This window comes from Camelus bactrianus, chromosome 13 (genome assembly GCF_048773025.1).
Source record: "Camelus bactrianus isolate YW-2024 breed Bactrian camel chromosome 13, ASM4877302v1, whole genome shotgun sequence".
Taxonomy (NCBI): domain Eukaryota; kingdom Metazoa; phylum Chordata; class Mammalia; order Artiodactyla; family Camelidae; genus Camelus; species Camelus bactrianus.
The window spans coordinates 41,057,337-41,192,166 of NC_133551.1; the positions used below are offsets into that span (position 1 = coordinate 41,057,337).

A 134,830-nucleotide genomic window follows, 5' to 3' on the forward strand; every position below is an offset into this window, starting at 1 on the left:
GGGAGAGGAAGGTGGATCTACACTGGGCCTAGCCACCTGCAAGTCTGTCTCTTTTAGTGGCCAGTGCCCTCAAAACTCAATGTCCAAAGAAGGCTGTGCTGGTTAGGCCTTGCTTACCAGCAGGCGACTAAAATCTAGTCCCAGACCCTAGGTCTACTCTTTGCACCCTGCACCCTGGCACGGTTGGGATGGGGCTGAGACCTTCTGGAGGAGGGGGACTTCTCATTCATACCAGCGGTGGCGGACAGGAGCCCTGAGTGTGTGTTGTCTACTAATAGGGATGATGCATCCCTTCTGCAGGGCCCCACAGTCTCCACCCTTCTCCATCACAGCAAGGACTACCCTGTTGTCCCTGCAGGTCCCTCAGAGGATTGTTTGTCCCTCTGCGTGGCCCCATGGAGTTCAGAATGAGGATGAATGAGTCAAGTCTGTGCACCAGGCCCAGGCCACCTGCCTCACATCCTTCGTCGTGGTCACATGAGAGTACATGTATAGATAAACGTGGGCACATTAACCAGCTACACGGATGTGCAATACCTAGGTTGGAGCCCTGGAGAGGCCCAGAGGTCCATTCCCGCTCCCACAGCTTCTCTCTGATATGCAGTACCCCAGTTCCTATGCACTACCACCCCTGCGCCATATGCACATGCACAGGTCTGTGTACCGAGGAACATCTCCCTTCCCGTCCGGGTTCACTCTTAGGCACCCCTCGGCCTCCTATCTGCCAGTCACCTCCTCCAGGCAGCCTGTGCTGCTTCCCTTGGGCCATCTGCTACCTCTAGGGGTAGAGGCCTCCCCCGGTTCATCCCAGCGTCTGCAGAGCCCAGCGCGCGGCGGATCCTGAACAGGGTCACCCAGCGCAGGCTGAGGGAGGAGTGGACCACGGCCATGAGGGAGGAGGGACAGGAGGCGTCAGAGGGAGGAGCGTGGGGCGGAGGCGGCAGCGGGAGGGGGTGCGCGCTTCGGCGGTGGCTGCCCAGGGCCGGGGCCGCGCGCCCAGCCTGAGCCCGCCCCGCCGCCGAGCGTCACGGAACCTGCTTGAAATGCAGCCGAGGAGCCGGGGCGGGCGGCAGCGGCGGCGGCGGCGGCGGCGGGGGCAGCGGCAGCCCCGGCGCCGCGGCAAGGACTCGGCGGGCTGAGGCGCGGCGGCGGCACGGGGTGCACGGGGCGCGGCGGCCGGAGCCCGGGGCCCGCCATGGGCTGCCCCGAGCGGGGCGCGCTCCGGCCGCTGGCGCTGCTGCTTCTGCTTCTGCTGCGGCTCCAGCATCTCGCGGCGGCGGCGGATCCACTGCGCGACGGCCAAGGTGCGTGCGGCTGGTTCCGGCCCGGCTAGGCGCCGCCGGAGCCGCCAACAAAGCGTGGCACGGCGGCTGGCGGTGGGTTGTGCCGGAGCCCCCGAACCTGGGCCTGGCAGAGGGGCGCCCGGGTGGGATATGCTTCTTCGGACCCAGCTATCTCTTAGTTTACCCTGGACCCCGGGCCCCGTGGCTCCTTCCGTGGTGGGCTCTGCCCTCCGGCACCTGCTCCTGGGGGATGGGCGCAGTGGGGACCCGGGAGGGGGCGGGAACTTTGCTGGGGGTGGTCACTGATGGTTTCGAGTGGGCCGTGTTTTTCTCGCCGTTGGAATTTATTTGACACGCGCGCTCCACGGCGGCTATGAGCGGAGCCTGGCGACTTCCCCGCCTGACAATGCGTTTCCGGCGACCCCTGCGCTTTGCAGAGAAAGAGGGGGCTGCGTGCGAGGGGGATGTGCCTGCAGCGCCAGTGCGCGTGTCGCGGCGTGTTTGAGGACTCCCAATGGGCTGTGTCTGCGTGGATCTCTGACTATGGGCCGTGTGTGCGGTTGAGTGTTCTGAATGGGGTGTATGCCTAAGTCGTGTGACACAGACTGTGTGCCTGGCCTCGCCGTACCACGGGCATGCCATCCCAGAAACCCTTACCATCCTGCCCTCCCTCCGGATCGAGGGTGCCCGAGGCCCCGGGGTCGATGGCTCCAGCATTGCTCCCTTTCCCTCATTCCAGTAGACCGGTCCCCGCGGCCAGGACCTCATTTTCCGGGGATTCTGCTCACGCCCCTTCTCCCCTATGCAGGACCGGTCAAGGAGTGCGAAGAGGACCAATTTCGGTGCCGGAACGAGCGCTGCATCCCCTCCGTGTGGAGATGCGACGAGGATAACGACTGCTCGGACAACAGCGACGAGGACGACTGCCGTGAGTGGTCGGCTGGGGCGGGAAGGAACAGTGGGGAGCCCCTTGCTCAACGCTTATGTGGGTGCAGCCTCCACCAGGCCACCTGCGTGGACCTTTACCTCTTAAGAACCAGCCCGGGATCCCCCAGCCTCCGGGCTGGGTGGCTCTTAGGGACCTGGCAGGGGATCTGGGCAGTCTCCGAGTCCTAATGGGGCCCGGGGCGGGGCCCGGCGCGGCTTGGCCCGGGAGGAAAACCCGCCACGCCCGGGTTGCTGGTTCGGAACTGTGGGCGGCGATGCGACCGTCCCTGCACGCGTCTAGCTTTCTGAGATCGAGCCCTTCGGGACTCCGGCTTTGGCCCCACGGAACGCGCGCGTGTTTCAAAGTTCCACACGACTCCGGGCCTAGCCTCGCTCCTCTTCCTGCTGGGTTTTGTGAATGACTGGGCTCCCGGGGGCCCCTGATTGGCTGGGCGAGGACCACCCCATAGGTCCCTGTGGCTGGAGCGGCCAATCATGCAGCGGGAAGGGGTGCAGTTTTCTGGCGCCTTGGGCACAGGGGCCCAGCCCTGGCCCCGCCTCAGTCACACCCGTGCGCGCATCCGGTGGGTAGTAGGTGCAGGGAGGGCGCTGGCGCTCGCTGCTTTTCTGCTTAGTCACAGTGAAGACTTTTTTTGTGGGCCACCTTGGTTAGCCAACCGTGTTCTCCTGCCAGCCTGGCTTGGGGATGAGTCATGGCACAGAGCAGGAAGGGCATCTTTCTTTGAAGCGTTTGTTTCCTGGAAGATGTGTGAGGATCCCGAGGCCAAGCGTGAACCCCTGGCAGTGCGCAGGTGGCCAGCTGCCTTTGCTGAGTGTGGTGTTTGTACACCCGGGTGCGACTGCCTTGGGAGTTCTTTCTTGAGGTGCGTGCGGTTTCAGATGTCTGTAGGACCTGCAGAGGTTAGCAGGCAGTTGCCATCGTGGAAGGAGTATAGTTTCCAGGAACAGAAAAACAAGACTCTAGAAAATATAGTCTCAGGTGGTCATTCATTCCTCCTTACTGAGTGCCTGCTGTATGCTAGGCACTGGGCACTTTGGGGGACAGACCCACCCAGGGCCAGGCAGCACAGGGTCTGTGGGATGAGGGCAACAGGTGGACAGGCCTACAGCTCCACACAGTGGCAAGAGAGGAAGAGGGACACCTGGACAGCCGTTGTCTTTTGAGTTCTGTTTTTTTCCTCCCTTTGGGTTTGCCAGTCAGACTTCAGGTTCATTCTCAGATGCAACCCAGATTTGGCTCTGTGATTGGGTGCATTTTTACCACCTATCTCAGTTTCCTCTCCTGATCACTTGGGATAATGAATCCTGTTGGGTTTTGAGGACTAGTTCTAGTAATGTAATTGAAAGTAATGAAACTAATAACTGCTGATTGTTAGCTGTGTGCCAAGCACTGTGGTAAGTGCTTATCTTACATAAAGTCCTTAAACCTTCAGAACAGTCCTATTTTACAGACTAAAAAAACTGAGGCACTGAGAATTTGTTACTGGCCCCACAACTGTTGAGCTGCTAAGTAGGGGCTTGAGTTTAAGCCTCTGACTGCAGAGTTCTTAGCCTAATTATTACCCTGACCATTTCCCAGTGCTATTGAAATTATGAAAATGTCTGGGCCAAGGTAAAATATAATGAGTCTCTTCCCTGGGAATTGTTCTTCTGTGGTTCCCATACAGTGGGGAGTGCTGACAATGAGGTAAGGAAGTGGAAACGGTGCATTTCTGGGCTGGTTTTACGTTATCTCCCTGGCTTTGTATAACAACAGTTTTGAGGGTGGCCATGAAGAGCAGAAGTTGTTTCTTGTCATCCTTGTTTGTAGATAAGGACACTGGCTCAGAGAAGTTGAGTAATTTGCCCAAGGTCACACAGCTGAGAGTGTCAGAATTCGGTCAGGATGTCTGCCTGCCTTCTACCTCAGTGGCACTGTCTGCTGTGATGGGGAGCGTGGCGTAGAAGGACCCAAAGAGAGTGACTCGGAAGCTTTTTTATCTCCATGCCAGGCTCTGGGCAAGATGGGGGAGTGAAGTAGCAGATGGCTGGGTGACCCCGGATGGGACCAGAACCATTCTGATGGCCACTCTGAGCTTCTGCTTTCATTCTGAGATAGATGAGGTAGAGTCACAGGCAAAGAGTTAGTGAATAAAAGCAACAGACACTGAGGGCTTGGAGTGGAAAGGCTGGTGGCCTTGCCCTTAATATTAAGTGTCAGGACTTTTCTGAGCTTGTTTCCTCATCTGCCGAATGGGGGGTAACTGTTCTTCTACCATAGATTATATATGTAAAAAGTCTTCACGTGGGGCTGGTGAAGAGAAGGGAATTCATACCACCAAGATCTTTAGAAAGGGACCCCTTGGAGCCCCAGAGGGAAATCTTGAAGAAAGGGGTGGGAGCTTTGGGTGGCTATGTGGGGCTAGAAGTTGGAAAATGGTCTTTTGTCACTCCTTCCTTCCCTGTCTGGGGAGTTCCCTCCATTCTGGGCCACCAGCCCAAGCTGCATTTCTTTGAACCATCCTCCTTGAGCAGCCTCCATGCCTTATATTTGACCACTCCAACCATTCCACCCTGTGAGAGGGCCTGAGCCACCCCATCTCTGTACCTCTTGGTCTGCAAAGTGGGGATGACAATATGTAAGTAAGTCTTTGTGAGGCAAAATGAGTTCAAGCTTCCAAAGGGGCCAGAATGCAGACCATGAATTCTGACAGCTGATGGAGGTTGGGGGCGGGGAAGCTTGTATATGGAAGAAGCCAAGGAAGGCTTCCTGGAGGAAGTGACAGCTAAGCCAGGCCTAGAAAGATGGTAACTAATACCATTTCCTCAGGGCTTACCATTTAAAAGCAGGTGATGTGGTCCCCATATTATAGAGGAAGAGCTGGGGTTCAGAGAAGTGAAATGACTCCCCCAAAGTCATACAGCTCCTTGGGGTTGGAGCTGGAACTCAAACTAAGGCCTTGTAAGTCCTGATCCTTAGCCACAGCAGATGGGATGTGGCCCTTTGGAGACACGGAAAGACTGGCGAGATGGGGAAGGGAAAGACTCATGGGGCTTCAGTTCCCAGCTCAAAGGGCCTTCAAAGTGGAGGAAGGGGCTGGAAGCGGGAGGGCCAGGCCCAAGGAAGCCCAGGGACAGCCCAGCCAGGGGAAAGGGTGGGGTTCCTGGCCCTACCTGGGTCACGTAGGCAAGCTGGCGCCTTGGCCCCAGTTTCCTGTTGCTCCTTAGTGTCTGGGGGCAGAGAAAGGGGTTCTGGTCTCCAGCCAGCCCTTTGCTCCTAGCGTAGTAACAGCAACAACAGTGAACACTTACTTAGCACTTGCCGTGGAGCAGGAGTTGTGCTGAGATTTGACACACATCACCTCATATTCTTCTATAAAATTGGGCAACTCTATGAAGTGCCTGCATTATCCCCATTTTACAAAGGCACCGAGGGGTTAAGTTACCGGCCCGAAGGTGTATGATTTTTAAGTGAAACTGCTGGGGTGTGAAAGTAGGCACCCAGCTATGGAATGTGCGTTGTGTCAAGAGCTAGCCAGTGACCTCCAGCAAGTCCTCCTAGGCCTCTGTTTCCCCATCTTGAGGTGGCATTCCCCCTATACCCCTGCTCTGCTTCCAGCTCTGGGAAGACCTCTGTGTTTCTCTTTGTGGTTGGGCAGCTTAGACAGGTGGCCCAGTTTGTGCTTGGGTTCCTCTATCTTGTTCAAGTTTCTTTAAGCGGCCCTGTTCTCCCAGCCCCCCCCCCCCCCCATTCCAGGTTTAATAAAGAGTGGCCGCAGCGAGGTCTCCCATGGCTGAGAGTTCATTAGCTGGGCGAGGCCAGGCTGCAGGAGTGCTGAGGCCTGCTGGGAAGAATCCTTGTACATAATTAAATCTTAGCCACAGCTCCCAGCTGAGGCTGCAGCCCGCTTCAGGTCTTCAGTATGCCACAGCCCGGTTCTCACACCCCTGACACCAGGCCCAGCCTCATTTTCTTTTTTGGTTGGAGTCAACTGACAGACAGGGCTGCTTTCCCTGAACCTCGGTTTCCTCATCTGACCAGGCAACTCCACCTTTCAGAGTCTTCCCAAAGCTCCCACGTACCCATGGCACAGAGTCAGCTTAGACTCCCCTGCATATGGCCCTTGATGACCAGCTTCTGCTGCCCACTGCCCTCCAGCCCCTTCCTGCTCTTCCTATGAGCCTGCAACACCAAACTCCTGTCACACTCTGACCTTCCTACTGCTTCTCACCACCAGATCTTTGCACGTGCCTTTCTGTCTGTCTGGAATGCTCTTTCTGCTCCCTCACCTGGCTACCTTCTTTTATCATCTCAGAATCTTCAATGCAAGTATTACCTCCTCCAGGAAGCCCTCTTTGCTATCCTCTGTCCCCAGGGCTGAGATACAGAAGTCAAGAGAGGGGACTTAGAGACCTGTGTTGAAATAACTCAGTGTGGCCTTGAATCAGACACTCCTGGTTTTCTGTCCCAGCTGTGATTTCATGCTAAATGGCCTTGGAGGTAGTAATAGTCTCTCCCTCCCAGAGATGCTGTGAGGGTTAAATGAGATAATGTGCCTGGTAAGCAGTAGGTGTTCAGTGAATGGCAATTGAGTTTCACTGGGTTCTCTAGGTACCTGGCTGCTGAGGACCTCTTCCCACTCCTGCCCAGATTTGCTTATCCAGAGGTCTGAAGGCTCCCACAGCTGGGACCTGCCTCAGCCAGAGGGTTGCCTGGGCACAGTGGAGGTGGCCCCAAGGCCATTTGACCCTGAGGTGGACTTGGGAGTGGAGATGGGTACCTAGGGGGGGCCTGAGGGAAGAAATGAAATAAAAAAGGCCTGGTTGGTCTCAGTGAATGAGTGGCCTAGGGCCCTGGGAGGGGCAGAGGAAGGCTCCTCTCCGGCCGTGTGCTTGTTCCAAGGCTGGTTTCCACCTGTCTGGCCTTGTACTTCTTTCTTCCTGGCTGTGCTTGGGATTGAGCCCCTGTGGGTCTGCCCAGAAGGCCCCAGGCTTCTCTTTCCTAGGCCCCAGTCAGTGCCTCTATGACTGGCCTCGGCAGGCCTTGGGAGTGTTTTGCTGAAGACTCTCGCATGGGCCTCCCCATGGGTTCTCCTGAGACCAAGTTCCCCTCCGGAAAGTCCTTGGGCTTTCTCAGGCCTGCTAGGGGTTCCAGGACAGTGGGCCTCAGGGCTGGTTGGTTTCCTCTCCTCAGTTGTCTGCAGGCAGCTGACTTGACAGTTTTCCTTCCTTGGGGAAATAGCAGCAGCGGGTGAAGCCAGAGAGATGCCCCCAGGGACAGGGTGAGGAGACGGAGAACCCAGCGGGCTGAGGAGCAGGCTAGCGTGTACTTTTCTGTGCTGCCCTCCAGGGATCTAACCAAGTGGAGGTCTCCTGGCCCGGGGTCAGCAGTCATCCCCTCCGACCAGCACCACCCGCAGGAAGCCAGTCCTGGGCCTGGGGAGGTGTGGGGCCGAGTTGTGGGGGCTGTGCCACCAGGCCCTAGGGCCCTGGATCTAAGCAGCACCAGTGACACCTGCACCGCGGATGCCCACACACCCAGATCACCCAGTCCTTGAAGGCCTGGTGGAGATGCTGCCTCCCCCAGGTGGCCTTCCCTGACCTCTTGTCCTCTTGCGCCCCCAGTCCCTGAGCTCCCACAACATGTCCCTGTTCTTCCCTCGGTCTCGGGTCCTTCTCTGTATTATCTGCTCTGCCAACCTTGTGCTGAGCACGAGGGATTCCAAAATAAATAGCTCCCTCTAAGGAATTGCTACTAACAGATATTGGCTACTTACCCTCATGCCTGGCACCATGTTGGACAATCTGCATTCATTAGCTTTGCTGCTCACAACCCTGTGAAGGCTGTTTTCTTACTATTTCCATTTTCAAGATGATGAAACTGAGGCTCAAAGAGAAGTGACTTGGCCAATATCATGATGCTTAAGTGCTGGAGCCAGGATTTGCTTCAAGTCTGTCAGCTCTGGATCCTGGACTCTTCCTCAAGTCTTCCTCTCCAAACTCTTTCTACCCTGTTGTGGTCAGAGGGCCTGGGGCTCAGAGGGCGTGGAGGAAGAGGGTGAGTGGCTGCAATATCCAGTAATGCCACCCTGGGCTACAAGTTTCTGTTGGAGGGGAACCCTCTTCTCTGGAGACCACACATAAGGCCCCACCTTGTCCAGCCTCCCTTGAGTGTAACTGTCCACAATTTCCAAGGGCCTCCTTTGGCCATTGCCTGTGGGGTGCTGATTTCTGTCCCCACTGTACAGATAGGGAAACTGAGGACCCAGTGATAATCTCTGATGCAGGTGACCTCAAGGAGTGTCATTCCCAATTTACCAACCTTCCTCCAGAAAGGTCTAAGAGCCCGAGTCATCCAAAGTCTGGGCTTCCTTTCTCAGACCACCATGCAATTTCCTGGCCCTAGGTCTTCACACATACCTTCCCTCTGCTTGGATTGTCCTTCTCTGTTCCCACCCATCCTTCAAAACCCAGGGCATTGCCACTTCCTTGAAGCCCACCCTGTCTTCCTGGTGTGACTTAACCTCTCCTGTGTCTGGATGCCCGTGGCTTTGTGCACCCTTGTCATAGCCCATTGTGGGAGCTCCTGGTTGCTGGGGAGTGTCTGAGCACTTTGAGGTGGGGGACCACATGACCACAGGACTGGGCACAGAGGAGGCATTTGGGGATGGCATGTGAATGAATGAATGGACCCTGCTTTTGAGGGAGAGAATCTGATATTGATCAGATGTGGGGGATCCAGGGGCTTCTGAGAAGGCCCTTGAGGGGTTCATTAGTCTGGAGAAGGGAACTGGGTATCCCTTAGGGACCTTAGGCCACCTCTCATGAGCTGGGTCACCTGAAACCCAGAGGGCACTGGTGACATCCACAGTCACACAGGGCCTGGGCTGTCCCCACGCACGCAGGCTTCTCAGTGCTCTCCTTGCAAACTTGGGAGCTTTTCTGGCCCCGGGCTTCAGAAGGTGAAACGGAGGCCCTAATGGCTGGACATTAGCTCCAGGTGTCAGCAGGGACCCTTTCTCAGAATTAGGGTATCCTTGGTTCCTGGGGAGATCATAACAGTATGCCTCCCACCTGCTGCCTCACCAATCCGCCATGCCCACTCACACTTCCCTGCGGGACCAGGGAACAAGGTGTTCTCAGGCTGAGGGCAGGCACAGGCTTTTTGCACAGAAAGGGCTCGGGGCTCCCACATGGGGACCCCTGCCTGGGCCCTGCTGCCCACCCCCGGATTGCTGGGCACTCATCTAAAATAATATTGTTAACTGTAGTAAGAGTTCATGAGCGTGCTCGCTGCTGCGGGCTTTCTCACGCGAGACCTCCCTCAGCCCGTGCCTGGAAGTGTCATCACTGTACACCACCAAGAGCTGAGGCTCTGAGGGGTGAAGTCACTTGCCCCAGGCAGCCCTGTGATCAGCGGCAGGACGGGGCCACGCCTGTCTGGTTGCAGTCTGACATGGCTGAAAGGAAGAGATACACATTCACACATCCCAGTCACAACTAGAGAGTGGGTGACACAAGGGCTGTGCTACGGCCTCCCTTCCTTTCCAGGTGTCCCTCTTTGCCAGCCCCTGTCAGTGGGTGTACTGGCTCCCTCCTGAGTATCTCTGGCCCCTGGGTGCCCCCAAGCATGCCCCCCCCGGGTGGCAGTTTTAATCACCAGCCGTGCTCACCCTGGGTCCTCTCACAAGCTGCTGTATGTCACAGGCCCCAGGAATAGCTCCTCAGCTGGAGTAGTTCTGGGGGGGCCCTGACTGTGAGCTCCATGCCTCCACCCTCGACCTCCATGTGGTCTGACCTCTGTGTCCCTGGCAGGACCCAGGCCAGGTGCCCACAAGCTGGCTGCTTTGGGGGTATGTAACCCAGTTTACTATCAGGCTGCTTAGAACACCCTCTGGTGACTGGGAGAGTCACCCAGACAGGCAGTGCCCTGGGGCTCCTAGGTCCACGCAGTTCCCATGACCTTTCGTGGCCTTCACACATCTGCCTCTTGGAAATGATAGGACAGTCAGCCGAAAGCCTCCCTGGGGTCTGCCAGTCTGGGAGTCCATGGGAGTGCTCATGTGGCCACTGCCCTCCCCTGGTCACTGGCCTTGAGGCGCCACAAAGGACTTTTTCCCCACCCCTCTGGAGACTGTTTCAGTTCCCTGCCCTCTCAGCCTGTTAGAACCACAGTATGGCCTTTTCTTGTTTATGCATCACAGCCATTCGGGGAGGGAGGTGGTGCAAGAGTTCATTATCATCCCCATTTTCCTGATGAGGAAAGTGAGGTTCAGGGAGGGCATGGGGCTGAAACTCACTGCAATTGATTTCATTTATTTTTCCACTTTTTCTGATTATACAAAAGTGATTTCACCCCTGTAATTAAAAACAAAACAAAACAAAACACACAGACAAAACAGAAAAGAGGAAGATAGCAGTCGCTCTTGGTTACCTTGCCATGTGAGCTGCACATCCTCCCGGGAATGTCCTCACATTCTCTGCATGCGAGCTGCTGTACACGAACACGTGCATTTTTCTTTAAAACAAAACTGAACATGATACCAGTTGTTTTCTCCCCACATCATGCATGTTTTTCCATGTCAGTAACAGTAGATTCACATCATTGTTTTAAAGGGCTGGGTAGTATTCTATTGCATGAATCTTCCATAATTTAATGACAGTCTCCTATTAATAGATTGTTGAGTTGGTTCTGTTTTTATCCTGTTCTGCACAGTGCTGGGGTCAACATCCATACTATGCCTTTGTGCATTTGTTTGATTCTTTCCTGAAGGCAAATTCCCAGGAAAAGCATGGCTGAGAGTGTGTGTTTTCTTCCTTGCCTTGCTGCTCTTCCTCAAGGAGACGTGTTCCGGCCTCACAGCTCCCCTATCTCCCCGTGGCCCTTCCCAGCAGGTGGGCAGCTTGCAGGACCTCTCTCTTCCTTGAGCACAGGGCCACCTCATCCCTGGCCCCATGGGGCAGACAAAGTAGCCAGATCCAGGCCGCACAAAGCAAACAATGAGCAAGAACAACTGTGTTCTGGCCCCAAGGACTCCCCACCCCCACTGAAGAAAACAAAGGAGAACAAAACCTATCATCATTCTTCTCAAGATATTTGTAGAATCCATCTCCTCCATAGCATTATAAACATTCTGCCTCTGCCTCTAACTTGCTGTGTGACCCTGGGTGAGTAGCTCTCCCTCTCTGAACTTCATTTCTCTTTTACCCATTGATCCTTGCTCCACCTGCACTACAACCAGCAATCTGAGCAGATATTTTCTTCCTGGTGCTGGGCTCAGGGTCAGTCCTAGCCTGTGGACCCCGAGTTTCTTACTGCCTGGTGAGTGTTGGTGGGAACGTAGTTGGCCTTGTGGGTGGATTCTGGGTAGGCCGATGGAGGGTAGCTGGACTTCTTAAGGTCCACTTCCAGAACTCAGCCCTAAAGCCCAGGTTCCTTGGGCCACTTTCCCTCCTTCCTATGTCGGTGATGAGGTTGGATGCAGTAGAGTGATGGAGAACAATTAAGTCAGGCCACCAGCCCTGTGACCCGCTAGCCGGGGTCCCTCGTGTGGGTCTTGTATTCTGAGCTTTAGATCCTTGGTCTCTGAAATGGGAATAATGAGCCCACCTCTGGGAGATGTGTTGGCTGATGTAAAGTGTCCTGCCCAGAACCTGGCCCTGAAAATGAGCATCTCCATCCCCCTTCCCAAGCCCATAATCCCTGCAGAGGGAACAGCCAAGTAGAAGGGACCGTCAATAGCTTTCTTCCTCCTTCACCAAGGACACAGCAAGAGGGCAGCTGCTGAAATAGCAGGAGGAGAGATGTGGGTCAACTGGCCAGTTGGGAGGACTTGGCTGCCTGGGAGAACAGCAGCTTCTCAGGTTAGGAGGGACCGTAGGAATCATTTCATCCTGCTGCCATCTGCACTGGGGGCCCCGGGGTGGCTGCTTCCTAGGTGGTCTGGGAGAGCTGGTTAAGCAGAGAGAAAGAAGGAGAGCTGGTTAACCAACTGGGCCTGGCATAGTTATCTAGGAGGGGCCTTGGTTCACCCGTTTAACATCAGAGAGTTGGCAGCTGATGAGAGACAGGAAGGGCCCGCCAGGCCCAGGTTAAGCTGCTGGAGTGAATAGCTGGAGGCCAAGGGTGGGCTTTCCTAGTGGCATGAATCCAGGGATATTCAGGGCAGTGTTCCTGCCTCCCTCCCACTCCACTTCCTGGACCCTGAGCTGCCATCTGCTGCCCCCGTCACCCTCAGAGACATCTCTCAGCCACGTGTACCAGCACACGTGTGTGTGCACAGAGTGTGCATGCTCAGAGAGGGGGTGTGTACGAGGAGGGAGGTGACTGTTCTGGATGCACAGAGGCTGCAGGGACAGGGTGACGCTCTTCCTCCCACACCAGCCAAGCCAAAGCCAAAGTCTCCCACTGGGCTGTTTGTGGCGGGGAATTATTTGTAGCTGGAGAAGTGCCAGCAATCTCTGTTCCCAGCCTGCGCCCTGCCATGGCAGCCTCTTCCCCACCCTGAAGCCTCAGCCTACAGCCCACTGCCTGCACCCACTCACCCCCACCTAGAGGTTGATATAAATGCCGCAGCCCAGAGACCAGGCCCACCTCCGCTTTACCCCTGCTCCTTCCTTGCCAAGAGGCCATCAGTAGGTCCCTGCCCGTCTTGGGGGTCTCTGCTTATTGGGAGCCAGGCATCTCCAGGCCCCTCTCAGACCAATTCTCTGGGGTTCTTTTGTTTCCCCCTGAGAACCGGGGCTTTGACAGGAGCTCTGCCAGGGCCAGGCCCCAGGTACGGGGATCCAAGGAGCTGCCCCTGTTCCCTGAGGCCCAGGAGGCTCAGAGCAAGGAACGGGGGCTGTGAAATCCACCTCCTCACACAGGGGACAAGGCCTAAACCATATATGCAGGGCAGGAACCAACTGTTTATTAGCAGAACCTCCATCCACTTGGAGGTTTCCTCCTGTTAATTTTTTTGCTGCATCTGACCAGTCTGATTCTTTAATATCTATAGTCACTGGCTTTATATCTGCTGCGTCTGTGGCACTCTCATGTCTCCCCCCATCTCCTTCCCGAACATGCACAACTACCTGCTTCTCAGGGGTGCAGGGACAAGGGACATGTTTAGCCTCCCAGTGTCAGCCGGACTCGGGTTTCCACTGCAGTCCTTCCACGTCCTAGTTGGGGGCCTAGTGCAAGACCCTTGAACCTGAACCCCAGACTCCTACTCTGTGCATGTGGGTAGTAAGCAATTCCTGTCCTGTGTACAGTATCTGAAGCCTCATTGGGTCCCACGGAGCCAGTTGGTACTTCCTACACCGGGAACTGAGCTACACCAGGGCACAGCAGTCTGCCAGCCATGTGCTCGGAGCCCCTGCTCTCTCTGCCACCCCTTCTCCTAGACCCCTCGTCCTCCCTCTCCCTGGCCTTTGGCCTCTCCCACACTTGCAGATTCTGCACTGAGTTCTGCTCCTGGGAACAGAGGCCTAAGGCCTTGTCGCTCTTGGTTAACTGAACCCTGTTGAGAGCCAGGCCTGCCCCCCACCGCAGGCTCTCAGCCCCATCACACCAGGAACCAGGTAGCCTTACCTTGTCACTGACTTGCTGAGGGACCTGGGCAAGTCTCTGCCCCTCCCTGGGCCTCAATTTTGCCACCTATGAGGACTGGATCAGGAATTTGAGTCATTTTGGATGGCTTTTGAAATTCAGATTCCCTGACCCCTGTCCTTGTCTGACTCCAAACCTCTGCTTGCTGTGTGGCCAGGTAGGAGCCATAGACATGGAGGAACCCCCCACCCCCAGGTTCCCTACCTCTGACTGCTCCTGCGTGTGTCCCCTCATCCATGAGAGAATCTGCTGTGACACAGGCCTCTATCCAGGCTGCCTGGGGTCAAGTCCACACTTCACCGCTTCCTAGCTGTGGGACCCTAGGCAAGTTACTTCACCGCTCTGAGCACTTGCCTCATCTGTAAAATGGAGCTGTCAATACCTAATCCTCTAGGTGGTTGGAAGATGATGTGAGTTAATTTATGAAAAGCACTGAGAACAGTGCCTGGCCATGATCAGCACTCAATTCAAGGTTTGCTGGACTTTTTTTGACCGCTTTCTCTGAACCTCCATCTCCCATCTGTCCTTCAGGAACCCCCTCCCATGTGGGGCTGCTGCACTGCTGGGTGGGATGGGAGGGGCTCAGGGGTCCCCCAGAAGTCTCTTTTGTCCTTGTATCTTCCCTGCGGTCCCAGGCCATAACTTACTGTCCTAATTTAATTAGGAAGAGTCCTTCCAGGGACCTCATTAGGAAATGAGCCCAGAGCCTTGGGGACCTTCAGGAGGGGTGGGTACAGGAGGAGGTTGCATTGTGTCTGACCCTGCCCAGCCCTTGGCCTTGTGCCCCAAATGTGCTCAGGAAGATAAAGGAACTTGGTCCCTTAGAAGTGAGGCTACAGACCTGCGACACAGAGTGTGGGCAGCCAGGGCCTCCATCCTCTCTCCTTGCCCAGCTTTGGCCTCACCCCCCTGGATGGAGGTGGAGAAGTTTGAGAGAGAAAGTTTCTCTTCTTCTGCTTCACCTGCCCTTGGTGCTTGATGTGCCCGGCCTGGCACAGAGCAAGCCTTTGTGACTGTGTATTGAGGGAATGAACGAATGAGTGAGCTGTGGCTCTGGGGGCGGGAGCAGCATCCTCGTTTGGCCAAAGCAAGGTCCTCACCCCCATCCCAATGCAGGAATTCCTCGGCAGCCCCAGAAACTGGAGTTGGTGGGAGGGGAGGGGGAGAGGGTCTGCTTAAATACCTCCAGGGACAGGGAGCTCATTAACCAACCTGATAGCTTATTCTGTCCTTGGACAGCTCTTCCTGTTAGAAAATCTGTCTTCTTTTCAATCTCAAATCTGCCTCCTGTGACTCTCCAGCCCTATCCTGGTCCCAGCTCTGTTTCGGGGGCCTCTGCTCATGGACACTGGCCCCTAGCTTCACCCCAAGCCTGCTCAGCATCCCTTCCTGGCCTGTGATGGCTGATGTGCTGTGTGGCCTTGGGTAAGGCCTATCCCTTCTTGGGGCCTGGTGGGCTGCACTCTCTTGGGCTCTGTAAACACTGGCTGCCTCCAGTATCTGCAGTCTACCTCCTAGGGAAGTAGGGGCTAGAGACAGATGTGCCATGCCCAGAGGTAAAGGTGACACCTTTGCAGGCAGTTTGTCTCCTGGTCAGCAGGGTGGCAGTGTCCAGACCCTGTGATGACCTGCAGTCCAGCACATGGGCACTGGGGGGCTGTCCGTGGACCTCTTCTGCCTGCAAGACTAGTCCAAAGCGTGGACATCTCCTGGGCCTTAGTTAGGAACCTGGGAGTCATCGCAGCCCCCGTCTCCCTTACCACTAATGGCTGCCAAGGCCTGATCCTCCCTTCCCACCTGCTAGTCCAGGCCCCTTCCCCGTCCCACTACAGCCTCCCTGGACCACAGCAGCAGCTCTGACCTCATCTCTGTTTTTTCCCTCCAGTCTGTTCTCCACTCTGCAGCTGAGTGCTTCCAAACACACGGAGCTTGCTCAGTGTCCTGCAGTGATGTCAACCACTCACAGGATAGTCTGCTTGACTGACATTCAGGGCCCTTCAAGACCTAACACTCCTGGCAACTCTCCCGCTCCAGACCTCACCATCCACTTGCCCCCCAAACCCCACGGCTCTGTGCTCCGGCCACACCCCACATGAGGGTGATGTCATGTGGTTCCCTCTGCCTGGAAGCTGCTTGTCCAACCCAACTTTGTCTCAAGAGTCTCCATTTCCAGGGAGTCGTCCCAACCCAGCTGGACCAGGCCTCCTCTGGGCTTCCCCTTCCCTGTGTTTCCCTCCATCTCTGTCCTTGTCACTTTGCACTGGGATGGTCTGATTAAGAGACTGCTGGTCACACTGGACCACAGGCCTCAGGGGTGTGGAGCAGAGGGACCTCGCCAGGGCCTGCAAGGGAGGGGTGTGGGAGGGAGAGCGGATGGGGCTTTCTGGCTGTTCATACAGCCAGCACCCCTCCCACCCCGTACTGTGTTTTTCCTGCACCACGTGCCAGCCAGGCATGGGTGTTTCTGTGAGCCCCAGAGAAGTGCCTGGTGTGGACTGGAGCCTTCAGTCTGAGCTCCAACATTCACTGAAGGCCTGCTCGGTGCCAGTGCCCTGCCGGGACCTGGAGAGGATGTGAAGATGGAAAAGCAGGCCTTGGCCACTTTACTCGAAGTATGACCTTGGGCAGTTGGCTTCTCTGAACCTCAAGCTTCCTTGGCTGTGAAGAGGGTGGAGGACCCAAGTCCCCTTCCCCTTTTCCTCGGGCACATCTGTGCTGCAGTTAGGGTCAGACATGGCCCCACGGGGCCCCTAGACCACAGCCAGACAAGAACATCCTCTCCCTTGGGCCAAGCTTCACCGGTGTCAAGGATGATGGGGTTTTGCTCTCTGTTGTGAAATGGCCCACTCCGAGTTTGCCAGCACTTTGGCGTTACCAAGTGCCTACTCCCACGCAGGGTGACCAGCTCGTCCTGGTTTGCTTGGAACCGCCCTAGTTTTAAAATGCAAGTCCCACATCCAGTGAGACACTTGGCCTGTCAGCCCGCACCCTGCCCACCCCTGCCGCTGCTCCCCCCGCTCTGCAACAGGGCCTCCTCGTTACTTGTGGGTTCTGCTGCCAGCTGGGCAGGGCTTACTCTAAAAAAAGAAAAAGCTGATTTCTTCCACACATTTTGGGAGACTTCAAGGAGACACAGAACCCCTTGGAAGGTCTAGAGGAGCGAGGGCTGAGCGTCCTGGTTGGTTTGCCGGTGTGGACATGGCCAGGAGGCCTGGCCTATGTTCCGATCCTGCCTCTGACAGAGCTGTGTGACAGCTCTCTCTGGGTCTTGGTTTCCCAGCTCTGCCCTGCTCACCTCATGTTCATATGGTGAGCATCCTTCCCTCGACGGCCCTGCCTGTGCATTCCTGCAGCCCTTTGTAATCTCAAGGCACTGTCTGTCTGTTCTTGTCCCATGCTGGCCTCACTGCTCCAAGGAAGAAGGCGGCAGTGGGATCTTCATTCCCACATCAGACAGGAGAAGCTGGGGACACCAGCCATTTGCCTCATACAAAGCTCTACAGTTTACAGAGCCCTTTCCACTTACTGCCACCCGGCTCCTAGTATCCTTTGGGAGGCGAGTTTGGCAGGGTTTGCTGTACCAGTTGTACAGATGGTGACACTGAGCCCACAGTCCCACAGTCTTCCAACTCCTTAGTGTATGGGAAGAAGGTAAGGGATGGAGACTGATGGGTGGCTGTGCTGTGGCCGTGCTGTGTGGTGATGACCAGTAAGTGGGGGTCACAGGCTAGCTGGTCCTCTTCCCCTCCCTACTCCCACTTGGTCAGTGTCTTCATCAGTAGGAAAAGATGGAGACAGACAGAAGGGAAAGGAAGACACAGGGGGCAGTGGGGAGAGAGAGGACGTGGGGTTAGGGGGAGTGCTGGGGAGGCAGGGGGAGGGGTCCAAGCAGCGTCGCTACTTCCTCTTGTGGTTCTCACAGTCTGTCTGCACCGATTCCTGACAGATGGAGGGAAGGGGAGAGCTGGTGCCAAGAGGCTGTCACCGCAGGCGGGCAGAGCTGGGGGGAGGCTGCTTTGTGGCTAGGGTTTGTATGGGGAGGGGGTAGCAGCTGGTGGCCTGGTTGCTGGGCCTCCTTGGAGCCTGCTCCCCGGGAACTGTAGAGGAGGTGGTTGTGGATGCTGGCAGGCAGGAAAGTGGGCAAGGGTTGAGCCCAGTACCTCCCTGGGACTGGCCGTGCCCTTGCCCCTGTCCAGGTGGAGACAGCCACCCCTCTCTCCTCCACTCCCTCCTTCCAGCAGGGCCCTCCCTCCCTCCAAGGACACCTCTTACCTACCCCTCAATGGATGTTGGGGTGGGTGGGGGTGGTGGGTCTGGCACTGAGCTGTGGTCAAGGTGGACCAGGGCCAGGAGGGCACGGGCACTGGGAGGCCCTCGAGATCATGGGGCTAGGGGGGACTCAGAGCAGTGGGGCCCGGCCTCATGCCTGCAGGAGCCATTCATTGAGCTGCCCTGGGTGTTCCCCAAGCCCCCTTCATAGCAAAGGGCCTCTTGCTTTTTCTCTAGGCTCTGACACATTTGCAGGGGTCGGCAGACCTGGCCTGGGGTGGGTTTGGCACCTTCAGTATCTCTTGCTGTTTTAGACTGGGTTTCTCTAGGCGGGGTTGGGTCTTGTGCTCTTTCCCAACCCCTAGAGCCCAACACAGGGTCCAACACAGAGGAGGTGCCCAGTGAATGCTTGCTGAATAAATGGATGGATCTCTTGCTTGCACACTTCCTGGGACGGAGACCTCACTTCTTTATAAAGCAGTTCTTTCTATTTCTGGAAACAGTTCATTCTGATTCTGTTCTGAGAGGCCCTGTGGGTCCCAGGCCTGTTTTAGGGACTGTCCGGATTCCCCTGCTGATCCTCCTGCCATAGAGCAGCCCTGTAGGGACCAGAGAACCCCGAACCCACCCGGCTCCTCAGTGGCCCCTGACAAGGCTGGTCTCCACTAACCTCTGGGCAGTCAGTAACCGCGGCCAGCACTGACTGAGCTGCTACTCAGTGCTAGGTGGTATCTCACTCGAGAGTCACATCAGCCCCATAAGATAGATACTGTTTTTATCCCCATGATGCAGAGAGAAAGTAGGTAGAGGTGATGAGAGGCTTCCCCAAGGTCAGGTGGCCAGTGTCTGAGTCAAGAGTTGTGGGTGGGCTGGCGGGGGGCAGGAAGGCCCCCTGGAACAGGACATTGGGGCAGGACGTGGGGGGAAGTGGGGCTTGGCAGGGCTGAGGAGGGGTCATGCTCTGGTGGTAGGTCTGACCCTGTACCACCCTCTGTCCTCCCTGTCCCCTACACTATTCCCAGACACATTCTTGACACCAAGACTCCAATTGGGTGGTCTCTCAGGTGAGCCCTGGGGCCCTGAGCCCCTCCTGTCCCCCTGCAGGTGCTCCAAGGAGGAGCCTCAGGACCTTAACACGGCCTGTCCTGTTCAGTGATCTAAGATGTGTGCAGGGTGATGGCTGGGGGCCCGAAGTGTCGGGATAGGTGTGTGGGAGTTGGCCTCCTTCCTGCTGCTCCTTAAAGTTGGTTCTGGTCAGAGGTGTCCTCCCATTCATATTACTAATGGCAATCATTAATGATAAATTACCACATCCCCGCCCCGTGCCAGGGCTGGGCTGGGTGCCAGTAGCTGGGGGAATGGAGAAGAGTAGAAGGTGGGACCAAACCTGAGAGCAGGGGGTGCACCTGCCACTGCATTTATCTCTTCCCCAGGGCCTGACACAGGCCGGGCCCTTGTGGGGCAGCTTAATAAAGTCTTAGTGCTTGAAAATCAAGTACCTCTCTAATGGGACACCTACTGCCAAAGGGCACATGTCTCCCCTTCCTCCATCATTCACAGATTGATTCCACCAACGTTACTGCCCACTCAGCATGGCCCCCACTGCCTGGCCTTTCCCCTCACCTTGGCTGTTTAGACCCTTCCAGGGGCTCTCCTGTGAACATAGTGGGTGACTGTGGTCCCTTCACCTCCGCTGACTATCTGTGTGACCTTGGGCAAATCACCTCCCCTTTCAGGACCTCGGTTTCCTCATCTGTACAATGGGGTTAGAGTAGTTTCTTCCTCGAAGGACTATTAGGAGGATTAAATGAGACGATGAGCATGGTGCACAGTAATCACTTAGTGACGTTTGCTCTTATGCTCATGATGAGATGGAGATCTCGGAGCACCTCTGCTCTCCCCGCATGACCTCGGGAACCCTCTGACAGTCCTGTTTGAGGGGGTGGTGGTGGTTTGTCTTGTCCCTCTTCTGATGGGGATGGTGAGGCATAGAGAGGTAGGTGACACACCCAAGGCCCATCAGAGAACCCTGGTCTCTCAGACTCAGGGGCCCATGCCTTTGTCACTGAGCCAGGCAGGGACGAAGGGCTTAGCCTGAAAGCTCCTTTGGAATTGGTGTTGCAGAGGCTCCTGGCTTCCTGTGCTGATCTGCAAACCTCCAGCCCCCAGATCCCAAATCCCTCCTAATCCTGGGAAGGAGGCAGCCCCCAGTCACGTCTGTCAGCAGCTCTGCGCACTCTCCCTGGACCTCCCACCTCCCCCACAAGCTGGGAAGCGGCAGGCAAGGGCCTGGGCGGCGAGGATGAGGGATTTCCCGACTCTAGTTGAGATCTGTCACAACATTAATGTTAATTAAGCCTCGTTAATTCAGCCCTCTGCTTACGTTGAGCTCCTGACAGCAAATTACTCATAAGTGAGGCGGTAAATTTATTGCTGTACTTTCCCAAACACTCAGCAGCAAAGAACGTGCCCCCAGGAAAGGCAAAGCCAAGGCCTGGAGGGCAAGTGCTGTGTGGCTCCTGCCAGCCTGAAGTGCCAGGGACCGTGGCCCAGAGAACGGCCGGGGTTCACCAGGAGACCTGGGTGGGAATGAGCCCTGGTCCAGTCAGAGCAGGTTGCCTGGAGACGTAGTGAGCTCCTCCTCACTGGAGGTGTGTAAGCGGGAAGCAGAGAGCACTGCAGATCCCTCTGGGCCAGCCCATCATCTTCCTTCCTCATTCATCTCATGCAGTGGACTATTCTGGCTCTGCCTGTTGTTTCTTCCCAGTGCCTTGGAGCCACACAGTAGGGCTCATAAAGGGTGAGTTTTGATCTGAACATGGGCCCTGGAACCCACCCTGGTGTCTGTAAACACCTTCCCCTGCAGTGCAGTCTGACAGGAGCCCCCGTGGCCTCTGCAGGGACCAAAATGTGCAGGCAGGGCCAGGCATCCCTGCCAGGGATGCTGTCATTGTGGGGGAGGGGTTGTCTCCCTGTCCTGGGCCGTGGGGTGCTTTTAGAGCCAGGATCAGGACCACATCTGGGCAGTTGACCCTTGAGCCCAGACCCCTCCGTTGCTAGGCTAGGTGTCAAGCCCTCGAGGTGAGAGTGCAGCCTCTCCTGGGGGCAGTGGGAGGCCCTCCCTCTCCCTGGCCCTATAACCCCTCCCCCTAGGATCTGCTCTCCTCCTGGTTTTGGACTGGGCTATGGTGGGGACATTTGGAACAAACCCAGGCTCTGGGCACCTAGAATTTTAAAAAATTAATTAGAGCATTAAATGGTAGCCCTCTGGGAGAAGCCCACCATCTGGCTGTCACAGGAGAAGCAGGAAAATCTATGCATATCTGTCTGTGGTGTGTGAGCGGCGTAAGAAGCCACCTGTGCATGTGTGGCTGTGTGGCCCATGTGCAGTGGTATGTGCACGGTATGACATGTGTGTCTGAGTATGTTCAGTATGTGGTACACATCTGAGTGTGCAAGCAGGCAGTGTGTTTGTGTGTATGTGTGCCCATCTGCATGTGCATGCGCTGTGTGTGCCCGAAGGTCTGCATGTCTGCCTGAGCACATTTCTGTGCCCAGGCCTGGCTTTTTTGGGGCAGTGAGTCAAACTGGGCTGTGTGCAGAGTTGGGGCAGCCTCTCCACCCCTCCTGGCTGAGGTGATGCTCACAGATGAGTGGGCCTTGCACAAGTGGGATGGGGTAAGTTTGGCAAGTGCGCAGCTGGCCTGCAGTGGGTGGGCAGGGCAGGAGTCTTGTCCCCTGTTTGACAGATGGGGAAACCCCCACCTGCCCAAGCACAGAGCCAGTATGTGGAGAGGCTGGGGCTGGAGCCTCTGCTCTGGGGCTCCCTGTGTGCTGCTGCTTCTGCTCCAGTGGCTCTTGCCCTGGCTTTGTGCCTTAGGCATCTTTTATGCTGTTGGATTTTTGTGGCAGAGGCTCTTGAGAGGGTACCATCCCCATTTCTCAGGGTTGCTCAGGGGGCAGGGGCAGGGGCAGGATTGCACTGCACATCCTGCACCCTTCCATTGTGTGGAGGAGGCAGCCGGGCTGCTAGCCTGGCCCAGGGTGATGGTGTCAGGGCAGAACACTGGGCCAATGGAGGGTCCACTGACTTGCTGTGTGGCCTGGGCCCATCCTGTCTCCCTCTGAGTCTCATGGATGTTGCAAGAACTAGATGAGGAGGTTCATGCTAAGGGCTTTGTAAACCTCAAGGTTCAGTGGACAGATGAGGGCCTGGCCCAGGGATGGCCATCACACTATGATCAGGGTTCCCTCAGGAGCAGGCAGGAGATGGCAGGCAGCCTCTTCTGAAAGAGGCTGGTACCCTCTCGAGCCTGGCAGACTGTGAATCTTTCTCCAGAACCGTCTGCCCGGGTGCTGGGCACTGGCATTGTCTTCTAGCTCCAGTCTCCTACATGTGGCTCATGGTGATGAACTAGAGCAACAAGGGAGCTCAGAGAGCAGGGGGACCCACCTCTCATCCAATAGGTGGTGCCACTAAGGCCCAGAGAGGGTGAGTGGCTTGCTTAAGGCCACATAGCAGCTCAGGGGTACACCTGGGACCAGAACCCAGGCGTCCTGGCCCCTGGCTCTGTTCTCCTTGGTATTGCACTGCTATGTCCTTGGAAAAAGAGAAAGGGGACAGAGAAAGGTTCCTGTACCTGGAGGGAAGGAGGTAGGAGTGCCAACCAACTGGAGAGAACTTGGGATCCCCTGAGGCTCCAGGCATTATGTATGAATGAAGGATTTTTAAAGCAGTGTTTTAATTATTGTTTTTACTATGTATGCAGAATGCTAGATGGTAAATATAGTTTGTATCTTGGGCTATAAATTCTTTATAGATAGAAAAGACCCAGGCCTCCAGATTGCATGTGTTCTTTCATTTATTCATTCATCATTCATACATCCAGCACCCATTCCCTAAGCATCCCCTTGGTGCCCGCCATGCAGATCTTATCCTGCCTCCAGTGAGCTGCTAGGCTGATGGGGAAAGATATGATGAGGCTATGGCCAGAACAGGCCTCAGATCCCATGTAGGGTTATGGACAGCTTCCCAGTAGAGTGGGGGAACCCCCAAAGAATGAGGAAGATGTGCCCACCAGGCACCCTGGCCTCCCAGCTTCACATGGACTTGACCTTGGACAGGCTTATCATTCATCCAGAAATGGGCCAGCATCCCTCCCCTCCCCCATGCAGCTGTCCCTGAGCTCAGGCCCACGCTTAAGGGTGGAGCACGGATGGAGGTGGCAGGGAATGCTGGTGGCTGGATCTCCTTGTAACCTCCCCTCTGCCTGTATGTCTAGGTGGTCCAGTCTTGGCTCTGACCTGCTCAGGGTTATAATCATGGGGGGATTAGCTGGGGAGACTGCTTCTGAAATAGCTTGTCCTGTGAGCCTGGCTGGCTGCCTAGAGATAACTCCACCTGGACCTTTTTCTCCAAGGAACAGCCCTTCTACTTTATACACGGAGAAACCAAGTTCAGAAGAACCAGGAGGCCCAGGACAACAGAGGCCAGGCCTCCTGATGCCCTTTAACAATTGTAATAGAAACTTCCTGAGGGCCTACAAGGTACAGAGCCTGGGGGTTGGGGAGCAACAAAGAAAAGTTGGGAGGAACTTGTATCACAATGTCAGGCACTGATATATTAGTTATCTTACAGCCAGCTACCCTGCAAGTCATGATTCAGCATCACAGTTTTAGAGGCTCTGAGAGGTCAAGTAACCTGCCTGAGGTCACACAGCAGCAAGGGGCAAATCCAGGATGTGAGCATTGGTTCCCAGCCTGCTCCTCGTGGGAGGAGGGCCACAGTGGGCAGTGGACTAGCATCTTCCAAATGTCTGTGCTAGGTGAAATGTCTGCTTGAAGAAAAGGTGGAGGAGGGTGGAATTGTCGTGGGGCAGTAGGCGTACTCATGGAGCAGGCTGTTTCAGAGATGGCTTCCCTTTCATTCAAGCTGTGGTGGGACCTGTCTTGTTGGGGGAACTCTGCTGGCTCAGAGCCCTAGAGTGACGGCACCCTGTTTGAGAGGTTCTGAGAAGTGGCAGGAGTCTCGGCCAGAATGCCGGCAGGATGTGAGGCTCTGCTGGGCACCTGCCCTACTCCCTCACTCTGCTCACCTCCCACAGCCACGACTGCTTCTGCCCAGTTCTGGCTCACAGCCCTCATAGCAGTCCCTGGCCCCATGGCCATTAACTCTCCCCACGCTGTCGGCCCCATGGCTGGCTGCAGAGAGGTGGGCGGTCCAGGCCAGAGCTCTGGGCTCCGGGTCAGCAGGACTAGCAGCTGAGAAATGGGCCCCCCTGAAGATCTTACCTAGTGGCAGGGCTTGCCAGCATTTAGTGGGGCTCTTGGCACACAGTAGGCCCTCTACTTGAGTCTTTAGGCTTCCAGCAGCAGAGACCTGAGACTTTGCAGTTGGAATAGGGGTCATCAGAAGCGTGGTCCTCCCAGGTTCCCTCCCCAAACCCAGGACTAAGGGGAGGCCCTATCAGCGCCTGCACAAAGCTCTCCCATAAGTGGGCTGGGGACCCCTCCGCCCTGAGCACTTGCCAAGCAGTCCAGTGGCAACACGTGGGCCTGCCTTTTCTCCCCCACTCTGGGTAGCCATCTCCCAGGAAACAGGGAATTTTCCCTCATTCCCATCATTAGGGTGCCAGGGCAAACAAACAGCCTAATCCAGAGGAGCTCTGGGCCACAATCACATTCTCTTTGGGGGTTTTCTCTCTATTTCCAGCAATTCTGAGAAGCCTGAAGTAATTGGTATTCCACACAGGTTAATGGAACTGCTGCCTCCTCTGTATTATGCCTTAATTTCCTTTATTGCATAGCAAGTTGGAATTAATCGCCCCTCTCCTTCTTTTTTCCCACCGAAACCCATTACCAGCCTGTCTGCCGGTTAAAGTCATTCGGTGGCAGCTCTTGGCTCCTTTCCACTTCCCTAGGAATCTTTCCGACCAGAGCCAAAGAACAAGGAGGGGTGAAAAATCCATTTGTACGAAGTGAGGATCTCCTGTTGAGAACTTATTTCCCTCCCTGTTCAAGAGGAAGGAACGTGTCCAGCCTCCAGCCGTCACAGCTGACTGAGTCCCCTGTCGCTGAGAGCGTTCAAGAGGGCGGAATGGCCATATGTCAGTGGTGGGAACAGAGGATTCCTGCACTGATTGGGGGAAGGGACAGGCCTTGGCCACTCCTGGTGCCTGGATCAGATTCTGTGATTTGAAGTTTCTAGGGTTCTGTTGTCTGTAAGTTTAAGATTTTCTCTGTAATTTCACAGTTGGAAAGAATCTGTGAACCTGTGGTCCTAACATTGAGCCATCTGGGTCTAAATATTTCATATTGTGTGTTTTAAGATTCTAAGATACTCTTCTGGAACTGGAGATTCTGTTCTGTGATTCTAAGGCTATTTTATGAGCCTCTTAAGCTGCAATTCTGCTCCATGACTGGGTCTTAGGAGGGAGTGAAATTGCTTCGCTGAGGCTGCCTAGAGAATGTGGCCTCAAGCCGGCCCAGGCCTTCTCTGGCCTCAGTTTCCTCATTTATGAAATGCCAAGGGTTAGACCAGATGGCCTGCTCCTGACTTCCCAGTGTGTTCTGCCTGCAGCCCCCCTTTGGCTCTTTCTGAGCCTCCTCCACACAGAGCCCCACCTGCATTGGCCACCCCACCCCACCTCAGGGAACCCAGAAGCTTTCCCATCTGAGCCACATCCCTTGTCCATTTGCCCGCAGTCCTCTCTCATTCCACCAGAAAGCAACCCAGCTCTCCTCCAGAGTCCCAGCAGGAAAGCTCCCTAGTTCCCACCTCCGAGCTGCTGCTCCTCTGTGGCCCCTGCTGTCCTCACCCTCTCTCCATGGAGCGCCCATGCTGAGTGCCACACACGTGCTCTACTGTCCTCAGCACAGCTGCACACCTGCCTGCCCTCCTAAAAGTGGGTGCCGACCCTTCAGCTCGCAGCACGCAGCCCTGCCCGCACACCTGGAGTGACCCCCGTCTGTCCCTTCTGCCCTCCACCTGGTGGGGCTCCCAAGGCAGGCCCATGAATGGTACATGTGGAAAACCTGACTTCTTTCTCCTCTGATATCCAGATGAGGACACTGAGGCATGGGGAGGGCAAGGGACTGGCCCAAGGTCACTCCAGAGGCCAGGGGCAACCTGCAGTAGTGCCCAGGGCTCTGAGACCCAGACCAAACCTTCTGGTTCCCCCAAGCCGAGCCTGGAAGGGCCTTTCCACAGCCAAGGGCCCAGCTACAATGGGAAGGGAAGGTTTGCCTCTCCCTGAGTCTGGCTCCGCGGGCCGGCTGAGCCGTTGGAATGACTCGCTGAGCTTGCTCTGGTCTGGTGGAGCCTCCCAGAGCCGCCCCAGGCTGTCAGCAGGGAGATGAATGCTATCCAGCAGGGCTTCAGACCTTCACCTCGGCAGTGACAGCCAGGGTGGGCGCAGCCTAGAAGGGCTTGCTGCAGGCACTGCCCAGGTCTGGCCTGCCAAAAATATGGCAGCAGAATAAGCATCCTGTGGAGAATTGAGTTTGCTAATGTTCTGCCCTCGGTGCTCTGGGCCCTGGCGGGCCTCGGCAGCAGCTCCGCTCCTTTGGGCCTTGTTGGAGGTGGAGGGCGTTGTCTTACACCATCTACAGCTGATGCTTGGGCTGGCCTTGAGGAGTGGGGAGAGTTTTGCCAGATGGAGCTGGGAGAAGCACCTCCTGCATAAGTGAAGACACCAGGTGAGCAAGCCTATGGTTTGTCCATGACTGCTGGGTGGATGTGAGGGGTGGGGGTAGCCAGGGGTGGGTGAGAGCAGTTAGCTGGAAGTGTTCCTGAGCTCCCTGCTGAGACACTTGCACATATTCTAGGGGAGATGGGAATTCAGCAGTACAAGGAAAGATGGCTTCCTGATGATGGAGAGGCCGTCAGCAGGACAGTGGCTGCTGGCTGTGGGTTTCCAGCCCCCACCTGGAGCCAGAGGGGTAGACTGGGAGGGCCTGGGGACCAAGCCATGGATCCCTTCCTCTGCCAGCCTAACTCTGGACCTTGTGATGGTAGCACCAAACCTAAAAAGGAAAGGAACTTAGAGATCATCTCGTCCAATCCAGTCCTGTTGTGGAGGAGGAACCAGGCACAGAGAAGGCAGGGGATTTATATAATGTCACACAGTAGAGCCAGGACCCCAGGCCAGGGGTGGGAGAGAGCCCAATGCTAACCCAATTCATAGTGAAATAGTCTTAGTCTCTCTCCAAATAAAAGCCAGCAGCCTTCCGGGCACAGGCCTCAGCCACTTCACAGAGCAATGCCCTAACCTTCAGGCCTTCTGCTGGGCACACGGAGGCTCCCTGGATGGCCAGCGAGGGGCTGGGGGTGGCAGAGAGCTGGTACCAGCCTCCGGGGCAAGAAGCCCAGGACCAGCACACAGAGAGTGCCCAAGAGGGGCTGCAGACCCACCCAGCCCCAGGTGATGGATTTCCCAATAACAGGGTGTCACTGCCCATTTATCACCAGGATGGCTCCATGGAGCTCCTCTCGGAAATGCTTTCCTACCAGCCTAATTGGTGGAAGCAGCCGGGTCCAGCCACTGCCTCGTAGGCAGAGGGTGCTGCATGAACATTACTGCAGGGGCCAGTGCCCTGACTGCCTGGGGAGGGTGGGGGACTGGCCCTTCCCCAGACAAGTGAGGGTCGTCACTCCATCATTCACGCCCTTGTGCCACCAGGCTGCTGGGTGGGAAAGACTGACCACCTGTCTCCTACTCCTTTAGCAAACCCGATGCAGGCTGCTGACGGAGGCAGCGTCTGCACCTCATGGGTTCTCAGGCCCCTCTGGCCTGGTCTCCTTGTCCCCCGACTGCAGAGTTCTGCCCAGGGAGCCCTGGGTTTCTCACTCAAGTGCGGTGGAAGCAACAGAGCCCAGAGAGTCCTGCCTGGTATCACCCGGCTTGTTGGTGGCAGAGCCCAACTAGAATGAGACCTGGAGCCTTTCCCTCAGCTGCAGAAGTGGAGGCAGAAAAGCTATCCTTCTTCCCATCAGGGCTGGTGATGGGAGAACAGGGCCTGGTGGGCCGCAGTGTGGGGGGGGTCCTGGTATGCTCTGAGGTCTGCCTGTGAGATGCAGAGTTGTGGGCCCCCTGTCCCCCTCTGCTCAGGTGGCCTGACTGGGGTTAGACAGGAATGTCCCCAGGTCAGAGGAGGCTGAGTCCCCACTTGGGCCAACCGACTGCTCTTGCCTGAGTGGAGAGACAGCGTGAGGCAGGGAACCAGGCAGGGCTCTGGCTGGAGGTCATGGAGGGTTTCCCAGCCACGCTTTCTGCCTTCTAGAGGCTTCTACTCTGAGGATACCATGAGTTTCTCTCTAGCTGTTTCCTTGGGACCTAAAATCCGAGCACAAAGTGGGGGTCCCAGGTCCGGGGTGGGCAGTCCTGAGCCTGGAAGATGGGCGGGGGATGGGCTGTGTTCTCTGTGCTGCTGCTTCTCTGAGCAGCACCCCTTGCATTTGCTTGTCCTTTTACAGGCACCAGCCCGGGACCCCTGCTGATCCCGTCCACCTCTCCCCAGCCCCATCCCCCTACTCCTCACAGCTGTCACTTGGTCAATACCCCTGCATCCACAAATCACTGCGACAGGAAGACCCCTTTGTCGCCTGTCCCTCGGAGACACGCATCTTCCCTGTGGCTACAGGGAGTCCCACATACCCCAGTGAGGGCTTGGACCTTCCTTGGTGACAGCAGGGCCGGAGTCGGTCAGTGTCTGAGAGCAGCTGAGATATGCTGGGGCCTGGAAGAGGGATTCAGCTTGGGAAGCCCCAGGTGACCCTCTGGAGCATGAAGCATGGCCCAGTGGGAAGAGGTCACATGCTCTGTCAGAGGTGTGAGGCCACAGGTATTCTTTGAGCACCTGCTTGGTGTCAGACCCTGTGTGAGGCGGTGTGAGGGGACCCTGAGATGAAGCAAATGTTGGCAGGCACGGGGGCAGGTGCACCCCCGGGCTGGAGGACATTGAGGAAAGAGCCATGAACCAGGGGAAAGGGGGCCTGGGTTCAAATTTGAGGGGGCCATGAAATCTCTCTCAAGTCGCTCCCCCTTTCTGGGGCTCCCTCCCTGTCCTCATAGAGCTGTCTCTGAGGGCCCCCAGCTGAGGTCAGCTGAAGATCACGTGGAGACCCCGTCTCTTCATCTGGGACAAGGTGGTATGGGCAGCTCATGGGGCAACATCCATGTCTTCTGCCATGGCCACATGACACCGTGCTGACCCTGACGCTCTCCGTGTCGTCCTGCAGCTGCCACCTGAGCGCCTGCCCCTCCTCTGGGAAGAAGCTTGGTGACTGCCTCCCATCCAGCCCCCCTCACCAGAGTGCTCCTCCCACGCTCCCCCTTCATTCTTTCCTCTTCTCCCTCAAACCCTTCACATCCCCCCTCCCCCCAGCATCTGCTGCTTGTTTCCTCTTTCTCCCCAGGTGGGATGAGAGGGTGGAAGCGAAAGCGGACTCAGATGTCACCTGCTGATGGATGGTGGTGGCCTGAGCCCCGGAGCCCGCTGGGCAGCACAAAGCCGGGAGCTGAGCCCCTCCCACCACGTTCCGGGGGTGTCAGGACACTGTGGGAACGGGTTGCCTTTCTGGCACCGCCCAGAGCCTTGAGTCTGACTATCAGCGTGGGCTCAGAGACATAGTCCCTTGCAGGATGGAATCGGGGTGGGGGGGCGTCCGTAGCTTGTCAACATGCGTGGCTCACGTAGTACCTGTCCTGGAGGTCCGTCATGAGGCCGACAGCGAGCAGAGCAGCATGGTGCAGTCTTGGAACCTTGGGTCCTTAGAGAGTTAGAACCGTAAACCCATGGAAGCTGTTCTAAATGTTCTGTTAGACTCACGGGATCTTTAAACTGAGGGTTCTTAGGAACATCATGTATCTGGGGAGGGGTCAGGGTCGGAGTTTAACCTAGAGCAGCTGGTGATGGGCTGTGAGTTTCACGGCTCCACCAGGGCTGTTAAGGGAATAACAGGGAAAGAGCTGATGGGCCCCCCCCCCTTGCCCTGCTTCCAGTAGTGCAGCTCCATTTTAATCTATTTTATCTGTTGGGGTTTCAGTTAGAAAAAACATTCCTCTGCTTAAAAATAAAGACTACGGTTTTCTGGGCCCTGTGCTGTGCAGCTCTGTGCCAGGACCTGCCGCCCCCGAGAGGGTGGCTCTGGCCACGGGTGAACAGGCAGGCACATGGGGCCTCCTGGGAGGGGGTGCAAGTTGCTCTGGGCCACCGTCTCCTCCCCCTCTCACTCCTGCTGTGTTGTTGCTGCCGCCAGAGAACACTCCGGGTCTGTCGTCCCGTTGACTGGGGTGACAGTTTAATAGTAGCTTCCTGGGCTGTCATTTAAATCTGCCTGCCAGGTTAGTAGGCCAGGGGCGGGCTGGCACGCCCCCTGCCCCCACCCCGGATCTTCCTTCTGCTGGTAGCGGTCGTCTTGGCAACGCCAGGGCCTGGTGAGCTCTGCAGAAGGGTAACTGAGCGGGGAGCAGCCCTTTCATCTCCCCAGCCCGGCTACAAGTGGCCCACCTGCCTTAGGGCTGGGCTGCAGGGCCAGAGCCAGGCCGCTCAGTGCTGGTCCAGGCCTGGGAGAGGGAGTGGGAACGGATGAGTCCCCTCTGTGCGCTGGTTCCAAGGTGGGGGCTTTACATCTTTGCTCTCTCAGATTCTCAACTGCCCTGGGAGGGAAGAGACCTGCCCCAGGTGGTTGAGCTGGAATCATCTTGCCTGTGGGTCTCTGCTCTACCCTCAGAGAGGGTTCCCTGGAGCCCATGACTTGTCTGCAGAAACCTGAGGGCAGACAGAGTCTGCATCTCTCTCATCTCCTTGTCCCACGTGGCCTGGTATCAATCCCCCCTCCCCCCTCCTGAGCTTGCCTCTGGACACGTCCCTGCTCTTAGTACTGGTGTCTCGCCACTGGAGCCCCCTCAGCTTTGTTCTGGGCCAAGTGCTCTGTGAACGCCTTCTCCTGTTTTTCACGGCTTAGTGGAGCTGGCCTAGAGACAAGATTGGGTGCCAGCCTCTGCTGTGTGACCATAGGCCAGTCCTTCCCCTCTCTGGGCCTTATCTTCTGAGCTATAGGATGACAGGCTCACACAACAGCAGTGTTTCATTGAGTGTGGCTCATTGGACACTTGTTTCTTGGGAAATTAATAGACATGGCATCCAAAAAAGGAGTTCCTTGGCTAAATAAGTCTGGAAAGGGCTGGAGGGAACAAAATCAATCTGATACCTTTACTGTAGGCCTTCTCAGGGCCCTTAGTATGCCAGTAGGCCTCATCTCCAAGGAGGAAATAATTATCCCAGACATCGGGGTGGATGGTCCCCCTGCTCTCTGTCCTGCCTTCTGCCTCTCTCTTCCTCTGCTAGGACCTCTTCACCCATGTGCGTGGCCCCACCAAATACTGGAGGAGGCCTGGGCAGCTTGGAGCAGTGGGTTTTGTTGGCTGCCCTGTGCTTAGCAGAGGCTGGGTGAGTCCCAGGGTGAGCTCAGGGAAAGCCAGGCCCCTGCACTGGGCCTCTGAGGGCAGCCTGGTGCCAGGCGGGGCAAGTTGGCCCCTGGCCTTGTGGAGCTCCCAGGTCCGTTGTCCCTTGCCTCCTCCCAGCCCCAAGTGGCCATTCCACTGGCTCCTCTACACCCTGCACCCTGTTACCCCTCACCCTGGAAGGCCCTTCATTGTTCTCCTCACTCCCACGGCTTGGCTGACCTCTCTTCCCTGAACATGGTCCCCTCCTCCAAGAAGCCTTCCCTGACCCCTGGGCTGGTCAGGTGGCCCTCCCCTGGCTTTCTGGCCACGCAGTGGGACCTAGGTTCAGGTGCAGCCCTCCCGCTGACATGTGCTGTGCCTTTGAGCAGCCACTTCTCCCTGAGCCTGACTTCTGGCTTATGGAACAGGAGGGTGGCAGAGGAGACTTCAAGGCCCTGGGCGCTGACATGATGGAGCATTGTGGTTGCCAAGAAGAAGCCACACCGAGCAGCTCCACCTGGCAGCCCTGACTAATCTTTGTTTTGAAGCCTCCTGTCAGCACTGGGGCTGCGGGATGAGCGTGGGTGGGGAACAGCAGCAGGAAGGATGCACATTGTCTCGGGGTAGGACGCCTCTGGGGGTGGAGAAGCTGGGAGGTGCTGAGTGATCATAACAATTTCACAAGAACATAGACTATGGGCACAAAGAGGGGCTGAGGATGCACCACACCTCCACATCCAGATGAGAAGGGAGGCCCAGGTGACTGATGAGCCCAATGTCACACACACAGCAGCTGGAGCTGCTGAGTCCACATGCCTCAGATTTGCACTTTTCTGCTTTTTAGTTCATAAAGCCCTGGCACCACCCTTAGCCCATTTGCTCCTACAACAACCCTGTGTGGTAAAGCAGGGATATTACCCCTGAATGTAGATTTAAAAAGAGATTCAGAGACGTTGTGTAACTTGCAAAAGGTCACACAGCCCACAAGTGGCAGAGCAGAGTTCCATCAACTGTGAACATCTGACGCTATCCTCGGCCAGCGTTCTCGTTAGAAATAGCAGCTCCCACTTCCTTTGTCCTGGTTTTCCCATTCTCTCCCAGTCTGCCACAGGATTGGCCCCTCCCCACTGCCCTTGGGAACCCCACGTCCTTTGTGGCAGCCCATCTGTTGCCATAGCACCAGATTATGATGTCGCAGACCTTGTAGACTACTGCTCCTGGGCTGTGGAGTACAGAGAATCACAGAGGTGGGCATTGTCCAAAGGGCAACTGGCATTGAGGGACATAAATCCCTGGAAACAGAGAGCCACGGCCTCGAGCCCAGCTTGGGGATCACCCTGGGAGCTGGAGCCAAGGCTGCCAAGGCCAGGAGAGTAGGGGTCTGGCATGGTTTGCTCTGACAGCCTCAAAAGACTGCCCAGCCCTCGTCTCTTGGCAGGGTGGAGGTAGCCTCTTGACGAGGGGCTATTGGGCTCTTTGCACTGAACAACCTGATGCCAGGATGCTCGCTCAGATCCTTTTTTGCCTTTTGACCTTGTGGCAGTGCTGCCTCAGAAAGCAACCATCCCTGCTTGCCCAGAGAGGAAGGCACTTGCCCAGGGTCACCTAGGGAAGATGTGGCCATGCCAGGATTCAGGCTCAGCTCTACTTCCAAATCCTTCCACATGGTTACACTTCAGACAGGGCCCACAAAGGTGGTTTAGTCTAGTCCCTAACCTGAAAATGACCACGCTGCCTCAGTTTCCCCTTTCGCAAAGCACAGGTTGTCATAGGCCCAGGTTTATTCTAATATATGCTTCTAGGCATGTTCCAGGGGAGCCCTTCATGCCTGCACCTCTGGGCTGGGGCTGATCTGCCACACTGCTTTGACCTGCAGCCCCTGGGATGTAGTCACACCCATTTGCCTCTCTGAGGTCCTCATTTGTAGCTTGACAATGCTGAGGTGGCTATGGGACTTAGTACGAAGAGCCCAAGCTCTGGCAACTGCTGCAGGGAATTGAAATCCTGTTTCTGCCACCTACCACCTTCACCCCTTTGCGCCTCAATTTCCTCTTCTGTAAAGTGGGATTAACACCAGCTGCCAGGATAGCTGTGAGGAGTCACTGGGATATTGGGGGAAAGGTCCCAGGGCAGAGCCAGGGTGGAAAATGTCCAAACTGGTCATGACAGTGAGCAAATCTGTTCCCCAAAACACCATCAAGGGACATGCGTCCCTGAGGCTGCCATTTCCTGGCCTCAGGGCTGCCCTCCAGGATGGTGATGGGGCTTGTGGTTGCTCTGGCCTCCTTGCCCGGTGCCTGCCAGGACTTGGCACACTTGGGAGGCCAAGCTCGTTCCCAGTATCCCAGAATACTAGGGAGGAAATGGTCCCTGGAGAGGGGCTGGCTGGCTCCAGCCCGGCGACGGAGCCCCTCCGTCACCTTTGTCAAACCTGCCTTTTTCTCCTGGGGTTTGCTGGTTGTGCGCTTGTACTGACTGCCGGGCTGGTTTCTCTTGGGTGTGCTCAGGGCACAGATGCAAGCTTGCTGAGGGCCAAACTGAAGCTTCCATGGACTTTCCCACTTACTCTAGGCCTTTTTCTTCCACATCTGATGCCCCTGGGCATTTTGTTTGGGCATTCCCATGGTGGGGAAGAGGGATGCCTGCCTGTGAGGTCAAATTATGGCCCTGCTCCCACCTAGATGTGACCTTGGGCATGTAACTAATGCCCTGGGGCTGAATTTCCCCATGTGTCAAGTGAGGATGTAATAGGCCCTTTGTCGTGGGATTTCCTGGTAAAGTGCTTAGCACAGAGACTGGCACGCAGAATGCACTTGGAGAATGTTAGAACAGGGAAAAGATAGCATTGAAATATTTGTTTCTTTTTTGGATGCCGAGCTTCTTGTGGAAGGAGAACTCTGGTGTTCGTGTTAGGAAGTGCCCTAGGTGCCGTGGTTCATAACTACTTACTTTCCCATAATCACAGTCCGTGATTTACCAAAAGGTGGTACCGTATTGGTATCTGTTCCCATGTCGAACGATGACCCCTCAGTGCAGGGCTCAGGGAGGGCTGCCTAGTGGTCCTGGGCTGGGAGGCCAGCCAGCTGGTTCTGATCACTGCCTTTCTGAGTGTCCCTGGGCCACCCCTAAACTTTCTCTGGGCCTCAGGCTCCCATCTGTAGGTAGACTCTGATTACTCTGGTCTCTCCTAGCCTACACGGGCAGAGGTGTTCTTCTAAGGAAAGTGTGACGAAAACTCAGCATAGAATGCAGATGTGCTGCAAGGATTCCACTGAAAAGAAAGGCAGAAATGAAATGGATTCTAGAGTCCTAGTGTCTGTCCCCAGATCCCTGTCAGGCTGCTCAGGGTCAGGAGCAGTCAGGTGGCTCCAGAGGGGAACAGAGGGCCTGTGGGAGGATTTACATAGTCCCAGGCTGGCCAGTGGGAAGGACCTTCCGGGAGAAGGTGAGCCTGGTCCTGGAGGTGTGGGAGCAGAGGCTGGGTGGCTGCGTTTCCATTGGATTCAATGCCCCCACTGAACGCTACCCCGAGTTGGGTCCTGTGCTGAATCTGACGCAGTCTCTGCACTGGAGGAGCACCAGGCCAGTGCAGGGACAGGGAGAAAAGCAAACCACGTTGGCTCTGCGTTCTTGTCCCATTCTGCTCCCAGCTGTGAGAGCCTAGCCTGCTACGTACGTCCCCTGTGAGGGCACAGAACACCCCATTTCCTCTGCTTCTAATTAAGACTCAAGGAGGGAGGGTATAGCTCAAGTGGTGGAGCACATGCTTAGAATGCATGAGGTCCTGGGTTCAATCCCCAGTACCTCCTCCAAGAATAAATAAATCTAATTACCTCCCCCAACCAAATAAATAAATAAAATTCATGGGAAAAAAAAGACTCATCAAACTATAAAAACAGCAATACTTACTGCTGTGTGCCTCTGTTGCCTGTTTTTCATATATTGTAACTTCTTGTTACTGTTCCTCCGAGCGCTTTGTTTCCTTCTCCTCATTATATAGATAAGAAAACAGAGGCTCAGAGGTTAAGTAACAAAAGAGGCAGAGCTAGGATTCAAACCCCCTGTGTGGAGGCCTCCCCTCCAGGCTGTAAGCGCCTTGGGGGCAGATTGATTTGGGTGTCTTGCCTGTAGATCCTCTGTCCCTCACTCTAAACAGAACACACCTCATTAATCTTGGCACACAGTGATCATTTGCTTTTATGGTTTATTATCAGCAGCTCCCCGGTGCTTACAGAAGGGGCCTTGAATTCACCCTGGTTGAGGGCTGCAAGAAAGGCAGGTCAAGAGACTGAGAACTGACTGATGAGGCTAAGGCAGCTACTGTAAATGATCAGGGAGGGCTTCCTGGAGGCTGTGACAGCGGAACTGGACTTGAGGGAAGAGAGAGGTGTGACAGGGGAAGGGATCCTGTCACCCTTGTTGGACTTGAACACCTGAACTTGCAAAGCAGGACCAGGTGTCACCTGTCCCCACCTGGTGTGACATAAATAAGCCTTTCTCTCCTGTCCTCGCCTCTTGGTCAGCGAGGCACTCATGGCCTGCTGGGGCTGTGGGAGGTCACGTGGTCCAGCTTGCAGCCTGAGCACATTCTGGTCACCTGGTAGCCACCTGACTGTACATCCTAGAAAAGCCTCCTGTGCCCACCCAGCCCCTCACTCTTCTCCTTGCCCTGCAGCCAAGAAGACCTGTGCGGACAGTGACTTCACCTGTGACAATGGCCACTGCATCCACGAGCAGTGGAAGTGCGACGGCGAGGAGGAGTGTCCCGACGGCTCCGACGAGTCCGAGGCCACTTGCAGTGAGTCCTGCCCCTTGGTCTCGGGTCGGGGAGGCTATGCTCGGGGTCTCAGTTTCCTCATCAGATCTTCCTTGTTGGGAGGTTAGGAGGCTCGGGTGAGTGATCTGTGGAACACAGCCTGAGACTCACTTCTGCTGAGCCCTCGGGAGCTCCTGGCCAACCGTCAGGTGCCTCTAGTTGCTGGTGTCTGGTGACCTGTTTCTGGGCTTTCTTCCCAGCCCTCCTGCAGGTTGGGCCCTGCCCCTGTAGTACCAGGAGCTCCAAACAGCCCCTCTGAGCCCTTCTCCCCAGAAGTTGCCAGAGCGCACCCTCCAGGCCTCCCCTTGGTCTCCCTGACACATTTTTTTTTGAGGACTCTTATCATAATACTAATAGCACTGATGGCAACTGGCACTTATTAAGCATTCACTGTGCACCAGGCACTGTGCTGAGTGCTTTGTATGCATTAATTCATCTTATCCCCACAGCAGCTGTACGAGGCATGTACTGTCACTTTCTGAATTTTGCAAAGGACACTGAGGGTTAGAGAGGTTGAGTGACTTGCCCAAGGCCACCCAGCTGGGACTTTGAGGCTGCAGCTTTTTCCTCTCCCTGGGCGGGCAGAGCCTAGGAACCTGGCCTCCACAGCAGGCCAGATGGCAGCAGAGGCAGCCTGGGGCCAGGCAAAGGCCAGGCCAGCCCCAGGCCCATCTCCCACACTCAGGCTCTGTCTCTCTGAGATTTCTTTTCCAGGCCCTAATCCTCAAAGCAAACTTACATCCGGCAGGTCATTCCGTGGCATTTGTTAAATTAAAAAGGAGATGAGAAGGGGGCGGGGAAGGACCCGGTGGTCCCGGAGGCTGACCTTCAGCTGAATGAGCCTGAGACAAAAGGCTGAAGGGGTCTGGGGGAGGGCGCAGCACGTGGAGGACGGTGGGGCTGGAAGATCCTGTGGGTCACAGTCCCGGGTCCTCCTTAGGGGTCACAGTCACCCCAGAGGCAGAGGCAGGGACAGTGGAGGCCAGTGTCCCACCTAGGGTTGTGGCTGGTGATAACTGGGTTTCCTTGTCTCCTAGCAACAGAGCTACCAGTCTCTGTGTGAGAGAAAGAGAAAGGGAGAGAGAAAGGAGAGCAGGAACCACCCCCACTGGAGGCAGGGGGCCCCTTGGTTTCCTTGCACAGCTGCCCTGCACTCCCAGCCGTGCCACAGACCCTATCCTTTCCTCACCCCATCGAGTAGCCAAACCTGGTGCTGTCCTGGAGGAGTCTGGGCAGGAGGCAGCCCAGCGCTTTGTCCTGATCTTCTGGAGGAACAAAGCCCAGCCACGCCCACTTGCTGCTCTCATCCTCATGGCAACCTTGGGAGGGGGTGGATCCCGTTTTAAGAAAAGGAAACTGAGGCTGGGACAGATTTGGCCACTTGCCCAAGGCTGCCCAGCTAACACGGGGCAGAGCTATGTGCAGCCCCGAGTGCATGTTTGGGGAGGGGGCTGTGGCCACCATGGCAGTCAGCCAGCTCTGCCATCCGGATCCCATGCCAGCAGTTACCCTGGACACTGGGGGCAGGGGGAGGGGGTGCCTCATCATGGCTACTGGGGCCTGTCCTGCTGCCTGAGCTGTGCTCCCCTTCTCCCCACATCTGCGTCTCTTTGCACTGATGCTGCTTTTCATCTTCCTCCTGCCCAGCCCTGCTCTCGGGCTTTCCTGCCTGCCCCTTCCTCCTCCTCCCTCTTGCCATCTCTCTCTTGCCCTGACCGTGTTTCCCTCTATCTTCCTTACTCTCGCTCGTCCCAGCACTGGCTGCCTGCACATCCTCTGGGCTGTGCAGGGGCCTTCCAGCCTCACGCCTCCTGACTCCTAGGCCCACTTCATGCCCAGTTGTAAAGCACAGTTATTTGACAGTTGAGTAACTGGAGGCCTAGAGGAGCAGGGGGCCTTGCTTCCAAGACACACAGGTTGTTCGTGGCTGGTCTGCCTTCCGTGACAAAGGCAGGCTCTCTGAGGCTTGTCAGCGCCCCGTGGGCACCACTGCTGCACCCCAGGAGTCGGGAGGCCCAGCTCTCCTCTGGGCCCTGGTTTCTAATATTCTAGAATTCCAAAGACCATGATTCTAAGATTCCTGGACTCTTAGGATTCTGAGACCCTCTTTCTCCCTTGCCTGTCCCAGCTAGGGCCCAAGGCCCAGGATCTCACTTTGTGTGCTCAGTTACATTGGTCACACATGCGCAAGGCCTGTGGATGGGGAGGGCTGCCTGGAGGAGGTCAGCCAGAATGGGACCTTGAGGATCAGTCAGAATTTGGGGCAGCAGGACCTGGTAGCTAGCTTGCTCAGAGCTTCCCGACCGAATGGGAACCTGGCAGCCAACCCGCTGCCCATTTAATTGGCGTTGTCGTAGCAACCTCCACAGTCTACCAGGTTCCTGGGGACAGTGCCAGCTCCTGGGATAGAGCCCCCTCCCCACCTGCAAAGAAGCATTATAGGCAATGGTAAAGTGCAGTGGGTTTTGGGTCTGATATATTTGGGTTCAGGTCCTTTAACCTGTGAGACCTGAGGCAGATTGCCCAGTCATCTCCCTCAGTTTATTCATCTGTAAAATGGAGTAATGGTACTCAACCTTACAGGGGTGGTGAAGATTAAGTGAAAAAAAATGCACACAGAGTGTCAGTACTGCAGTAAATGACAGTGTTATTTTTACTATGACATTTTGACTCCAGACCCTCTCCCCAACATACACCAGTTTAAAATCTTAGTCTAAGTGAGGGGGGTTTGCATGAAGAAGGAAAGGGATTTGGGAGTGGGTCCCCATTCTTATGTTCTTCCTCTAAGTCATCTGCCCCTAGCTGGCTGGGATTTCTCCCAGCTCTGTTTCCTTCTGGTTCTGGAGTCTGTGTCTATCATATTGGGCCAGGAGTCACAGTGGGAGAGCCCGGACATTTGCCTAATGAAAGTAGCATTTCAGCTCTAATTATAGCTCACTTGATTGGGGATGTTTGTGACCCACCTTCAGGCATTTGTTGAGAGGGGTGTGGGGTGGAGGTGGGGAGGTTGGTTCTAGGTGAATGAGTTACAAATCTGGGTGCTGCTTATTGAAAATGAGGTTCTATTCATGCATCTTGGAGCCTTTCCACCTGGAGGGGGACCTCACTGATTAACCAAGTACCCCTTCCTATTAGAGACCAGAGACAGTTTCTGAGATCACCCCACGAGTTAGGGGCTGACCCAGCTGGATGTGCTGTACCTGAGCCCATGAGAAGGAGCTTGTTGTATCTGCCCCCTTCTGCACGGTGGGATGCGCCCATGCCGTGCTTCCTGGGGCAGCAGCTGGACACCGGTAGTTCCCACTGCCTGAGTCTCTAGTCCGCTCGGAGCTGGTGGCCCCCATTTGGAGGTTGTCTGCCCCTAAAGCCTCATGTGACCAACACTGCAGATACACTCACTCAATAAATAGCTGTCAAGCACTTTCATTCTTTTATTCAACAGACATTTCCCTTTTTATTAATTGGTGAACTTATGAATTAGAGAAAGTACCAGTGGATTTGGATTTCTGGGGCAGGATTCTCTGGGAATTTATAAATGCCTCCAGCCACTCCAGGATGCCGTTGCAGGTGCTTGGTGATTTTGGAGGATTCCTGATGTCTGAAAGACAGTGGGGCTCACTCCTGCGTCTGGGGACTTTGGCATACTTTGGAGAGCAGGCCAGAGGCATCCTTTGGGGCATCTGTTTCCATGAGAGGGAGAGAGGGGGTGAGATGGAAGGAGAGAGAGATGTGTTCAGTCCGGGGGGGGAGCTGCATCGTGGTGGGCAGTGTGGACCCTGATACTGTGTAATGTGTATCCCTAGGGGTGAGTCCAGGGCCCTCCCATCCCTTTGCATCTGCATTTCATGAAAGAAAACAAGAGCAGTGGTTTTCTGAGTTCCGAGTTTATTCCAGGCTCTGAGTGTAGGGACTTTCACGTTTCCCCACTTAAACTACTCTCCAACTCTGGGAGATTATGTAATCCCATTCTCAGATGGGGTGAGCCAGGGTGCAGAGAGGTTAAGTGACTTGCCAAAGTACGGATTCCTTCATGTTAGTAAATGAGTTTTGGATCCAGGCCTGTCCAACTCCAAAACCCATGCTCTGTCTCCTGCCTTGTGCTGCCTGGGGCCTTTGGCTTCAGTTATCCTGAAATTGGACATCAGACAGCCATCTACCATCTTGCAGACTCTGCCTGAGCAAAGGCCCAGTGAGCCTCCTGCCTCCGGTGACCCCTCTCCAGCCAGAGACACCAGGAGACTGACGGGCCTACTTTTCTCATGTGCAGTGATAAATGCAGTAAGTTAAGAAGGACGTTTGGAGTTGAGGAAGCTGGAGTGGAAGTCTTCGAGCAAATGACTTACCCTCTCTGGGCTTTGCTCTCCTCATCCGTAAAATGGAGGTAATAACAGTACCCGCCTCATAAGGAGACACTGCACGTCAACACTCCCCAGACCAACCTCCCGGGGCTGGGCAGTGGGACGCCTGACCCGGGAGCGCAGAGGGCGAGGTCCGTGACCTGCTGTGGGGAGGAGCTGCATCACAATGGAGATGGTGAGGTTCCCAGAGAGACAGCAGTTGGAACACCCAGCACCCAGTAGCCCAGGCAGGTCACCTCCTCTCTCTGGGCCTGTCTCCTGTCACTCCAGTGGCTGCTCTTCAATGTGACCTCCAAGGCCCCTCGTGTCCCGGCACTCCCAGAAGGTGCCGTGGCTCTTTGAGGGTAGGAGGGCTGGTGTCAGGCACTGCTGAATCCTTGAGAGCCTGTAATTAGAGCTGTCTATTTAGGGACGCAGCCAATGTCTTATTAATTATAAAGAAAGGAAGCAGACGGATTGTTTAATCATTGTCCTTGCTGAAAGGTTATGCAATTAACTGTATAAATATTCATTAAAAGTTCAAGCAGCTGCCTGCTGCACTGGGGTATGCAGAACCAGGCCCCCTGGAGATGGTGTGGACAGTTCAAGGGCCATTTCAGTCACCTGGGCTTTTGAGCGGAGAGCTTGGGGCTGGTTCTGGGCCACCTCTCTACCCAGAGGAGCGTGAGGGGCTTGACGGAAAGGGCAGAGTTTACTCAAGGAAACCTGAACTCTGCCTCCTCTCACTGCTGTGCATTTTGGGCCAGTTACTTGATCTCTCTGAACCTCAGTTTCCTCATTTGTAAAATGGAGTGTTTACCTGAAGAATCACTGCCCTGCTCCCTTCCAGAGGTGCCAGTGACATGATAATCTTTGTGAATGGTGCCCTTGGAGTTTGCACTCACAAGGCCTGCTTACCTGGCAGTGAGGGTCAGACTGACATGGGAAGTTATCAGCTCAACAGCACAGCGCAGCCTGACCCAGTGCAGTGCTCTGTAAGTGGCTCCCTGCCAGCTCCCCATGAGGTTCCGTTTCCTGAGGCCTGGCTTAGGGACTTAGGGTTGCCTTGTCCCTCTAGCCCATCACAAACATACAGAATGCCTCTATTACTTTCCTGGGTGTGAATTTAAGAGATGAAATATCCTACATGTTTTGGACTTGCAGAATGATAACTTGGGGGTTCTCAAATTGGGTGTGTGAGAATCACCAGGGGACTGGGGCTGTGGGGAGTTACTAAAGTACAGATTCCTGAGCTCTGCCCTCAGAGTCTGGATTTAGTCTAGTGTGAGCTCGGGCCCAGGAACCTGCACTTGTAACAGCCCTCACATGCCCACCCCTTGGTCAGGACTCTGGGACACACTGGTCGCTGAGCCCCCTCGTGTTCTAGTGGACCCAGAGTGGGAAGTGTTCATTCAGGTCCTGCAGTGTGTTGGTGATGGAGGTGCTCTGGGCCCCCCTCCTGACTCGCAGTCCCCTCACCACCCTGCACTACTGCTCCAAGAAGCCCTTCGTAAAGGGTCTTTGGGTATCAGTGCTTTCCAGGGCTCTACCTGACAGTTATTTGTAAAGGGAAATTTCTGTAAAATGACTGCTATGAATCCCATATTCCCAACAGTTTGCCCTATATTTATGAACTGTATTCCTATGGATAATTCTGGGGTCCACACTTGGGGGTCCCTGGTACTCCTCTTCCATGGCATCATGTTGTCTGGGGGTCTTGACTCAGATACCTACCCCGAACCCTATCTTGTCTGTGTCCTTTTCTCCATCTGTGGCCTCTCATCCCAGCTGTGGAAGTAAGAGGAGGGGAAACTGGTCTGAGATCAGAGAGAAAAACTGAGGGTGAGATACAGTATCCCACTGCCTCTGGGGTGCAGTGGCCTGTGCCCAGTCTCGGGATCAGATACAGCTGACTGCACCCTTCCTCCGCTCTTCACAGCTGTGTGACTAGGACCCAGTGCTCTGTGCCCTGTCTGGTACACAGCAGTGCTCAGTGGTTACTCACTGAGCGAATAAACAAGTCTTCATCTGCTACATGTGGAGAAAAATAGTAGGTACCATTAGTGAGCACTGGCTGGGCATTCTCAGTGCTTTACAGACACTAACATGGTCATCATTACAATCCTGGGAGGTAGGGAATAGTATTATCCCCATTTTATTGGCACAGAGCTAAGGATTGTTGGCCAAGGTAGATAGGCATTGAGTGACCGTGCTTGGATTTGAACCCAGGCAGCCAGGTTCCAGAGTCCACGCCCTCGAGGCCTCGACATAATCCTCACCCTGCTGGGTTATTGTAAAGATAAAATGGGAGCGTCTAGCACTGTGCCTGACACATCCTAGAGACACTGAGTTCAGCCTCATATACACCCTGAAAGGCAGAGGGAGCCAGCCACGGAGATCTGAGATGCGTCTGCTCGGCTGGGTCTGTCACATGGGTCATCTTGGGATGCTCAGGATGGGAGCTATCTCCAGCCATGATCAGGGTTCTCATTCTTTCTCCCAGATTGAGAATCAGCCCTGGGGCTTCGGGCCCCTGATTGAGTCAGCCTCTGATTGCAGCTGCAGTAATTATAGCTGTGTGGTCCCGCTGGGCCCGGTCTCATGGCGACTGCTCTCAGCAGCGGGCTCAGCGCCATTGCCAGGGGAGGGGCCTTGGAGGGAGCTGTCGAGGCCTCGGAGGGATCTGTCGGGGCCTCTGTGAGCCCTTCAAATCTACAGGTTCGGAACATGGAGTCACTGATCTGGAAGGCAAGCTGAAACCCAGATGGGGCACATCGTGCTCAAGGGCACACAGCTGTGAAATGGCAGAGACACACATAGGACCTGGTGACTCCATGCTGCTGGATCTTAAAGGGGAGGCTTGGAAAGGTGGGAGGTAGGGCCAGTGAGGCAGGCAGGGGTTGGCTGGATCAAGGAGGGGCTTGAGAGCTGGGGACCAGGGGGCCATGAATGGGTGTCAGGCAGGGTAGTGGTGGGGTCAGGTCTAGGATTCAGAAAGTCTTAATGGCAAACAGTGGCTTCTTCTCAGATGAAGAAACTGAGACATGGGGCAGGAAAGTCCTGATGAATTCCCAGGGCCTCGGGCCAGGTGGCTGGAGCCGGGCGGTAGGACTGGTTGGCGCCATGCCCTGTGTCCCCCTTGGCTAAGCCATGCATGTTGTCTGTCTCCACAGCTAAGCAGGTGTGTCCCGCAGAGAAGCTGAGCTGTGGGCCCACCAGCCACAAGTGTGTGCCCGCCTCATGGCGCTGCGACGGGGAGAAGGACTGTGAGAGTGGAGCGGACGAGGCCGGCTGTGCCACCCGTGAGTCGGGAGTCAGGGCCCAGGGTCTGCCAAGCACGGTCAGGCTGCCTTCTGGGGAGGGGTGGGCACTCCAGGGGCTTGGTGGGTGGAGAGGAAGGAGAATGGTCAGGACACTAGTCGTGGCCGGCACTTTGGAGAGACACGTTCTTTTTCATCCTCACAACCACCTCACAAGCAGCCATTGTCATCCCCATTTGTGGGTGAGGAAACTGAGGCTCAGACAAGCGAGGAAAAGTGCCCACGGCTGAGTGATGGAACTGAGATTCAAATTCAGGTCTGGACAGCAAAATCCATGAGTTTTTTTTTTTTTACCATGCCTGACATCTGCTCATCCATTCCATAAGTCTGTACTGATCTCCAAGCAAGGGCAGGGAGACCAGGGTGGGGGCCCTGATGAGCAATGGTGGTGACCTGGGCCAGGGCTCTGGCAGTGTCGGGGGGAGGGGGCAGATTCCTGAAGGGGGAAGGACGACCGTTGCTGAACTCTCAGATGCAAGCACAAATGTCGTGGGGCAGGAAGACGTTCCCGGCAGCCTCAGCAGGGACAGATGGAAGTGGTCACTGGGGCAGTTCCACATCACTGAGCTTCAAACACGGGATTATCTCCTTCCCAGGGAACAGGCCAGCAAGGCCTGGGCCAGTGGGGAGCATGGCCCGAACATGCATGTTTCATATCTGATGGGCACCTACTGTGTGCCAGGCCCGGAGCCAGGCTCTGGAAGGGATTATAAGGTGAATCCTACACATTCTTCCTTCTGGGAGCTCATGATTAATTCAGGAGACAGCCTGGCTGTCGTAAGTAGGCTGTGGGGCTGGGCTGAGATCCAGGTGGGCGCTCGGGGGACTTTTGCCAAGCACTTGCCCACCACTGTCTCCCACCCTGCTCCCTGCACCAGCCTCTGTATTTGCACCCTAGCCATCCTTCCTGGCCCAGGGGAAATGCCGTCTCCTCTGGGGGGTTCTGAGTCACAACACTCAGATTCTAAGCCTGGAGTTTGGATGTGTCAAAGCAGGAGCCCTCTGGGGATGGGGGGAGATCCTGGTTGGGGCCAGCATTTTCAAAGCCTGAGTGGTGGTACTGGCTCATTTCTCCAGCTGTGATAATTTTGTGAGGCCTCACTGGCCAGTGAGAATCCTCCTCCCTCTGTAACTCCAGAAAATCCAATGTTTCCTCAGTCATCAAGGCTATCACCACCGTTGCAGGGGGTAGGAATAGCTCTAACTAGGCGTGTTGCGGCAGGAATGTTCCCAGTTAACTATTGGAGTTGGGAGTGTTCAGAGGTCCTGTTGGGCTTCTCTGCTCCAGCTCCCAACCACCAGGGCAAAGGAAAAAGAATTCTCCTTTTTTTTGTCCCTCAGAGCTTCTTCCATCCATGAATGCTGGGAGTGGGGTCTCTTGGCATAGGCCTGAGGATATAGATCTTAAAGTTGCTGTCAGCTTTGAAATCTTGGAGAAGGAAGCGCTTCCTCCCAGAACTCTCATCGTAGTGAGTCCTCCCTCCCTGTCTGGACAGGAGGAGGGGAGCTAATCTAGGTGTCAGCTTAATCTAGAGGGACAGACATCACAAGGTAGGGTGTGCTTTTCCCACTGATGCCCCAGCATCCCAGAAGCCCAGAAGGGGGAAGAAATGCATCTGTCAGAAACTTGATAGAGCTGTCAGCAACACATGACATGAGCTGCCTACATTGTGAAACTGAAGACATCGTCTACTTTATGTTCAATAACAATGAAAAATGACATTTTTCTGCCAGAAAATAAAAACACAGACTTTTGGCGCCCCCAAATGGAGAGATATGGTGCTGCCATCACCAGGTTAACTGGCCACAGCCCCTGCATACACATCCCACCTGGTCCCCCAGACCTGTTCTTGGCCTCTATGTAAGCAATGAAGGAGGGAAAGAGGCGGGGTTGCTGCTCTTATAATAGTTTGTACTCCAGGATGGAAGGAGAAAACCAGAAAGAAAGCCGAGAGGAGTCAGACTGGGAAGTAAGAGCACCAAACCTGAGCTGTGGTTCCCTCATCACCATGGATGGACTATGTGAACCTGGGCAAATCTTCCCTCAGGGCCTCAGTTTCCCCATCTGTAAACTGGCAGTTGGGCTGGTGGTTCCTAAGGCTCTCCCAGCCTCTGAACTCAGAGTAGCCCACCAGAGAGTGGAAACCCAGGGTCCCAGGCAGGGCCATTGACCTATGCCCTGAACTACAGATCCCTAACTCACTCCTCATAGCTGTGCTGGTGCAGCCTCCATGCACACCATATCCACTCACTGCAGGGAGCTCTGTGCTTGGCCTTCAGGACAAAAGTGGGTCAGTCTCAGAGCCCATCCCTGTGCAGTTTGTGGTCATGGGGCAGATAGAGAAGGACATGAGACCCAGACACCTGAGCAGGCTGTGAAGGGCACCCTATAGGAGAGCAGAGGTAGGGGGAACTTCCCAAGCAGAGGAGCACAAAGTGTGTTTTGAAAGAGGTAGAATAGAACTTTGGACTCTCGAAGGATAAGGACTCATCCTTGTGATATACACAGACAGTGGTGGGCAAGAGATGGGTGCCCAGGAGATGGAAGAGCATGGGCAAAGGCCGGGAGGTGGGACCATGTACAAATGGTCTAGTGTGTGATGTGAAGCCAGGATGTGTGTGGAAGTGAGGCGATGGAGCAGAGCAGTAGCTCCATGCTAGTGGCCTTGGATGCCAAGCAAAGGGACTTAGATGGGATAACGCAAGGAAACTGGGGGTGGGGAGGGGCCTGAGCTGTGTTGTAAGGAAACAGGTCCAGACCTTGTTCCCTAGAAGGGTCAGCATTGTGTTACATATCATTTCCCAGAACATCCCAGAGTCCTTTGAGATAGGCTGCACTATGCAGCTTTACAGACCCTCCTCGTCCCACCGTCCTGCTGGCAGCAGGATAGGAAGTCCCACTTTCAGTGACGCTGGGGAGACTCAGGGAGGGCAAATGTGTTGCCCAATCATGACCCTGGCAGGACCCAGATTGGACACTGTTCGGCCTCGGGCAGGGCTCATTCTGGCCCGTAGGTGAGGGTCCGGGCCCCTGTAGCGGGACCAGTGGCCCGGGGCGCGGGGGATGGGATCCAGCGGGCCGACCGGCTCTCTGTCCCGCGCAGTGTGCGCCCCGCACGAGTTCCAGTGCAGCAACCGCTCTTGCCTGGCCGCCGTGTTCGTGTGTGACGGCGACGACGACTGCGGCGACGGCAGCGACGAGCGCGGCTGTGCCGACCCGGCCTGCGGGCCCCGCGAGTTCCGCTGCGGCGGCGGCGGCGGCGGCGGCGCCTGCATCCCCGAGCGCTGGGTCTGTGACCGCCAGTTCGACTGCGAGGACCGCTCGGACGAGGCGGCCGAGCTCTGCGGCCGCGCGGGCCCCGGGGCCACGTCCGCGCCCGCCGCCTGCGCCGCCGCCGGCCAGTTCGCCTGCCGCAGCGGCGAGTGCGTGCGCCTGAGCTGGCGCTGCGACGGCGACCGCGACTGCAAGGACAAGTCGGACGAGGCCGACTGCCGTAAGCCCCCGCCCCTCCGGATCGCGCAGCCCCGCGCTCCCCGCCCAGGGCCGCGGAGGCGCCACCGTCCGCCGGCGGGGCCGCCTCTTCCCGCCCTACTCTGATCAAATTAATGTTTTAACGGTGGCTACGGAGCTTGGAAAAAGTGAAATGAGTTGTGTGAGGTCACGTGGCAGGTCTAATTCCAGAGGCCAGGGTCTTCACCAGTACCTGCGACCTTCAGTGATGCCCTCCCTGTCATACCTCCCACCCTTGCACTTCTATGTCCTAGACAGTCACCCGCTGGTTCCAATGCTGGAGACCCTGGTACACTCAGGAAGCCCTTCACCTCCCCTCTGCTGGGCCTGCTTATCCTTCAAGGCCTCGCCCAGATGGGCCCAGCTGCGTCAGGTCCCTGAGCTGCCCTCTCTTACAGCACATCCCACACTATGGTGCCGTCATTGTTTGCCCCTCAGCCTGGCTCTGCACTCTTGAGCTCCTAGAAGATGAGAAGGCTCTTAGTAGTCTCTGTGTCCCCCGACCCACCACCACCCGCACAGTGGGTGCTCAGGAAAGGTTTGCTGAAAGGATGAAACCATTAAACAATGAACACCAAGACTCAAAAGAGGGCTACCTGTCTGTTCCGGAGGGGTGGCCCTGGGGAGAGACAGTAGATGGGGAAACAGGAGACCTGAGTTTTAGTCCTGGCTTTCCCAGCCAGAGTGCTGTGTGACCCTGGGTGAAGCATTCCCCCTCTCTGAGCTTCAGTCTCCTTGTCTGTACACTGAAAGTGCCTTGGCCAGGTGTCCTCTGCAGACTCCCAAGCTCAGCCACTGGTTGTGTTCTTGCCAGGGGTGGAAATGAGGTGGGGGTGTGGGTGGAGGGGGGAAGAGAGCTGTCCCAGCACCTCTTTGGCCCTGACCCTCTCCCCTTCCCTCTCCTGCCAGCACTGGGCACCTGCCGTGGAGACGAGTTCCAGTGTGGGGATGGGACTTGTGTCCCTGCAATCAAGCGCTGCAACCAGGAACAGGACTGTCCAGACAGAAGTGACGAAGCTGGCTGCCTGCAGGGTGCGTGTGGCCAGAGGCAAAGGGGCAGCATCCTGTGTGAGGAGAAGCCCTGAGGTCTCCCCTGACTTTGGAGAGAGCAGAGTTGGGAGAGGTTGCCGCTTGGTCCCTGAGACACATCATCTCCCGGAGCATCATTTGCCCCCTAAGTCACCCTGCTCCCCTCCTGGGGGTCCTGGCAGCACCAGAACTAGTGTTTTTGTGACAGCTGAAAGAGGCTCAGGGGACTGGGGACATGAAAGATACTGCAGCAAGTCCAGCCCCCACCATTTGTCCACATCTAAGCCTCCAAGCAGCTTCCTTCACTAGTTCCTAGACTGAGCAGAGGCTGAGTCATGCTCCCCAAAGAGCTCCCTTAATTCTCAGATGGCCCCTCTGGTCATCACCTTGTAGAAGCAGGGACACTGACTATCTGGGGAAATGGATATAGAAGGTGGCCTCCCGTATCCAGGGCCCCTGGAGCATAGGTCCCCTGCCCACCTAGATGATCCTTGGGCATCCTGATTATCCCTGGGGTCCTGTCCTTCCGTGGACAGAGCTCCCACCAGTCCTGTATTCAGCTATCTGTCCTGGGGCACCCTCTGGAGACCAGTAGGGGCTGGGGCTGGAGCTCTCCTCACCTCCCACTGGCCCGGCTCGGCCCAGCCTTCCCTGCCCAAGGTCTCACAGGTGCTGTCCACTGTCTTGTCCGGCCCAGCAGAGTCAACATGTGAGGGTCCCCGCAGATTTCAGTGTAAGAGTGGCGAGTGCGTGGACGGCGGGAAAGTGTGTGATGCTCAGAGGGACTGCCGGGACTGGTCGGATGAGCCTCTGAAAGAGTGTGGTACGGTACCTGTCTCCGACCAACTGCTGGACTAACCCTCCCTGCCACGCCCCCTCCCTGGCCCTGCCTGCCCCTCTGCACACGTTCTGCTCTGACCCTCTCTCTGGACTCACGTACAGTCCTGTGGCCTCAGACAGGGCTGTTTGCCTTTGGGGCCTCTTGTTCTGCATCTCTGCAAATCTAAGGGCCTTTCCTTTCCAGTCCAGATGCTCAAAAATTATGCTTCCTCTCACAAACGCGGCCTCTCCTCATTTCTTCCACATTCAGACCTGAGTGTGTGCTCACTCTGGAACTTTCTCTCTTCCTCAGTGTTTCCCTTCTGACCTAACCAGGGCCCTGGCCTCTGAGGCCTTTCAACCCCCCTGCAGGAGTCCCTGCAGAGGGAGAGATAGGGGAACAGCAGGTGGGTGGCCAGATGAGGCACATCCAAAGGCCACTTGGCTCAGGCCAGGCCCAGGTGAGGGTAGGGCAGACCCAACAGCAGAGGATGGCACCATCCTGAACTGTGAGGAGCTTTCTAGGAGATCAGACTCACAGGCTGGACATGAGTGAGGAGCAGAATGAGGCAGCCATCCTGATGGCCAGAGCTGTCAGCGTGGGTTCCAGGCTAAAAAGAACAGGAGAGTCTAGACTGTAGGTGGGTGGGCATCCCAGAGAACACACAGGAAACCCAGGGAAGCTCCAGGAAGGTTCATTTCTGAGGTCAGGGGCTTGTCCTGGGGGCAGAGCCTAGGTCAGACCCTCTGTCACCTACCTTCCTGGCATTCCTGGTTTCTCCCAGTACCTCCCCTCCTGGGGACTCAGAGGAGCTTCATTCCCCAGAGCTCCCTGGAATAGCACATTTCTGTCCTTGTGGAAGATTAAGAAATTGATTTTGAAGATTAGGAAATAGCTCAGCCTCCACCTGAGTTTGCAGGTGACAGACTTCCCCCAGGCCCTGCCAAGAAAAGGCCCAAAAGAAGGGAGCTGTGGAAAGAGGCTAGGGAAGCAGGAGCAGCTGAGCCTAGACCCCTGCCCTACCTGCTCCGCCCCGAGACTACTAACCTGCTAAACTCTCTTCTCTCTTGTCTTTTGCATGACACACCAAAGAGACGTATGTACGCATGTGTTTGTGTCTCTGTGCTGGTGAGAGGCCAGTGTCTGTGTCCATGGCTCCTTCTCTGCGTAAGGCAAGAGAATTGCATCACATGTCTCTGTGGCTCCCATGTCTGTGTGAATGTGTTTGTGGAGCCCGTGGGCCTGGCCTGTCTGTGCTTTTGCACGTCAGCTGGTGTGTGTGTTTGTACGCGGGTGTGTGCATGCAGGTGGGCGCGCATGCTGGGGGAAGTGACACTGCCCCTTCCCTTCATGGCGGACCTCAGATGCTCCGCAGGCTTCTCTGGACCGCCTGCCCCTCTCCTCTCCTGCAGACCCCCTAGCAGAATCACCTCATGGCGAGACAGACTTGGGAAGGCCCAGAGACTCCCCTTCAGCCTCGGCCTCGGTGCTGGCCTTCCAGGGCAGGGTTGACAGGGATGGCAGGTCCGGACCCACTACCCATTCTCTTGCCCTGACTCACCTCTTCTCTGGAGGACTCTGTGCCTTCCTCTTTTATAAAAGCCTAAGTCACGTGGGGCTCTCCCCTTCCCCCTTCAGAGCCATCCTACACGAGCCACTCCATCCAGGGCTTGGTAAATGCAATGGTTGAGTTGCTGCTCCTGCAGAAGAGGGAGGAAGTGAGTGATGCGTGATTGAGGCTTTGAGTGAGTGGGTGGACAAGTGAATGGATGGCGCTGAGGGAACAAAATGGTATAGGAGAGGTCAGGGAGGGCTTCAGTGACAGAAAGATTCAGGGAGGTGGTGCCCCACAGAGACCACCCCAAAGCTACCATGGCTCAGCCCACCTCAAGGAGCTGGGGCTTCCCAGCTGGGCTCGGCTGAGTCACCCCAATCCCCCAGTCATGGGGTTGCTGTGGTTTTGTTGTTTCAGTTCTGCCAACATCCTGGGGAAACAGGAGGCGGCCCAGGGGTAAAGGGGAATATTCCCTAAGCATGGCTCGGGCTGGGGGTGGGGCACCCAGCTGTGCATGGCGGGGTGGGCAGCTCAGACCAGCCGTGTGCATGGCCATGGCTGGTTCGGTGCAGTTCTGCTTGGCTTGGCTGGAGTGGTCGTGCGCGGGCCTGGTGGGCAGAGGGTGGCACAGCACCTTCCCTTGGCTTGTGGAATTAACTCTCTGTGATTCTGAAGCCCAGAAGATGCTGTGAGAACTTGGTGAGCCTTTGTCCTGGCCTCCCTGACCTCCACTAGTACCCTGCCAAAATGTGTTGAGGGAGTGGAGGATAGGGGAACCAGGTGACCTCCTGACATCACTTCATCCTTTGCAGCAGTTGGTAATACTGGGACCAGACCTGTGACTGAGTGTAGGACAGGAACAAGGGCTGAGAGGAGAGGAGATGAAAAAAATCCACTGTAGTTCATGGTGGGAGAGAACTGACTTAGCAACAGCTCCGTGTAGAAAGAGTCCTAGCAGACCAGAAGATCAGGAGCGGGCAGCCTTCGCTGTTCAGACCCCTCTGGGTGGCAGACTAGCCCTGCGCCCTGTCCAGAGAGGGACACAGACAGATGGAGTATATCCAAGAAAAGCACCTGAATGGTGGGGAACCAGAAGTCAACACTTTAAGGAGATTCTGAGGGCGCCCTTGGACTCTGGCCAACCTGATATGGCAGCGCCGGGTGGGGAGCAGGAGCCACAGGGCGGCCCATCCTGTGGGGGAGCCAGCCGCCTCAGGAGGGAAATGGGCTTTCCGAGGCTGTAGGTGTTTCAGCAACGGCATTTCAGAATGGATTCGTCGGGTACCTGAGGGTAGGACATGGCCCCTTTGACCCCGAGGTCATGAGGAAGGAGGAGCCATAAGAAACGTGTTTGTGAAAGGAAAGACCTTATATTGCCTAGCTGCCTCCAGCCTGGTGGTGGATGGAGGTCTGGCCTGGGAGGCAAAGGACCTGAGTTCTGGTTCCACTCTGCCCTGTCTGTGTGTCCAGCTTTGAGCAGGGACCTGCTCTCTGAGCCTCCTCTCGCCCAAGCCACCTGGCCAATGAGGCAGAGGCTTGATGAGGCTCTAGGGGAGGCCCGCTGCCCTGAATCTCTGCTTCAGCTCTAGGCCCCATCCCTGTCCTGCCCCCACCCCCAGTGCTGCCTGCACCCCAGCCTGGGCTCCTGGGCCCTCAGGAGCCCACATCCCTCCCCAGGGCTGAACGAGTGTCTGCACAACAATGGTGGCTGTTCCCATATCTGCACTGACCTCAAGATCGGCTTTGAGTGCGCGTGCCCAGCGGGCTACCAGCTCCTGGACCAGAAGACCTGTGGCGGTGAGACCCTTCCCCTCGCCCCCCCAAGCGAGGCAGCTCCTCCTGCCAATTCTGACCTCTGCTCCTCCCCACAGACATCGACGAGTGCGAGGACCCAGACGCTTGCAGCCAGATCTGTGTCAATTACAAGGGCTACTTTAAGTGCGAGTGCCACCCTGGCTATGAGATGGACACCCTGACCAAGAACTGCAAGGCTGTTGGTATGGGCACCCTGAGGTGGGGGGCAAGGGAGCGGCTCTGAGGGACTGCAGGAAGCAGTGTGCTTCACGGGTATGTGGGCTGGACGTGGACACCCTCACACACACACACACACACACACACACACACACACACACACAGGAAGCAGGTTGCACACAGTGCTCAACGTGTAAATACACAGCACTGCACACAGACACCCACTAGAACACCCATTAGAAATGATCTCTCAGCCTTCCACTCTTCTTCAATCAACAAGGGTTCAGTGACCAAGATCCTGCGTAAAGCCGCCTGGTACAGCCCACAGAGACAGCACAGTGCCAGACACAGGCTTGACTGCACAGCATAGGCAGCCCACACAGAGCAGGCCATGTGCAGACCTAACTAACGTCCATCAGCCAACAGAATGCACTCCTTTTACTCTGTTCTTTACACCTAACATTGTTGTAGGCACTAGGGATTCAGCAGTAAGCAAAACAGACATGAATCTTTGTCCTCATGGGACTTATACACTTGTGGGTAAGACAGATAAGACATCAGAAAAATAAATAAAATACAGTGCATGGCAGGTGGTGATGAGGGTTCAGGAGAAATATAAAGGGAGAAGTCCAAGAGGGCAGTGCCTTTCAGCTTTAGATCAAGTGTTCAGGCATGCCCTCCCTGAGAAGGTGACATTTGAGTAAAGACGTGAAGGAGTGAGCCATGCCTCACCTGCAGGAACCGCAGAAAGCAGAGGCCGGAAGGCAGCAGCATCCCTACTGTGTTCAGATGACGAGGAAGCTGGGGCAGCTGGAGCAAGGAGAAAAGGAGGAGATGAAGTCAGCGAGGTGACTCTCAGGGGGAAGGGAGCCCTTGCAGGTTCTGAGTAGAGCGACTTGGTGCGCCTTACATTTCAGTGGGCTCCCCCTGGCGGCTGTGTTGAGAATAGACAGTCGGGGTCACGGGAGGAAGTCAGGAAACCGCTGAAGAGGAAGAGGTTGTTGCTGTAATTAATCCAGGAGAGAAGAGTTGGTGGCTTGGACCAGGGCGTTGAAGTGGAAATGATGAGAAGTGGACGGTATGAATATATTTCAAAGGTCCGGATTTATTCTGAAGCAAGAGGTTTGCTTATGAATTGAATGTGGAATGTGAAAGAAAAAAAGGAATCAAAGATGATTCCAAGGTTTTTGGCCAACTAGCTAGAAAAATAGGATTGCTGTTTATGGAGTTGGGAAAGATGGTGAGAAAAGCAGGCTTGGAGAAATATTAGATTGATTGGACATGTTAAATTTAAGGAAACTGTTTAGACATCTAAGCAGAAGGATTGAGTAGGCTGTTGGATATGTGAACCTGGAATTCAGATGCACAAATATAGTATCACTCTATAAGTTATAACATTACAGTGGCTACAGTAATTGACATGTAGCCCATAAACCCAAAACATGCACCACCCAAACTGTACAGCGTACGGCACATATATTAGCACATCACATGTAGCATGCACCTGTTCTTCCCCCACACAGGACACGTGTGACACATGACATGAATTATATATGTGCAGTGGAGACAACACACAACTGCCTGCGTATACACAAACCCCCACAGACGAATATCTAAAGTGCAGTTACACAAAAACTCAAATCACAAACACACGGGCTCTGAGGGCTCTCGTCACAGTCACAGCCCCCAGTAAAAGTCACCTCATATCTGGAACCCAGCTCCTGCCCTTGGGAAAATGAAGTGTCTTTGCTCTCACTTTGGGGTGAGGAAAACCAGTTTGTCAGTGACAGAGTCGGGCCTTGACCCCAGCTTTCTTCTTTTCTCCTTCCTGTGCTTGGAGCCCTGTTTTTCTGTGCCCTCTGTTCGTACCACACCCTCCCTGCCACCCGCCCTGCTTTGCAATAGTCTCTTTGTGTCCCACAGGTCACATACCCAGCCCCAGGCCCCACATAGCTCTGTGCTGGTCCCACTCTGCCCTGAGGGGGCACATTAACCTGGCACAAATGCACAGTGACAGGGAACAGGTGGCCTGCAGAAGTGTCAGCTGGAAAACAAGACAGGGAGGAGGCACAGGCAGCTCTAGGGATAGACGCTGCCACTCAGACAGTGCTGGTGCTGCAGAGTGGCCGTTACGTCTAAAACAGGCTGGAGCAATGGCGGCCTGTGCTATGTGCTAGGCCCTCATAGGCCTGTGGGACAGTGACCCTCCACATGGAGTAGCCAGGATCATCCAAATCTGATCCTAAATCTGAAAATGGGTTTGTGTATACACAATGTGTGTTGCCCTATTGCACATATAATCTGTTATATTACACACATCCCACCCCTACTTCTAGCTCAGAATAAAGTGCAAACTCTTCACCCTGTTCACTGGATCCTTTGTCACCTGGTCCCTAATAGCATCTGCAGCTTCATCTCTTACCATGTCCCCAGATACACTCTGTATAAACTAGAGACTCACAGTGGCCTCCTTGACTCTCATCCCTCAAGTCTCACCCCCAGCTCTGACATCTGTGCTCCATCCCGCAGCCTCAGCCATCTTTCTGATGCACTTAATGCTCACATTGTCCCTTCTTGAGCATGGCAGCGGGGCCCTAGGCAGAGGAGGTAGCAGCCTCTGGGAGAAATGCGTTCTAGGTAGAGGGACAACCTGAGCAAAGACCCCAAGGCAGCAAGGCTCTGCCGCTGGGAGGCAATGACAGGTAGTCTGGTGGCTGGAATCATGGTGTTAGAGGGGTGAGGGATGAGCAGGACAGGGAGCTGGGGGGTCACACTGCGGAAGGCCTTCTGTGCAGGCCAGAGGAAACAGGGAGTCATAAAAGACTTGGGGGAAGTTTATGTCTAATAAAAAGAATAAAGATCTCTCTGTAACGCCTGGCGCTTTGCATCTTATCCTTCTAGTACCTATTATTTCATCTGCTTCTCTAACCTACGAGGTAGGCATTGTCACTGCTTTTTACAGGAAGTGAGGCGTCCCCCCAGCAAACCAGTGGCAGAGCCGCGATCCCCTGCTGCTTGCACTGACCCTTTCTCTCTCGACCTCCCTGCATGGCAGCTGGCAGAAGCCCGTCCCTAATTTTCACCAACCGGCATGAAGTGCGGAGGATAGACCTGGTGAAGCGGGACTACTCGCGTCTCATCCCCATGCTCAAGAATGTCGTGGCGCTGGACGTCGAAGTTGCCACCAATCGCATCTACTGGTGTGACCTCTCCTACCGCAAGATCTATAGGTGAGCCGAGGCCGGGGTCCTGCCCCCAGGCCTGGGCTGGGGCGGGGCTGACAGAGGAGGAGATGAAGGGTGGCCTCCCCACCCTCTCTGCCTCTAGGATTCCCCAGGAGGGAGCCGGGGCTTAGGAAGGGATGCAGGATCACAGTGGATAAGGAACTGCCAGGACTTCTCCACCTGCTGGGTGGGCTGATGCTGAGGGCTTCGTTGAACAGCTTTGAGCCCCACACACTGGGGCTTTGACTGACCTCTGGTGGCCTAATGGGGCTGTGCAAGACATAGGAACTGTTCAGCCAGGGCAGAAAGGAAGAAATCTCTGGGTTTGGTGAGGACTTTCAGAGCAGCTCACATATCTGTGTGTTGCATCCTGGGGACTCAAAGATGACTCAGACCTGGTCCTGCCTGGAGGATCCCCACTCAGAACATAGTGACATCCATTGTGATGATCATGAGGGAAAAGTATAGAGGAGGCCTCTGACCCAATCGGGGGTGGAGGATCTTCCTGGGTGGCACTGCCCCCAGTCCAGCCCCTCACAGCACAGCCAGTGGAAGGCTCTTCACACACACAAGGAGGATCTGTCCTAGGTGCTTCTGCATGTGCTCAGGCCCCCTTTTAGTAGTCATGTCCTTTCTTTGTCCTGAGATCCGCTAGGCAGGACTGGGTAAACTGTTGAACAAATGGTGGGCTGGCTGGCTGGACGGAAGCAATGCCAAGTGCTGCTCAGTGACACCTTGATGCCTGCCACACCCCCATCATGCACAGACACACTCAGTCATACTTGCACACCCAGAGACAGCTAGAGCAGTGCCTGTCTGACAGTTGTGACTGGAGAGTCAGGATTTGACGACGGACTGAGTATGGGGCTGCTGGAGAAAGAGTTCCCAGGTTCATTTTGGGAGCTTTAATTTCTGGCTTGGGAGGTTTTGTGGACGGTGGTACTGTTCTCTGAGATGGGAGCAGTGGAGGGGGACGTGGGGGCAGGTGGGCAGTTTGGCTGAGAGGAGAGGAATTGAGAGGAGCAGGTTGGGACGTGTTGGGTTCAAGGTATCCAGGGGACATCAGAGGGGGGCCAGTTGGCCTTATAGTCTGGAATTTAGGAGAGTGCTCAGAATCAGAGAGTCAGTTATGGATGGCGGGGGACAATGTGGAACTCATCACCCAAAGAGAGGGTATGGGGAGAAGAAAAGCTTGGGGAAAATGGCATTTGGGAGACCGAGAGCCCTGCTCATGTTGCCTCCTGAGTGTCTGCTGTACTATGGCCCCTTCTCTCCATTCTCACCGCCACGGCCCTCCTGCAGACCCTCTTCGTCTCTCACCTGGATGAGGTCACAGCCTCCTAACTGGTCTCTCTGCCTTCATCCCCTCCCCTTCCAATCCATCCCATATTCCTCAGGTGCCTCAGTGATCTAACATGCCTATCTGACCATGCCCTCGGACGTGTTCAGTTACCCCTCCAGGATGAAACCCTGACCCCTCAGCATGGCATGCAGAGCCCGTCGGGATGTGGCCCCTGCCTACACTTACTTCCAGTCTTACATCCCATGTACCCGGTTCCACCCCCTCTGGGTATCTCACTGTTCCAGAACACACACCATGGCATCTGCACATGCTGTTCCCTCTGCCTTCTGTTCTTTGTGTTCCTGGTGAATTGGTCCTCCAGGGCCAACTACAAAGCCTTCTCCAACCCTCCAGGATGATGTAGTCTCCACTCTCCTGCTTCTGTAGCCTCTGATACTTTCTGTAATCACATTGCACTGTTGTAATTATCTGGCTGTAAACTTCTGTCCCTACTAAACTGAGCTCCTCCAGGCCGGACACTGTGGCTGACTCAAGCCTGTATCCTTACCCTAGTGGCCCAGAGAACATGTTGAATGGAAATTAGCCAAGTTCCTTTCAAACCCACTGCTATGGCCCAGAGGGAAAAGAGAGGGGGAAGGGCAGCTCCAGATGGGCCCCAGGGCTGGAACGCCCACCCCATGCCAGCCCTGGTTGCTCCTAGCGCCTACATGGACAAAGCCAGCGACCCAGCAGAGCAGGAGGTCCTCATTGACGAGCAGCTGCACTCTCCAGAGGGCCTGGCAGTGGACTGGGTCCACAAGCACATCTACTGGACTGACTCGGGCAATAAGACCATCTCAGTGGCCACAGTCGATGGTGGCCGCCGACGCACTCTCTTCAGCCGTGACCTCAGTGAACCCCGGGCCATTGCCGTCGACCCCCTGCGAGGGTGAGTGTCCCCACCCCGAACTGCCCATTCTCCTCCCAAAGGCGCTCAGTCCTCGTGTGTCTGTCCCAAGAGATATCTTGAGGGCTTTGGAGGCCCTGGGCCACTCAGACACAGACCATGGGGAAGAAAGGCCACATGGGCCCCCCAGGGTGTTAACCCCTGACCAAGGTTTCCCTGGGTACTGGTCGCCAGGGCTCTCCCAGGGCTCTGCTACTCACTCATCATAATATAAAACCAGGGCTCTAGAGATGGCCTGGTAGACACTGCTGGGGCAGGAAGTCTTCCCTCAGGCTGCTACACGCTACAGGTGGGCATCTGGCGGCCCCCACACTTTCAGAGACAGGAGCTTACTACTTCTCACACAGCCTGTTTCATTTGGGGGCAGCCCTGCCCATTAGAAAGTGTTCTTTTGCTTGTTTGTTTCTCGTATTCCCAAGTCTGCCTCTCTCTGACTTCCTCCACTGGCCTCTGGAATTACATCAAACATGTTTACTCCCTGCCCTGCAGGACAGCCAGCAAGATTTGAGGGCCGAAATCACTGGGTCTGCTCTGCTCCAGGCTGCCCTGCTCTGGCCACGCCTCTATATCAGGGGTAGGGATTCTGAACAGAGCAGGGCCCCCTCCCTCCGTCTAGGGATGTCCTGAGATGGTGTGGTTTTTAAGCAGCTGCATCATAATAAGTTTGCCAGACTCACCAGCTTCTTCCTACTGCTGTTTCCTTAATTGTTAAGCAGGCATAAGAAAACCCTCTTCCAGTGAGGGCAGCTGGGGGCGGGGCTGGCCCCCTGAGAGGGTGTGCATGGCTGTGGGAACTGACTGATAGTTGCTGTTTAATAAGCGTGCACAGGTGCATCCAGGACAGTACCAGGCACTCTGCAGACACCAAGTCATCTCATTTAGTGCCCACCTCAACCCTGTTCCCTGTCTACTGTCACACAGACCTGGGCTGCACCTGCCACATCCTCCGAACCATATAATTACACCCAGCCCATCCCTTGTCCACTGGGGATCTGGCAGGGTACCAGCAGGGAACCCACTGCATACTCAAGATAAAATTTAAGGCCAGTTTAATAAAGGGACTATGTACAAAGGAGCAGGTAAGGTCTAATGCACCATCCTGGACTAAGAACAGGGAGCAGGGAGGGTTATCTGAGTTTGGGAAGGACAGAGGGGTAGAGAGGGTCACCTTTAGGACATCAGCCAGCCAACTTTGTAGGGGGCGGTCAGGGGAATAGACATCCTGACCTCAGTCTCTTTCCTTCCCCCTCCAGGATTTTGCTGAACACAGCTGGAGGCCAGAAGGCTAGGGAGCCATGCCCACTGATGTGGTTCCCACATGAGTCAGCTTTTCGGTGTTCAAAGCAGAATGGAGATGGGGAGAGAGTAGATTCAAAGTGGCAAATGGAAGGTGTCCAGAACAAGCACTCAGCCCCCTAGTCTTGAGCTAGCCTTGGCTTGATGCCAGGTTTCAGCAGAGGCATTTTGGAGAGGATTAAGCACACAAGCTTTAGACTCCAGCTTGAATTTGAACTTGAATTTGAAGCCTGGCTTCAGTACTTTTTCACATTGTAATCTTAGGGAAGTCAGCCCCTCTGAGTCACAATTTACTCATCTGTAAAGTGGGACTAATGATTATACCCTTCTGGGGGTGGTTGTAAGGCCAGAATGAAAACATTACTTTGTTCAGCAAGTGGTAAATAAGGACTCTGCCACACATGAGCTACCTGCCAGGTATAAAATGAGGAATAAGGCAGATGAGGAGCCTGCCCTCAATGGAGCTTATAAACTAGTGGGGAGAACAGACAGTAAACAAACACACTGCACTGCATGTGTAAATAACCAATGCTGTAGAGCTACAGAAGGGAAAAATGGGGTGCTTTAAGAGTTGATAACAGGGAGAAGTTACTTACGCTGAGAGGTCAGAGGAAGATTATCTACTCGAAAGACATTTATTCTAAATAGCAAGAGAAGGGGAGGAAAAAGGCTCTGTGAAGGCTTTGGTGCCCTGAAGGACCTAAGAGGAGCCCTGCAGGGTAGGTGTGGGGTGTGTGAGGGAGGCGGGCAGTGGCTGCAGAAGAGACACGCAGAGCCCTGTCAGCTGTGATAAGGATTTGGGATCTTATTTTAAGGTCAATAGGAGAAGCCACCATAAAGTTTAAAAGCAGGAGAGTAATAGATCTTAAAAGTTCTCGTCACACATAGAGTTTGTTAGCTACGTGTGGTGCTGGATGTTAACTACCTTATTGCGGTGATCATTTTGCAATATGTATAAGTATCATTATGCTGTACACATGAAATTCATGTAATGTTATATGTCTTATATCTCAGTTTAAAAAAACAGGAGAATGACAACTTCTACTTTTAGAAGCTCATTTTGCCTGCTCTGTAGGGACTGGATTAGAGAGTGCAGTGAACACTACATTAGTAAGTAAATGAGGTGGGACTATTCACCTAGTAAATACTCAAGAAATGTTCAGGACAAAAAAGAGAGGAGCCCTGGACAGAGTTCTAACACTGTGACCCTGGGTAGGTCGTCCGTGTTCTCCTCTGTTGACCAGGAAGGTAAGAAAGGGTTGGCAGGCCCTTGCCTTCCCACTCCAGTGCTCTGGGGCTCTGGTTCAGCTGCTGGAAGTGGGAGAGATGGGCTCACAGGGCTGTTTGGCTGAGGTCAGGTGTACTCTCGGGGAATACAGTCTCCAGGCACTCAGGTGAGATGAAGGCTGAAGTGCCAGCCAGTTCTTAAGATTTGCTGGTTCCGGTGACCTGCACAAGTCTTGCCAATCCCCACTAAGCATGGTCTTCAACATTCCAAAGGCCATTGAGCCTTTGTGATCCAGACCACTCCAGTTGTGTCCCCTGACAAGAAACCTAGTTGGGTTCTTCTCTCTTCTAGGTTCATGTATTGGTCTGACTGGGGATACCAGGCCAAGATCGAGAAGTCTGGGCTCAACGGTGTGGACCGGCAAACGCTGGTGTCAGATGGTATTGAGTGGCCCAACGGAATCACCCTGGGTGAGCCCTGCCTTCCCTGGACTGGGGGCCTGTTCTGGCACCTGGTCCTGACCACTGCCTGGAGCTCCTTGGGCCTTGTTTCTGTTTCCCCTCATCGTGCCAGTGCCTGTGTTTCCTGATGGTTGCCCGGAGCTGGCCTCCTTCTGAGGCCTAGCCTGGAGATGTGGGCAGGGGAGGGGCACAGAGGAGCAGAGATCCAGGCTGCCGTCCCAGGCTCACAACCTGACCCACCATCCCCTTTCCCTCCCCTAGATTTGCTGAACCAGCGCCTGTACTGGGTGGACTCCAAGCTGCACCAGCTGTCCAGCACTGACTTCAGTGGAGGCAATAGGAAGATGCTGATTTCCTCCCCTGACTTCCTGAGCCACCCTTTTGGGATAGCCGTGTTTGAGGTGAGACCCGTGAGGGGATGCATGGCCTCATCAGGAAGCCGGAGACTGGAAAAGGCTGTTCAAATAGGACGACTCCCTGAGACTCATCCAAGTGGAAACAAAGGGACAGGGAAGCCACCTGACTTGTTTGTACACAACCTGTGTGCTGCCTGCAAACAGAGGCTTTGCAGCCTGTTGTCCACTTGGCAGCCTTTCCTATGCTCCTTCCCCAAGGCCCCTCCCTCAGAGCACTTCTCATAGGTAAGTTTCTAGACCATGTATGTTTCCTCTCTGTACCCCCAGCACCCCCACTGTACCCACATATAGGGAAGGTACCCGATAAAGGGAGGGAAGGAAGAAGGAATACACATTTTCTTAGTATCATTTACTGTTGGAAATGGCCTGAGAGATGCTATTTAGCTCAGCACACTTACTGACCTTTGCTGGACCGTGGGATCATAGAAGTGATTCAGACATCATCCCCATTATCAAGGCGCTCACAGGAGGGTGCAGAGTCAAGATCTTCCTGTGTTCTGATCCTAACAACCTTTCTTCTTGGGGAATGAGGAAGCCAGAACCAACCAGGTTCTCACACACATGTACCTCTTCCCCAAAACTAACTCTACCACCGAGGGGAGGGAAAGCAAGGGGACACTGATCTATGGAGGGCACTGGCAATATTTGCTTGGAGTGGCATCACCCAACACAGCTCTGAAATTGTGGGCAAAGCCCCACCTCCCAAGTCCAGCCCCTGCTTCAAAAGACAGGTGTGTTCAGACATGTGTATGAGTTTGTGCATATATGTGGCATGTATGTGTATGTGCATGTGTACACATAAATGCATTAGTTTTAAAATGTGCATTCCTGTGTGTGCTAGTGCTTGTGGGTATAAATACGTATACCAGTACTTAGATGTTCATTTAGGTACCAGTGTGCCTTTGGGTGCGTAGATGAGCATGAGGTTACGTGTCTGCATCTGTACATGAGGCTGCACGGTTGCACCTGTAAATGTGGATTTGCCTACAGAGGCACATCCAGGCTTGTATGACTAACCATTGCATGCGTATGTGTGTATGCCCAGAGGCTGTAGGAAGCCCAGTAGGGATCATGCTCACTGGATCACACATCCTCTTCAATCTTGGTCCCAGACCCTAGTAATGGTGACAGCTATAGAAACCCCACCCTGGGTTTTTGCTGAACTCCAGGAAGCAGGCCTAGCTCAGCATTAATGAGCAGGCTTCAGGCCAAAGCACAGAATCACTGAGTAACCCTCTGAGACAGAAGGGAACCAGAGCATATGCCACAGATCAAAGCTGAGAATCCCACAATGAATCTGGACAGGAGAGCTCAGGGCAGTTCTTGTGGCTGTATTTTCGGGCCGAGCCCTCAGACTGAGGTCATGGCTTTAGGCTCTAGGCCTCTCGTCCTCTGCCTCTGTACTCCACAGGACAAGGTGTTCTGGACAGACCTGGAGAATGAGGCCATTTTCAGTGCAAATCGGCTCAATGGCCTGGAAATCTCTGTCTTAGCTGAGAACCTCAATAACCCACATGACATTGTCATCTTCCATGAGCTGAAGCAGCCAAGAGGTGAGCCTTCCCTGCCCTTGTACCCTCCCTCCACGAGGCAGGCTGCATTCACGTTCAATGCAGCACCCCCAGAAGTAGTGGCAACAACCCCTCATTCTAACTATAACGGGAAGGGTGGGAAAGCAAAAAGGGGTAAAGAAATAAGATTGACGCCTGATTCTAGATCTAGAAATTTAAATAAGAGAGATACATGGCATGTGACAGAGAAAAAATCATGGACTTTGGAGTACAACAGACGTCAGTTCAAATTGTCTCTAAAGTTACTAGAGGTGTAGCTTTGACAAGCATTAAATGAAACTGTGGGGGTAAAACACCAGGCACAGTGCTGGAAGGTGCCCAGTAAAAGTAGTAGCGAAACTGTTTTGAGTAAGCCCAGTGGGGAGGGCCCGGCCCTCAGAGGAGGGAGAGCCTGGTAGGCCCTGTCTGCGCCCCAGCTCCCTCTCTCGCTCCGTCTCTCTGTGCCACTAGCTGCAGACGCCTGCGAGCTGAGTGCCCAGCCCAAAGGAGGCTGTGAGTACCTGTGCCTTCCTGCTCCTCAGATCTCCAGCCACTCTCCCAAGTACACGTGTGCCTGTCCTGACACCATGTGGCTGGGCCCTGACATGAAGAGGTGCTACCGAGGTGAGCAGAGCGACCAGGAGGGGTGGCCCCTGGCAAAGCCAGATCCCATCCGCTGAAGCCTTCCATGGCTTCTGGAAAAGCACGTGCTCCTGGTTTTCCTCCACCTTCTCTGGCTGGCTCCTTGTTGCCTCTCAGGCTCCTCTTCTTTACCTACCTTGAATGCTGGTGTCCCCTGGGGTCCCGCCAAGGCTTTCTCTTCTCCCTTTCTCTCCCAGAAAAACACACATACACGTACAACATTTCAAATTCAGTTTCAGGGGAATCTGGAACCCCTTGAAGACCTTGAATTAAAAAGCCTTGATCCCCATGGCTTCTGTTACTATTTATATGCAGGTGATTATGAACTTGCCCAGAACTTAACACACTGTCCAGATGCCCTTTTGTGTTGTGATTGGAACTAACAGTCAGTTAATGCTTCAACCATATAAATTTATATCCATCCCCCAGTCCTGATGAAGGGACACAGCCTTTTGAGCGTAAGTCTGCTGCACCATGTATGATTTCCAGGTTCCAGTGTTTTAAGTGAGGTGAGAATTTAAACCTTACAGTGTAACAATGTAAAATCCTTCTAGATTTATATGGTTTCCACTCTTCCCAGTCTTTTTTAGTGGTCTTGCCCACACCTAATTCTCCAGCACTGTTTTAATGACTCATCTTTATCAAGTCAAAGTGCAGTATGCGTGGCACCCAGCTAAGGAGGATCAGGGAAGGAGTTTCAGCTGAGCCATGAGGTTGAGTTCACAAGTGAACCTCCCAGGGGCAAAAATTTAAGCACTGAAACCAAAATTCTCCATCCAAGTGACCTTCATGATATTTCCCCTTCAGCGCCTCAGTCTACCTCAACTACGACGTTAGCCTCTACCACAACGAGGACAGTAGCTGACACCAGAGCCCCTGGGACCACCGTCCACAGCACCACCTACCAGAACCACAGCACAGAGACACCGAGCCTGGCAGCAGCGGTCCCAAGCTCAGTTAGTGTCCCCAGAGCTCCCAGCACCAGCCCGTCTGCCCCAAGCCCTGCAACCAGCAACCACTCCCAGCACTGTAAGGAAACGAGTTCTGCCTTCTTTCATGACATGGGCGGGTCCTAGGGAAGCCAGGATGGGGGGAGCTGTGGGAAGAAGAGGCCATAGCAGCGCTGAATACTGGATGTCTGCACAGGGGGAGCAGGGGGAGGTGAACGCCAACCTGCGCTTTAGGAGTCCGTAGGTGCTCTACTGTGTAGAGGGCCTTGAGGGAAGCCACTTCCTGTCTCTGAGCCGTAGTTTCCTCACCTGCACGGTGGGATAATAATAACCCTTACCCTGCCTGCTTCGCAAGATTGCCATGCGACACGGAGAAGGCTGTGTAAACAGGAGTACCTGCGGGCACTGGTAGTGTGTCCATGTCACACGTTACTGACTGTATATGAGGGAGCGTCCCTCAGATTTGGAAACTTCAAAAGCTCTGCTCTTCGTTCTCAGCACCCTTAGTAGGTTCCCCAGACAGTCATATCCATAACTATGGTTCGTTCATAACTCTCTGCAAACCATGAGATAGAAATGATTAAGTTCACCACTTACGACATCACTGGGCCCTGGAGGCAGAGGACAGTGGCTTTTCCACAGTAAACTTTGTAAGCATTGCAGCTCCTTTCTCCCCCTAATAATTAGGTTCCCTGAGAGTAACCCGGGGAAACAGACACAGGGAGAGGATAGCATTTGGGCCATTGCCAGAGGACAGTCATCTCCTCTCTTGGAGCAAATGTAGACGTTAGCCCTTCTTCACGCCTCAGAGGGCTGTCCTGAGGATCCAAGGGAAAGCTGCTATTTAAACTAAAAAGGTCCATACAGATGTTACAATGAAGATGAGTGTAAGCGTGAAAAAGAGGACACAACTTCCTTTTAAAAATATATAGTACACTTTCCCAGCACTTGTCAGTTTAGAGTGTGTTTTATAGACCCTATTCGGGCTTCACAGCAACCCCTACCCCATCCCCAGCCCTCTCTGAACTAGGCAAGGCTGTGCCGGGCACTGTGCTGGGGAGGCATTTTGCATGAATTATCTCATGTAATCGTCACAATATCCCTAGGAAGGAGGTATACCATTATTCTCATTTTAAAGATAAATAGGCTATTTTACATACATATAACAACTTGTCCAAGGTCACACAAGTAGTAAGTAGTAGAGCCGAGATTTGAACCCAAGAAGTCTGACCCAGGGGCTTGTGCTCTGGATTCTATTTATACTATTATACTGTGTCCCATTTTAATTACTTAAAATGGACAAGAAACAAGACAGGCTAAGCATCAGATCCTGGCTGAAAAAGGCAACTGCCCCAGGCAGTCAGCCACATAAAGATGTAAGGGCTACTCTGCCACACCAGCCCCCAGCTTCCTACCACCCTCATACTATGGAAAGGCTGAGGGACTTAGGCTTAAGTCCTGGATGTGAGTACCCGCTCTGCCACTTGTCCGTGAGTCCCCCAAACCCCAGTGAGACTCAGTTTCCTCATCTGTGAAATGGAGATGACTTCTGTCCTGATGGGATCTGGAAAGACTAAATGATTAGACATTAGCCAGGATCATCATTTTGGAATGAGGGCAAGAAGCAATTGGGTAGTTCTTCCTGCTTGAGGCCAACAAGGACTTGGACTCGGTCAGCAAACATGTGTGTTTTGCAGATGGGAATGAAGGTGGCAGGATGGGCTCAACAGTCACCGCTGCTGTCATTGGGATCGTCGTGCCCATGGGTGAGTGTGGCCCCGAGCCACTGGGGAAAAGAAAGAGACCCTGCCCAGGGTCTAGGAAAAAGCACTAGAAGGACAAAGTACTTAGTGCCCTGACCTGTCTCATTGACTTTTTCTGCCCTGGCAGCCTTCCTGCTCACCTCCCAGTCCTGATTTAGTTTGATTTCTCAGCTTGGCACACAAGGCTCTCCAGACCTGGCCCCAGGCAACCGTCCAGATGTTTCCCCCATTGCCCCTCATTGACACTCTACACACCAGCCATGTGAAGCCAGACTATAGGCTCCACGGGGACAGGGCTGTGTCCCTCTTTTCACCACTCTCCCCAGCTCCCTGCAGTATCTGGCACACGGGAGGAAATATTTGTTGAATTAATAAGTAGAGCGACTTGCACCTCCTTTAATAAATCATGCTATCTTGCTTTCTTCCTGTTTGGTTTTTCAACAAACATTTATTAAGCAGCTACCATGTACTAGACTCTGTGATAAGGGGAGGGAAAGTGGTTAAAAATGAGTAAGACATGGTTCCTGTCCTCTGAAAGTTTATAGACTTGTCAGAGAGACACACATAACAGATACTTGATTCTGACATGGTAATTCCTAAAATGAAGCAATATGCAGTTCAGTCAAAGTGCCAGGAGGCACTTAACTTGGACTTGGGAGAGAAGAGAAGCGGGCAGGGGAGGGTTCCTAGTGGAAATGATATTTGAGCCAGTGGAAAGGATATCAAGAGAAACCTGAGCAAGTGAAGACAGCATGAGCAAAGCCAGGAATGGGAAATGGTGTGTGAGGGCAGGAGCAGGTGGATTTGGAATACGGCCAGAATATGACATTTGGTTAAACCTCAGAGACAGCCCCCGGGGCTGATTCACTCTCTCTCACCTGATGTTCCCATAATATCCTGCACGTCTTGTCTCTCATGCCAGTCTCTTCTCTTGGTGGGATCTTTGAATTGTGATTGTCCATTCATGGTTTATCTCCCTTCCTTACCCATGAGTACCTCAAGGACGAGGACTTTGCCCTTTTATCCTGGGAGTCGCCAGTATGGTGGTGAGTTAGTGAGTGAAAGTTTAAAAAACTCTTAACTATGCAAGGGACTGTCCCAGGCACCAAGGGTCCAGGGAAGAAAAAGATAAAAGACTTTAAGAGCTTTCAGTCTTTAATCATAGAAAAGTGATACAAGAAAGGTGTGAATACGTATTATTATGGCCTGTAATAGAGGCACGATGCCCTGTGGAGGAGAGGAGGTGGCTCTTCCAGAGAAGGTGGCTTTTGAATTGGCCTTGAAAGGCTTTCGTCAGTACAGGTGATGGTGAGACCATTCCAGGCTCACTTTGAGTGGAGCGATTGGAAAATACTCAGCATTGTTTAGTGAAAGAGAAATCTGCTCTTTTGCTGCCATCCTCTGCTCTATAGAAAGGCACGTGTATGTTGTTTTCCCTGATATAACCTGCCCTTTCACCCCTCAGATTAGCAGAAATTTGTGTCTTGCTTAGGAAGGTCTGCCTCATTCTAAATTATTAAAATATCTCCCTATATATTTACTTTAAGCGTTTTTTTAGTATTTAGATATTAGTCCATTTGGAATTTAGAGGGTAGGGTGAGGTTGAGCTTTAACTGGCTTTTTGGACACGCCTTCCTAGTTTTCACAAGACCATTATTAAGTAGTCCATCCTTTCCTTCTGACTTGACTTGTCATCTTTATTATGAACTACATGCCTAATACGTACTTTGATCTGCTCCTTCACCAGTTGTCTCTCTATTCCCATTTACTAGAAGCACAACTTTGAGATATATTTTAATGTCTAATAGGTCATTATTATTCTTGAAACATTTTCTTAGCTATTTCTATTCAATTTTTCTTCTAGGTGAACCTTAGAATCATCTTGTTAATTCTATAAAAGTTACAATGGAATCTTATGCTTTGAATGTACAAATTGATGAGGGGAGAATTTACATTTTTACAATATTGAATCTTCCCAGCAAGGAAGATGACATATCTTTCTGTTTATTTCAGCCTCCTTTTGTGTCCTTCAGTAGCATTTTGTAGATCACATAGAACTTGTACGTTCCCTGCTGGGTAATCCCAAGTATTTTACAGGTTTTTGTTGGGTTGTTATGCATGTGTTCTTATTCCATTCCACTTTCTATTTGATTATTGCTGATTAATAAGCAAGCTGTTGATTTTTTTATGTTATTCTTGATGGACTAAAATTATTTCTAATAGTTTTTCATCCGCTTTTCTAAGATTATCCAAACATACAATATCTATTAATAATGACAGTTTGGTTTCTCCTTTCCCATGTGTGCCCTTCAGTTTTTCATCTGGTCTTACTGCATAGCTAGATCTCTGGGACAACAAATAGTAGCAGCAATAACAGGCATCCTTGCCTTGTTCCCATCTTTAAAGGGCACCAATTACTGTTCATTATTACAGTCTTACCAAAGTAGAAACCCCCTCTATAGCATCCGGGATAGCTGCCACCCAGCCTCCACTTGATTGGCTCACTGTCTTATGAAGCTGCTTGCTCCGTTTTTGCCCAGCTCTATTTAAGAATGTCCTCCTTTACTCATTAATATATTCATTTATATATATTTTATAACTCATAGCCTAGGTTCCCTGCTGTGTCCGCTTCTAGAGATGTGCCTCTCCTTGTAGAGTCCCAGCTTTGAAAGAAGCACCCCTCCCCACCCTCTACCCTCTGATTTTAGGAGAGAATGGTTTTCTTAGAGAAATCCAGGGAAGCAGCAGCATTAGGGCAGAAGTGTGGTGAAGAAATTCACTCATTCAGTCAGCACGTTACTGAGCTCCAGTGCTAGGCACTGGGCATAGAGAGATAAAAAAGACACAGTCCCTGCCCTCAAAGAGCTCAGTCTCCTTGGGGGTACACATGTATAAGGTATGACACTGTGGACTGGGACACACGTGAGGGAATAAATGACCATACTGCGAGAGGTTGAGAAAGGCTTCACATTTGAGCTGGATTTTGAAGGATGAGTAAGTAGTTAATGAAGGACGAGCTAGGAAAAGGCGTTCTCAACAGCAGAAAAGAAACCTGCAGAAACAGAGCCTGAGGAACATTGTCACGTTGTAGTGGTGGCAAGAAACGCACTACTGTTTGAGCAATGGGTGGGAGCCTGCTGGATGTTCAGTGTCACGTGTCTTCCTCCAGCGGTAATAGCCCTGCTGTGCATGAGTGGCTACCTGATCTGGAGAAACTGGAAGCGGAAGAATACCAAAAGCATGAATTTCGACAACCCAGTATACAGGAAAACAACAGAAGAGGAGGATGAAGATGAGCTCCACATAGGGAGGAGTGCTCAGATTGGCCATGTCTACCCAGCAGTAAGTACTCCTTGCTGGAAGAATGCCTTCCTTCCTTTCCTCCCTTCTTCCTTCCCTCCCTTCCTTCTTCCTTCAAACATTTACCAAGAACGTACCATGTGCTAGGGGGACACAGAAATGCTAAGGCAGGTAGTTGGGGTAGAAGGGTATCGGGACCACCCTAAACCTAGAGGCTCTTCCTGGTGTAAAGAAGCCAAATGTCTGTCTATGTGCTGAGTATGTTTTCAGAACCTTTGACCTAGAAAGGTAACTGGCCATTCATTTCAGTAAACACTGTATGCCAGTATGTGCCAAGTACCGCACTAGATACCAAGTGTTTAAGAATAAAGAAGGGATGTACTTGCTCTAAGGAGTTGGAGGGGGAGTTATAGAGAGTCACTTGCTATTGTATAGCGGTGCGCTGAATGCCATGGGGGGAGCTCAGGAGTCCCCTCTTCTAGGAAGCTTTCTCTGGTTTCTTTGTCCTCCCACCTCCTCTCTCCATCACAGCACCTGTCACACTATAGTCTACTTGTCTTTTTACTCAGTGGTTTCCCCACTAGACCGTGAGCTCCTTGAGGTAGGACTGTCTAATTAATCTGTTTTCCTGGTGCCTAGCACAGCAGAGTTGGCTCCCAGTAAATAGTTGTTGAACAAATGCTATGGAAACATCAACAAGGGAGTTGTTAATTCTGTTTGGAAAATCAGGCAGGGAGTGCCTCGCAGAGGAGGTGACAGATGAACAGTATCCTTGAAAGATTAATAGCAGTTTTCCACATAGAGAGGAGGAAAATGGCATTCCAGAAAGAAGCATGTGCAAAGGCTGAGAGGCACAACAGGCATGGCTTGGGGGAGCAAGGACCACAAAGTGGCTGGAGCAGATGTCATGGTTGTATAGCAGAGTCGGGCTGAGTGTGACCTCATAGGTCATCCAGTCCATCCCCCTGTCAGGCAATCAGCAGCTTTGATCACCCACTGTGGGCAGAGCCCTGCCTTGGGGAGACCAGAGAACTGGAAGACCCAGCCCCTGCCCTCAAGGAGCTTTTTGTCTTGCCGGGGGAACCAAGGTCACAGCTGCACCAACTCCCGAAGAACCCTCTTTCCGAGCTGCCTGTCGTCAAGTGCAAGGTAGGGCAGTGCCACTCTGAGTCTGAGGGGCTGATGAGTGAGGGTGTGAACCAGGCAGGTGCAGCCAACCCTAGAAGGCTCTCTGGTTCTGAAAGGCTGCAAATTGTGAGCTGGGTGTTGGGGCAAAGAGGGAAAATGGGTTAGCTGCAGACAGAGGAAATGGCATGTGGGAGAAATGATTGAGTATGGGGCAGGGCGGACAGAACTGCTGCCGAAGCTAATTGTGAAGGGGAGACGTGAGAAATGAGGTTGAGCAAGTGGGGAGGATTAGTGGATGGCCCTGAGGATCCTTAACCTTGGCCAACCCAAGCAAACAGTTCTTAACCAATTTTTAAAGATCAGAGAGGGCACAGTGGAAGAAATGCTGAGCCTGGAGTAAGGAAATGACTCCCAGGTCCACTGTTCCACAGCCCTGTGATCTCAGTCATTTCTCTGCTCACTTTTATTCATAAAATGGAAATAACATCCCCATTCTCTCTGCCTCCTAAGTTTATGAAGTTCAAGCAAGACAGCACATGTGAGAGTGCTTTGCGAGCTGTGAAGCACTCTGTACATGTAAAGTGTCACTGTTTCCAGAGAAGGAAACAACCCCTCAGGGGGAGCAATTCCTGGTGAATCTAAGGCCTGAAGAATAAGCTCCTGCCAGTCACAGAGAAAGAGAGGAGGAGAGGGAGGAAGTTGACATTTAGTAAGAACCTACTGTGGATCAGACACTACTGTTTTATGTACATTTTCTTGTTTAGTCTTTACAGTAACCTATATAGTTGATATTATTAGCCCCATTTTGCAGATGAGGAAACTGAAACTCAGAGAAATTGAGTAACTTCCCTACGATCACAACTAGGAAGTGGCAGAACCAGCATTCAAACTCCTGTCTGTAGGTACACAAAAGCCCATGCTCTTTCCACTGTATCATAGGGTAAATAGCCTTGAAGCTCTGGAAATCAGTATTCTTGACAACCTGTTCTCTCCCCTGTCCTTTCTCTGGTCTCACTGCTGGGGCCTGCTTTTGGCCTAGAGATCTATCTTGGGGAGGGTGGGAGGGTAACTGGACTAGAAGAAGATAGTCTCAAATACCTGTGCTGCTGGAGCAAGGCCATGGCATTCATGCAAAAACACAAATAATCCAAAGATGATTCAAAAGGCAGTGGAGTTACTTTTTATTGTTTGAAGACTGTCCAGAGATGGAAAACTAGTCTGGGTCTGTTTTATGCTGGTTAGGTTGATTTAGAACCCTAAGCCCTGAGTGTGTGTTAGGTACTATATTAAGCACTCTCCATACATGATCTCATTTGATTTCCCAACAACCCTGTGAGGTCGGTCCTATTATTATTCCCATTTAACAGATGATGAAACCAAGGCTCAGAGAGGTGAAGTGGTTAGTCCAAATTCATACAGCTGAGACAAATCTTGAAACACTAGGGTCTGTTCAAAGGAGGGTATCCAGGAAATGGAAGAGTGGGACACGGGATTACATCAGGACCAATTGGAGAAAACTAGAGATATAGCCTGGAGATGAAAACACTCAGAAAGAAGGAAAGAACTCAACTACTGTCTAAAACTTTTCACGGGTCGTCTGTATAGAGCTCTTTGAATCTAAGAGATAGAATCAAGGAACATCAGAAGATATAAAGAAACAGATTTCATGTCAGTACAGGAAAGAATGGAAGTCCACTGTCCACAGTGGAATAGACTGGCTCAGGGGTTAGTGGGCCTACCATCTAGTGGTCAGCTGTTTGTGGCAGAGAAAAGTCTAGTATCTAATGACTAGAAAGTAGGGGTGAGGGAAACAGTGATTGAATTTCATTCACCTGCATTGCCTTCCAATTCTGGGTAAGTAGTTGAGAGGGGTGCAGCCGATTACCTTTCTGCTTGTGATTAGCATGCTAGAGACAAGAGGCTAATGACCTGGGATTAAACATTTGCCAAAGCGAACCCACTGAAGTTGAGCAAACCTAAAATCCTGTAAGGGGAGATGGAGAAAGTTTAGATCTCTGCAGCCCTCCTCTTTACAAAGAGGCAGAACAGAATGGTGAAATAAGCCACAGCTCTGGATTCACATACATCTGGATTCAAATTCTAGTTCACCTGCTTGCTGTGTGATCCAGGACAAATGCTGCTTAAGCTCATTGAGTCTCAGTTTTCTCATCTGTAAAATAAATATGACAAACCTGTGTCTTGAGGTAGTTTGAAGAGTATGAGCTAATGCCTATAAAGTGATAGAATTTCTGGTATCTTGTCGGTACCCAATACATAGCTCCAGAGGGTCTAATGATGATTTCTTTGCTCTGTCTCCCCTAGCGAGTGGCATTAAGCCTGGAAGATGATGGACTGCCCTGAGGATGGGACCACTCCCTTCGTGCCTCATGGAATTCAGTCCCATGCACTACACTCTGGATGGTGTATGCCTGGATGGAAGGGTTTATATATATATGAGTCTGTGTGTCTGTGTGTATGTGTGTATGTGCGTAATTTTTTTTTAATTTATGTTGCGGAAAGGTAACCACAAAGTTATGATGATCTGCAAACATCCAAAGGATGTGAGAGTTTTTATATGTATAATGTTTTATACACTTTTTAACTGGTTGCACTACCCATGAGGAATTCATGGACTAGCTACTGCTGAGTGACTAACATGATGTACATAACCGAAAGGGGCCAATGGTACAGTAGCTTACTCATCATTTAAAAATTATATTTACAGAGGGTATTTGGTTTGGGGGGCTTCTTTAGGTTTGGGAGTTTTGTTTTTTTGTAAATAAAATGATTATGCTTTGTGGCTATCCATCAACATAAGTAAAAAAAAAAGAAAAAAAACACTTCAACTCCCTCTTCCATTTAGATTATTTATTAACATATTTCAAAAACAAGGTTAGTTCTATAAGTAATTTAGAGACATATGAGAGTATTTATTTTTGGTATGACTGGCCCACTGCGCAGACTCTGTGTGCATTTATGTTTATGTGTGCGTGTATGAGAGAAAAATCTGTAGAGAAGAGGTGCATCTATGGCTGTTGTTCCAATACATAAAGATAAATATATTTTAAAACAGTCCACAAGAGGGGTGTCTGTGGTTTTCAGAAAAGCCTTTGTAAATCTGGCTCAGAAAACAGGTACCATGGTTTGTGCAAACATGCAGTGGACAAGGCAGGTCTTTTCTACCCCTGGAGCCCCCGTCAGTCAGGAGAAGCCCCTCAGCTCACCCGTGGCTGCTGTGACTCTCACCTGGGCTTTCTCTCCGTGGCCAAGGCCAGTGTACAGACTTCACAGAGCACCAGGAGTTCTCGGGAGCGCAGGTGAGACCGAGCCTGAACCTCGGCTACTCCTTGTTTTAAAGTTCAGCATTTCGAGTAGTTTCGTTTTCCTTTAGGACAATGTGGGTTGAATTCATTAGGTTTCCTCTAAGCACCCCAAGGGTGCCATCCTTACTTTTACAGAGAGCTAAGTGGAGATGTTTCTAGAACAGCCCATGTTTACTCTAGGGACTGGCTCAGGCACTGACCTCTGAGTATGCATGGGTGAGGATAAGGACGGTGGGACAGGTGTCATTACATCTTTACTTCTCCCTGCCCCTTACTCTACCATTTCCTTTAGGTGGGGAAAACAATTTAAAGTAATACATCGGTTTGTTACCATCAGGTATTCATATAGATGAAACTAATTTTTGGCTTAAGTCAGAAAAAGTGGCCAAACCTAAAGTCCTATTTGAGGGGGAAATGGCATATGCAATACTATAGTCTATTGATAACATATGTTCACATAGGGATTTGGTTTACTGCTTTGTGAATAAAAGGAAAAACTCTGGGTATATGTATAGATTTTTTTTTTCATGGTGGACACTTACTTTGCTTTTCCTGGGCCTTGGGGAGGTGGGAAAAAGTGAGCTTTTCTCTTTGTGGGGGTCTCCCATTGAAAACATAATCCTACAGTCGCAGAAGGAATTCAGTCCCCACTGGCTCTTATCCAAGGTGTGGTCTTTTCTTAACTCTACTGTTCTGCCACTTCACTCCCACTGGACAACCAGGGACAAGGTGTGACATGGAAGTGTTTGGCTTACGTAGGAACAGAGGACTTGTATCTAACCTTAGCATACCTGGAGCTTGACACTTTTAAGCAAATTCCTCCCCTCCACTCCCCAGCTGCCCCCAACTCAGAGAAGCTTGGATGTCTTACCAGCTTGATGTCCTCTGAATTTCCAGGCAGACGTTCTGGAGTTCTGTCACCCGTTTTGTTCCTCGGACCTTTCTCTACGTCACTCATGGTCTTCTAACTTCTGAGAAAACAACTATGTTCTGGAGCCTGGGCACTGTGCTTTGCATAAACAAGCAATTTCTTCATGTGTTGATTGTCCTGAAGCATTCGTCAAGAGGCTAAATGCAGTTGACCTAGAATGACTAATACCGAACAGAATTTTAAGAACAGGTGGCTAACTCCTATTGAACTCAGTCACTACTATTCTTTCAAGGATGGAAAGTGAAATTATTTTTTTGACTGATGAAATTATAAGAAAAATGATGAAATTTATACAAAGCAAGCAACTTTTTCTGTAACCTGCCTCCAAAGAAATTGAATTTCCTGGAGGAAATGATAACTGACTCATGCAGAGTCTCTAAACTTTCAGTCAGATCCTGGCTTTCACAGGATCTCATCCTGAGACCTCAAAATGATGGTGAAACACAACTTTCTGAGCTATTATCCATGTTTCCTGCATACGCTACAACTACAGTTTGAAAGAGGCAGCTATGGGAACAACTTACCAAAAAAAAATCTGCGGAATACTCACGTGTTGAACGTTGAATGGCAGTAAATTAGATGAAATCTGAGGGGTCAGGTCCATCCTCCCCTATTCTTGGAGGCATTCTGAGGTGCAGTTGCAACTCTGTTGCCTTTTCCCCCTGTGCCATCATCTGTCTACAGCCAATAATGGATCATAGAGTCATTGGACTACAGGGCTGGAAGGAAGCTTAGAGATAAGATCAGGAGGGCAGAAATTTTATCAGACTTTTTTTTTTAATTTTAAAAGAAACTAGTCCCAGTCCTTTTCCTCCCTTTCCTTTCCAGGAGACTACTTTGGGCTGCCCAAACATTGTATCAGACCTGCTACCAATCTTAGAGCCTATCTTTCCAGTGGAATTATGAAGGCATTGGCAGAAATGCCTTCCAGAAACGGAGAAAACTAAAATTTTATTTATTTACTCTTGATAGCATGATTATTTATAAAACAGATTGAGGTAACCTGTAACCTCAGACTGAGATTGGATTTAAACTCAGCAGTAACTACTGTCTCTCCCTCCAGATCTATGTGATTGCAAAATGTATGTTTATTCACTGAAACCATTTGCTAGCTACCAGCTAAGTGCCAGGGACTGCAGGTGTACAGGTCAGTCATGTTTTCTGTCATTACGAACTCACAATAGCAGTAGAAGAAGACATATGTGCAAATAAAGAAGGAATAGGTTCTCTTGAGAGTACTGTCTGGGCACAAAGAGAGAGGTCGTTTCTGCCTGAGGAGATGAGGTCAAGAAAGGCATCATAGGAAAAGTGACCTTAAACTAAGTCTTAAAAATGAAGTAGGGGTGTTCAAGCTGCTTCAGGCAGAGGAGACACTGAGTTAGGACACAGAAGCGTGAACCAGCATGGCAACCTTAAGGAACTGTGTGGAATTCATTGCAGTGAGCAAAAGGCTCAAGGGGGACTTAGCCAGAAATGAGGCTGGATGGAAAGACAGGTTCAATATAAGCACTTTATAGAATATTTCTATTTAATTTCTGACACAAATAATCAAACATTTCTTGGTCATTTATTGTGTACAAGGCACCAAGTGCATCACAGAAAATGGATCAGCACTTTGCAGGCATGACAGTCTTCAGCCTCAAGCCTACCAGTGGCCAAAGTGAAACTGACTGCTTTTCATATATTTGAGTCGAAGCTTTTTGATATGGTCAGTGAAGACTAATAAAGGCAAAGGGATTTTCATAAGCATTCCATGTTGTCAGGAGCCTCTGAGATTTTCTCAACAGTGAAAAAGAAAACTGGAAATTTTGAAGACATGGAGAGGGGACCACAAGCACTGTCCAGTCTGGTGCTGGTGGGCCTGGGGAGAGGACACAGGAATGTGAACCTCTCCACCCCACTCCCTCACCGCAGCCATACATTCATCATTTCACAGAATATACATGAGTTATCAGTTAAACGCTTCAGAGTAAATACTTTTTTCCTGGCAATGCATGAAGATAAGAGTATCGGAGTCTTCTCACACTATTTTTAGGGTATTGGGGATTTTCAGGGTATGGAGAACTTAGAGGTGGAGGAATTACAGCTTCAAAATTTCAGTTAATATAAGAAATCAGGAAGTTTGTTCATTCAGGCTATGCACCATGTGCATAGTCAAGAATCAGCAGAAATCCTCTGCGTTTGCAAACACTTTGTGCTATAAAAAGTAATTTTAAAAAGCCACCTGTATATGTATATATATATATTTAAATACATGAAGGTTTTGATACTTTTTTACAAAAATTACAAGAGAAAACAAGTATCTGTACAAACCATGTGTTTTAAAATAGCATTTTATTCTCTACAAGCTGTTGTTGTGGCAGTGAAGGACTGGTTTGCAAACTCCATCACATTGTACCCAAACAAATTTCCCTTGTTTGTCTCCCCCTTCCCCTGACACCCCCACATGACCATATGTGATGTAACAGGCATGTTAGGATGTTGGGTCACGCTAACCATTTCTGCTTTTGTCTTGTCTTTCCGAGTTCTGTTAGTTTCTATGCTCAGTGCCCCTTGCAGTCTGGTTTCTCTTCCAGCGGCAAAGGGTGGTGTGCTGCATCTTACTAGCTGTACTGATGTCTTCTTGGTGAACTAAAAGCCAAATGTGGACATTTGTAAAATCAGTGCACTGTTTCTAGAGAGACATTAAACTCATTTTTTAAAAATCCGAAAGTACTGTTTGTGATGCTTTAATGAAGGCGGAGTGAACGATCTTGCACGATAAAGACTATAGGTATTATCATTCCCATTTTAGAGATGAGGAAATGAGTGAAGGAACTGCCCAAGGTCACAGTTATGTTTAGTGCCCCCAAAGTACATGTAGTGCATGCAGTGCTCATGCACATGTGGTGCCTAGATTTTCCTTCTCTGCTTCATCTAGGTAACTCCTATTTGTCCTTGAGTACTCCACCTAGAAAGCCGTCTTTGTTCTCTCATTCTCAGACCTAACTCACAGGGTTAGGTAACTACACTTCTATGCCAGGTTTTGCCTACCTGTATCCCAGTACTTCTGCCCTGCCTCTGACTCCCATGCCACTGAGGTTGCTTGGTCACCCAGGGTCTCCTTGATTATAAATCTCATAAATACTTTCAGTCCTTATCTTCCTTGACCTGGAAGCAGTATGTAACAATGTTGGCGCTCCTTTCTTGAAATATTCTTATTTTGGCTTATATGACACAATACTCCTGGTTTTTCCCCTACCTCTCTGGCCACATCTTAATCTCCTTTACCTACCCCTTTGTTATGGCATTCCATCTTAGATCCATCCACTTTTATATCTCCATTGCCACTATCCGAGTACAGGCCACCATCATCTTGGATTATCACCACCATAGATTACTTTAACAACTACTTATCTGAGTTTCACACTTCTAAACTTTCCATTTTCCAATCTAGTCTACAACATTGCAGCCAGAGTGGTCTTTCTAGAATGCAATAGATCATGTCACCACCACCCCTTTCCACTTTTCTGCTTAAAGCCCTTCATCCATTTTCCTTGCATTAAAATCCAGTACCCTTGGGTTTTAGCCCAAACTCCTTAATATGGATGGTAAGGTCTTCATGATTTGGCTTCTGCCCCTTCTCCAACCTCATTACTATTTTCACAACCTTATTCTGTATTTGAACCACACAGTTCTGGGCCCTCTGTCTGAAACATTTCCTTCAGGAAGACTTCCCTTAGGCCCATAGACTGGATTAGGAGCCACTCCATGTGCTTCCAATAGTGTTCTGTGCTTTCCCTATTTGTAAATTTTAACTAAATTGATTATTTGCATGCTCCTTAATTGCCTCCTCTGCAAGTTCTATAAAGGTCTGTCTTACTCACCATTGTATTCCCAGCACATGACACTTAGTAGATGCTCAGTAAATTATGCTGAATTTAGGCACATCAAACACACAGATCACGCATGTTCTTTCAGCTATGCTACGTTGTCTCATACTCCAAAACCTGAAATCACCTTATAGCATGATTGGAGTTGAGCGTCCTTTAAATTTTCTCAGCATTTTTGATATTTGCCACATCTGCAGATGCCCAGATTCACCAATTACATTATAATTTTTATAATTTCACTCTTGGAAAATAACCTTATGGTCATTATCCAATGTCTCTAAATACTTAACTCCAATTACCACCTCAAGATTGTTGTGAGGATTCAAAAAACAAGCACTTGTAAACATACTCAGCCTATGGGCTGACCTATTAGTGGCCTAATACCTTGTTTCCTTCTCTTTTATACAAGTCCCTTGTTACCACCTACATCTGGTTTTTTTTTTTTTTTAATAAAATGCCTTATAGCAATTTAGTTTGCAAAGCATTTTCCAAGACATTATTTCTTATCTTTACAACAGTTCTGCCAGATGTATAATATTATTATGCTCATTTTAAAGAAAAGAAACATGAGGTCTAAAAAGTTCAATCAGTTCAGCTTTGGTCACAGTAACTCACTGTCACAAATGGGGTTAACACAAATCTCCAGCGGCTTTTTCCGCCATCACACCCGTTCTACTACCAATGCTTTTTCAGGGAGAAAAGTAGTAATGGCAAGACTGGGAATGAGAATCAGAGACCACTAGCCTGAATACAGAATGGTATAGTTAGAGCTGCCAGGCCACAAGAATACCATCTCAGCACCAAGAACCAATTCCATTTCCCCTTTGGCTGGAACTTAGATGAGCTAAAGCAGGCTTCTAATAATTAGCAGTTTGGTTGCCCTTGGCCTAATCAAGGAATAAAAATTTTCCACAGCCAGAAGGCCTTCACAGATGTCAATCACTTCAGACTGAAAAAGGCAAGGACCTCTTGGGCAATTCTCAATCTTGACTCAACTGGGGAGCTCTGCAAAAAGAAGTATCAACGCACAGATCCACCATGGGGGATTTTGATTGAATTGGTTTGGGGTGGGGCCCAGGCACGTTTATTTTTTAGGTCCTCCGAGGCGATTCAATTGCACTGCCAGGACTAAGAATCACTGCTGGGTAAGCAGTGCATAGATGACTGAGTGGGAGATCAGATATTCAACTTAACTCCTACTCACAGCACCTCATCTAGAGTGCAGTGAGGTAGAAAGGGGAAGAAATAAAAGGTAGAGATAAAATGGGGGATAAGTGTGGGCGAGTTAGTTGCAGGAAAATGGCAACCTCCACTGTGGAGTCAGGGAAAGCATCAATGACAATGGTTTCTAGAACTGATCCTAAAAGGGCAGAGTTCAGTCAGAGTCAACATTGGACACAAGCACCCTCGTGTGCTGCGCCCTCCCGTTAGGTAGGGTGCTTTAACTTCATTTTACTGTTGAGAAGACCTAGGTCTCAAGACGGTGAAGGGCCCTGTCCAACTCACATAGTCGGGTGTCCTAAATGGAGGTGGAACCTGGAGGGACACAGTACTCAGGGTATTCAGCCCAAGGTCTCCAAGTGCGCCTCCAGACACACCACGAGGCCCACACGCCCTCAGGAGGCTTCCGGCCTCAAGACTAGGAGGACGCATGTCTATCAGCCTCAGCTCCGTTCCCGCCTTGGACTAGCGAGGCGGGGCTGCACCCAAACAGCATCCGGCGGAAGAGACTCCGTTCCCGCCCGGAGGGGCGGAGCCACCTTGTCCCCGTCGCCGGACGGGGCAGAAAGGGATCTGGCCACGACCAGCTGCAGCGTCGTCTGACGTCACTTCCGCGCGCCGCCGTAAACGTCAGTATCGGGCGCGTACGGCGGTGGTGAGGTTTGCTGTTAAAGTTGCCTTTCGCGAGCCATGGAGAGTGACTTCTATCTACGTTACTACGTGGGTCACAAGGGCAAGTTCGGCCACGAATTCCTGGAGTTTGAGTTCCGACCCGACGGTGAGAGAAGCCTCGCGTCCCTGGGGAGGACTAGTCCTGGGGGCGGGCGAGTGAAGGAGGCCGGGAGTCCGGAATGTGCGAGGAACTGCAGGAGGAAGGGACTGGTAGCCGAGAGGCGCTGATTTGGAAGGAACGATCCTGTGTCTGCCCCACTGGTTTTTTCTTTGAGCGTCCAGGGACTCCTGTTTAGTGACGTTTTGACCATAATGCTTTATTTAACAAACATTACTTGAACGCTTGCCTTGTGGCAGGCACAATCTAGGGTACAGGACTGAACGATAGGCAAGCTTCCTCTCTCGTGGAACTTGTATTCGAGTTCTGGGAGAGAGATCGTAAACAAAAAAGAAGATTCGAGATAATGAGGAATGGTCACAAAATAAAACAAAATGATAAATAAAATAAAACAAAACATAATAATGCTGGTGGGCTGCTTTTAGAAAGGGTGGCTATTGGAGAACTCTGGAAAGGAGATGTTTGAACTGAACTCTGATAAGGAGCCAGCCTTGTTACGATCGGGAAGAAGAGTATTGTAGATAGAGGGAGTAACAAGTGACAAGGCTGTAGAGCAGGAATGAGCTAGGCGCATTTCAGGTGGCCAGTGTAGCTTAAGAGTAGTGAACTCCGAGGAGAATAGTAGGAGATGATGTCGGTTAAGTAGGCAGGGGTTACACCACGTAGGTCTTCATAGGCCATGGTAGCGTTTGGATTTTATTCTAAGTGCAGCAGGAAACAGTTGGGAAATTTTAAGCCGAGAAGAGTTGTAACCTGTTCTTGAAAAAGTATTTTAATTATTAGGCGCAGAATGGGCAAGGATGGAAACAGGGCTACTTATTAGGAGACAGTTAACAACTGTCAAGACAAAAGGGATGTTGATTGTGACTAGAGTGTTAGTAGAGAGAAGGATTTAGAATACTGTTGGAGGCAGAACCAATAGGACTTTGTTGGTTGATAGGATCTGGGGAGGGGCCAGTATGGTGAAGGAAAGGGAATCAAAGATGGCAGAAAACCTCCACTAAATGCGGGCACAAAGATGAATCTGACAAGCCCCCGTTGTAAAGGAGATAGAGCTGTTGACAGTGACAAAACAGTGTATTAGGTGCTGTAAGAAAGAAATAGAAAGGACTCTAGGAGCAGAAAGAAGGCACTTAGCCTGAGGGTCAGAAAAGGCCTCCTGCATAAAATGACATGGGGAAGGGTGTGTGTGTGTGTGTGTGAGTGAGTCTTTAGTAATGTGTAGAAGTTGGTTAGGCAGATGAAAGTCAAGAAGGCATTTTGAACAGCATTAACAATAAAGAGGCTGAAAACCAAAAAGTGCATGGGATGTTTCAGGCAGAGACAAGTACATTTGACCCTTAAACAATATAGATTTGAACTGTGTGGGTCCACTTATATATGAGTTTTTTCTAACAATAAGCACTATAGTACTGCGTGATCCACAGTTGGTTGAATCCTAGACTGCAGAACTGTAGATGCAGGAGGAACTGCAGATTCAGAGGGCTGACTCTGTTACACCCGGATTTTTGACTGCAGAGTAGGCTCCCCTAATTCCCATGTTGTTTAAGGGTCAACTGTAGTTTGATTAACTCCAGCTATGTGAGAGAGGACTATTGTAAGAGTGAGCCTAGAAAGGAGCTTAGCTTAGCAGTAAGCCATGTTGAGGAAGTTGGATTTTATCAAGAAGGCAGTGGGAAGCCATTGTCTGTGTCAAAATACTAGAGTAATCTAATCAGATCCATTTGTTACTACATCGCTTTGTCTACTGTATGGAGAATGAACTGAAAGGAGAGAGATGTGGCAGAGAGGCAGAGTAGTGAGGCATCAGTTGATTTGGCTCTTTTTAGTGTGTCTTATATTCTACAGGGAAAAAAAATATCTCTTCCCTTTTATCTTCTCTTTTGTATCCACCATATATACCCAGATTAGCCTGTGGAATGCCAATATGCACAAAGGGCCTTGTATACCAGATGTGCTTTATAACAAAACCACAACTTTTCCATCACAGGAATAGATCAGAGTTTTGCACAGTCACATGATAATATATGTAAACAGCATTTTACAGTTTTCAGAAATGCTTTCATAACTCATTTGAGCCTCTGGAGGCCATGTGTGTGTTAAGTTACCAATTACTAGTCCTGTTTTCAGCTGAGGACATTAACCTGCAGAGATATGATTTGCTGGTGACAAGAGTCTGTTGTTTTATCACACCTGAGCTGCCTTTTGAAGGCACTCTAATTCAGTGTCAGCTGTATTTTTTTATTGGAAGTCTATTTAATAAGCTAAAGTGAAAAACTGAGAAGACTAATATTGTTGGAATACCAAAGGTGTAAATAGTAAATCTGTTAGATAGTTTGAAGGGAAAGTTAGGATACATTTTAAGCAACAGTTGATAGTCTTGCTAATGATGCTTTATTCATGTTTTTATTATACACTGAACTTGTTTTTTGCCTCTCACAGGGAAATTGAGATATGCCAACAACAGCAATTATAAAAATGATGTCATGATCAGAAAAGAGGTAATGAGCCTTCTGAGAGCCTTTCATTTACTACCATTTAGCCTTTTGTCTTGTTTTTGTTCTTTCTGGGAGTAGTATTGAAAGATAAAGACTAGAGAAGTATAGACATGTTGGTAGACAGCTTCTAAGGTTTTTGTCAGATCTTTTTTTTTAGTTTCTACGTTCTTTCACAATGCTGAATCAGTTACTGGTAATCATTTGAAGTCTTGCAGATTTGGGGTTGAACCCTGAATATGCTGCTTACTAACCATGTGACCTTGGACAAATTTCCTGGTTGAACTTGATAAGTCTCAGTTTCTTCATCTGAACCACCCTCACCCCTCAAAAGTTTGCTGTATTCCCTGGAACCCAGCACTCAATAGAGGTCTTTTAATTTTTATTTGAATGGGGGAAAGCGAGCGTGAAAAAGCAGTTAGCATCATTGAATGCATGTCAGATGCTAGGCATGGCATCTGTGGTCTTATTTAACCTTTATTGTAAGCCTTTGTGAATATTATATACCCTTTACAGACAAGACAGTGAAGGCCCAGATATTAATTATGGAGCTTGTTCATAGTTATCCCTGCTAGTAAGAGAGCCTGCCTCTGTCAAGCCCATGTACTCCATTTTGGCATGATTTCTACCACACCATTAAGGCTTTTTCCTTTTAACCGCTTTGTCACATTTGAAAATGTCTCAACAGCCAGTATATTTTCGTGCTATTTAATTAGCAGTCAGTTTTATGCTTACCCACACATGTCAGCATACTTGCTTTTTTTTTTTAAACAGTGGACTAGTATGTAAAGTATATTGTAAAAGAAATGTCTACTCTTCAGAAGCATGTCATTTAGTTAAGTATAACCAGGGTTTCTCACAGATTTTTGTTTGGGGCTCAGGGATGAGTTGGGTAGGTGGGCAAGGAGTAGGTCCACATGAACAGTATGTGTGGGACTGCGGTGCTGTCACTGGGCACTTCTGACCCTGCCCTCTTGGCATGCTGAGGTCAAGCCAGAATATCTTCCCACTTGCAAAGCTGCCAAAAACGTGTTCAGGAGTAGTCTTCTTTATCTTTCATTACTGAGTCAGGATGCTTCTTAGGGATACAACTTAAATTCTGCTTTATAACTTGCTTTCAGGCTTATGTACATAAAAGCGTGATGGAGGAACTGAAGAGAATAATTGATGACAGTGAAATTACCAAAGAGGATGATGCTCTGTGGCCTCCTCCTGACCGAGTGGGCCGGCAGGTGAGTGTTTTGGCAACTACCCACAGTGCAGAAATCTTACAAATAAGGTTTACTGCTCTGCATATGACATTGAATACACACAGGTATGTGTGTGTGTGTTGTGGAGCCCCGCACAGAGCAGATTGCCAGTACCTTGGTCTAAGGAAGCAGTAATCCCACGGGGAGGATCAGGGAGAGCAAGTGGTGCTGCTGACCACCTAGAGCCCAGCTCTGAATTTTTTCTTATGACCCCTTCCCAGCTTTTCAGAGTTTTTGCTGCCCACGTCACTTGCTAAGTAACTACTATGGACAAAGTAGAGTGAGGATACAAAGATAAATAAAACATAGTTATTTTAACAATCTAATGGGAAATCATGCAAGCAACTGAGTACATGTGTTTAAATTTGTGGCTTACATGTTTGTTCTGAAGACCATTATGGTGATTAAAAAATAAAAGCCAGTCATGTTTGACTGAATTCACAGGGAAGAGTCTTCTCACCACTTCAGTGCTACCTTTATAATCTAGACTTCTGATTGATTTCATTGTTTCTCGTCTTGTCCCTTACAGCCCATTTTTCCATCCTGAAGCCAGAGTAACCTTTAAAATTTAAATTTGCTTATATATTCCACTGATTTTAAACTCTCCAGTGGCTTCCCACCGCATTTAAAATAAAATCCAAACTCCCACCTTATCTTATCATTCTCATGATCTCTCACGGTTCAAACCTCACTGGCCTTACTTCTGTTCCTCCTAGGTTGTTCTTCATTTAGGACCTTTGCATTTGCTACATGCTGCCTGGGATATTCTGTCCAAGCCTGTCTTTTATTGAGGTTTTCAGATGTCACTTCCTCAGTGATGTCTTGACTGTCTATCTGATCTAAAATGCCTTCCCCATCATTTTTTTTAAAAATAAGATCTGATTCTTATCGTCATAGCATTTATCATTGTCTGAAATTTTGTTTGGTTTTCTTTATGTATCCCTCTTCCTCCGCCACTACAACAGACATACATATACACATAAAAACTTCAAAACGAGGATTTTATATTTTTTTTTGCTGCTGTATCTGTAGCGACTAAGATAGTGCCAGTGTATAGTAAAAGCTCAGTGATAAATTCATGTGAGAACTCATGTAAGTTTATTCTAATCAACTCAAAATGATGGACCAGCTCTTGAGGAAGAGTGAAAAAAATCCCATCCTCAGTACTTACTCGAGTTAATTTTTAAATATATGTCCATGAGATCTTAGTAATACCTCTTAGTGATACTGTGTGTGTGTGTGTATGGCTTTAGAATTGATAAACGTTTCAGGTCCATTAAGTCATTTAACATTTACAATAGTCCTTTGAAGACTCCTGTGCACTAAAAAGTCCTGTGCATACTCCTGTGCACTAGCAACAACCTATTGGATAATGTAATTAAAAATAAAATCCCATTCATATTAGCAACAAAAGCTATAAAGAACTTGGAAATAAATTTAACAAGATGTACAAAATTTACAGGAAGGGGCTTTATAGAAGGACATAGAAATATCTGTCATTTTTATAGATGGGAAAACTCAGTATTATTATTGATTTTCACCAAGGTAATTTATAAATTCATTCCAATTGAAATCAAAATCACAACAGGATTTTTCGTAGAACCTAGGAACATGGGATTAAATTCATGGAAGATCAAAGGAGCAAGAGTAGCCAAGATAATTTTGAAGATTTCTTATAAAGCTATAGTCATTTATATAGTGATAGTGCCTCAGGAATTGACCACTAAACCATTGGAACAGAATAGAGAGCCCAGAAACATCAACCTATGAAAATATGTGAACTTGGAACAGTATATGACAGATGGGGACTTTCAAATTAGTAGGAAACGGATGGACTGTTTAACAAATTATACCAAGATGATTGGCAATATATTTATGAAGTATTTTTAGTTAGATCATTTATAGAAATAAAGCAAGACTTTAAAATATAGAAGAAAATATTGACTAGAAGAAAATACTATCTTTTATTTCTGGATAGAGAAGTTTTTTAAGCTCCTTAAGGGAAAAGATTGGTAAATTTGACTTCTTTAAATTTAAAACTTCTTTTTACCTAAAGACATTCAAAGATAAATTTGAAAAATAAGCCACAGCCTAGAGGAAGACATTTGAAAACATGTAACTGGCAAAGGGTTTCTTCAGAATGTATAAAGAACTATAAATTAATAATGAAAATATAAGCCAGTGGCAGAATATGTAAAGGGTAGGAATAGACAATTTATAGAACTGGAAAAACAAGTGGCTAATAAATTTATGAAAATATTTAGTTTCATTTGAAATGTGAAAATTAGGATAACAGTGAAATACCATTTCAGCTCCATTAGAATAGCAAAAAAAGGCACCAAGTTTTTAAAAGGATATGAGAAAGAAAAGGGGGATTCACATATACTGGTGGGAATAATATTGGTACAGCCATTTTAGGGAACAATTTGGTAGTATCTAACAGAGTTGAAAATACTTTTATCCTACTTGTAGGAATTTCCTAGAGAGATTTTCACATACGTACAGGGGATGCATGGAAGACTGTTCTTGCTGTGTTGTTTATAGAAACAAAAGTTGGCAACTTAAGTCTACTTTCAATAGGGGAATGAATGGAATGTTCTAAAGCATTTAAAACTAATCAACTTGATCTATTTACAAAAAAATTTTGTTGAAAACAAACAAAAAAATAAATGAACAAACCAAAGAAAACATAGATACAGAGAACAGAGCAGTGGTTACCAGAGGGGAGGGGCTGGGAGAGGATGTGGGGGAGGTGCAAAATGGGTAAAGGGGATCAACTGTATGGTGACAGATGGAAACTGAATTTTTGGTGGTGAGCATGCTATATTATATACAGAAGTAGAAATATAATACTGTACAGATGAAACTTACATAACGTTATAAACCAACGTTAACTCAATAGAAACAAGTTTTAAAAAATCTTTGTTGAATGGAAAAAGCAAAAAGATATAGTATGATTATGTAAAATCTTAAAAACATACTACCAAAACCATGAGTGGAAAGAATACACCTCAACTTCTGGGGATGCAGGAAGGAGAGTGGAACAGGAGCTGGGCGTAAACTCTATCAATAATATTTTATTTCTTTTAAAGAAAAATCTGACACAGGTATGACTAGATATTAACATTTTCAAATCTGAGCGTTGAGAACATTGGTCTTAAGAATTTTCTCTATTTTCTGTTTGAATTCTTTTCATACTGAAAAACTGAAAAACAAAGAATGGGGAGGGAAAAAAGAAAAGAAGTAGGGCTCAGAAGTCCCAGAAAGGCAGAGATCTTTGTTTTTGCTGATCTGTCCCATAGCACCCCTTCTTCCCCACCCAACTGATTGATCAGTTGAAGATTTATAGTACTTGTTTCACTCTAGAAATGGAGGCCTAAGGGCATACAGCTAGTAAGTGACAAAGCTGGGATCAAACCCAGGATCTAGAATTTTTTTCCTTGTCCCATGTTGTCCAAAAAGTTAGATTCTTATTATTTGTAAAACATTTAGACACGTTACTCCACATTGTTAACAATGAAAGCTCGTATACAGAACATGATGTAAATTCTTCCAAGGGTGGAGCCTCACAGACATAACTTCATCTAAGAGTGTAAGCTACTCAAGGGCTAACCCAGTATTTAATTTATCTCTTTGTTTTAGTCCCCAGCATGATTTAGTGCTAAGATTGAACTGGTCGTGTTCATGTGGCCATCTGTATTAGAGTTTGTGTGATTTGACAGATGATGAACCCTTCTTCTGTGTGATTGATGAAAAAATCTAATTCAGCTTGTCTTCTTCTAATGTTTCTAGGAGCTTGAAATCGTCATTGGAGATGAACACATTTCTTTCACAACATCAAAAATTGGTTCCCTTATTGATGTCAATCAATCCAAGTAGGTACACGATCCTTATAACCAGATGTGTCTGTTTTAGAGCAGATTGATATGAAACCTTTAACCAAATTGGGACCATTGTGGTAACATCTGGTATAAGTGCAACAGAAGGGGCCAGCTTTGTCCCCTCCATATTATTTTCAACGGCTTGTTCCTATTGCTTTTGGTATAGTATTCAAACATTGCTAATCAGAACTTCTCAGTGTTTTCAAAGATTTAATTCTGTAAATACCTTTATGCATAGGAGCAGCCAAAGTGGGTAAGAATCTAGCCAGAACAGAAAATGAAATACACCAAAACAAGTGAAAGTCTGACTTTGGTGAAACTTTAAATGACTTAGAATATCAGTTTAAAAGTCATTTTGTTAATAGGATAAATTATAAAGTTGAGACATGAACCTATATGCCACAAAGAGTCTTTAGAATTTGGCAACCTCTTTGGCACTTGTGCATTGAGGATTTAGGATTAGATACAGGTCACTTTTAGTACCTTTTGGGCATGATTGTCTTCCTTTGGACAGTCTACTTGTTCTTAGCCAGTTATGCCATAATAATCTTCGGCCTCTGGGTCCAACTTAGTACTACATCTTAAAAAAGAAGTTTTCCTAATTCTGAAAGTAATGCATGCTCATAGTAGAAAATACAGGAAATGTAGAAAAGTAGAAAGGGGAAAATCACCCATAAACTGCAATTAGATAACCATTAATCTTTATTTCTTGTCTTTTTTCTGTGCTTTAAAAAAAATGTAGTCTTTTAAAAGCACAAAAAAAAATGTAATTGAGATCAACAGTCTATTATTTTAATCATGATTTTTTTCCACTTAAAATGATATGAGCATTTCCTCATTAAAAAAAAACCTTAACATTTCAAATGACCTCATAATATTCCATTTTAATATATAGCATATAGCCTTTTTCTTCTTTTTGGACACTTGATTGTTTTGAAAGATTTAATTCTGTAAATACCTTTATGAGGAATATTGGTATGTAAATAATCTGGGTTATTAAATGGTATTTTTTTCCTCAGCTTTTAAAATATTTTTTTCCTCTTACATTTTAGGGATCCAGAAGGCTTACGAGTATTTTATTATCTTGTCCAGGACCTGAAGTGTTTGGTCTTCAGTCTTATTGGATTACACTTCAAGATTAAGCCAATCTAAATTGAATATTGGTGTGTGGACACAAGGGGGGGTGGGAGTAGCTGCTTTTAATTACCATTATGAGGACATTTTTGTGTATATCAGGGCAATTTTTTAATGAACTATAAGTGAATATCTTTAATAAAAACATAACAAAAGCAGTTTTTATTGTATTTAAAGACCTGAACATGTACTCTTTTCAATTACTTTTTAACACTAACATCCTATGTGAGGTATTGCCAAAAATTGAATCAACTCCGTACACATAACCAGTTTATAGGAAATAAGAAAATAGAGAAACATGCTAAAAAATACAGTGGAAATTCAATCAGTATCCAGAGGAAACTCCAGAACAACGAATCTGATTTCTTCAATAAATAAGCTGCAAACATAAAATAAATGGAGGTGGAGTGGAAACCTGTACATTAAAGTAGATTTGAGAGACATAATCAGTACAATGTTTGGACCCTATTTGGATCATGATTTAGGAAATGTAAAATGACATCATTAAGGAAATTTGAACACTGGATGTTTGGTATTAATGAAGTATTGTTAATTTTTTAGATGTGAAATGGTATTGTGGTTAGTGTCTTTCTTTTTCATCCAGTTTTATAGAGATATAATTGAGGTTGGGTTTTTTAATCACCTTTATAGCTACATCTGTAGCTACTTCTGTATGGGGGAAAATACTTTGGTTTATTACACTGTAAGCAATAAAACGCCTGGTCTCATAAAATTTTTCCAATAACTCATTTTAAAATCAGCTTGCCAACAGCCATTAAGAAGTGAGACATAGTTTGTACAGAGTGGGAATTTGTTCAGCAGGTGGATCTGTAGGAACTTTTTCTTGTTGCTAAATTGCATGGCTTCCTTAGTGAGGCAGATTGCTGAACACATTGTGGGTGCAGAAATGAACTGGATCTTGATAAGTCTCATTTGACTGAGGGGAAGTGATCAAGCTAAGCTCACATCCTGCAAGACCAACTTGGGACAGGTCCTAAATCATGACTCCTAGGCCAGTGCTCTACTTTGCCTCCCTCAAAGATTATAGGGCAGTAAGTTAGGTGTGCCAACTAAAAATTGGCACTTGCCATCTACCTCTGGATAAAATCATGAGCCGCTGCAGCCGCTGACCTTCACTCCCTAAAAGTTCAGGGTGGAGATCAGGAATGAGGCACTCTGCTCTGGGAAAACTGGCAGAATAGGCCTTCAGATAGATATTTTCAAAAATTTTATGAGCCCAAATTCTTACGTCTCCTCAAATCTAGAAAAGCACTAAAATCATTAATGGCGACACCTGTTCCTCATGACTAGCAGCAAGGCTCTGCCTAAGTGTGTGCTGCTTGACTGTATGTAACCACTGTCCACTAAAATCATATATGATACTGAGCTCCCCCTGCCTCTTCGGAGCAGTTACTCAGAGCTATCTGAAATGCTGTCTCCCGGGCTGTTGTCCTTATTTTACCCCAAATAAAACTTAACTCACAACTCTCAGTTGTGTGATTTCATTTTGGTCAAAAGGTGCAAATCTGGGACCTGAGATGTCAAGGTTCCTGACTCCAGTGTCCCCTCTGCTACAGAAAGGTACTTGGGGGGCAACGAAGTAAGTTTGTGGTAAATTAGACATCCTAAGGAGTCACTCCAAATTTCACAGAAAGTAGATCTCACCAGGCTATAAAAGACTCAAATACGCTGTTCCTTGTAACATGCTCACAGCTTCTGTATGCTCTCAAATGTGCCCTGGACAAGACCACAGGTAAAACAAGGCTCAGTAAATGTGTAAGAATAAGCCAAGAACCCAGAAAAAAGCCTGCTGAAGGGAAGTGTTCAGTCTTGGGGACCACAGTGAGGACTTGCACACGGGGCGACCGTCTGAAAGGTCTCAGGGAGGAAAGAGTAAGGAGCAGTTTAAAAAAGAAAAAGGTCCCATCTCCCAAATTTGTGAAGCCGACCCTGGGCAAGCTGAACGGACGTGGTCTAAGCCGCAGAGGGCAGGCAGGGATCAACCGCGAGGTTGGGTGAGGGAAGGCAGAGTAGTGAGGGGCCAGGAAAGAACTGAAAGGCAGGAAGAAGCCCTGGCAGAGGTTTCCGGCAGGGACTGTCTTCTTCGCTGAGGTATCCCTCAGACTAGCTTAGTGCTGGCACGAGATCGGTGTTCAGTATCTGGAATTACCGATTGCTGGGGGCAGCCTTCCGCGGGTCTGAGCATCGAGTAATTGCGGACCCCGCGACCTCCACAGGTTCACTTTGCCCAAAACAAAAAGCCAGGTGCGCGGGAGAGGGAACGGCTCGCGGAGACCCCCCACCCCAAACTCCGCCCCGAACCCGCACCGAGGGTGCGCAGGCGGCGCCCGCCGTTTACGACAGGCCGGAAAGCAGCGGCCACAGACAACGCCGCCGGCCCGGGCCACTATGGGGGTAAGGCAGTGGCGAACCGCCTCCAAGGCAGGGGCTGGGAGGTGGCGAGGACCTGGAAGGCAGGCAGGGGCTCGCGCCAGGAGGAAATTAGGGGAGTGGGCTCGCGCTGAGAAGTAGCGGGGAGGCAGAGCTCGAAAGGGGAGGGTAGGGGCGGGGCAGGGGCTAGGCCTGGGGCTGCGCAGGCGCTGTTTGATGCAGTCGCCCTGGCATTCCTCCTCAGAAAATCGCGCTGCAGCTCAAAGCCACGCTGGAGAATGTCACCAACCTCCGGCCGGTGGGCGAGGACTTCCGGTGGTACCTGAGGGTAAGGCTGGAGGGGCGGGGCTCTAGACGTCTAAGCTGTAGACGCTTGGAGGCTCCGGGTGGGGGCGGGCCCGGTGAGGTTTTCCCATCCTGATCTCAGTAGTGAAGGGGAGGTTTCTCTCCTGCAGGACCAGATGTGTTTGATTATTAAATGTTCTCTTTTCTTCTGGGTAGAATTTTATGTTTGCTTTATTAAGCTTGTTGGCTAGTTCTTAACTGGCAGTGTCTTGGGATTCCTTTTGTAATTTTTCCCTCCGTTAAATATTTCATGATATGTAAACACACTATAGGAGAGGCAACTTGAAAGAGATCTTGTGATTATTTAGTAAAAATAATTTCACCTTCTTTTTTACTTGTTGATTAGGTTTTATTATTGTGAGGTGGTTTAATTGTGTACATGGCTCCACCCTTACTTCCCCATCCAGTATTGGAAATCTGTGTCCATTGAAGAAAATACACAACCTTCAAGTTGAGAATTGTTTTATTCGGTGGACTTTCTGAGGATTTCAAGCCAGGGAGGCAGCTTCTCAAATAGCTCTGAGGGACTACTCCCACGAGGTAAAGGAGGAGCCAGGATATGTAGGAGTTTTGCAACAAAGACCAGATAGTTGGAACATCAAAGGTTTACTGTTACTTAAGGAAAAACAGATATCTCAAGATAATGAATTTAGTGCTTTTCTATGTATAGGAAGATGCAAGAGTCTGGGCTTATTGGTTTTTTTCTTTTTCTTTTGTTATATTTATTTTTATTGAAGTATAGTCAGTTTACAATGTGTTAATTTCTGGTATACAGCACAGTGATTCAGTTATACATACACATATTCTTTTTTATGTTCTTTTTCATTAGAGGCTATTACAAGATATAAATATAGTTCCCTGTGCGGTACAGTAGAAACTTATTGTTTGCTTATTTTATATATAGTAGTTAGTATCTGCAAATCCCAAACTCACAATTTATCCCTCCACCCCTCCACTTACCCTCTGGTAACCATAAGTTTGTTTTCTATTTCTGTAAGTCTTTTTCTATTTTGTAAGTTCATTTGTGTCATTTTTTTTAGATTCCACATATAAGTGATATGGTATTTTTCTTTCTCTTTCTGGCTTACTTCACTTAGTATGACAGTCTCCATGTCCATCCATGTTGCTGTAAATGGCATTATTTTATTCTTTTTTATGGCTGAGTAGTACTCCATTTATCCAGTCGTCTGTTGATGGACAGTTAGGTTGCTTCCATGTATTGACTATTGTAAATCGTGCTGCTATGAACATTACGGTGCATGTGTCTTTTTGAATTAGCGTTTCCTCTGGATGTATGCCCCGGAGTGGGATTGCTGGATCATAGAGTAAGGCTATTTTAGTTTTTTAAGGAATCTCCATACTGTCCTCCATAATGGCTGCACCACACTACATTTTCACCAGCTGTGTAGGAGGGTTCCCTTTTGTCCCCACACTCTCCAGCATTCATCATTTGTGGACTTTTTAGTGATGGCCATTCTGACTGGTGCGAGGTGATACCTCATTGAAGTTTTTGATTTGCGTTTCTCTTGTAATTAGTGTTATTGAGCATTTTTTCATATGCCTATTGACCATTTGTAAGTCTTCATCAGAGAAACGCTTGTTTAGGTCTTCTGCCTATTTATTGATCGGGTTGTTGGTTTTTTTGTTGTTGAGTTGTGTGAGCTGTTTGTATATTCTGGAAATTAAGCTTTGTCAGTTGCATCATTTTACAAATATTTTCTTCCATCCCGTAGGTTGTCTTTTTGTTTCATTTATAGTTTTCTTTGCTGTGCAAAAGCTTGTAAGTTTAGTTAGGTCCCATTTGTTTATTTTTGCTTTTATTTCTATTGCCTGGGTAGGTTGCCCTAGGAGAACATTGCTAAGATTTATGTCAGAATGTTTTGCCTATGTTTTCTTCTAGGAGGTTTATAGTGACTTGTCTTATGTGGGCTCACTGAAATCATTCCTTTGATATGCACCTTAGCTATCTAGAGCCAGTGTCTTGTTCTTTCCCATCCTGATTCCACCCACGGTTGAGGGCGGCTGCAGTGCCTGAGGGCTTGGCACCAGACAGCCTATTTGTCTCCATCCTCAGTTCCCTTGGGCTCACTGCTGGGGCGGTGGTAGTGGCTGTTGGCTTGATGGCTGCAGCAGCCTTTGTTTGCTGATATGGCAGGCAGTGTTTTTCTTTCACATCTGGTATGCTGGTGGCATGGTCTACAGAGGTCCTCATTGTAACAGAGCAGTTTGAGGCCCTTCACTCTCCCAGATCCCAGAGCTTCTCTGTTTTCCTTTTAGTCTAAATCCCAGCATTCAGTACCTGACAAAAGCCTTATCTTTTTTAGGAAGCCTTCTGCCCACCTTTATTGCCAAATATTTTGAAGCCCGAGTGCCTGGGCTTTTTTGAGGAATTGATATTATTTGGCTTAAAAAAGCCCAGTCTAGAGAAGAAGACAAAGAAATAGAGTAGCAACAGAGTGATAAATACTTTCACAGCAAACCTACAGGGCCTGTGAGAACAGAGAGGAAGCTCCTAACCCAACAGGGATGGGGGGCTTTGAGGCCATTTCTGTACTGCATGAGCATTGAACCCCTAGCCAGACTGGGCACTTCTTACAGGAGGGCGAGCACGCCAATGTAAGAAACATTTTGACCTGTTCTTTGCCCAAAGATAAGTCTGGTTATGTCCTTAGTGGATGTAAGAGCTGGTTGTAAGGATGAGGTAAGAGCTGGTTGACAAGGTTATAAGCTTGCCCACCTCACACTGTTCTTACCCTTCCCTCGGCATCTGCCCAACTGAGCCAACTACTTTACTAATACTGCTTTTCCTCCCCTAAGATGAAATGTGGCAACTGTGGCGAGATTTCTGAGAAGTGGCAATATATTCGGCTGATGGTAATTGCTCTCCCCACCACTATACCCACACCCAAACACACACATGCTTCTGGGGAGGGATTTGTGGCCCTAACCTCTCTGATCTCTGCCCCTTGCTTTTTGTGGTTTGGGAGGGCAAGCATTGGTGTGTTCAACACTGGGAAGTGAGGCAGAATTCACAATCAAGGGGATGTCCTTTCCTCAGCCTCAAGAAGCCTCCCTAGGATTCTTATCCTAGCAAGTTGCTCACCCCTCTCTAGGTCTTGGTCTCTTCAACTGGATAATAGGTGGTAGGATTGGGTCTCCTGAGGATCCTTGTATGTAACTGACATGTGACTAGAGGTCCTGTTTACTCCTTGCCAGGATAGCGTGGCACTGAAGGGAGGCCGTGGCAGCGCCTCTATGATCCAGAAGTGCAAGCTGTGTTCAAGGGAAAACTCCATCGGTAGGTAGGCCATGGATACTGGGCTCTGCCAGGCTGCCCCACAGCTTCCTGGTATCAGAGCAAAAGCAGGCTCATGTTACCTATGGTAGACCCAGACCTGAGGTACTCAAGCTTCTGCGGCAGACTCTTTCTTACCCAGAGCCACACTTGGGCACCTGGATGGGGCCAGGGTATGAACCCAAATCAACTTTGTCTTCTCTTTTACCTTTCAGACATTTTGAGCAGCACCATCAAATCTTACAATGTAAGTTTCCGGCTGCAGTGGCAGGCACGGTGGGATTAGATCGAGGCTGGGATCTAGGAAGCCTGGGTTCTAGAATTATATTTGCACCAGACCGACCTGCCATGGGACTGACTTATATCAAGTACTTTTTCATTCATTCACTCTATCAGTCATTTATTCACCTTACACTGACTGAGTGATTGGGTAGGAAAAGGACTCATAAACAGGCTATAGTAGTGCCTTCTTATAATTGCTGGGCGGTGGGAGCTCGAGGGACTTCTGACCCAACCTGGCCACTCAGGCTCCAACACTGGAAGCACTCACCTTATCTATGTCTTGGGGGACTAGTAAGCCTTCTCTGAAACCATGGGTGGGACAGTGCTTTGAATGGTGCATGCCATCCTTGATATTGTTGATGTTATTAGGTATTTATATGTTACAGCATAATAGATTAGTCCAGAGGTGAGGGAGGGAGTGTATGCTTTGGGTCTGTGTGTTTAAAGAAAGGCAGTTACTTGTATTCATCCATTCCTTATATGGTATTTTTGAAAAATGTCTGATTTATGCCAAATCCTCAGCTTTGTCCTGAAGTTAAAGGGAGAAATCACATAAGGACTTGCCCTCAAGGAAATCATAATCTACTGTAGAGATAGACTAGCAAACAGAAAGCAAACCAGGACCAACAGAGAAGTGCCCCCACCCCAGCCAGGCGCATGGTTGGTATGCAGGAAGCATGACAGAAGGGGAATGAAAGTGTGGGTGCGGTCCTTGGCATCTCTGGGCCCAGGGCTCAGGCAGGTGTGAATTTCCTAGCTGTACCACCCTGCTCAGAGGTGAGCACCCTCCATGAACAAATCCCATTTCAAAGGCTTTAAGTCAGCCCCTGCCTTGACAGCCTGGCAGATGGTTAGCCAAAGGCCACAGCTAAGTGTCCTGGGACCCTTTGGATGATCTTTGTAGCTTAATGTTAAAGTTACATAATGGTAATTTTATCTACCATTCATTGAGCATAGTGTCGGGTCCTTTACACCTAGTTCAGATTCTCACAATAAACCTGTAGGAAACAGAGCTTCCTCAGCTCTGTTTGACGATCTTAGGCCCAGGGAGGAAGAGCGACAGAACTCTGTCTGAGGTCACATCCAGGCATCCCGACCCTAGAGCCCACACTCTATTCTCCAGCATCCATGTCTCGTGGTGAGCAGGTGCCAAGGCAGGTTTCTTCCAGAAGGGGATGAGTTGCTCCTGAGTCCCATTCTGGGCTTGCAGGGGCATTGGGATCACCCTGACGGCCTGGTTGGGCCTACCTCCTCAACACATTTCCTTTCTAGGCTGAAGACAATGAGAAATTCAAGACGATAGTAGAGTTTGAGTGCCGAGGACTTGAACCGGTTGATTTCCAGCCCCAGGTGTGTGTCTTCCTGGGGAACCTGTGTTATTGGGGAGGGCATATACGAAGTGACAGCAGAACTTTGCTTCCTTCATAGACCACAGACTAATAGTTCTCCTTTCTAAGAATAATTATTATTTTTTAAGCATTTAACATATGTTTGGCACCAGGCTCGTTACTTTAAACGTTACCTCACTTATACTCACAGTATGCCTGTGAAGTTAGTTATTCATCCTATTTTTCAGATGAGGAAAGAACTTTAGAGATTTTGCACCTTGCCTAGGGTAACACAGTTAGTAAGTGGGGAGCTGTAATTTGAATCCAATTCTGTCTGTCTGACTGCAGAGCCAGTGCTCCTGCCCTCGTGCCACTTTATTTGTGTAGCGTTTTCACCTCGCAGCTCTGTGAGGTAGGCAGAGGAGACAGTATTGTCAGCCCCATTTCATAAGTAAGAAAACTGAGATCCAGAGTGGGAGGTGACATGCCCAGGGTCATTCAGAAAATCAAGGGTAGTAGAAGGATTTACCCTGCATCTCCTGCCTTCTAGTCCAGGGTTCTAATTTGGAGAAACCACTCTAGCCTCAGGGCAGCTCAGCCTGCCGGGTCCTGGAAGCTCAAGTCATTATTCCAGAACAGCGGCCCACACTGCGTCTCTGTCCCCCATCCCACAGGTGTTGTGAGAAGGACCAGTTCCCTGGCCAGGTCTGGCATGCCAGACCCTCCTTTCCCTCAGATTAACTGCTGCCTTCCTGTCACCTGCAGGCCGGGTTTGCTGCCGAGGGTGTGGAATCGGGGACAGTCTTCAGTGACATTAATCTGCAGGAGAAGGTAGGGGACTTGGGGGCCTTACAGGGATCTATAGGGTACCTGGTGGAAATTGCCTTTTAGGTGAACAAGGCTCTTCAGTGGGAAGCTGACTCTGCACTTCTGTGCCTTTTGTTGGTGGTTTTGGCGTCCAAGATAACCCCAGGTGTAGTGCTGAAGTGCTACGTAGCGTCCCCACGCAGGAAGGCCAGGACTTGCCTTATAGAGAAAATATATATTCGATGAGCATTGTTTAGGCATAAGATACAGTACTGTTGGCCATGAATTTAGTATTAATGAATCAATGCATGTATTAAATAAGGTGTTTTTAAACAGAAACATACATGAAACAAAGTTATGTATTGATCAGTTGAAGAAAGTATGATCAGATGCTCCCAGGAACCTAACCCTATATTTCTCCGGGAGCAGTGTTCACTGATTCAGTGTTTGTGGGGACTTTGTAGAACAAAACTACCGTGAATAACAAGAATCTACTGTACTCCTGGACATGTTACTGCCTTGCAGATAAGGAAAGCTGTGGTCAGGCCTCAAAGGAAGGAAGGATAAAAACATTTGATTTGCATAGCACCTAGGAGTAACCTAACTGGCTTTACTGAGCTCTCATAGGCGCCTGGCACTTTGCTGAGTACTCTTACATGTGTTACTTCATTTGATTCTTTCAATATTCAACATAAAACGTATTGTTGTCCCTTTTTTTTTTTTTTAAATAGAGGACAGACTGAGGCTCAGAGAAATTAGTGACTTGCCCAAAATCAGAAAGCTAGAAGAACAGGAATTTAGGCCTGTGCAGTCTGGCTCTGCCCTGGGTCAGACATGCTCGTGAAGTCTGAGTCAGAGCCTGAGCTGGGCCTTAACAGTCCCAGTTCCCCACTCTCTGTGCTGTCCCAGGCTGCCTCTTGAGGCTAACGTTTTTTTTTCCCCCATAGGACTGGACTGACTATGACGAAAAGGCTCAGGAGTCTGTGGGAATCTACGAAGTCACCCACCAGTTTGTGAAGTGCTGAACCCTCCTCCCATACACTTGCCTCTAGGAACTGAAAAGGGACAATGTGCCCCAAGTAGCAGAGGCTGGTCCCTTCAACCCTTATCCCCTGGCAGCTGTCCAGGCCCTCACAGCCTGCAGGCTGGGCTCTGCCACAGCTTCCCGATCCCTACCAATAAAGCTCCTGTTTGTGCTACACTGGTGCCTGAACAGCCACCCCCTTCACAAGTTAGAATGCATGTTGGAGGTCTCTGACGGCTTCGTGGCACCTTCCCACAATACAGGATCTTAGCCTGATCTAATTTGCAAAGTATGCAGGAGCACAAAGCCCCTAAGGGCTCTCCAGCACTTGAGTGCACAGGCCAACCCAGGGGACCAAGGGTGTCAAGGCCATTGGTACAAAGGGCAGCTGAGCCTGGGACGATGCCATGAGCCCGTAGTCCTGAGCCAAAAGGTCGCATTGACCATCTTGGCTCTCACGTAATCCCAGGCATCTCTGTTAGCTGGTGTCACTTCATACTCCAGGGCTAGAAGGGACTTTGGAGGTCAGCAGTTCTGTCCTGGTATTAATCTATACAATCCCTGCCAGATGCACATCAGGTCTTTGCTCACTTGTTGTGGTGGGGGCAATCCTCTACTGTTAGGAGAATCCCTATGAAAATTCTTCCTTGTGCCAGATCAGTCTCTGTGCTCCCTGTAGCTCCTCCTGATGGTCCTGGTTTGTCCCCTCTGTGGTCACACTTCCGTGTTCTGCCCCTGGACAGCCCTGTAGAGATGTGAAGACAGTGGCCTCTGTGTCTCATGGGCCTAGTTCCCTGGGTCTTAAGATCCCCCTACACAGTGGACAGAGTTGTTTAGTGCACAGTTAGTCATGAGGGCAAGCCATGTCTTCACACCAGTGACTCCACCATGTGGAAAACCTGTTACAGGAGATCTTGTTCCTCCAGTGTTTTGCTGGAGTCTGGAATTCTTTGGAAGTAAAAATTACTCTCTTCATTTTCTGAATGGCCCACTGGGAACGGTCTACCTGCTTTAAGGTTTGTTGTGGGGCTCCAGGAAGGGGACCCTCAGATTGCAGGTAAAGCTGGACATGTCCAGGGATGGGGAAGAGGTGCCTACCTTGTCCCCTCTGCAGTCTGGCAGCTAAGTCACATGTCTTCTGGGTTCCCTGTGTTCCTGGCCCCTTGGCCTGTGCTTTCTGCACCTGACAGCCAGGCCTCTTTGGCCTCCCTCGGCCAGCAGCTCTGCCAACCCCCACCTGCTGGGAATGGTCCACTGCCCAGCCTGAAAGCAAACGAGGGGCCATGAGGCTGGGTAAGCAGCCTTTCTGGGTTTTAGTCTCCATACCAGCCAGTGTGTGTTACAAAAACAAGCACTAAAAGGATCAAGTTTTCTTTATATTGTAAATTATTTTCTCATCTTTCAGGAGGTAGAGGAACCCAAATAATCAGTAACAGATGGAAAACTAGGTTATGTCAATAAATGTAGAAAAAGTATTCAACAACAAACCATAGAAACCCTTAGCAAACTAGGAATAGAAAGGAACTACCCTTACCTCACAACGGATATCTACAGGAGGTTCAGAGCAAATGAAATATTTGAAGTATTCCATTCAAGATTGGGGTGAGATGAGGATAGCTGGATCACTCCCTTCATCATTGTGCTTGAGCTCCCCCTGTCCCCAGCACAATAAGACTGAAAAGAAAGAAGGTGAAAGGACTAGGAAGAAACAATTCACTTTTCACAGATTGTGATTTTTCCAAATTACCAACTCCAAAAGCACTAACAGGCATGGGATTTAGGGTTGATAAACAGAAATCAAATGCATTTCAGTACACTGGCAACACACAATGAAGAAAAAATACCATTTGCAATAGGAACAGCAACAAAATTACCCCCAAAAGTAACGTAATTAACTATATCAAAGATGTTCCTGACCGATCGATAGATTGGCCAAGATGGCAGGGTTAGAAGGACCCTGCTGTTAACCTCCTCTCATGAGTACACCAAAATCACAACTTTGTAAAACTATCATCCATGAAAAAGATTGAAACCTACCAGAAACGATCTATAAAAACATAAAGAAGGAACCACGGAAACTGGTAGTAGGGGTGGGCCCACAATATAGTCAAGGTGGGCGGCCCACAAACGGGAATAATTACATTGCAGAGGTTCTTCCCACAGGAGTTCCTGCACTGGGAAGACACGCCTGGGAGCATTTGGCCTTAAAGGCCAGAGGGGCTTGATTCTGGGACTCCTATAAGACTGGGGGAAATAGAGAAGTAGCTCTTATTAAAGGGCACACACAAAAAACCTAGGCAAAAGCAGTAATTTGGTAGGAGCCTGGGCCAGACCTATCTGCTGGTTTTGGAGAATTTTCTGGAGAAGTGGAGGGCAGCTGTGGCTCATCCTGGGACATAGATATTGGCAGCAGCCATTCTTGGGAGATCTTTCTACTGTATGGATGCTGGTACTGTTGGATACCAGTATAGAATCCTCCTTCTAGCTCTTTAGCACCAAGAGCTGGCCCTACCCACCAGCCTGTAGGCAACAGTGCTGGGATCTGCCCACCCCCACCCCCATCTCAGACCAAGCAACTAACTGGCAAGGACAGCCTCACTCATCAGAAGACAGGCTGCCTAAAGACCTTATGAGCCCACAGCTGCCCCTGGGCAGCCCTGTCCACCAGAGAGCCTAGGGCCCAGCTGCACACACCAGTGGGCAGGCATCAGTGCCAGAATTCCATGGGCCCCAATTCTGTCCTCCATGAAGCCTGCTCTAGCCTCTGGACCAGCCTCACACATCAGGGGGCAGACATTAGGTGCAAGAAAACTACAATCCCACAGTCTGCAGATCCAGTCTTCCCACAGCAGGCCAGACCTTTAACCCTGGGACCAGGTGGGTGGTGGGCCATGCCCATTAGCAGGCCAACAAAAACTTCAGGACACCCTGGACTTTATACCCAACTGTGTCAGGAACCCCTTCCCCCAGCAACCTGACACCAGTTCTGGGATCCCTGGGCCCTGCAACCAGACTCCAGGACACTTCTCTGCCTGATAGGCTGGCCCTAACCTCAGGACCTGGCTTCACCCACCTGTGGGCTGGCAACAGCCCCAGAGTCTTCTAGACCCTGACTCTGCCTACCAGTGAGCCAGCACTGGCCCTGGGGTGTCCTGGGGTTCTGCAGTCAGCAACCTCATGATCCAGCCTCGCCAAGCAGCAGCCAACACCCTCCATGCAAGGCAGGGTCTGGCAACCAACTGTACTGGGAGCTAACCAAGCCTACCAGACCACCTACATAGTCTGCTGCCAAACAGAAGGACCCTGCACAGCCTGCATAGTGGGTACCCCTGGAGTATGTGGCTCTGGTGACAAGAAGGGAGTGCACTGCTGGGATGCAAAGGATGTCTCCTACAGGAGGCCACTTCTCCAAGGTTGGGAAACATAACCAACCTACCAGACACATAGAAATAAAAACAGCAAGTTAGGCAAATGGGACAACAGAGGAACATGTTCTGAATAAAGGATCCCCTAGAAGAACTAAGTGAAGTGGAGATAGGCAGTCTACCCAGTGAAGAGTTCAGAGTAATGATTGTAAAGATGATCAAAGAACTCAAGAAAAGAATGGATGCACAGAGAGAGAAGTTAGAAGTTGTTAACAAAGAGTTAGGAAACATAAAGAACAACCAAACAGAGATAAAGAATACAATAGCTGAAAGGAAAAGTACACTAAAGGGAAGCAACAGTGGACTAAATGATACAGAGGAACGGATCAGTGAGCTGGAAGGCAGAGTAGTGGAAATCATTGGTGCTGAACAGAAAAAAAAAGAAATGAAAAGAAATGAGAATGGCTTAAGAGACCTCTGGAACAACATCAAGCATACTTACATTCACATTATAGGAATCCCAGAAAGAAAAAGAAAGGGTCAAAGAACATATCTGAAGACATAATAGCTGAAAACTTCCCTAATATGGGAAAGGAAACAGTCATCCAAGTCCAGGAAGCAGAGGGAGTCCCATCCAGGATTAACCCAGAGGGACACACCAAAATAAACTATAATTAAAATGCCAAAAATTAAAGAGAGAATATTAAAAAGCAAAAAGCAACAAATAACATGTAAGGGAGCTCCCATAAGCCTATAGTTGATTTTTCAGCAGAAACTTAGCAGGCCAGAAAGGAGTGGCATGATATATTTAAAGTGATTAAAGGGAAAAACTTACAACAAAGAATACTCTACCCAGCAAGGCTCTCATTCAGATTTGATGGAGAGATCAAAAGCTTTATTGACAAGCAAAAGCTAAAAGAGTTCAACACCACCAAGCCAGCTTTACAAGAAATGTCGAAGGAACTTCTCTAAGCAAAAAAGAACTAGAAACATGAAAATTATGAAAGAAAAAGCTCACTAGTAAAGGTAAACATACATTAAAGATAGGAAATCATCCACACACAAAGCTAGTAGGAAGGTTAAAAGAGAAAAGCCGTAAAATTGTCTCTATCCACAACAAGCAGTTAAGGGATATACATTAAAACAATTAGATATAAAATATGATCTCAAAAACAGTCATTGTGATGGGAGGAGAGTACAAATGCAGGGTTGTTAAAATGCATTTGAAATGAAGAGATCAGCAACAATCATGGATAGATAGATAGCATTATATAAACCTCATGGTAACCACAAACCAAAAGTCTATAATACACACATAAGATACACACATGAAAAAGGAATCCAAATATAGCACTAAAGATCATCATCAATCACAAGAGAAGAGAACAAAAGAAGGGGGGAAAAGACCTACAAAAAAAAAACCAATTAACAAAATAACAAGAACATACATATCAATAATTACTTTAAATGTAAATGGACTAAATGCTCCAATCAAAGACACAGAGTGGCTGAATGGATACAAAAACAAAACCTGTATATATGCTGCCTACAAGAGACTTATGTCAGATCTAAAGACCTACACTGACTGAAAGTGAGGGGATGGAAAAAGTTATTCCATGCACATAGAAATCAAAAGAAAGCTGAGGTAGCAATACTTGTATCAGACAAAATAGACTTTAAAATAAAGACTGTTACAGGAGACAAAGAAAGACACTACACAATGATCAAGGGTTCAAGCCAAGAATAAGAAATAACAATTTTAAATATATATGCACCCAATTAGGAGCACCTAAAAACATAAAGCAAATATTAATGGACATAAAGAAAGAATTCATCAGTAACACAGTAACAGTAGAAGAAATTAACACCCCACTCACATCAATGGACAGATCATCCAGTCAGAAAATCAATAAACAAACACTGGCCTTAAATGACACATTAGATCAGATGAAATTAACTGATATATATAGAGCATTCCATCTGAAAGCAGCAGAATACACATTCTTTTCCAGTGCACATGAAACATTCTCCAGGATAGATCACCTGCTAGGTCACCAAAAATGTCTCAATGAATTTAAGAAAACTGAAATCATATCAAGCATCTTTTCTAACCACAATGCTATGAGACCAGAAATCAACTAGAGGGAAAAAAATGCAAAAAACACAAACACATAGAGGCTAAAAAATATGCTATTAAACAACCAATGGATCACTGAAGAAAACAAAAAGGAGATAAAAAAATACCTAGAGACAAGTGCAGACAAAACATGACTATTCAAAACCTGTAGCACACTGCAAAAGCAATTTTAAGAAGGAAGTTTATAGTAATACATGTTTACCTCAGGAAATAATAAAAATCTAAAACAACCTAACTTTTCGCCTAAAGAACAAGAAAAAGAAGAAAAAACAAAACCCAAAGTTAGTAGAAGAAAGGAAATCATAAAGATCAGAGCAGAAATAAATGAAGTAGAAACTTAAAAAAATAGAAAAGATCAATGAAACTAAGAGCTAGTTCTTTCAAAAGATAAACAAAATTGATAAACCTTTAGCCAGACTCATCGAGAAAAAAAGGGAGAGGGTCCAAATCAATAAAACCAGAAATGAAAAAAGGAGAAGTTACAACTGACACCACAGAAATACAAAAGATCATAAGAGAGTACTACAAACAACTATATGCCAATAAAATGGACAACCTAGAAGAAATGGACAAATTCTTAGAAATATACAACCTCTCAAGACCAAACCAGGAAGAAATAGAAAATGTGAATAGACCAATTACCAATACTAAAATTTAATCAGTAATTTTAAAACTCCCAACAAAAGTCCAAGACCAAATGGTTTCCCAGGTGAATTCCAACAAATATTTAAAGAATTAACACCCATCCTTCTCAAACTATTCCCAAGAACTGCAGAGGAAGAAACATTCCTGAACTCATTCTATGAGGCCAGCATCACCTTAATACCAAAACCAGACAAAGCTATCACACACACACAAAAAGAAACTGTCCAATATTACTAATGAGCATAGATGCAAAATTACATACCAATTATTAATCTTCATTTGGCTGGAAGAATAGGGAAACAGCACCCCCTAAATCCATGGGTCTAGTCTTTATTGCACAGGATTATCAGAATCAAGCAGAAGTTTATGCCTTAAAAAAATGAAGAGGATTTTTAAAGAAAGGACACCACAGGAGAGAGAAGCAAGTCTGCAGAAAAGATGAAAGAGCATTTCCGACCATCACCTGAAGAGCCAGGAGCCAGTGGGAACTTACTATTACCTGAACTTACTGAACTTAATGCTGGAAAGTTCTTTGGGATGAGGCAATTAGGTTAAAACAAAATAAACAAAAAAACCTACGAGGAACCACCTCCAAGCAAAAATGAAATTTTATTTCTGCTTCAACAATAAATATACCTAAGTTGTTTTCCAAATCTTACCTCCTGATCAAATGTCTTTAAAAGTGAAATTTCGTATTATCTTTAGTTGTGATCTGTCCCACTTGGAAATTAAATATTTATCTTTAAAACGAGTTTTAAAGCTCAAATCTTATAGCACTGAGCACTGGTGCTCAGGCACCTCATGATCAGTTTCATTAGTCACAGAATAGCACCCACTGGTTACAGAGGCCCCACTTTTCACGATGATGAAGCAGTGGAGGCTTTTCACCCACCCAGAAGCTAAGTTTTGATGGCTTTGCCTTCTAAGGCATCAAACATGTCTTCTAAGGCCTTCTCCACACACTGGAGAAACTCCCGGGCATTGCGGCCTGGGTAGGAGGAGACGTTGCAGCCTATCCAGTTGTCATGAACAGCATACCCAATGCCAAAACCATCAGAGACCACAGGCGCAAAGCCGCCGAGGTTCACTGCTGGGCTGTTCAGCGTGCTCGTGGACAAGATGTTGTGGTTTATCCGTCCGTATGCAGGGTCCAGGTACAGCTCCGGCAGTTTGATCCCTTTGGCTGTTGCCAAGTACCGCAGAGCAAACAAGTGTCGATCAAAGCCCTGGCCTGTCAGAGACAAGATGGAAAATCAGAGTCTCAGAATTTCAGAACTGAAAAGGACCTTAGTAAAATCTCCCACCCATGGTAGGAATACCCTTCACAGCATCCTTGAGAGTGGAAGAGGGGTCTGCCTCCCTCTGTATGCACACCTTCAGCTTACTAACCTCTGGAGTTCATTCTAGAATATTCCTTTTAAAAAAAGCCATGAACAGCTGAGCTAAAAATCATCCTAAAATGAAAATGATTTTTAAATTTCTGAAACTGAATCAGTTTAGTCAGTTAAGAAAAGTAGGCGGACAGCACACTACGGACTCAAACCCCAAGATAAAACCCCAAGTCCAAGTCAAGTGTAAAAAACAAGATTGAGTCAACGGAACAAAATGGAAAGGGTATTTGACCAGGGTTCTGATCTCAGCTTTACTGCTAATTTGCTGTGTGAGCCTGGGCCAGTGGCTTCAGTTTCCTAGGGGCCACAGGCTTAGAAATCCTACATTGTCAAAAGTGAGTTTGATGACCAGTAAATGATAGACAGCATGTGCCACAGCTGAAAGTGACCTTAAATGAGGGTGAAGTTGGATGCACTTCCCCATCCCTGCTTCAGAGCAGAGAATACTCTGATCTCTAGTGGCTAGTCTGGCTGTTCAGACTGCTTAAGGTAGAAAAAAATAATCATCAGTTGGCCAAAGGATTAAACCTAGTGAAGGGGTGGAAATCTGATGTGGAGCAGAATATTACTGAGGCTTACCCCCAGCTCTGAGGGCAACAAAGCCCAAGGGCATGCTCCCCACCCCCGCCTCACCCATCGCTGCTTCCTTGGTCAGCTGGCTGTGGTACTTGGCGCACTGGGCCATCATCTGCTGAAGCTCTCCAGCGCTGTGCTTGGAGGGCTCCCTGACAAAGGCCTCAGAGCATCTCTTTGTGAAGATGGAGGCCGGGCGGATGGTCTCGGTGCGGCCATGCTTGAATGCTGCTGTGCTACAGGACTCATAGGTGGCCACTGTCTGCCCATACTGCCGCAGAAAGGCCATCTGGAAGGCCAGCTGAGCTACTGAGTCAGGGCTCAGCTTCTGCTTTTTCAAGAATTCTTTGCCTCCTCTCTGAAACTGGATGCAGTCAATGGTGAGAGTTTTCATGGTGGCATCAAACTTTTCCTTAGCAACACTAATGCCAGACTTTAAAGCATCATTCAGCTTGAAGTGGAGTTTCTGTACGGCAACAGAAGAATCAGTGCTGGCCGGCTGGCTCTGTGGAGTGACAGCAGGGGCCTGAGTGCTGTCTTTAAATACTTCATTAAAAAACCTGAGCACTGCAACTCCATCGCCCCAAGCATGCTCAAAGTGGACCGCGGCAGTGCCGTCCTTGGCTATAATGAGGTTAAAGGATTTATCAAACCAACGGTTTGTGCCGTCACCATGCAGCATGTTGTGGGACAAGTGGACAAGGTCCTTAATGGGGAAGTCATCCAGGCAGAGACAGAACACAGCAGAGTCCACTTTCCTCAGGGTCTCCTCATTGCCACTACTCACCAGCTTCTGCCTGAGCTCTGCCCAGATGTCCCGATTCTCAGTGGTCAGGTACGCCAGTGGGAACTCAGGGGCCAGGCTGTTGTCTGAGAGAATGTACTTCAGATGAGCCTGGATTTCAGAGGCGCTCACAATGTTCTCATCTTGATCTAGGACATCAAAGACATAGAAATGTCCTTTTCTTAGGACCAGGAGGTGCCTGGCCTTGTCATCGGTGAAGAGCTCATCTTGACTGGGTCTGGGTAAACGAGTTGAATTGAAAAGCCGAAAATACTGGGACATATCCAGGGGATATGCATTGACCAAGTAGGCACCGTACCAGGACAGAGAGGAAGGCACAAAGCGTATGAGTCTCTTGAAGGTATCAGTGTCACTTTTGACAGGGTTCAAGTGGAATATTTCTGGCTCCAAAAGGTTCGCTCGAAGAGTCTTCAGAAACCGCATGGCAGAAACAGTCATGTTGGTTGCCCGGGTGAGCTGGTCATTGTACTCAGACTTTGGGTCAGGGTTGAATGCCACAAATGGGTTAAAGTTTAGGACAATGGGGTCTCGAGCAGCTAAGTACATATCAAACCAGGGGCCTAAAAAATAAAAATTTTAAAAGAAAAACATAAAGAGTTAATGTAGTCCCTAAAAATAAAATTTGAGAAAGAAAAAAAAGAAATCAAACATATGCAAAAGAAATGGCATTAACCTCCAGAGGGTGGAATTTTCTGATTATTTTTTGCTCTGCAATAACTCACGCAATATAAATGGTGAACGGGATCATACAATATGTGGTCTTTTACATCTGATTTCTATCACAATAATGTTTTTGAGGTTCATCCATGTTATAGCATGTATTAGTTCTTCATTTCTTTATTTGCTGAATAACATTCCATTATACAGCTATACCACATTTTGTTTACCCATTCATCTGTAGATGAACATCTGGGTTGTTTCCACTTTTTGGTTATTATGAATGATGCTGGGTCGCACAAGTTTTTGTATGGACGTAAGTTCTCAGTTCTCTTGGGGATAGAGTTAGGAGTGGAATTGCTAGGTCATGTGGTAAGCCTACATTTAACCTTTTAGGGAACTGCCAGGGTGTCTTCCACAGTGGCTGCACCATTACCAGCAGCAGTGTACAAGAGCTCCAATTTCTCCACATCCTCGGCAACATCTGTGATTGTTACTGTCTTATTTGGTTGGAGCCATTCTGGTGGGTAACCATCATTGTGGGTTTAATTTGCATTTCCCTAATGTTTATTAATTGTTTTTTTTCCCTCATTCTATTTCCTTTCTTGACACTTAAAGGAATAAAAAACAGTAACACTTCACTTGCATTCATGCTTTAACAGAGTAATTGTTAATTTCTACCCCATCTGCTTAGGTTTCTCTTGCTTCATCTCCTTTCAGGGACGACATTCGTACAGAACTGTCTCCATAATATGGGGAAGTCTTCACCATCATTCTGTGTACCATGCACATTCCTGCACTCCCTCTTTTAGGAAATGCTTGAAAAGCAATTAGAAATAACTATCAGTGTGTGGGAACCACTCAAACTAGCCCTCTGTATTCCTGTGGACATTTTGCTTGTCAAAATTCCAGAAATTTTATCAGAAAATGTGCCTTCAAGAGAAGTTCCTGCTATGGTTAGCAAGCATGGGTGAACTCTATAAATTAGGGATACTTTCCATGGAGGAAATATTTTTTACACGCAAAGTGTTGAGGAAAGGATTAATGGACACAAACTTATCTACAATTCATTTGTTGGTCCATTCATTCCACTTCATTCCTTGATCACTGCTGTGCTGGGCCCCTGGCCCAGGGGATACAGAGAGGAATAGCACATGGACTTTGACTCAGAAGAACTCTCGTGAAGGAGACAAAGAGAATCAAAACATAATACACAGCACTAAAATGGGGGTAAGATATATCTGATGAAAGAAGGCATGAATTTATGCTTCTGATCCCTTCAGTAAAAGAACTTTAAAGAGACATAAACCAATAAGGCAAAGAGAATGAGAAAGGAGGAAAAAGCGAATACTGGAAACTGGAAAGCATCCAGGCAACTGGTAATGACTAAAGCCAACTCAAGAAAGCCGACCCTAAGATGGCAGCAGAGAAAGCCAAGAAATAATATGAGTTACACAGCAGAACCCCCGGAGGGCTCAGGAATTGGCAGCCTAGATATATCTAAATAAAGGGCTGTTTAATTAGACCCCCCACCCTCATCTGACAGATTCCCTCCCCACTCCAGTAGAAGACTTGCTATTCACTAGAAAAAGTAAATTGGGAGACACAAGTCACAGATCTCAAGCTTTCTTCCCTTACCCAACTCCTACCACAGCAGCAACCAGGAAAATACCTTTTGGCAGTTTACAGGGAGTCTAACCCAAAGACACTAACATTAGGGGCACCCGAGGACATGGTTTAGCCAGGTCACATTACGGCGAAGCTGTGACTGACAAGCCCACCCTCATCCACAGAGCTTCCCACAGCTTTTAAATCTCATTCATCTCTGAGACAACAAAGAAAGATTATGAAACATCTGAAGAAAGAAGAGGCAAAACAAACAGGAAAAAAGCAACTTGGAGAGTCTATGAAGATGAGAACTTAAAAGAAAGTTCCCAGATAAATTATCAAGCATATAGGAAGCAACAGAAGGTATAAGATAATTATTAACTTCAGAGAATATAAAGTTTGTATGGGAAAGAAAAAACAATCCCACTGTGCTGCATGACTCAGCTGACAGTAGTGTTTACATGATCATAACTGTAAATAAATACTGGGTATTGAGCTAACTCAAGTTACAAATAACTATACTGTGACAATGAGGGGATAGGAAGTGTGCATGACACCAGGTATGTGGTGAGGACGTAAGAGACTGCTAAATCCTTATCTTCTATAGTGAGAGGTCAATAGATAATGCCTAAAACTAAAAAAGTTAAGATGTATCAATATAAGCAAGTAATATAGAGAATGGAGGGAAATGTGAAGTGAGAAATTAGGGAAAGATCAGGAAATTGCTGTTTCTCCAAACAAGTCTGAGAGAACTATTTGATTCTTTAAACTATATGCATGCATAACCTTATTAAAATATAAACTAAGTTAAAAGAAGTGGGAACAGAGGTGGAAGTTCCATCCAATTCTGAATGGAAAGGGGGAAGGACTAAAAAGTTTCACAGAAAAATCATCCTACCTGGATCTTTTCTTTTTATCGAGATGTAACTGACATATAACATTATATTAGTTTCAGGTGTACAACATGATTTGATACTTATATATATTGCAAAATGGTCACTACAGTAAGTCTAGTTGACGTCCATCACCATATATAGTTACACAATCTTTTTTCTTGTGATGAGAACTTGTAAGATCTATACTCACAGCAACATTCAAATATACAATACAGTATTGTTAACTACAGTCACCAGGTTGTACATCATATCCCCAGGACTTACTTATTTTATAACTAGAAGTTTGTACCTTTCGAGTCCTTCAACCATTTCACCCACGCCCTCTCTACTCCCTACCTCTGACAACCATATTACCTGAGTCTTAAAGGAAGAATTTGCCAGGTAAAAAATGGTAGTGGATGGATAAAGCAAAGAAGAATGAAAGGCTGAGGGAAGGAGTTGTTCAGTTTTGCTGAAGCATGAGTGTGTTGGGAGAATACTAAAACACTGGCTGGAGGGGGCAGTTGGGTCAGATCGTGGAGGACCTAGAATGATACACACAGGACACAGGACTAAATCCTGCATCCTTTTCAGACAACTGATGATTAGGTTCTGTCTTGATCCTACCTACAGAGCAGGCAAGCCATTGCTCTGGAGCATGGACTCCAGTCAATACCTCACGGAGGAGGAGCTCACTCAGCCTTAACGTTTATCTCAGGAAGAGAGGATGAGACATGACTCAATGCTGGTTTCACCAGAAATAATTCTCAGACCAAAACAGAAGATGCCATACTTTCCATTATGGGGGGCTCTGGGAAACATCACGCCCACAGCCCTGCCTACGCACCTGAGATGTAGCTCGTGTGTTTATTCTGCTTGTCCTGAGCGACCAGCTGCTCATGCAGTTCTTTTCCAATCCCATTTGCAAAACTCTTACAAAATTGTTCTGTTTTCCTGAAATGCTCAAGAAAAGATAGAATCAAACCATGGCAGGGAATACACGCTTTTTAGATTCATGGCCAAGGACTCACACACAGAGCTTTGGGTCCCCAGTAGCATATCCCTAGAACCTGGGACAGAGATCAGAAAGTACCTCTGGTCAGAAGAACAGGAATCAATCTAAAACCGGTAAGTCTAGGATATCTTCTTAAAATGATTGGGAAAATGAATCCACATCTCATAAAACAATGTGTAATCTAAGAGACAGCCTGGTATGGAGAAAAGAATGTAAGCTTTGGAGTCAAAAAGAGCTAATTTTAAATTCTAGCTCTGTTATTTTCAAACTGTGTGATCTTGGATAAGTTACTTGATCTCTGAGTCTCAGTTTCTTTATATTAAAATAGAGATAATATACCTTACGTGATTTTAAAAATATTTATATAGCTAAGGATTTAGGATTATCTGAAACAGTACTTAGTAACAGGTAGCGATTAAATCATTACCATGTCATGAGAAGCTTCAAGTGACTAATATGGGATATTTAAAAGCAGAGGACTACATTATGAATAGTTCATCTGTTTTTTTCCATCACTGTCCAGAGAAGGACTCTGTGATTCTATGACAATGCCAGTTATTTGCACAACAAATTCTCATTGTGTGAAAAGAGTACTACACCAGGATACAAGAGCTTGATAGAATCCACTTTGTGATAATATCCAATATTATTTTCCAATTCCATGCTGAGTTAGTTTCCTAGGACTGCCACAACAAAGTACTACAGACTGGATGGCTTAAAACAATAGAAATGTATTCTATCACGGCTCTGGAGGCTAGAAGTACAGAATTAAGGTGTTGACAAGACCATATTCTCTCTGAAGACTCTAGGGGAGATCTTATTCCAGGCCTTTCTCTTAGCTTCTGGTGTTACCAGGTGTCCTTGGCATTCCTTGGCTTGTTGTCACACACCAATCTGCCTGATCTTCACACGGCTGTCTCTTGTCTTCTTGTAAGTACACCTGTCATAATGGATTAAGGACCTACCCCACTCTAGGATGACCTCATCTTAACTAATTACATCTGCAGCTACCTTATTTCCATATAAGGTCACATACTGAGGTTCTGAGAAGGCAACGAATTTGGGGGGGCATACTATCCAACCCAGTACATATGCTCACCAAGCAGACTTCTGGTCTGTCATATGCTCTCCTCGTGAACTCCCATACCAAGAGCACATGCCCTCTGCAAATGACCAGTATCAGCTAGCCTACCAGGTAGCACCTGCCAAGACAATACAAATTTGGCATTCTGGCTGATAAACCATTGCCTATTGAGTCTAGTTAAAGAGATTCTCACCTCAGCGCTTGGTCAGTTGTTCATGAGTGAAAACCTATCTCCTGAATTTACAAATGAAAGACTCGGTCGTAGGTGCCTGGTGACCCAATCAAATCAGATACTTCCTGAAGCTTGATCCACCACCACTTGCCAGCCTCTCTTAAACCACCCAACCATGGTCATTCCATTGCTCAGCATTTACCTGAACTGGTCATCGTCCAAGAGAGGCTTCTGTGCACTGAGGTATCGCCTAATGGTGTCTTCAAGTTTGGGAATAGGCAGCCTGGGAAGAAAGCAAAAACAGTGTAAACGTGACAATATGTGGGAGAGGTTAATTAGCTTCCCAGCCCAAACTAATAAATAATTACTGGATAATTAAGTTCCTTCCCCAAAACCAACAAAGGGAAGCCACTGACAAATGAGAATAGATGCATTTAGTTATCAGTGAATAGATGAAGTATCAATGGTAGCTCTGTTTTTAAGTAAAATGATAATTTTTAAATGTATTAATGATGAATTTCATATGCTAAATTAGGAAATAAACTAGCAGATTTAAAATGGGGAAGCAGAAGCTACCCAAGGCATTCCTGTTTGCTGGACACAGTTCTAACACCTGTGCTAACCCTGTATTGACACTGATTTTAATTCTACCCCTAGTTGGAACAACTGTCTTTTTTTCCCCTAAGATGATAAAAAAAAAAAGTTCTATTTTTAAGTTTTCTGTTGTATTTTATGACAGAGAATAACACAAAATGGAAGCACAGGTCTGTCTGCAAGCCAGCCAACCATGGGATCAACCAGCAAGCCATGCCCAGCCCACCAGAAGTCCTATGAGGAAGACCCAGACCTTCCTCTGTGCTTCGTCATCATTCTCTACCAGTGGATTCCCAAGCACAGCTCTGGTGATGAAGTTACTGGTCGACAGTGAAATGAAAACACATGGGCAGTATAGTGAGGTATACTTTCTTTTTCATGTTAATGATTTTATTGAAAGACATATTCCCTAGTACCAAAACTTAATCAGAATGTTATGTTACCTCTGCCAACTCAAAGTTAACACATTGAAAATATCTAAATATAGCAGCCATTTAGGAAAACCAAAAAGTTATCCATAACATAGTATAAAACCTTACTCTAAGACATGTTCTTCAGTTTATTTTTCAATGTATGTTTACCCAAAACATGATGTCAAAAATAAATCTGAATTATTTACAGCCATCATGGACTTAGGCTGCGCTGAGTAACCACTCAGAACACTTTCACACTGCAGATCTCCTTACATTCGTGAACTTCCACAGAAAATCCCCAACCGACCCCAGCTGAATTCATAATTACAAAGTTACCTGCTTACCTTTCTCAAGACTTTATTTTGATACAATAGGGACATAAATGAACATTAACCTTTTTAAAAAAATTCTAAATTAGAAGCAACGGCAGTTTTATAAAGACAGTCCTTATTTAAAAGCTTCTGGGGTATTAACTCTAGCCTGAACTTCCTTTACTGGAGTAGAGCAAGCTTTCAGAGTGATTATTTATTTTGGAGTTGTTAATACAATAGAAAGTGAATTTTCTCAATAGAACTAAATTAAGGCAGTATAAATTCTATATAAAAATTTTCATCACAGATGTAAAAGTCACTTGTTTTCTATAAAATATTAACAATAACTTAACAAATGTACTAAGCTTACCAAGTCTTTTTTTTTTGCCTTACATAACATACCCTCAGCGTAAATGTCAAATAACAATACAACCCATATGACTGGGATTATCTGATACTTGCAGGTGACGGCCATGGTTATGAAGTTATTGGTTCACATGTGGATAGTACAGTGAGCTTTTCACAAAGCTAAATTCTCTTAAATGAAAAATCTGTCCTTAATTCTGAGATTGTCCCCCTCCCCTCCCTTTTTTTGGATGGCAGTCATAAAAGGTCTTTCTTTTATGTTGATAACATAATTTTGTTGATAATGTTGATAACAATATTTTCCCATATAATTTTACTGATCTGTGAAATCCAAAAGTATAAGAACTACTGACAGTGAAAAGAGAATGAGATTTAGAATCAGATTTAGGCTTAAATCCCAGCTCTGTCACTCAATCTCTAGTGATATGGTTATGGGTTGCAAATTAACTGTTGTCTCTCAGACTCCATCTTCTGCCTATGAGTTGGAAAGAAGAACTGCCTCACAGACAGACAAAGATAAATTGTAAGCACAGGGAATATAACCAATAATTTATAATATGTATAAATTGAGTATAATCTTTAAAAATTGTCAATCACTATGTTGTACACCTGAAACTTATATTGTAAATCAACTATACCTCAACTTTAAAAAGTGTGAATTTTATGGCATGTGAATTTGATAAAGCTATTAAAATTGTTTTTACCAAGTCACTTTTCAATTCTGGTGATCAATTTTTTCCTCAGTAAGATGAAGGATCTAAAAAAGACAGTTTCTAAGGCTCCTTTACAGTCTGTGACTGCAACCTCAGAAACCCAGGCGATTCCTCCCCTTGTAGAGCAGCAGACCTTCACAACAGTGAAGAGGGCAGACTCTGGCTTCACAGCTCTGTGACTCTGGGCACGCTGCCCATCCTGGACCTCATTTTCATCATCTATAAAATGGGATGATATTAATATGTACTCCTAGGGTTCTGTGCAGATTACATGAGCCAATGCAAGTCACTGACTCACAATAGTGCCTGGCACATAGTAAGCACTCAATAAATAATAGGTTTTATTACCTACTCAGTCATCAAGTCCTGTAGATCCCAATTCTGCCACTAGACCGTTCACAACGCTAGAGAACTAGCTCATCATCTCTCTGTCAGCGCCCAGCACAGGGTTTAACCATTTCTGTTGTTTTGCCTGCTCCCGTCCTTTCTCACTTCTGGTAACAGCACCTCCTCCTATTCAAGTCCCTGCGGTTCAGGTGGAGCTCACTACACGCCCAGCTCCCATGGATGGGCTTACAGCTTACTGGTTCAGAACCAATAAGACCCAGTAAGAACCTATAAGACTTAATTACAGGGTTTGTTTTTTTTTAACTGTTAGGACAAGGGAATCTCTGATAGCTGGATCACTAAGAGATTAGTGTGACCGCCACTTTGTCACCATGAGGAGAGAACCTACTTGAGAATGGAGTCACACAAATGACGAGCTGAGTGGAAAGGCAAAACAGAGTCTTGATGACATCATTTGGTCCCCTTAATCCAACCTGGATTTTTCAGGTCTGTTGGCCTAAGCCAGTTTAACTTGGGTTTCTATAGCTTGCTCCCACAAAGGCCCTTACTGTGGCCTTTTCAGTGTTTACTTACAGTCAGCATTTATTCTCTACTCTTTAGAAATCAAGCTGCAAGGTCACCTCCAGTCTCTTTGCACTACCCTTTCTCCACAGTTCCTCAAAGAAAACCCAAAGTGGGTTCATATGCTCACCTATAGCTCCTTGAGCTCCTTGAGATATAATTCACCAGATGCCTTAAAAGAGGTAGAGCCAGGGCCTTTGAAAGATTCCTGGTAGGTCCATTTAAACCATGGGGGTTCTCCTTCCCAACCCTCTAGCTAAGAACCCTACCCCCATCTAAACAGCATCTGCTAAAATAAAGATGGAAGAAAAGTTATCACTACCCAGATTTATCTCCTGTGTAAGTGATTCTATCATTACTCAGTCAGTCTCCAAGCAGTAGACATTTACTGTTCTCCCTGCAAGAATACAGCTATAAAACACAGCTTTCGTATTTTTATGCAATCTAGTTCTTATTTAGATAAAATCATTCTGGATATCAAGACAATCTGCAGAACATGCCTTTCGGGCCCAGAACATTACTGTTTCTACCTGTTATCCTCCACACCCTGGAAACTCTGGCCTCACCTGCCTCCTAGGTGAATTCTAGAAAAGATGTCTATTATGTCTTGAATACCAGTTATCATCTAAAGTTAAGAGAGGTTAGAAGAGAAACAACAGATAATTGACAATTACTGCAGATCAACCATAGGCCTAAAATAATGACCCAGTATTATTTTTTTTTTAAAGATGCAATGCCCCTTCCCTGCCCTGGCCAACACACACACACACACACACACACACACACACACACACACACACACACTCACTCACTCACTCACTCACTCCAGTTCTAATAACTTAGGGCCCAAATGGTGATTCTTTTTTTTTTTAATTTTTAAAATTTATTTATTAATTGTTTTAATTTTTTTGAGGGGGAGGTAACCAAATGGTGATTCTTTACTTTGGGCTGGACCTACCATCAACTTCTCAACATGTCTAGAAATGCATTTTTTTTGGCTTCTGTTACTTAGCATGTGCTGTTCTATTCTTCCTTCACCCCTCTCACCTGGTGGTCTTCAAAATCCAACTCAAATGTCACCCCTTCTCTGAATCTTTCTTACTCTCCCAGGCACTAAGTCACTCCCATCCCCACACTTATACAACACAATATGCAACAAATGTCTGTTTAAGGTAGTTACAGTACTTGTGAATACATACTGAGTACTTACCATGTGCCTGGCTTTGTGCTAAGTGCATTATATCAGGGTATTTAATTCTAACAACCCTGAGAGGAAGGTATTATTAGCATCCCCATTTTTAGTTTAGATGATTTGCTCACAGCCATGCAGCTAGTAAAAAGCAGAGCTGGATTAAAAATCAAATCTGTCTCCTGTCTCATGATTGTAACCACTATGAGATGCTGCTTCCCACTTAACCATTATATCATAACTATCTGTTTACCAGTCATATCTCCCCCACTATTTAGTAAGCTCCTCATCATGACTGACTGGTCTCCAAATCCATAAATGTTTATCAGATTAATAACATGAATGTGTAGGTCTGGCAGATCCATGCTTTGTCTCCCTGGGACTTACAGTTTTACATTCTGAGGTTAATGGTTCAGTGTATATAAATATATAAATATAATCCTTAAAAAAAAACCCACCTAACTGAAATGTACACCTAAAAATAGTTTAAAAGGTAAATTTTATGTTATGTATATTGACCATGCTAAAAAAGAGCAAAGAAAAAATATAACATCTAAAAGCCAAGCAAATGATAGTACAAAGGTTCCTAGAGGAAAGCAAGTCCAAAGTCACTTGGTTAAAGACAGTGATATGACAGGAAAAGGAAGAGGGAAGAGGTGAAGGGAGACCCAGCTGGACCAGGTAATACTAAAGGAATAGTCCTTCCCATGCCAACTGCTAACGACTGTTCCCTATTTTGGCATCTTACCTCACTCTAACCTCCCAACAGCCCCGTGAACTCTGTTCTGCTCCTACTACACAAGTAAGAACTAGAGCTCAAAGAAGTTCCCTGGATTGCCTTAAGTTACAGAGTATCATATCTGGAATGTGAAACTAAATTCTACCAGATTTCAAAGCCAGGACTTTTCACCTAGTGTGACAAAAAAATGAGTGTGAAAGATAATACACTTTACCTCTCTAGACTCTCGGAGATAAAAGGAATCTCATCTAACCCCCAACTTGGAGCTGAGGTCGTGGTAGACTAGGTGGAAGATGTCCTTTAAACTTACACGTGGATGATAAGTGTTACTGTTTGAAGCTCCAAGATATTTGTGCTGTGAATTGGAGGAAATGATCTTAAATATTCTTCCCAGCTTTCCAATTCTAAAATGGAGAAAATCCCTCTGATCCTAAACCTGGGGTGGGACCTGGGCCTGTCTGGAAGTTAAAGGCCATCTGACGCTGGGCTTGGCAAAGGAAGACAGGCTCTGTCACTCCTCACCTTTCCCCGACATACTGGCTCAGCTCACACCCAGGCTGTCAAAGCTTATCCCACTGGCACAGAGACTTTTTTTCTCCTCCCCGTCTTCCTGCCAAATTTATTTTTATTTATTTATTTTTGAGTACAGGTAGATTTATTTAGAGAGATACATACTGCATAGGGTGTAGGCTGTTTCAAAAGGCAAAAGAAAGGCCACGAGGTGTGGGGGTTGGGTGCTCGGGTTAAAGTAAAAGTCGGTACACACTCCACAGACAGAGTGCGGGGCCGTCTCCAAAGAGGAGGGAGCAACAGAGGAGGGAGCAAGGGAGGAGGCCCCTCCTGCCAAATTTAAACATTGAGACTGGGACTAGATAATCTTATGTTAGTTCATTTTAGATGTCTGCCCATTATAGTTTCACAGGAATCACCCCAGATGATATTCTTGAGAGGGTGGGGGTGGGCAGTGATGACAGTGGGTTAAGGGTTTCCTGAATGTAGAGGAAAAAAGGCAACCTAGTAGCTGGGGGTGCTGCCTGTGACAACCTTGGTTCTCTTCATGGGGTGGGGAGAGCTGGTCTCCAGTCCCTGGACTGGCAGATCCCTGATGGCAGCTTGGTTAGAAAGGAAGTAAAAAGGGTCTTTGAAACAAATTTGGAACTTGACACCAGGAACTAACTGGTGAGTAGCTCAAGAAGTTAAAGTCTGATTTTAGAGGATGAAGGAATTGGGGAAAATTTTTAATATTGGAGGAGATTTGGCAGCTTAGATTAAGGCTGGGAGTTCAAAGACTGGGAAAACTGGAAACTGAATTAAAGAAAATACTGGGTGAGGGAAAGAGAGGAAGATTTACTGGGGCTGTGTTAACAGGGGAAGTAGATTCTGGGAGAAGTGTTTGAAGGTCGGGGGAGTAGCGATAGTGAGAAGGCATAGATAGAATTTGGGTGGGCCCTGGCTCTAACGTGAATAAGATAAGATTTTGAGAGTACTGAAGGTGGGGTCTAGGATTCTGCGAGGGTGGGCTGAAGTTGCAGGGGGTAAAGTGGGTTAGGGAGGATATTTTGAGGGAGGAAGGAGAGGGAAGTGTTGAGGAAGGTTTGGTAGGGGTGAAAGGTTTCCAGGTGAGGACCGCTAGGGGGAAAAGCAGGGCGCTAAAATAGAAGAGTCCTGGAGGCACAGGGAGTGCAGCCGAGGGTTCTGAGTAACAGGCGTGGAGAAGGTGGAGTGCTGGGAGAAGCTGAGGGGGACTAACTATTAATGACCAGGAACTGGCCGTATTCTGGGAAGGAATGTGGGGGACACCCTAGTTAAGGGGTAAGGACAGTGTTGGAGATATGCAAGTTGGACATTTTTCAGGGAGAAAGGTGAGGGACAATTAGGTATCTGATTGGAAGCTGGGTTATCGGAGGAATTTGAGAAGAGTTTGAGAGAAAATCTGAGAGAACAAAGCGGGGGAGTAGGGGGTGGGGTAGAGTTCTGAAGAGAATTTGAGCGTTCTGAAGTTCCTGTGCCAGGAGATCCCGCAAGTCACAGGATTTTCAGACTGGAGGATGCGGCAGCGTCCGGGGTCGGAGTTTGGGGCGGAAGAGGGTCAGTAGGAGAGCCGTGAGTGACTGAGGTTGGGGCCGATCCCGGCTGGCGGTGGGAGGCGGGGACCGGGAGGCCGGGCTCACCTGGGCAGACTGTCCTGGTAGTGCATAGTGGGCACGATGCTGCGCTGCAGGTACTGGCCGGGCTCGAAGCCGGCACTCAGGGGCCGACAGGAGGCTCCCCGGCCAACGGCAGGGCTCCGGGGCCAGGCGCACAGCAGCAGGCGGGCCACCATCGTCCCGGAAGGCGGCGGCAGCGAGAACGCGGAGGATGGGAAGCTGTGGCGTACAGAGACCCAGGACGCTGCCCTCAGTGTTCCGGGGCGCAGCATCCGGGACGCGGGATCAGTCGGTGCTCGTCCGCGGACCACTTCCGGCCACGGCCCAGTCCACGGAAGGCCCAACCCACGGAATGGCCCGCCCACAGACGAAGCCCCGCCCACACAAGCCCTGCCCGCCTCTCGGAGGGTCCAGCCCACCGCCTGGCGGGCAGGGCTGCTGCCTCCCGGCTGGGCTGGCCTCCCTCCTACTCTCCTGGCGGCGGGAAACGGACCTCTGAAGCCACTCCTTTCTCCTGTTGTGGAGCAAGTTAGAAACTGAAACTGAAGCAAAAGAAAAGCCGAAAAAAGCTTTTGGAATCTGATAGCCTTGATCCAGGCTCTGTCCCTGGGATATAGTGGGAAAAAATTTTAAACCTCTGTTTCCTCATCTGAGAAATAGGGGTTATCATCATTGCCATCTAGGAACGCACCTCTCAGGTTCCTAGATAGGAAACGAGATCACTTGGTATATATATAGTCAGTGCCTGGAACTACAAGCAGGAAACGGTAGCGGTTGTTGTTACTAATCACCCGTGAAATCTGCCCACTAGAAGACTTCACATACCATGGTTAGCACCACACAGTTGCCCTGAGAGCTCATTTGAACCAGTATTAGAGAATATGTGTGCAGAAGCCACAAACCATGGAATCTCCTCCCCTCCAGCCACCATTTCTGTGCAGAAAGCCGCTTTAGAGCAGGATCCCTTCTGCTTGAACATCCTTTCTCAGCTTGAATATTTCCAAAGACAGGAAGCTCTGCCTCTGGCTCTAGAGAGCCTTCCATACTCAGTGGACTACATGAGGCTGCCTGTCCCCTTGGATCACCTCCATGTTTCCTTCCAACTCCGACTCCAAGATTATACAACTTGAATAGAGATCCATCATTCCCTACCCATCGCAAAACAACCCCACCACACTCCCATCCCTGCTTTCAGCTGCAGCTGAAGGATTAAGTAGGCTCTGCTCCCATTTTACAGAAGAAAGGGAGATATCAAAAAACATAAAAGCATGCTATCTGGCTCGAGGTACAGAATTCCACTGCAGCAAGAGGGCCTTCCCTTATCTCCATCTCTCACTCCTGGCCCTGTGGGTTTGAGGTAGCCCAGTACCTTTCTTCTGCTCCATAACTGACTAAGCAGAGCCAGAAGCTGGAGCACACCGGAAAGAGCACTGGACTGGGAGTAAGGAGACCTGAGTTTTGGTTTCAGCTCTGTCCTTATCTAGCTAGGTAAACGCCTGGTTGAACAGGAAGATCACTAATCAGCCTATGCTCATTCAGTGGTGACTACAAATCCCTAAGAACTGAACATGAAACATAGAAATACTGAATATCTAATCTGCCTCCCTTGAGGAGAGAACAGACAGTCTAAAACAAGCCTAAAACATCAATGCCGCTTGCCTGTAGTGTAGAGGGCCAGAGGGGGAAGAGCAAACCCTTTCTGAAAAAGCTCACTCCAAATCCAGACAGTTACTGAATCCTTGAAACCTGAGGCAAATGTCAGGAGCTGTGCAGATCTAAGAGGATTAGAGGACCCGGGAGAAACAGTGCACCCAGTAGAAGAGCAGCGGCTTAATTCTAGAGACAGAGAGCCAAGGGATAGTGCCCATCCAGTCTGACAGCGAAAGAGGGGCTGAAAGCCTTGTGGAAGTGCATGGCTGATAGTAACACATATAACCTCTCAGGCAGGTGTCCCAGGCCGCCTTCTGGCACCCAGCTGCTTCTCCACTTCCCATTGTGTCACCTTAAGTACACTCTGCTGTAACACTGAACTGCTCACCACTCCCAAAACTTCTCCCTACTCCACGCTTTTTTGTTTTTTTAGGTATGTCTACTGTGTGGAATGTTCTTTCCATGCATCTCTGCACACTGACATCCTTTAAATGCCATTTCAAAACTCACAACTTCTGTGAAGTCTTCCTGTATCCACTCTCATCCTTCCCACAAGAACAAATTCCTCTCTCTGATTCCACAGCACCTTTCACAATCCTTTCCTGTTATATGTGGAAACATAACTGTATTACGATTAGCTCATCTCTCACAATAAACTCTGAGCTTCTCTAAGGCAGGGTTCTTGTTTTCACTTATGTGCTCCAGCATCTCACACCCCAGTGTCTCGCACAGGGCCTATCATGGGTAGGTGCTTGCCTTCTTTTGCTTTGGGATGGCTCTGAGACCTGTACCACATTAAGGATAAACAAGAACTGGAAGACCAGAAACACTGTATTTTGCTGTATAAGGGTCAAGAAAGCTTCTCTACTCAGAGAAAAATTCTGAAGAATAAATTGTTTGTACTGAAGTAATCCCAGAATTTGGCTCTGTTTCGAATTAACTATGAGAAAGCAGAACATGATGGCCAGGTTAAGGTAATATTCTTATTCAAACTCAAGGTCCTTAAAAACAATACACATTTTTTAATTAAGGCATAATTGACATTATATCTCAATTGACATAACATCATGCTAGTTTCAGGTGGACAACATAATGATTTGATATTTGTATATACTATGAAATGACTACAATAAGTCTAGTTACCATTCGTCACCATACATAGTCACAAAAATCTTTTTGTGTGTGTGATGAAGACTTTTAAGATTTACTCTCTTACAACAACAAAAAACAAAAAGAAAAAATTTTAATGAAAAAAGAAAAAATAGGAAAAAGATTTTTCTCTCTTAGCAACTTTCAAATGTGTAATACAGTATTATTAACTGTAATCACCATGCTGGACATTACATCCCTATGACTTATTTTGTAACTGGAAGATTGTACCTATTGACCCCCTTCACCCATTTTGTCCACCCCTAACCACCTCCCCGCTGGCAACCACCAATCTGTTCTCTGTATCTATGAACTTGATTTTTTTTTGTTCTGCTTTGTGTCTTTGTTTTTAGATTGCACATATAAATGAGATCATATGGTACTCATCTTTTTGTCTTTTTTCATTTAGTGTAATACCATCTAGGCCCATCCATGTTGTTGCAAATGGCAAGATTTCATTCTTTTTTTTATAGCTTAGTAGTATTGCATTGTGTGTGTGTGTGTATATGTGTGTATTTATATATAACATCTTCCTTATCCATTCATCCATCAATGGACATTTAGGTTGTTTCCATATCTTGGCTATTACAAATAAGGCTGCAGTGAACATAGGGGTGTAATACCTTTTCAAGTTAGTGTTTTCATTTTCTCTGGATAAATACCCAGAAGTGGAATTGCTGGATCCTAGGGTTGTTCTATTTTTAATATTTTGAGGACCCTCAATACTGTTTTCCATAGTGGCTTCACCAATTTACATCCCCTTCAACAGTGCATGAGCGTTCTCTTTTATCCACATCCTTGCTAGAGAATATGGCAGGACTGAGATGGGGTGACCCTTTAAAGGTGGGCAAGTCTGGAGCAAATTTGAAGGCTGAGAGGGAGGAGCCAGTGGGAAGGCAGAGATTAAAGAGAGGTGGAAACTAATTGATGGAGAAAGTCCTGGAGGAAATGAGAAGGAATGGGTTGGAGAAAGGGGCAGGTCTTTAAAAGAGAGAAGGCAAGGATGGGCTGAGATAACTTCACCACTCACCTCTGCCATCTGCTCCTCTATCTGCACTTCTGCTACTGCTGCTTTGCTTCTGTTGTCCCATCAGCTCCAAGACCATGTTGGGAACAGCTGGAAGCCACATCAGGGTACCTCTCAAAACTGTCTGTGAATCCTCGTGTTGGGGGCTCCAGTTCCTCCCAAGTTCCGTAATTGAGAATATAGAGCTAACAGCAGGAAGGACTGGACTCTGGGTCCCTTTGAGGCCATGCCAATCCACACACCAACTAAGAGGAATGACCTCAACTTTCCCAGGGCTCATAGAGGGCTTTAGCCCTCTGCACCTGTGGGCAGCAGCAGGCGTACCTGTGGGAAATCAGGTAGACCAGGTTCTCCCACGTACTTGTCATGTGACCTTAAACAAGTCTGTTTATTTCAGATCCTCAGTTTCCTTTATCAGTGAAATTGGACTACTCTTCACACTCACTTCTTCTCAAGTTTGAATGTGAAAGGAACTTGCAAACTGTTCAGGCAGGTATGAGTTTTTAAATTATTGCAGGAACCCAGCCTTCTAAGTCCTATAAAATCTGCCTCCTACCTGTCTTACCTATTCCTTGACTGCTTTACAGTATTAGTTTGTGACCACCTGCCCTGTTTCCAGTCTAGGTCCCCTCCAGTCCTCTCCATCGTGCTGTCAGTATGATCTTTCTAAACCACAACTTGGCATTAAGTAATAATAATAATACAATAATGATCATGATGAGGGCTAACATTTATTGTGTATTTGCTATTTGCCAGGTTCTTCTTAAAACCTGAGACTTTGTAATGAAGGTCAAACTCCCTAGCCGAGCACTCCTTCATGATCTTATTCTTAATTTCTTCTCTAACCTAATTACTTGCCCCTCCCATAGGTGAACCTAAGTCTTTCCTAACATGTATTGTTATTTTATACCTCTTCTTATTGTTCTTACTTGGTCCTACTCATCCTTTAAACTTGGTCCTAACTTCCCCTCCCACAGAGAAGCCTTCTTCGCCCTTGTCTGAACGGTCGGGCTGGATCCTCACACCCCCGCCCCATAGACAGCTCTCCATGGTCCAGCATGTGTCATGTGCTTTGTTGCTGCTGTTCTCTTGTTTGCCTGCCTCACCAAGTTCAATGCCTGGCACAGAGCAGAAGCTCAATAAGTATCAGCTGACTGGATGAATCAGAATTTTCTGGAGAACAGATTTAAGAATACTAGGCCTTAGGCCAGTGGTTCTCAGCCCTGGCTGAGCACCAGGATCACCTGGGTTGTTTTACTAGAAATGCCTGAGCCCCACTCTTGGAAATTCTTACTCAGTAGATCTAGTGTGGGCTGAGCACCCACACTTCACAAGATCTCATTAGGTAATTCTAATGTACGATCTGGTTAAGATCCCTGTTCTATACCTTTGCTATTCAAAGTGCAACCAATGGATTGGAATCACCTGAGCGCTTGTTAGAAATGCAGAATCTCAGGCCCCACCCCAGACCTACTGAACCAGAATCTACATTTTAACAGGATCGTCAGGTGACTCTTAGGTACACTAGCATTTGAGAAACACTGGTCTCTTCCACTGGGCAGTACGACCTACCTCATAGAAACAACAAACATCTGTCAATGACATTTGTACACTTGTCACTTTGTAACTTACAAAGCACATTTCAAACAGTAAAAGGAAAACCAACGAAATATTATTAACTGCCACCCTCTGCTGTCTGCTGTGCCAGTGTTATGTTGTTTCATCCTTACAATCCTTTGACATAGGCATGGGTCACAATACCCAGAACTCTTAGAGTTTAAGCAATGAAATCTGTCCAGGATGGGTTCTCAGATCAGAGAGATGTGAAGACACCCTCCCGAGCCAGCACAAGTTTGTGACTGTGATTAAATTCACACGATTAACGTGTACCTTCCTGAAGGGTCACCATACTCTCATTCATATTTCTTTCAGCCCAAAGAACCCTAGGTTCGTTGGTTCAGTTTCAGAGTGTCATTTAAAATCAATCTGTTACCATATTTTTGAGGACTTGCCAGATAGGGTGCAACCAAGGCCCCTCTGTGATGCACCTAATGTTAGGTTATCAGAATTCCCATATACCTCTCAGGTCTTCTTTAATCAGCTAAAAGTGACAAGAGAAGGAGCCCTGAACTGTGACCTATAGGTCACCCACATTGTACTTTATAGGCTCCATGATAATTTGAAATAGTGTGATAGGAGATGCTAATAAAGGCTAACTTTAACGTACCACTTTAAAATAATGCAACTCTCTTGAATTAAAAAAAATTTAATCAGTACCCACAGTTTCAAAACTGGCTATTCAAGTCCATCATTAACGCTGCCTACATTCTTACCAAACGGTGGCGCCACTTTAGCCGGTGGACAGAAATCCTTGTCGAGTCCTGTCAACATTGTCTATACCAAACTGTAGGTTTACACGCTCCAGAATTTCTTTGAGTAACGGTAGTGACTTTTATTTAGTTTTTGTGTCCTAAAATCTCTTTAAGTATCTTATAATAATGTTATCTAAACATTCCATAAGTGGTAGTGCTGCTGAGAGTGCTGGAAAACACTGCTGAAAATCAGTTCCAGCAGAAGGGAGGTTAGATTTGATAAAACTGCAGGATAGGCTGTGTTGTTCAGTTTGCAGAGAGCGGGCCAAAAAATAGCAGCGATAATACCGAGAGTATAGAAAGCAAAAGTATGCTACAGTGGTTATAGATTGATGCCTTCCTGGAATGCATTTCCCTAAGAAACATTCCCAAGGGAAAGTGAGCACTGAATGATGGGCACTTGCATTCCTGCCCTGAGTGGAGAGAATTTGTTTATCTTGCATTCTCAGTCACGTGCTGCGAGATCCCTAAGGAACAGACTATGGTTTAGCTGCTGTTTTGATTAGCTGGTAGGGCCATGGACTCTGGAGTGAGACGATCTGGGTTCCAAGCCTGCTCTACCATTTCCCAGAAGTGTGATCCTGGGCAAGGTGTTAACTTTCTGCATCTTGTCTCCTCACCTGTAAAATGGGCACATGACAGTGCCCAGCTCGTAGGGTTGCTGTGTGAGAACTAAATGGAGATAACCCAGAAGGAGCTCAGCACGGTGCCTGGGACATGGTATGTGCTCTTAAATGTTAGCCATCCATCTTGTCAGCTCTGCCTGTGCTGAACCCCCAGGAGACGGAGAGTTCCCATTGCTGAGATAATTCTTTCCCCTTTGTCCCTCTTTATAACTGATCATGCTTGTCCTGGAAAATAGTATGTTTACTCGGTTCTTGGCCAACCTTCTTTTGAAATCCATGGGAAAACTTTTGAGCTTTCCTGAAATCATAGGAAAGGCTATTCTAGCCCCGTGAAGCAAGGCTGGCAAGACATTGGCAGAGTCTTCAGGGACCTGTCCCTCCCCTTTGCCCTGTCCAGCTCTCCTTCTCTGGGCTTCTCTGACCACCTCCTCACTTCCCTGGGGCCGTCACAAGGACCTGCTACCCCAGACACAGTGCCCTATGAGCTGCCCAGAGTTCCCCCCACCCCCTCCATCACATCCCACCAAGCTAGGCTCTTCAGAGACTCCCTTACTCCTCCTTTTCCAGGGGACCTCTTGTCATTGGGGGGAATAGGATATCTTAGGGATGAGTAAAAGGATGATAAAGGCTAAAGGGGACTACAGGGACAGTTCTCCCTCTCCTTGGAGGGGCATTTAGGTGGTGAGATTTGAGGGCCAGCTTGAGGGCTGGGGGTGAGGTTGTTTCTGATTGGGAGACTTTGACCTGGGATCACGCAGGCAGCTGACCGGTGCAGAAGGGGAAGACCAAGAGGGTGATGCCTTAGAGCTTCATCTCTGCCTCCTGAAAGGTTTTAGCTACCAAACTGCATTTTTAAAACAATGTATGAGTTCCTATCTCCATTAAACACACACACACACAGAGCTGAGTGCATAAACAAGGAAGGGGCCGCAGGGATGACTGTTAGGGTAAAACATATGACAGGAGATACAAGCCTTCTAGCGGTCTAGGTTTCAGAGGTGCTGACTTGGAATGCTCTGGAAAGGGGCCTGGAGACCGGGATAGCTGCACTAACCTCTGTCACTAATTTGCTATGTGACCTTGAATCTGTCACTTCTTTCAGCCTCATTGTGGAAAGTGAAGGGGTCTGACACATGACATCTTTGATCCTGGATGAGGGTTCCCTCCTCCTGATGCTGTCACGTCCCCTCTGCCATTTCAGGTCCCTGCAGGACACACAGTCTGTGTCTCTTCCGTAGCCCCTTGCACCGTGTCCAGCACAAAGTAGACACTTGGTCCATTATGTGTTCAATGAGTGAAAGACCAAAAGGGCTGCTATTTCCAGAGCATCTACTGTGTGCCAAACACTGTGCCAGGGATGCTTATGGACCTTGTATGTAATTCTGACAGCACCTTCAGGGAAGGATTTTTTTAAACTTTTGATACAAGAGATCAAGTTGACCATACTCTTGGTTAATAGCCCGTTATTGTCCTTGGTCTGTGCAATCCTCTTTTCTGGCTTCATTTTTCCCCCTTATCACCCACCTCCACTCATAGGCATCCATTCTAGTGCATTTGATAGAGGATTGTAAACATGCATGTATCCTTGTAAAATGCACTCTCTTGTTTCGCCTGTGCTTGTGTTTTGCATTCCTGTTCATGGTATTGTGATACATGTGCTCTTCGGCTTATGTTTTTACTCAGCATTGCTTTGAAGAATCACCCATGTTGCTATATATGCGTCAAGTCCATTGCTTCCGCATGCTCTCAGGATCCGGTAGCTGCGTCCACCACAGTTTACTTATTCTTTCCTTTGGTGGTGAAAACCTTCGCCCCCTCTGCCTCCTGCTACCACAGACACCACCACGGTGACTACCCTCCAACATGTCCCCTTATACACCTGGAAGAGAACTTCTCTAGGCTATAATCCAAGAGCAGGATTGCTGGATCACAGGACACATGCAAAGCAGAGATTATAGTCCCAATTTTAGAGCCAAGAAAACAACGCTTAGCTCACACAAACAGAAATTGGGGGATCTAGGATTCGTTTCCAGATTTTCTGCCTCCAGATCCTGGGTTAGTTCCAAAAGGCCTCTATAAATAACCAAATCTGGTCCAATCAGCTCAACAAGTAGTCTTCCTGTTGTGTGGCTCTCAGTAATGAACTCAGATAAACCGACTGGGTTGTCTAGACATCTTGGCATTTGCTAGTAAAGGCGTACTCACCAGGCTGGGTACATCGCCCTGAGACTGTGGCTTGAGGAACTTTTGCTTCTTTGATTACTAACAATCTCTCCCATGTTACAGCAAAAAGCAGTTAAAAGCGTGTTACACGTGTATCATCTTTCTTCTTGTTAATAACCCCGTGAGGTAGGAACAATCATCATTTCCATTTTACAGCAAAGGAAACTGAGTTTCGGCATCATTTAGCTGTCAAGTGGCAGGGCTGTGAACCAGACTCGGGCCTCTGAGCCCAAGTCTGGTGTCATTTCCACCACCCCAGAGCTGGTAGCCTAGGAAATCCAGCCCACTCCCCACAACCAGACATTTGGATGAGGTCACAAAAGCTCAAAACTTTGCCAATCCTGTCTGCAAATGTTTGGCTTTCATCAGGGCCGGCTCCAGCCAGGAGAAACCCCAGCTGGTACACAGAAAAAGAGGGACATGGCACCAGGGAGAGCTTCCCTGGTGCAGAGTTCCTTGCTGGGTCGGCTGGTGGCAGCAAGGTGCTGCGACCTATACAAACAAGGGAACAAGCTGGCTTTCCTCCAGCCCTCTCCCCAGACAGCGAGAATTGCCAGTCGTGGTGAAAGAGAACAAAAGCTCTCTGGTTCTGAAGCCTTTCCTGACAAAGACCTCTAGTTTATTTTATTCGATTCCATTCAGCTTGTAAATCTGGGCAACTTTGAAGAATATCGTTCCATTTGACATTTACTATCTACTCTGTGCCAGGCGGTGTGCTCAGCACTGAGGTTTTAAATGACTAAGTTTATGAGCCATGAGTTGCTGAGCAAGGTACTTAACCCCTCTGAGCCCACAGAGATTCCGTGGTACCTGCCACACAGGGTGGCTGCAGGACAAGCACATGCTCAGCACGGAGTGAGCACTCAATGAGCAGTGTTTGGTGGTATTGCTCAATGTGGTAAATGAGCAAAGTGGTGAATATGAAATGTTAGGGAGCCCTGGAGAGGGAACAGTGAATGGTCTCTGGAGAGAGCAGTGGAGGCTACAGTTGCTCTACTGAGCGGAGAGATGATATTTACCTGGGCTGACATGACACAGAGCTGCAGGATAAGTTCACTGGGGAAGGGGTCCAAGGCAGCCGAGAAGACCATGTGTGAAATTATGATGTCCCTGCCCTCTGCAAAGTGTCTTTATCACGTGTTTCTTGCCTCCCCTCTGTGGCCTGTACAGATTTCTCTCAGGACACTGCCAACCCATGGTCACACTTACGTGTTTCCAAGCCTGTCTTTCCCCTAGACTCTGAGCTCCTGAAGCCTGGAGCTACGTGGTCAGCCCTTAGCATAGGGTCAAACACAAGGTCAGTCCTCATTAGAGATGTGTTAGATGAATGACAAACACAGAGGCGTGAGAGAGCATGGACCACACGAGTCATGGCAAAGAGTCTGCACAGCTGGCATGTTAAGCCAATGCTGGGAGTGGCAGGGATCAAAGCGGGAGTTCACAACAGTTAGGCTGTCAAGGGCCCTGTGTGATGGGCTGGGCGTTTCTCTGAATGGCTCAGACTAGGGTGGCAGCAGTAAGAAAGATAAAATGCAGGAAGTGAAAAGGCTCAGTCACTAGAGGAATTCATGGGGATGGGGGATTAGTGGAAGAAGTCAGGGATGTACTCTGAGGCATCCTGAACTGGCTTCCGACTCTTGGATAATTTGCCATGTCCGCCAAGAAGTGACAACTATTCATTCAAACAGAGTCCCTGACATTCTTTTGTGGTCAATTGGTTCCCACACTTTCATGTCTCTTGAATTAGGGCTCTTCAGAGAAACAAACTAATAGTGTGTGTGCGAGAGAGAGAGAGAGAGAGAGAGAGACAGCTTTTAAGGAATTGACAATTGACTCATGTATTATGGAGGTGCAAGTTCAAAATCTGCGAGGTTAGCCAGCAAGCTGGAGAACTAGGCAAGAGCTGCAGGTCAAGTCCAAAGACCATCTGCTGGTAGAATTCCTTGTTGCTCAGGGGAGGTCAGTCTTTGTTTTATTCAGTCCTTCAACTTATTAGATGAAGTCCACTCACATTATGGAGAGCAATCTGCTTTACTGAAACTCCACCAATGTAAATGTTCATCTCATCCACAAACACCCTCACAGAAGCATCCAGAATAATGTATGACCAAGTATCAGGTACCATGGACCAGGCAAGTTGATGCATTAATTAAACCATCCTGGTATTTTAAGAATTCAACCACATTCCTGTCATGGGGCAGTCCATCTGCAGCACAGTCTCTCTCTCTCCTTCTCCCTCTCCCTCTCTCTCTCTCCTTCTCCCTCTCCCTCTCTCTCCTTCTCCCTCTCTCTCTCTCTCTCTCTCTCTCTCTCAGTTACTTTCACACTCCAACAGGGTCACTTTGGAAAGAATACCAGGGGACTGTCTCCAGCCGTGTTTTGCCCATATGAGCCATGCCATCCCATATTCTGCTGTCCTCTCATCCCAATGTCCAGGACATATCTGTAAGGAAGAAATTCCCATTGTTCTATCTTGAGTTCTAAAATGATTATTGTAGGTTGTCTTTGCTCTGAGAATCAGCCTGAGGTGTAAATTAAAGATCTTCCTCAGTCTTTTCCGAGCCTTCCCCTGGACACACACACTTTCTAATTTTCCCTGCATATGCAGTTGTTTTTGAATTTCCTGGTGTTTAATGTCTGTCTCCCAAAAGGTAAAAAAGAAAAAAAAAGTGAAGGGGGGAAGGGCACCAGCCCTTTAAATCCCCTGGAAGTCGCTTCAGCTGGATGGGTAGAGGCTTTCAACAATAGGGGAGGTACAACAACAATGGTGGCCCGTGTCTTTGTGCCTCCATGATCAGAAGCAGCAATCAGCCATCAGAGCACAGATCCCTAATACTTAGCCGACAGGATCCCTTTTGCCAACCCCAGCTCCAGCAAGCTGCTCCAGGAACACATGCATAGCTGCCTACCATGTGGCTGAGAATGGAGGGTGGGCAGCTGCTACTGTGCAAAGAGCTGAAATTGACCAAAGTTAACTAACATTTATCATCTAAGCCTTGAGCGGACTCCAGGGCACCAGAATAGGTGCATCAGACAGGTTCCGCCAGAGCAGTTGTTGTCTAGGTGGGAAGACAGATTCCTGGTGTTTCTTAGTGCACCGTGTTCCCAGAACTCCCTCTTGTGTTTAGTCTTAAAGGATTATTTGGTTCACTAGATAGACTGAGAGGAGAGAGCATTCCAGACGGTAGGAATAAAGTCTGTGAGACTCAGACAAGAAAGGGTATTGGAGTGCTGGGGAAATGGCAGGAATTCCAGTGTGGGTGGGGCAAAGGGAGAGGGAGAACGAGAGGGAAAGTGCAGAGATGGGGACAAGGAGAAAGCCTTCAGCCTTTGTGGTCTTAAAGTCTCAGGCCATAGTTCTTGCTGATGTACAAACTCAAGTTTTTATTCAAACATAGAATATGCAGGGATCCACCAAGGACCTTGCACTTGAAACATTAAGTAAATTTTATCAACTTGTCTAAACACAGCTATAAAAAGAGCTAAGCAGAGCTTGAAAAGGATGTTTTGAATTTTTATTTTTTTTAAAGACGGGGAGTGCAGAGCAGAGTCAGAAGAACCTTTTGCTGTTTTCAGGACAATTGTTTTCTCCAGGCTTTGGAATGGTGACTGCCACCTGGCATAGTTAGCAGAAGTGGAGGATCCTGTGGTCCCAGCATCTCACGGGCACAGCAGCCTCTTAGGAGCCTCTTCTGAGACTTCTTCCTACAGGCCTGCTGTTTTCTTCATTTCTGCTGCCTCCAACCTTTCTCCCCAGTAACCGCCCAACAGCCTGTTTATCCACAATCTAGAGAACAACCAAGAGAATCAAGGAACCCCAGGGGGCAGTGGGGGCTATGAGAGCAGTTTACATTCCATTTCACGAGCAATAAATACCAAGAAAACAAGCTCCTGTTGGGGCCCTTAGTTCAAAAATAGCCCCCTGGGTGGGCATAGCCCCACTGTCAGCACCATCCAACTTCTACTCATTTTGTGGGGCACTTGAGACTTTTCACAACAATATTTGTGAAATTATAGCATGCCGTCTGCATCTTTAAGAATCACTAAGTGAGGGGCATATTTGAGGAGAGACCCTCTGAGTCAACCAGAAAGTTCAACTAACTAGAAAGCTCCATTTTCCAAAGAATTCAGAATAACTAAGAGTCAATTGGGATCTCCCTAAAAGTAAGTCTTCTGGACTTACTCTCCTGAACTTAATCTAAGAACTCGGGGCTGCAGCAACACACTTCACCTTGACCTAGAGGGCTATTCATTCACGCAACAATAATTTATTTAGCAACTACTATGTGCCAGGCACTGCACTGGCTGTAGTGGTTCAACTTTCTAGGCAATGGTCATAATCAAGGAAGGAGTAGGGGCCTAAGTACACTCAAATGAGCAGAACTGAGAGACCACACTGTGGAAATAAAGACCACTCAAATGAGAAGAATCAGGGGCTGATTCAGAGCTTGCTGGAGCAAGGGAGTCAGCCACCACCACTTGTATTTGGCAGAGACTCAAAGGCAGGAAAGGGAGCAGGAAATTTTCAAAGCCAAAAAAAAAAAAAAAGAAAAAAAAAAGGGTGGGGGAGGCTTCAGAGGTACTCTGATTGGAGGTCGCTGGCCAAAGGGGAGTGGAAAC

At 48.9% G+C, this 134,830-nt stretch overlaps 4 protein-coding genes and 1 non-coding gene across 15 annotated transcripts; 4 read left to right on the forward strand and 1 right to left on the reverse strand.

The window, feature by feature from the left end:
• Positions 1–1,035: 1,035 nt before the first annotated feature.
• LRP8 (LDL receptor related protein 8) lies at positions 1,036–78,052 on the forward strand. 11 transcript variants are annotated; one of them, XM_074376457.1, is made up of 21 exons: positions 1,036–1,304; positions 2,092–2,211; positions 36,196–36,318; positions 43,847–43,975; positions 47,098–47,487; positions 48,414–48,536; positions 49,234–49,356; positions 51,326–51,364; positions 52,586–52,705; positions 52,780–52,905; positions 55,935–56,109; positions 58,107–58,334; positions 61,228–61,346; positions 61,599–61,738; positions 63,165–63,306; positions 63,775–63,927; positions 64,753–64,974; positions 66,593–66,661; positions 69,828–70,000; positions 70,931–71,107; positions 73,409–78,052. In XM_074376457.1, the coding sequence occupies exons 1-21, from the start codon at positions 1,196–1,198 to the stop codon at positions 73,445–73,447; spliced, it is 3,039 nt and encodes a 1,012-aa protein (XP_074232558.1). In that variant the 5' UTR covers positions 1,036–1,195; the 3' UTR covers positions 73,448–78,052. The 11 variants fall into 11 exon arrangements, with proteins under 11 accessions (XP_074232558.1, XP_074232559.1, XP_074232560.1 ...); XM_074376458.1 differs by lacking the exon at positions 51,326–51,364; XM_074376459.1 differs by lacking the exon at positions 49,234–49,356 and having other exon boundaries at positions 1,037–1,304.
• Positions 35,256–35,329, forward strand: TRNAS-AGA (transfer RNA serine (anticodon AGA)). The gene has a single exon. It is a non-coding gene; the product is annotated as a tRNA-Ser (tRNA).
• A 2,977-nt stretch (positions 78,053–81,029) lies between the features above and the next one.
• On the forward strand, positions 81,030–90,141 carry MAGOH (mago homolog, exon junction complex subunit). Its single transcript, XM_010951774.3, has 5 exons — positions 81,030–81,211; positions 83,666–83,724; positions 84,840–84,950; positions 88,761–88,843; positions 89,902–90,141. The coding sequence occupies exons 1-5, from the start codon at positions 81,124–81,126 to the stop codon at positions 89,999–90,001; spliced, it is 441 nt and encodes a 146-aa protein (XP_010950076.1). The 5' UTR covers positions 81,030–81,123; the 3' UTR covers positions 90,002–90,141.
• A 2,122-nt stretch (positions 90,142–92,263) lies between these two features.
• On the forward strand, positions 92,264–99,632 carry CZIB (CXXC motif containing zinc binding protein). Its single transcript, XM_010951775.3, has 8 exons — positions 92,264–92,398; positions 92,619–92,702; positions 95,537–95,593; positions 95,936–96,017; positions 96,230–96,261; positions 97,569–97,646; positions 98,390–98,455; positions 99,379–99,632. Exons 1-8 carry the CDS (start codon positions 92,393–92,395, stop codon positions 99,454–99,456), a joined length of 483 nt encoding a protein of 160 aa, XP_010950077.1. The 5' UTR covers positions 92,264–92,392; the 3' UTR covers positions 99,457–99,632.
• Positions 99,633–106,192: 6,560 nt separating this feature from the next.
• On the reverse strand, positions 106,193–121,511 carry CPT2 (carnitine palmitoyltransferase 2). Its single transcript, XM_010951776.3, has 5 exons — positions 121,188–121,511; positions 113,985–114,065; positions 112,359–112,465; positions 107,627–108,931; positions 106,193–106,833 (listed from the first exon to the last, which is right to left on the reverse strand). Exons 1-5 carry the CDS (start codon positions 121,433–121,435, stop codon positions 106,502–106,504), a joined length of 2,073 nt encoding a protein of 690 aa, XP_010950078.2. The 5' UTR covers positions 121,436–121,511; the 3' UTR covers positions 106,193–106,501.
• Between the last annotated feature and the right edge of the window lie 13,319 nt (positions 121,512–134,830).

Coding starts and splice junctions, on each gene's coding strand:
- LRP8 (XM_074376457.1), top strand. CDS start 1,196: ATGGGCTGCCCCGAGCGGGGCGCGCTCCGGCCGCTGGCGCTGCTGCTT. Junction 58,335..61,227: donor GCCGTCGACCCCCTGCGAGG/GTGAGTGTCCCC, acceptor TCTCTCTTCTAG/GTTCATGTATTGGTCTGACT. Junction 66,662..69,827: donor TGGGATCGTCGTGCCCATGG/GTGAGTGTGGCC, acceptor GTCTTCCTCCAG/CGGTAATAGCCCTGCTGTGC.
- MAGOH (XM_010951774.3), top strand. CDS start 81,124: ATGGAGAGTGACTTCTATCTACGTTACTACGTGGGTCACAAGGGCAAG. Junction 81,212..83,665: donor GTTTGAGTTCCGACCCGACG/GTGAGAGAAGCC, acceptor TGCCTCTCACAG/GGAAATTGAGATATGCCAAC. Junction 88,844..89,901: donor ATTGATGTCAATCAATCCAA/GTAGGTACACGA, acceptor CTTACATTTTAG/GGATCCAGAAGGCTTACGAG.
- CZIB (XM_010951775.3), top strand. Junction 92,703..95,536: donor ACTTCCGGTGGTACCTGAGG/GTAAGGCTGGAG, acceptor TCCTCCCCTAAG/ATGAAATGTGGCAACTGTGG. Junction 97,647..98,389: donor CGGTTGATTTCCAGCCCCAG/GTGTGTGTCTTC, acceptor TGTCACCTGCAG/GCCGGGTTTGCTGCCGAGGG.
- CPT2 (XM_010951776.3), bottom strand. CDS start 121,435: ATGCTGCGCCCCGGAACACTGAGGGCAGCGTCCTGGGTCTCTGTACGC. Junction 112,466..113,984: donor TTGGACGATGACCAGTTCAG/GTAAATGCTGAG, acceptor TGAGCATTTCAG/GAAAACAGAACAATTTTGTA. Junction 106,834..107,626: donor GACCAAGGAAGCAGCGATGG/GTGAGGCGGGGG, acceptor TGTCTCTGACAG/GCCAGGGCTTTGATCGACAC.